This window comes from Equus przewalskii, chromosome 31 (genome assembly GCF_037783145.1).
Source record: "Equus przewalskii isolate Varuska chromosome 31, EquPr2, whole genome shotgun sequence".
NCBI classification, from domain to species: domain Eukaryota; kingdom Metazoa; phylum Chordata; class Mammalia; order Perissodactyla; family Equidae; genus Equus; species Equus przewalskii.
The window spans coordinates 20,623,123-20,767,301 of record NC_091861.1 but is presented as its reverse complement, the minus strand read 5'-3'; positions in this window follow the sequence as shown (position 1 = coordinate 20,767,301).

Genomic DNA, 144,179 nt, shown 5'->3' with positions numbered 1-144,179 from the left:
TTGACTTCACCTTGGTAGCTTAAAATTGGCCAGAGTAGGAGTATTTACACCATGGAAATGGGAAAATTGTACAAATCAGGATGAGTGCTCCACCTCACTGCCAGAGGGCCCAGCACACCACTGAGTAGAAGACTCAGCTCCTGGAAACATTATATAATTAGACAAAGACATTTAACATGAATTTAGTAGTTGTTTCTGGTATTGAATAAGTACTTTACTTTGCAATGGCAATTGTCTCCATTTTATTATAAACAAACCTCTAAAATTTCACCTTTAAAAGCAACATAGTGATTTGTATGTATCAAATATATACCAATGTAAGTAGTGTGGAGGGAGAGAACCTATCTTAATATTACTCAGATGGTTTGGGATTACACTTTTTATGAAATCATCATAAGGAAACATATACATTTTTTAAATGCAGGTGAAAGTAAAGAGAATGTCCTCTGAAACACTATGTTAGATGATGTAATCATTGGCTCTATGATGATTGATGCCAATACTGTAAGCCAAGAGCCTAAATAATACTGCCAGTACAAGGTAAGAAAGGAAAACAATGGCACATTTCTAAATAAAAATATTTTATGTAATGTTATTTTAGAGAGTAATATATAATTATACTAGCACGTTATTATCAGTAGATATTTTGTTATTTCATCTCTGTTCCTAAGTGTTCATATATTCAAACCGACCAGACTACTTTTTTTAATCATTAGATTTGGAAAATAAGTTATCACATTATTTGCAAGTTTCCTTTATAATTAGGAATGCATGCTGCTTCTGCAAACAGGATTGAGAATAAATTGTATTTTCACACCTGATAGTTTTTTTCCAAATGGAAATATAGATCTTTGCCAGTTAAAGCATAAAGTTAGATTCTTGAACTTCTGTAAATATTAACGTGATGGATTGATAGTAAACACAAATGTCATTGCAAAATGATTCATTTTGTTTGTAACAGTTTGGAACCTTGGTCATTTGCTGGAGTATTTGGGAGAAGTAAAATGCGGAAGATCGAGAACTGCTGGTCTAGTTGACATTTCTGTGTGTTCCTTCTAATCCCAGAAGAAGAGAAATAGATAAATGTATTATTTCTACTAAACATATCACTATACACTATATACAGTTGTAGAGATTGTCTGCATGTAGCATTCACTGGATATTAGCTTAACAAGGCACATATTTTCTGCAAATTGTTTCAATCACAAAGTATTTAAAATAAAATTCCATTTTGGGCTACCTTGACTCACTCTGTATTGATAATATTAAATCTATGGGGCAATATAATGAGTTCATCTACCCAGTAGTTATAGTGTTTTCTAAATGAATGCCATCAATTTCTTTTCGTCAATGCAATGACCTGGGTTGAGTTTGACATCATTCTGTACATTTTCTTCCAAATATTATAAATTGCCATTTAAAACAGACTGAGTTGTAATCAATCATCTAAAAGGCTGTTTCTTCAGCCTCCAGCTCTCTTACCCTCCAGGCAATGTGCAACTGTTCAGCTGGCAAAAGGTGGGTGTTTTATCACTAACAATACTTTTTAGTATTTACACCTCTCTAGAGATAATTTAAAAAGCTACAATTCAACTAAAATATATTTTTTCAGCTAAAATTTTAAAAATGGTATGCCACAGGAGGAGCAAATTTATTTTAATGGAAAGTAGAAACAAGAGTAGTTTATTATCAAATTTTCTTATAGTTACCAATTTATATGGATCAATAGACTTCCTCATCTACCTGCAATGAATTTTGTTAGGCTCAGGCTCCCTAGTAGGATGGCTCAAAGGCTGCTATAGCCCAAAAAAATTTTTTTCCGTACCTGTTAATTAACTACCCTAATGAAACCTGCAAAAACTTTTGCTGTCTCTCTTTAAACCTATAAATAAATCCTAAGTATCATTTGTTTTTTTCGCTCTATATGGTATCATTTATCAAACAAAATTTCTTATTTTTAATCTAATCAAGGTTTTAAATCTTCATGTTTAATCCTGGAGTCAACTTTTGTATATGGTGTGATGAATGGGCACAATTTGATTTTCTTTTTCCATAAGAAAAACCATGAAGCTAATTTTTCTGCATCATTTATTGAGTATTCAATTTTTACCCAGTTATCTCTAAGGACACCTAAGATTCCAAATATATTCTGAACACTTTCTTAGCTGTCTATTCTGCTCCATTGATCTCTATGTTTATCTTTGCGCCGGCTTCTTCACTGTCTTAAATAGTCGGGTTTATGTAGCCTTGGTCTCTGGGAGACAAGTGCCCTACTTTCGGAATTATATTGGTTCTTATTTTTGGCCCATTCACCCATAAGTAACATTAAAAATAGATGATCAATTTATATTTACACGTGCACATTCACATACTGGAGTTACAGTGATTATATGCAATATTTTGGGAGATCTGGAAATTTTGACTTTGAGTTCTGCCCACGAGCCTGGCATATCTCTTGATTTTTGTTAACTCTTCTTCAATTAAACAGAAAATTTGTCATGTTATGTTTTTGCCTATGATTAATTTTAGTATGTTATTTATTTTAGCTACAAATGTATCTTTCAAAAAATGTATTTCCTAAATTACTGCCACAGGTGGACAGAAATACAATCGGCTTGTTTATTAATTATATATCTAACAACCTTGATAAGCTTATTACTAATTCTATTAGTTTTCTGCTTATATCCTTTCATCTTTTATTTGTAACACTACATTTAAACTACTTACATGAATACTAACAATTTTGTTTCTACTTTTACATTGGCATATGCTCTACTCCATTTTGGGAGGAGAAGTTCTTATTTCTATGGCAAGTCTTTCCATAATTAATCTCCATAGACATTCTAGGCTTCATCTTGATTGCAAAAGAAATGCTTTCAACATTTCTCCATCTGGAATAATTTTTTTTGAATAAATTTTTGTAGACATACTTTTCCATGTAAACAATCTTCTCACTTCTCCCAGTTGGTACAGTATTTTTTAATACAAAAATGATGAATTTAATCATTTTTTCCTGCAACTGAGATAATCAGTTTTTTCCTTTAAGCTGTTATGTGGTGAATTTAGATTTTCTAAAGTTGAATTGTTCTTCAATTCTTCAAAGAAACTAAATATTTTTAAATATATATAGAAGGACTCAGTTTATTGATATTTTGTCAAGAAATTTTGTATCTACTTTGATATGTGAGATCCACCTCTAAATGTTTTTGTCTTAGATGATTATAATCGGGGTGTAGAGTCAATGATAAATTAGCTTCATAAAATGAGTTGCTATACATATTCCATTTTCCCTCTTTCTCTATAATAATTTTTGATATATTGGAATTACTTATTCATCAAATATGTTAGATGACTAAAATAAGCTAGGTTTTTTATTTTCTTTGTGAAAAATGTTACAATATTGGAACAAATAATGAGTAATCTTTTTAGGGAGTTAGCTATTTTTTAAAAAGTTTTTTAGTGTGCTGAAATATACATTGCATAAAATTTACTATCATAACCATTTTTAAGTGTATAGTTCAGTGGTATTAGCTATATTCATATTGTTGTACAACCATCGCTACCATCCATCAAGGATGTGTAATCTTTAGTTGTAGCATGCAGTGTTCTCTAAATTCATCAGATCAAGTTTATTTTGTTTTATTTTTGGGTTTTGTTTGTGGGGCGGGGTTTGAGGAAGATTAGCCCTGAGCTAACTACGTCAATCCTCCTCTTTTTGCTGGGGAAGACTGGCCTGAGCTAACATCCATGCCCATCCTCTTTTACTTTATACGTGGGACGCCTACCACAGCATGGCTTTTGCCAAGCGGTGCCATGTCTGCACCCGGGATCCGAACCAGCGAACACCAGGCCACCGAGAAGTGGAACGTGTGCACTTAACTGCTGCGCCACCGGGCTGGGCCCTCAAGTTTGTTTTGTTTTAAAGTTCTATTATTTTGGGGCTTTTTTTTGGTTTGTTTTGTGCCGTATTTTTTTTTTTTTTGCATACTGCATTTATTATTTAAAGAAGAATATATCAAATTTTTCTACATGGCATGTTTTCTAATGGTTCTATTTATTATTTACTTCATATAAACACATATATATTTATGAAGTATATTATTAGGTGAATGCACATTTAGAATACTTATATTTTCCTGGAAAATTACTTTTTCAAAGTATATTCTCTTAATTTTTAGGGAAGCTTCTTTTTAATAGCCCTAAAGCTTATTTAGGAGTAAATGTTTGCATTCTTATTTTCATTTTAAATAACAAAAGTCTGAATTCATTTTATCATTCCTTTTTATCCCCTTCCTTCTTCGTTTTTTTCCTTTCTTTTCCTTTCTAGTATTATTTTCTGTCTTTTAAGTGGAGAGTTTTTTCCATTTATATTTATTATGATTGATATTTTAGAAATATTTCTCACAATTTGTGATTTTTATGCATCTTTTTAAAATCCGTTTCATTTATTTCTTCCTTCTGTCTGTCTTTTGTTTTAATAGAATATTTTATTGCTATGTTTCCTTGTGTAAAATTGCACATAGTTTACTTGGGCAAAGGTTTTAACTTTTACGTTTAGGTCTATCTCTACCTTCTTGTTGAACAATGTAAGAAGTTTACAAATCTTTAACACTGATCACCCATCAGAAATTATGTGGCAGTTTTGTCCAGTATTTTAGTCCAAACTTGTTTCTTACTTTGTAAATTATGTTTATTACAATTTACTTTTATAATCAATATTTTAGTCCAACCTACATGTTTAATATTATTTTTTTCTCACCATTCTATCTCCCATTTCAGACATTTCTGTGGACATGTTTTTTTATGAATTTCTTATTTTAGAATTGTCTTTTTTCTCGCAATTTCATTGAGACATAATTGACATATAACATTTTATTAATGTGTACAACACCATTATTTGATATATGTATATATTGCAAAATGATCACCACGATGTTTAGCTAACATCTATCACCTTAGGTAGTTACATTTTTCTCATAATGAGAACATTTAAGATCTATTCTCTTTGCATCTTTCAAATATACAACATAGTGTTATTAACTATAATTATATAATTGTCTTTAATAAGGGTCCATAGCAGTGCTGTCCAATTGCTAACCCCCACGCACATATGATAGTTGGAGCATTAGTAGGCTAATGTGACTGAGGAAATCAATTATTAATTTCATTTAATTTTAAGTAATTTAAATTTCAATAGCTGTATGTTATTAGTGGCTGCCATATTGGACAGCGCCAGTCTATAGATTCTAGTCACTCCCTGTTTAATATTTTAGTCTTTTTATTGCCCTCTTTTTCTTTCCTCAACATTTTAATGAAAATATTGTAATATACAGCAAAATATACAGATCTTTACAGTGAAAAATTATATATCCTCTCCTAGACTCAGTTAACATTTCTCCATACTTGCCTATCCAGCTATCCACGTACTAATCTCCTTAACATTAATGCATTTCAAAAGAAATTGCAGATTTCAGTACATTTAGCCATACTCTATTTAAAATTGGCATTTGCAAGGCTATTCTGTCACATTCTCTAATGCACCAGATATTCTTACATACGACCATTTAGAAATCAATTACACAAAGATTTTCCTGAATCTAATCAAGCATTGATATTATAGGTGTACTTTGCTTGAGTTTGAAGGTTTTCATCATCACTATGTTTATTTCTAAACATTTCCTAACCTGCTTTGAAGAAGCACCATCATCTCAAGAGAGGTGGGATTGTTGTCTCAATAGAGAGGACCTGACGTGCTCCTTGAGGAATGCATAAAAGTCAGATAAATCCCAGCACCACATTTGACTCATTAAATACTTTCGGAAGTCCATACCTTTCAAATGAGGTTGGTTTCTCATATGTCGGAGTTAAGACTCTTAGGTAATAGCTCTTTTGTAAACTCTTGCCATTTTTATTATTTGATTCAGATGATTCTAAATCTTACTCATGTTGGAACTAACTTCCTTCTGTATTCCCTTTACCATCCGAATGAGACATTATTATTTTTTTTTTCTTGCTTGTATTTAAATGAAATCAAATTGTAGGTTGTATTTCTATGAGAGTTTTTGTTCTGTACTTACAACATTAAAGTCATGCCTATCAACTATAATCTAATATTAAATTTTAAATTTTACACATTAACTTTTTCAGATTTTATTTTGGTGTATGGAAGTATTTCTAAGTAATTAACTACTCTAATTCAATCCTTTATGCACTAATAAGAATATTTTTAAATGTTTTAACATAGTATTAACATAGTTTTAAGAATTTTCATCTTTTTTATGTTATTTATGTTTAACAAATTGTTTAAAAATGTCTGTCACAAAAAAGTGCAGTTCTATTTTTATGAAATTCTGTCATTTCATCTCTTTTGCCTATTTCTGTATGTTTCCTGCAGTACTGTAATTATTGTGAGTTTAAAATACGTTTTAAAATTTTTATTTAGTAATAATTATACACCAAAGAGATTTACAAAAATAATACATAAATTCCTGTGCACCTTTCATCCTGCTTGCCCCAGTGGTGGCATTTTACATAACTATAGGAGAATATCAAGCTTTTCAGCCTTTGTTCTTTCAAATATTTTTTTAATTTTAGCATTCTTTCTCCTCTCTTTCTGACACTCTGATAATACATATGTTGGATTTTTTCTTATTGTCCCACCCATCACTGAATTCATGGATTTTGTTACTCAATTTTCTCTTTTGTTCAGATCGGGTAATTTCTATTAATCTGTCTTTGAGTTCACTAATTCCTCTGTCATCTCCAATCTACTTTTGAGCCTATCCACTGAAGGTTCTTTTTTCTTAATTTCAGTTATTTTATTTTTTAATTTTAGAAGTGTCCTTGGATTCTTTTTCATGTATTCGTTTTGTTTTAAAATCCTTATCAGATCATTCCATCTGGGGTATCTCAGTATTACATTAGCATCTTTTGATTGTGTTTTCTCATTCAAGCTTTTGTCCACATAAGTGATTTTTTTTTACTTTATCTTGGACTTTTGGGATATTAAGTTATGAGATTCAGGATACTATTAATTCTTCTTTTTTAGCTGACTGACACTATGTTTAGGTATTACACAAAGATCTGGCATATTCTGTCACCTTCTGGTTGGGGACTGGCATTGAGGTTGCTTCTGGGCCCCACTCACACCCCCCCAATGGCAATGACGCATTGACTGGCACTTCTTTCTCTCTGAGAAGGAGTGGGAGGTTGGTTCTCCAAATATTTTCCTATATGGCCTAAATATACAGCCAATTATTCATCTCAGTTAAAGCTCCAAGACCTTGGTTGTGCTTTATTTCATCAATGACTTCCGTGAATAAATCTGGTCACAATAATATATCTCAGGGAAATTAAAATAACTATCTTTAAATATTTGAAAAGAGAATTAGTTTGTCAATTCGATGGTCATGTAGAAACTTCATACAGTTCCTTTTCTACCTTAACTCACTCTTTTCTGAAACAAAATGATATTCTCACTTATAATTTGGACAACTATAATCTCTCGTTGTAATAAAAACACAGCTAGTTAAGTTTAAAAAATGAATAGAATCACATACACTCTTCTGAACTTCAATTTGCTTGTAAAATTCATGTAATTTTTCATATAGTATATTACACTTAAGACAAAGATGAAAATGATTATGCGTATCTACTATTTCTCGTGCATTTGATGTTCATTATATTTAACCCGATAAAAACAAAGTTAACAAGTAGAATGTACACTATTTTAACAATGAAGACATTGATGCTCAGAAAATTTAAGTGATTTGTCTTAAACTGTACAACCAACAATTGTTGGGCTTTGAGTATGTTTTAACTCAAGATGATACAACAATACTTTTATAATTTTTAAGGAAGTGTTTCATACGTTAAAGGAAGTGTTTCTAATTTTTAAGGAAGTGAATATTCATTGGCAAAACCATTTTTGTAATGGAACAAACTTGAATTTTCAAAGAAAAAGCCCTAGATTAAATGTTCCCAATGATCGTAACACTTTGTATTTTATTTATGTTTAAAAATAACAATGAGCAAAATATAATATCTCTATGGAAAAGATAGATACTTACCTAGAAAAATGAATTTCTATTTTAGTTTCTCTTCATATAAGCACCTCATACAAAATCAGATTTATCTGCCATTCAGCCTTATATGTATTCAGCATTAAAAAATTAGCATCACTCATGTTCTGGAAGTAGCCTTATTATGTTCTATTACTAAATTATTGTAAACAGATTCCCAGTTTATAATTAGTTAATCACCAATGCAGCTGATATTTGAGGAGCTACATTCCTAAATTTACTCTGTAATTTTAATTAACTTTTTTTGCTTTCCTAATTAAATTTGCTCTTGTTATTTTTGATGGTTTAGCACTGGTAGAGAGCTATCTGTGTTGGCAAGACACAGTAATATTTTCCTCGGAAATGGTCAGGTTCAACATGAGAGAGAGGAAGACTGAGAAAACCTAGAATGTTCTAAATATGAACAGACTAACAATATTTCAGACATTTTATAAAGTTATGTTCATGTTATGGTAAATTTTGAAAAGGAGCTATTTGCCACCTAAGAATGTCTTTTGTTTGTGTGTGTGCTTGAGGAAGATTAGCCCTGTGCTAACATCTGTGCCAGTCTTCCTCTACGTTGTATGTGGGCTGCCTCCACAGCATGGCTGATGAGTAGAGCAGGTCTGCACCAGGGATCTGAACCTGCAAACACCGGGCTGCTGAAGAAGAGCATGCAGAACTTTAACCACTCTGCCATGGAGCCGGCCCTGAGAACGTCATTTTTATAGCATCTTTTTTATAAGATTATGTGCCGTGAAATTTAAGGAGTTCAATGTGGTATTGGTATGAAGGGGATTATGTAGATAAAATATACATAGGCACTTGCTCATTGTCAAAAGGTAAATTAATAATAGAGCTCACAGTTTTAAAAAATTAACAGTTTACTTACTAATTACTGAAGACATAAATTTATGTAATTTTCCATTTCCTTTTCCGTAACCTAGTTTTTGTCTTCAGCCATTTCTTTACTTCTCTCCTTTTTCCACGTGAAAATTTTCAATAGTTCTCAGGATTAAGTTCATTATTTACTTACAACATTTCCTACTTTCCAGCCTGATAACCGCTGTTTGATAGGATGTAGGTCTTTTAATATTTGTTTACTAGCTCAATTACTCTACATATCTCCTTGATCCAGGGTTATTTGAATTTTTCTATGTGTATTACTGAAGGCACTTAATCGAGGAATTTTTCTAAAGTCAAATTTACTACCTTTTCAGTCAAGCATGTTTCCATACGCTTCTTAACAATTTGGGCCTTAAACCCAAATTATTTTCTCATCTTGGAGATCATCGTTTATATAAGCCTGGTTTTCATTTAATTCTATTAATGAACCTATAAATCATTTGTTACACCAAATAGTTATGGTGGAAAGATTAGTGTTTGATATAACAAACTGTAAATTACAATCTTTCTCCCTTTGCTTCTGATAGAAATGATGTTTTCCCATGCACCACATATTCCCAGTGATTGAAGTGGTGACTTGAGACCATTTTTCAGTAAAGCCTGAATTTTATCTGTTTTGTGGATATAAACATATCCCAGATATTATAGAATAAGTTTTTAGAAACATTGCCTTCCAGGTGCCATCATGTAACATTATCCACCCATCCTTCCCCATAAGGATGTCATTGTGTCGTTTCTTTCTCTATCCAATTCTAACCTTTTATACTACAGGGAAGATAATTCATTATTTTCAAACCTACGGTACTAGAGGACAGTAATAAAGGCCATACTGTCCAATAACGTCCTGCAGTTATATAAGATTACCATTGTTTTCCTACAAACTCATTTCCTAGTGAACGTCCAATAATCCTTCCTGGGCGAGGCTCCTAGCCTGCTTGCACCATTGCTGGTGGATATGGTTCCCTATTTTGGCGTTATTCAGTGCCTCCATTCATTCAGACTTGCATTGCCTCACCAGGCTGGGTTCCAGTTGCAGCTTGTCTCCTGGAGGACAGCTCCCTCTAGTGTCCCTTTTTGGGTTAATAAGCATTTTGCCTCATAACCACAAGCCTGTAGCACTATTTTATCCAGATACCTCCAGACAAATTCTTACCATACCTGCAACATATTTACCAAAGTGGAGCCGGTGCTTATCACACCACTACATACATTATTGCCATTGCACATTGATAAGATATGTACAATGTTGGAAAATGATTCAGACCCTGAAGTATTGAGTGTTTCATGAGACTGCCAATTGGTGCAATAAACCTCCAAATATAGTTCCATCTGGGAGTACCAGAATACTTCCTATAGACTAAGTTTATGTACCTCTGGAGAGGAACAATCTGTAACAGCAGGAATCAACCATCAACCAGCTGACTGCTTTGCCTCAGCAGGGAAAGAATCATAATTCTTGGAACACACCATGGTCCATGTAGATAGGACACTACCGTTGTCCCCATGGGGAATAGAGCAACCTGCCTCTGTGTATAGTGGACTTCTTGTGGACTTTGCCCCTTAGTGTATTCTTAATATGCTATTTACCCTTTATTAGTAAACTTTGCTGTACCTTCCCCTCTCCAGTTGAATGTGTTTCTGGCATCACTCGAGGGTTAATTGGTAACTTAGGCATCAGATGGATGATTTCTCACGGTTTTGGGGACAGTTCAACCCAAACCCAGGAACATGCCACTGACTGATTTTCAGTTGGGCTGTAATAAGTATAAGACAGTTTCCTGCTTCAGATACAAACTGAAAATAGCAGCGGTTATATTAAAATTAAGATCTGCATAACTGAATAAACCAATATTTTCCAAATGACCAGTGTGTGATATTACAAAATCATTCATGATTAAGGATCCATTAAAAGTGCCAGATAGGCAAAATGAGTTTTAAAGAGAGTAAGTTCATTGATGTGGTTTCAGAGTCTGCATTTCAGCTAATTTTTAAGAAGCTACTACTTGTTTGTGCAGAAAATCAAAGAATATCCACAATTATCTGAAAACACTGTTACAATAGTCTTCTCTCTTTTGATAACATATCTGATTGAAACAATTTTATTCTTATATCTCAACTGAAATAATACACCATAATAGACTGAAGGCATTATCAGATGTGAGTATATAACTTGCTTTCCATTAAGTGTCAAATTAAATATATTTACAAATATGTAAAGTAATGCTACCTTTCTCAACCATTTTATTGTTTTTGAAAATAGTTATTTTTCATTAAATATGTTGTTTGCTTATTTTTTCTGTGTTTAGTCTGTTCCTGTATTTTAACTTCAAGCACACAAATTCAGAGCGTGCCTTCATTGTTCTTGCTGAAGTAAGTTACACGCGATGTCACTAATAACGTCAAGGCTTTCTTGCTAGTTTGGAACTATCCATTCTTTCGTTCCTTATTTTATTGTAGTAAGAACACTTAATATGAGATGTACTCTCTTAACAAATTTTTAGGTGTACAATGTATTATCGTTGACTATATGGAGAGTGTTGTGCAGCTGATCTCTGGAGTTTATTTTTCTTGCTTATCTGAAACTTTATGCCTGTTGCTTAGTAACTCCTATTTTCTCCTTCTCCCTAGGCCCTGGTAAGCACCATTCCACTCTTTGATTCTATGAATTTGATTATTTTAGATACCTCATATAAACGGAATTATGCAATATTCGTCTTTCTGTAATTGGCTATCTCACTTAGCATAAAGTCTTCAAGTTTCATCCATGTTGTCGCATATTGCAGAAATTCCTTTTTTAAGGCTGAATAGTGGGGCCTGCCCGGTGGCGCAGCAGTTCAGTTCACACATTCTACTTCAGTGGCCCAGGGTTTGCCGGTTTGGATCCCGGCTAGGGGCAAGGCACTGCTCAGCAAGCCATGCTGTGGAAGGCATCCCACACATAAAGTAGAAGAAGATGGGCACGGATGTTAGCTCATTGCCAGTCTTCCTCAGCAAAAAGAGGGGGATTGGCAGCAGATGTTAGCTCAGGGCTAATCTTCCTCAAAAAAATAAGATCTTTCTGGGCCAGCCCGGTGGTGCAGTGGTTAAGTTCACATGTTCTGTTTCTCTGTGGCCTGGGGTTCACCGGTTTGGATCCCAGGTGCAGACATGGCACCGCTTGGCAGGCCATGCTGTGGTAGGCATCCCATGTATAGGGTAGAGGAAGAGGGGCACGGATGTTAGCTCAGGGCCAGTCTTCCTCAGCAAAAAGAGGAGTATTGGCAGTAGTTAGCTCAGGGCTAATGTTCCTCAAAAAAAAAAAAAGCTGAATAATATTCCATTGTTTGTATACCACATTTCTTTATTCATTCATCTGTTGATGGTCATTTACGTTATTGCCACATCTTGGCTATTGCCACTAGTGCTGCAATGAACGTGGGAATACTAATAACTTTTTGACATTTTGATTTCATTTCCTTTGGATATACATCCATGAGTAGGATTGCTGGATTAAATGGTAGTTCTACTTTTAATTCTTTGAGTAACCTCTGTCTTGTTTTCCATAGTCGCTATGCCCAGTTACCATTGCCACCAAGAGTGTACAAGGGTTCCTTTTTTCCCCACACTGTCACTGATGCATCTCTTGTTTTTGTTTTTTGTTTTTTGAATATAGCCATCCTGACATACGTGAGCTGTATCTCATTGCAGTTTTGATTGATATTTCCCTAATGATTAGTGGTGATGATCATCTTTTCCTATACCTGTTGGCCATTTGTATGTTGTCTCTGGAGAAATGTCTATTCAAGTCATTAGCCCACTTTTTAATTGGGTTATTAGTATCTTTTACTATTGAGTTGTAGGAGTTCCTTCTAAATTTTGGAGGTTAACCCCTTATTATATATATGGTTTATAAATATTTTCTCCCGTTTCCTAAGGTGTCTTTTTACTCAGTTGATGGTATTCTGTGCAGAAGCTGCTTAGTTTGATGTAGTCCTACATTTTATTTTCGTTGCCTATGCTTTTGGTGTCATATCCATAAAATCATTGCCAAGATCAATGTCAAGAAGTTTTGCCCTACATTTTCTTCTAGGAGTTTTATGGTTTCAGGTCTTACATTTAAGTCTTTAATCCATTTTGAGTTGATTTTTGTGTATGATGTCAGATAAGGATCCAATTTTATTCTTTTGAATGTGGAAATTCAGTTTTTCTAACGTCATTTGTTGAAAAGTATTATTTCCTCGCTGTGTATCTCGGCACCCTTGTTGAAGATCAGTTGAACATATAAGCATGGATTTACTTTTAGACACTCTATCCTGTTCCATGAGTTGCTCTGCCTTTATGCCAGTTCCATGCTGTTTTGATGACTGTGGCTTTGTAATATAGTTTGAAATCAGGAAGTTTAATGAGTCCAGCTTTGTTCTTCTTTATTAAGATTGATTCGGTTATTTGTGGTTCCATATGAATTGTGAAATTTTCCATTTCTGTAAGAAAATATCTTTGGGATTTTGATAGAGATTGCATTGAATCTGTAGATTGCTTTGGGTAATATGCACATTTCTGATGTTGAGTGCATATATATTTATAAACATTTTATTTTCCTAGTAGATTGAGTCTTTTATCATAATATAATGTCCTTATTTATCTCTTTTGACAGTTTTTTACTTAGTCTATTTAGTCTGATATAAGTATAGTCACGCCTGCTCTCTTTTGGTTACCATTTGCATGGAATGTATTTTTCCATCCCTTCACCTTCAGCCTGTGTGTGTCCTTAAATCTAAAGTGAGTTTCTTGTAGACTGCACGTAGTTCAGTCTTGTTTTTAATCCTTTCAGCCACTCTCTCTTTTCATTGGACAGTTTAATCTATTTAAATTTAAATAATTATTCATAGAGAAGCATTTACTATTGCCCTCTTGTTAGTTTCTTTTTGCTTAATCTTAGCCTTCTTTTGTCTTTTTTCTTGTTATCTTCCTTTGTGTTTTGATTTTTTTACTGATATACTTTGATTCCTTTGTCTGTGTAACTTCTCTAGATTTCTTTTTGATATGGTTACCTGGGGGCTTACATAAATTATGTTATAGCTATAATGCTCTAAGCTGATGGCAGCTTAAAGCGTAGAGTTTTTGTATATAATTGAACTTAACTTCTCCTCCCTCCTTATGGTCTTGTTGTTACAATTTACATTGAGTCATATTATATATCTTAACATATTTTTAGTTATTTTTAATACTTTGTCTTATAATGTTTACATTAGAATAAAAAGGAATTTACACCATGATTACAGATTTGTCCATGATCTGTCGCTGAATCAGTGTGTTTGTGAAGGAAACAGAGGTCGAGGGTTTTGTACTCTGCCATCTTGTTGATGCCCCTCCTGAAAAATGCTGTTTATGTAATCACATATTGGAGTAGTTTTATATATTTTTTTAAAGATTTTATTTTTTTTCCTTTTTCTCCCCAAAGCCCCCCTGTACATAGTTGTGTTTTTTTATATGTGAGTCCTTCTAGTTGTGGCATGTGGGATGCCACCTCAGTATGCATGGCTTAATGAAAGGTGCCATGTGCACCCAGGATTCGAACTGGTGAAACCCTGGGCCACAGTAGCGGAGTGTGCGAACCCAACCACTTGGCCATGGAGCTGGCCCCTGAGGTAGTTATATTTTCAAATGAACTAACAAATATTTTTAAATTTATCAGTTTTAATTTCTAATATGGTACTTGTCAATAAATAAGCAAAAGTTCTCTGGGGTCCTCAATAACTTTAAGAGAGCAAAGGAAACTGAAGCCAAAACGTTTGAGAACCTGCCAGCCCCTAGAACATTTTTCTTTATTTAATGAGTATATTAGACTATTGAAAAGGAAGTTAATGGAGATCAAAATTCACACCTCAACCAATTCCTTAATCAGTGTAGTGATCTCTGGTTACCTTCCAGACTTCAGTTTTCTTAATGCTTAATACAAAGGGGGCTGGAACAATTCTAAAAGTTTCCATTTATTATGGCCAATTAAAACAGGATGAACTCAATATGTACTTGAAAAGTGCAAAGGCAACATAGGCTAGTTGCTCATAATATCTGTGATAATATCCATGCCAATTATGAAATCAAGTAAAAGCTGCTTGACCACCAAGTAATATCTCCAGTCACACTTCCAATATTTAATATCACCCCTTCCTGTTTCCCCCTCCACTATAGCATCTCTATATCCCAACAAGTTCATCTTAGAGCATTTTCAAAAACCGATCTTTGTCTTTTCTCATAGAAATTACTATACATTAGGCTTCTTCTTTTTTTTTTTCTTGGCAAGGAAGATTGGCCCTGATCTAACATCTGTTGCTAACCTTCCTCTTTTTGCTTGAGGAAGATTGTCACTGAGTTAACATCTGTGCCAGGCTTCCTTTATTTTGTATGTGGGATGCCACCACAACAGGGTTTGATGAGTGGTGTGTAGGTCCATGCTGGGATCCGAAGCTGCGAACCCCAGGCCACCAAAGTGGAGCACACAAACTTAACCACTATGCTACTGGGCCAGCCCCCAGGTTTCTGTTTTTAATAGCCACTTAACGGAGACACAGATTAGCTATTGTCTCCTGCCTATTTTCTTGGCTTCCTAAGACTAAGGTTAGTCAAGGCGTTCAAGACTTGGGACCACTCCCATCATGGCACGTACTGTTTCTGTGTCAACGAAGTTTCATTCAGCATTTCTTGCTGATATTCATGAAGCCAGATGAAAGTCATCTGTGCTCACACATTCTCACTACAGAATGCACTATTCCATTTGTCAGTGGGGAAGAGATGGAGCAATTACCCTCTCAGTATAAGTCTTATAAACCCTTGACTTTAGCCGCTATGGCAAATTCACTATTGTCCTATCTGAAGCATCTGCTCACAGAAATTTGAAGCCAGATGGGGGAATGGTTGCCCACACAAATAATCCCCACATTTTTTGGTATCTAAAATGCTGTCTTAGCCCCCGATCCTCAATCTAAGAATCCGTCCCAATAATAATTTACCAGGCCTCTGCTGAAATTTCTCTTTAAAATGTCTAAATTCTTTAGCCTCATTTGACTATTGAATATTCAGTAGTCACTTGAGTTGGTCAACAGCTGTCTCTATAGCCTTTCAGTATTCAGGAGCCTTAATTATATTACTTTATGGGTGAATATCATATCTTTTCAGGTAGTATGGATAAGAAAGATTTCAAGCGGCTGGAAAAATGTGTCTTTTCCATTTTCCTCCTGCTGCCATATTCTCCTCTTTTAAGGTGTCTCTTTCAGCAGTACTACTAGCAACAGATAAGGAAGGGATTTTCACCCTCTTCCCCTCTGGCTTTGATGACCTGTTAATACACTAAGCCAATCCTCTCAGATCCTAAATCTCTTTCCTCCATATTCCATTTGTAAGACTCATCCATCATAATTTGCTTTTGTTAGTGCTGTGGGGTTGATTGCGACTCCTAGTGACTCTGTGGACAGCAGAGTGGAACCCTGCCTGGTCTTTCTGAGCCATCCTCTCCCCTTCCGGTGCTGTATCAGGCAGTGCTCTACTGCTGTTCATAGGGTTTTCATGGCCAGTTTTCGGAAGTGGGTGGCCAGGTCCTTCTTCCTAGTCTGTCTTGGTCTGGAAGCTCTGCTGAAACCTGTCCACCAGGGGTGACCCTGCTGGTATTTGAAATCCCAGTGGCACGGCTTTCAGCATCACAACAACATGCACCCACCACCGTATGACAACCACAGACGGGTGGTGTGGTTCCTAACGAGGACATGAGCCTGGGCCGTGGCTGTGAGAGTGCTGAATCTTAACCACTAGCCCACCATCCATCATAATTAGCCTCCAGGTTTTGCCACTTCACAGAGAGTATAAACAGGCAGCCATCCTGGCATCAACTCAGTTTGCTTTTCCCTCTCCTACTTTAACTCGATAAAAAGTGCCTTAGTCATTGACATTGTGCACATGAAAGATAAGCCTTACGGCCACCCCGATCGAAGTTAACGCGAAGCCTGGCTTATTACGCCACACTCAAAGCAATTGGACCTTCCCAACTGCTCTTGCCAGAAACTTTAATTTCATTCTTAAGTTTGCTCTTTTTCTCAAACCCTGCCAGCTGTCTGTTCAAGACACGTCTGAAACAGAATCTGAACAGAGTCTCATACCTCTTACCATGTCTACTATTAACACGCCAGTCAAAGCCACTGTAACTTTAACTGACGTCACAGCCTAGTTTACCTTTCTGCTATTCCTTGCCCACGCCTACTCCACCTATTTTGAGCGCAGCAGCCAAGGCTGTATATTATAAGTCAGCTTATGTTAATTTTCTGCTCAAGCTTTCCAACTCCCTTGGAATAAAAGCCAGAGTTCTTACAATGACCCTCCTTGCCCTCTGTTCTTTGGTCTCCCACTATTTCTTTCCTTCACCCCATCTCCTCTGATAACTTGTTTCCACTCTGCCCCAGCCTCGCTGACCTCCTTGCAATGATTAAGAAGCCCCCATCCAACGTGTGCACACACACGCACACGTGCATGCTGAGCTCAGAGCCTTTGGATTTGTTCTTTCATCTTCTGGAATGATCTTCCCTCAGATACACAAATGGCTCTTTTCCTCTCTGCCTTTGTGTCTCTATTCATTTGTCTCTCTATTAGGAAAATCTTATCTGAAAGAATAGTCCCTTCCTCACCTCCAATCCTTCTGCTTTCTCGTTCTGCATAGCACTCATCACAGTCCGACCATCGTGTAGTTATGGATTCATGTGTTTATTGCCTATTTCACCTCACCAAAATGCAAATTCTCTGAGGCTGGAGATTTCACTTCACCTCTAATATTCTTTTGCAGATATTAGGCACTAGAATAAATATTAACAATCAAAATATTTGTTGAACAAATGAATGAATGCTTGCATGAATGCATGGATGAATGAATGAATAAGTAAATGGTTTTAGAAGTAGATCCAGATAATAATGTTCTCAAACATTTTCCCATGTAATTAACTGAAAGACAAATAACGTAAGCCTGACTATATTGCTTAAGTGTGTTTTCTCAAACACACCGAAAATGAATAATTTCAAACTTCTCTTTATATAGCGTTTAATGCTAATGCTAGTATTTATTTTAGAAATTTGTTGGGCCTGTCAATCTAGATGTGTGTATACACACATACACACGCATGCGCACATACGCGAATCTTTTAGTAAGTTAACTTAGATTCTTCTCTATTTTTAAATATAAGCTTTTCTCAAAAAATCCATTGTACTTTTTTAATTTATAAAAAATATCTATAATGCATGAACATAAAAATAATTTCTTAAAAAAATAGCAGAACAAACCACTAAAAAGCAGGTCTACAGGGGCTGGCCTGGTGGCACAGTGGTTCAGTTCACATGGTCCACTTTGGTGGCCAGGGGTTTGCTGGTTCGGATCCTGGGTGTGGACCTACACACCGCTTGTCAAGCCATTCTGCGGCAGGGGTCCCACGTTAAATAGAGGGAGATGGGCACAGATGTTAGCTCAGGGCTAGTCTTCCTCAGCAAAAAGAGAGGATTGCTGGCAGATGTTAGTGTAGGGATAATCTTCCTCAAAAGATAAAAAGTAGGTCTAGAAATGTGCCAATATTAAAATTGAAGCTTCGTGTATGTCAAACGTCAATTAATAAGGGGAAAAATGCAAGCCACACCCTGGGAAAAGATATTTTTAAACTTTATATAATATTGCAACAATGTTTACAAGAGTGGGAAAAATCAAAGCAACCTGTTTTCTCAGTAGGGGAGCAGATTAACAGGCTTATACAACACTACTGTTAAAGAGGAAATTTAGCAAGATGTAAAAAAGGGTATACATCTCAAAATAACGTCAGCTAAAAAAAAACAAGTTGCAAAATGTATGCATATATGATACCACTTACGTAGTTTAAAATACAGAACAACAGCATATATTATGTAAGCTTGTGTGGGAATGGTACATAAGAGTTCTCTCTAAAGAGTGAAAAACTAAGGAATACAGAATGGAGCTTTAAAAGTATCCAATGTTTTTTTGAAGAAAGAACCAACTAGCAGAAATTTTAACCAGTTTTATCTTTCTTGATGAGTATATGGATGTCTCTTTCTGTATCTCTGTCTCCCCCACCCCCACCAACTTGGAAACAATCTCAAACTTAGACTCAAGTACAGTTCAAATAACTTTTCCTGTCCTAAACTATTTGCATCTACCATAAATATTTTGGCATTTCATCCAAACACACTCTTTACCATAACCATCAGATAAAGAAAATTAACGTCAATACATTGTTAATACTCTCTAATACTTAGACTCCATTGAAGTTTTAAAAATTTCCAATATTTGTCTCCACTGGAAAGAATTCAGTCTAGAATCTCATATTGCACTTATCGGTGTCTTTTTAGTTTTTCTGAATTTAGATAATTTCTTCAGCTTTCCTTTATTTCCATGACCTTGAGGCTTTCAATGATTACAGGACCACTATTTTGCAGAGTGAGTTGGGGAAATATAATTTAAAAAAATCACCTCCCAACTCAGAAAACCTCTCTACCAAACTAGAAGAGAAAGAAAAGAGTTTGCGTTTTATTATTGAAATAGCATTGAACTGGAATGTAGGGGCCGGCCCCGTGGCCGAGTGGTTAAGTTTGCGCACTCTGCTGTGGTGGCCCAGGGTTTCGCTGGTTCGGATCCTGGGCGCGGACATGGCACCGCTCATCAGGCCATGCTGAGGTGGCGTCCTACATGCCACAACTAGAAGAACCTACAGCTAGAATATGCAACTATGTGCCGGGGGGCTTTGGGGAGAAGCAGAAGAAGAAAAAACAAGAAGATTGGAACAGATGTTAGCTCAGGTGCCAATCTTTAAAAAAAAACCCAAAAAAACCCGGAACGTAATGCACATCACAGGCAATGTACTAAGAGAGTGCAAAGACAGAAAGAAATCTTACCCTTTGACATAGTCAGGCAGACAGAACCCATTACACACATGTTCTCAGGATAAACAATAAGTGGTCCTCAAGTAAGAGGACTTGACAGCACCATTTGTCACATAGAGTTCATCTCAAGTTCACTTGGGAGTTGGGATGACCATCTGCGTTTGTTAATAGGTTTTAGTCAAAGGGAAATAGACTTCTCATTTTCAGGACAGGTGATGGTTTTGCAACTTGAAGCAAGGCTGGCCCAGAAGTTAAGCTGCAACCCTCCCATAGAGACTGGGACAAAGGGAGCCATCTTCTCAATGATGACCTTTCAAGGAGATTCTCCCCAGCTTTTTGAGACAGACATTACCGGGTCTGTAAATCTGACATGAGGTTTATTTAGCTTTTTTTAAAGATTTACATCTCAAAAAGACCAAGAAAGAACTTAGAATTACAAGCTTTCCAGTAAATGCTTTAAGAAAAGGGAGGTGGGGGAAATCTCTTCACTTATTTTCAAGGAGGAGAATTTTTTTCCTTTCAGATTTGTATTTACACTGCCCATCTTCTCTTTTTTTCTATAAAATAGTAGCACCACAAATTCCCAATTAACTCCACTGCTGCTGTCGCCTTTCTCCAGGCAAGCTGCCGCCCTCAAACCATCCAGCAAGTCCACAGTAAAATGCAAAGCAAAGCGGTTGTCAGAATTAGGACAAAATAAGAGAATTGCTAAAATTTTTAGAAGACAGTATGTAATTTGCTTGGAGGAATAACCTTTGAATAAGTCATACCAATGGCAAATAGTTAAATCAGATTCTTGATTAGCAATGCACAAAAATTTTGCTCAGTGATCCAATAATTTGACATATCTGTGTGCTGTCCTTATTGCTTGCATTTTTCAAATGATACACTATCTAAGCATTATTGTTAGTTTCTTACAAAGTTTTATCCAATCCAAGCCTAAAGAACAGCTTAACTCTGGAGTCTGGCACTCTAAATTTTTAATTAAGAGCTTTCCTTGCGAGGCCCAATAAATTTCTCCTGAATTTCAGTCAATGACACAAGTACCATCACATTTGTATGACAATTTAGGCTCTTTAGGAATTGTTCTATCTTCGCAAGTTTTTTTTTCCCCAAGTGTGAAATGCAAAGATACCCATGGCCATCATCTAGTGACCTAGATGTCTTGTGAGACACTAGTTTTCTCATCATCTAGAGACGCTCATTGAAATGTACAGATTGAAATTCCAGTGTTTAATGTGCGTGGATCCAATTGTTTCCTGTCTTGAGGACAAACCCATCCAATGGATTTTACATATTTTTTTTGCTTCCGGTCTAAATCAATAATTATATTACTATAATAGTCAGACAAATCTCTGTATGTTTATCTATCTGTATTGGCGTTGGCCAAGAACTTGCATGCCAAACTTAATCGAGTGCCATTAGATCTGTCTTCTGCAGTCTGTGCCTATAAATATTAGATTTCTGTATCTGTTAAATGTTTTTCTTATCTACATCACCCTTCTAATCAAGCTAGTTAATGAAACATTTTGTGTTAAATTTAGGACTTGAGTACCTGAATGCATAGTAGTTACTTTTACTTTGTTATCATAAAAAAGTACTAATGACAATGGTTCTATTTTTACTCTGTTCATAATCAGGTTCTTGGAGTTATAAATCCAGAATTTGTTTATGCTGTGAGTACAGTTTTGAGGTGATTGGAAATCAGATTACGGGAACCATTACTTGGAAGACAGAAAGAGTAATACAACTAGTGACATGTTTGTTTTCTGGTAAAATGTGGTTGTTAAAGTAGTTAAAATAACCCTAATGAGAATAGGACAGCAAGACAGTCTATGAGAATTGTAATAAGCTTTCCAGAATACCTTCTTTTAGTTGACTTTAGCGCTAGTGTCACTAATTCTAGAAAACTTAACGTTTCAACCTTTTGTGGGAACCATGGTCCCGCCCTCCCGAGGAACTGGTTTCCCATGGGAAGGATGAATCCACATGTTTGTTGGGCTATTACTTTGATAGCCATATGGGTCACCAGCAGCTCTTGAAAGGGTCTCTCTCAGCCTAGTGACAGCCCGCCTACCCTGCAGAACATTTTTATGTAGACAAAGTCTCCTGGTCAAGAGGGATGGAAGACTTCTTCCAATGGGCCTTTCCAGGTCTTTATGATTTTATGTCTCTGGGTTTCTAGGGAAGATAGAAACCTTTTAAGTGTTAAGCATGATTATGAGGGGACTCAGCTAAATTAGTCACAGGATGTCCTCTCAGACCCAAATCCATAGGCCTGCCAAACATAAGTTCAAAGTGAGAGGTTCAATGCTTGCTTGTAGGAGTGGTTCTAACTTTTTTTCTAAACAAAACTAGTGGTAAAGCTCTAAGCCATTTTAGCCTGGTAGATTGCTGAATCATAGTCAATGTTTTCTTTCAAGGCATGATTAATTTGCTCTACCTGTCCAGAGGACTGAGGATGAAACAGTATATGGAAGTTTCTAGGAATCTGTGAACAATCGCATACTCCCTGTACAACAGCAGAATTCAAAGGCCTTCCCAAAGTGGGAATTACGTTTATAAGAGAGTTTGTTTATTTGTGTGTGTGTGAAGCATATTTTTGAAACTGAGGAAAACATTTCTTCTTGTATTAAAAGTGGAGCTTCTAACTTTGGAGTCATGTTTTAACAGATTTTGCTACTCTATCAGCAAAATGAATTACTCTTTTTTAAGCAGGCAGTTGTGAAGCCTCTGATAACTCAGCTATTATTTTCCATGAGATATTTTGGTTACTATCGAAATAAAAAAAATCCCCTATTTAAAAAAAAATTGCTCTGTTGCATGATAAATACCAAACATAATATGTATATATCCATTTTAAGGCAATAACCAAGAATTTCTGCTCTGGTAACCGGTAACTTGTCTCCTTGTGCAGACTTAATTCCAGTCAAATCACAAGCTTCCTTGGTTTTTATGATAAACCAGCAAAGCTTAGGAAGCCCTAAGGTGGCTATTTTTATACCAAGTACATCACCCATTAGAAAACGTTATTAAATATGTGATATGAATAGGCATATTAGATAAATCAGTTCAAGCTTTTCAAAATTTAGAACCCCAAAGCTGGGGAAGAGTTTAAAGCCAATTTCAGTTGTTCAGAACCTCTTCACATTCTAGGGACCAAACCAGAGGGTCTGGAGAAGTGGGTGGGGGGGGGGGTAGGGAGAGAAGAGGAGAGGGGCATGGAGGGGAAGGGGGGAGGGGGGAAGAGGGATCAGTTACAGAGAAAAAATTTGGCAGACGAAAGTACTGAAGTCAGGACAGTGGCAGAGTTAGGCTCTACAGGGATTAATGGAATAATAAACACTTATTTCTCTAAGATATTATACAAATCTATATTTTGGCTTACCATCTTTATCAAATACAGTCTCTTTCTTTACTGGAAGGATTGGAGTATTACAGGGTGAGTGTTCTTTTTAAATGGTCTCATTTTTTTGATTCACTTATAACCAGTTTTATTCCTTTTAATTGAGCTCTCCACAAGGGATATTGTTTACATATGGCCATAGCTTGCCGTTGGTAAGCTATTTTTATACGTTCTGCATCTCACGTTAAATCGGTAGCATTATTCCCTAGGGCCCAGGGCAATGCATTATTCTGTTTTAGCTAGGGCTGCTTTTCTAGGGTGGTATGAGAAAGCCACACTCTGCCACACTCCTTTTCTTACAGAAAGCGAATAGTAACCAAAGTAGGTTCCCTTTTTTTCCCAAGAAGCTCCACAGACATTCCTTCTAGAGTGCCAAATATGGTAGCTTTTAAGTGGCTCAGCAGGTCTTTCCCCAATGGGTTTACAAACGAATCAGGAGAAAACCTGGTCCTCAGTCAGAGGACCTGTGTGTACGGGAGCCTGGAGGAAAAGGAAGAACTAGAAAGATGACCCAAAGTATCACCAGTCTGTGTGGATCTGTTACCAAATGGAAAGGGACAACTTCCGGAGAAAATTGCAGCCTAAGCAGCACCAGCATCAGTTCCAACCTCCCAGATTCCCTAAATCTGCCTATTTTGAGCCATTTGGCAATCACTCCTTAGCCTTCCAGGCTTTCCTGACTCCCTCATTCCTGTGATTCTTGCATCCTCTGCAGTCTCTTTCTCCAGTCCCTTCTATAATGTCCTGGCTTCCTACAATAATGACATGCACTTTTTCTTCTTCCTTTCCTCCATTCATAGGTTGTCCAGAGTAGGAGTTAGTCTCTTTAGAAAAGAGTTCTGAGTACTTGACACCAAAGTTTGAAGTTTCCTTTTTGTCTTTCTCTAGATTGTCCCCAAACTGAGTAGCTGTCGCTAAGATTTGAGTAATAGTCTGCCCATGGCCCTTTATTACCCTTTCCTCAACTTGGGTTTGGATAATCGGCAAGAGAGCAGGGGTGAAGTTTGATAAGACTAGAGCGTGATTTTGATCTACATGTGGGTCCACACCAGTGAATTTTGAGAAAGCCTCAAAGATCTGCTGATGGAAATCAGTGGGGGACTCACCCCTTGGTAAATCCATAGCTGAAACTTTTCCAAGATCATCATTATAGGAAAGGCTTCAAGTATGGCTGATGGCAAATCTCTTGATGGGTATCTTTGCTTTTAGATCTTCCAAAGTTGTGGGTAGGGGGTGAGAGGAGGTGGATAGTCGGCTCCCTTGGCCACTATATTCCTTGCTGTGGTGAAGTTTTGGATCTCCTGATGTGCTTGCTCCATCAGAATAACAAAGTCTGCCGGTTGCAGAATTCCATCCAGCAGCCAGTGCCATGCTGGGGCTGCAAACTGAAAACAAGCTGCAGAGCACTTCAGAAAACTTCTGGGGAACAGAGTAAAGAAGCTTTTAAAAGAGTCATCAGCTGGTGAGAAAGGCATGTGAATTACTGGGAGTCTCAAGGGCATCAGCTTTGCTGGTCATCCAAATAGGGGGGCTGGTTTTCTTTGCATTAAACAAGATCCCTGGAGTCAGCCATTTCTTCAAGAAGGACTGGTTCCTTTCAACAGGAAATTGCTCACAGAAGCCAACATGTAGGTACTAAACATGTTCAATGCCATTGGTCTGTCGCTGTTCCCTGGCTATTCAGTAGACACACTTGAAAAGGAGTGTGTGTGTGTGTACAGCCATATTTATTTCCATTTCCGTAATGAATTCACACCACCATCTCCAATTCCAATCCAATAGCAGAGGGTACATTCTGGTTCTCACCCTTTCTGTATGTGTAACTTTCTTTCACACTCCTTCCTTAATTTTTAAGATTGAGATGTAGTAATTGACAAATAATGTTGTATTAGTTTTGGTTGTACAACATAATGATTTGATACATGTATATATTGCAAAATGATTACCTCAATAAATTTAGTTAACACCCATCACCTTTAGTAAATCATAGCCATGAATACCAAAATACGCTGAAGCCTTCTAGTGAATTACCCAGTGTGAGACTGGTTGGAGACTCCTGGCATGGGGATGACAGGAAACAAGCTTTTGTTGTTTTTTAAAAATATAATTCAATTTTAATAGTTCTCTTTCCTTTCCTATTTGAATTTCACTTCCTTTCCCTTGGAAAGTCAGAACCCGAGTGGGTGAGAGGATGCCCCAGAGGGAGGCCATTCCAGGAAGAGATCCGGCAGCCTGAGTGTTTGCTGGGAGCTGGTCACATCAGCAGCCTCTGTCTGGCATGTAATTCCAAACTCCTCGAGGAAAGCAGGTGTTCAGCATAAACCATATTGCTTGCAAAAACAGTTTTAACACAGGAAGCCGCTTATCGGTTCTGGGAATGAGGAGAGGTCTCCCGAAATCCAAGTCCCAAGATGCCAGCCAAGGGCCAACCTGGCACACGGGCCTTTGAAAGATAGCACTTAGGCTTGCCTGCTATGTAAACTCTTTTTATTTTTATTTTTTGAGGAAGGTTAGCCCTGAGCTAACATCCGCCACCAATCCTCCTGTTTTTGCTGAGGAAGACTGGCCCTGAGCTAACATCCGTGCCCATCTTCCTCTACTTTATATGTGGGACGCCTACCACAGCATGGCATGCCAAGCGGTGCCCTGTCCGCACCCAGGATCCCAACCAGCTAACCCCGGGCTGCTGCACTTAACCGCTGAGCCACCGGGCTGCCCCTGTAAACTCTTTTTCGCACAATCATTGACCTTTATTTTTACATTGGCATAATTTACAGTTAAGTGTGTAAACTTAATTGACCTTCATAAATTTTACATCTTTTCACTCATGTCTCACCACTAAAGACATGGGACATTTCCAGAACTCCCAAGTATACCCACTCTTCAGACTTCTATCTGTGTAGAGGAGTTATGGCTGTTTTTTGCCTCCATGCAAATGGAATTGTATAATATGTCCTCTTTTGCGTCTTATCGTTCTCCCTCTACATTGTGTCTGAGATTCCTCCATACTGTCACATACATCAGTAGGTTGTTCTCTCTTGTTGATACGTATTATTCCCATAGATAGATATGCTGCTATTTATGTACACATACTACTGTATTTGAGTTATTTAAAAAAATACTTCAAAATTTTTAAGAAAGCTGGGCATTTTTGTACAAGTCTCTGTTTGGACACAAGATTCTTTTGTTATTTCATTTTTCATTATATACCTAACAGTGAAATTGTAGGGTTATAAGGAATATGCATCTAAACAGCATAGTGTGCCTCTAAACAGCATTCTTTGTTTCTGTTTTTTAAATTTTATTTATTTATTTTTGATGGGGAAGATTGGCCCTGAGCTAACATCTGTTGCCAATCTTCCTCTTTCTGTTTGAGGAAGATTGTCGCTGAGCTACGTCTGTGCCCGTGTTCCTCTATTTCATGTGGGATGTCACCACAGTGTGGCTTGATGAGTGGTGCTAGGTCTGTGCCTGGGATCCGAACCTGCTAACTGTGGGCCCCCAAAGCAGAACGCACCAACTTAACCACTACACCACTGGGCTGGCCCCTCTGATGTTTAATTTTTAAAGTATTCTGACAAACTCCGTCTTTTGCTTGCAGCATTTAATTGATTTACACTTACTGCAATAACTGAAAGAATTGGACTACTATCTTGCTATTTGTTATCTATTTGTCCCTTCTGCTTGTTGTTTCTTTATTGCTCCTTTCTTATTTTCTTTTGGGTTAACTAATTACTTCTATTATTCCATTTTTCACTCCTCCCGTATGAGCTTCCTAGTTGTATCTCCACGTAGCGTTCGTTGAGAGTGTTAAGTTTTGTCCTGCCAGGCAGTTCAGTTGCTGCTCATCACCTTGTTCTGTCGATATTTGCTCCCGGCTTTGTGGAAGGTGATCTATTTCAGGTTTTTCTTTCCTCTTAGAGCATCACTTTCACTCCTATGACAGCGTTTCTGTCCCTAGGACTTAGCCCTTCTGGCATCTTGAACTGTGTTGTCATCATAGTGGCTTCACTCTGGCTGGGCTTGAACTTCAACTTCTCTCCCCACTGGGTGGCCTCTGAAACCTCTGCTCAGATATTTGGGTCTCCATTCTGTGGCTCCGTTTTCTTATAACCTGCTGTCAAGTTCCCATCTCTTTTGCTCGTCCCTGCTTCTTTAACCATGTGAGCCTGATGCTCTCTGTTGTTTGCTAAATCCCTGGGAAGCACTTTGAAAGTTGCCTTCGGGAATAAATCTGAGTGAGATGGGGCTCACCTCTTGCTCTTTCCCACTGCAAGGATCAGAGGCCTGTGTTGGTTTCTTTCCAATGCTGTGAACAGATGTCTCATATGTTTTTGTCTCACCTTTAGAGTTGTTATTGGTGTGGAAGCAGTTCCTAGATGAACTTCGTATCAGAGCCAGGACTGGAAAAATAATTCCTATTATTGTAATAGACTTTTGTAGTTTTTTTGTTGTCATATTCAAGACCTAGACATATGTCAACCAATTTGTCTTGTTGTTGTTTTTACTTTCTACCCCATCTCACCCTACACAATTTCCTAACTGTGACACAGGATGAGAAATTAAATGGCAGAAATAGTGTCCAAGAAATAGTAGATTTGAGTAACTTTTAATAACAGCCAACAGACTAGTGTTCATCAGATATACTCAATTCGGTTATAAAAGTGGCAAAGGGACTAACATTTTTAAGCAAGCTTTACAGACCTTGCATTTCCAACACTTTTTAAATAGAAAAAATTGATGGCCAAAATGTTAAATTAAATTTCTGATATCCAAACGTCTCCCCTAAACCTTAAGTGATCACTGGATTATTTCTCTGAAAAGCATTCACTTAAACTTTGAAAGTATTGACACTGGAGATATACTTACGCTTTTAAAAATTCCATTAGTATTCTCTCGTGTTAGAAAAATGAATATAAAGTCATATAAATATTGTAACTTCTAGTGTCATGTAAAGTGAATATGCCCTTGTTGTAGGTGACAGTTCTTAAGTAATTCAGAAAATATCTTTCATCATCACGAACCTTCCTTCCTGTCTGATAAGCAGGACCTGTGTATTTCAATCAGTCTCCATTTACTGGGTTTATATTTTATTATTGTCCTGGTCCGTCTCCTTTGAACGTGCCCCCAGTTTTTCATATTCTTTTCAAATGTTACACCCAATTATGGTCTGGATGGCACAGAGAACTTCAGGACTTTGATTAGCCATATTTGAAGACACTTCCACTAACGGAATCCATTGCAATGTACTGTAGAGTAGTTATATGGCATCATTTTCTCTTATTGTGCTTTTATTTAACTAGACAATTCAATAATTTTACATTTACCACTGCTACGTTATGAGGACCAAATGCTTTTTGCAAATTTCTGTGTTTCCTCTAGTTATTTTTGGTTCATTATTCCAGCTTCTGACTGCATTTTAAATCCTCATTCTGTTATTAACATATTCGTCATCCCCTCCCAACTTCTACCAACTTCCTGTTAACTACCAAGATGTTGCTAGCAACGTTCTTCTAAAAGTCTTCAGTAAACTGTTGCATAACGTATGTTAAAAAGAAAAATCAGTGCAAACTCACCAGACTTTTATTAATTAATATTATTGTTATTATTGAAAGAATAGCATGATAAGAACTACTATTTATTCAGCCCCACTCTGCATCAAGCAGTGTGTTTGTCCACATTTCATTCACTCATCTGCAACAGAAAGTGTTGTCAAGTGACTTCTATGTGTATTATCATAGCAACTCTACAAAATGTGTTATTATTGAATTTTATACGACTTACATAAAAGGTACAGCTTCTCAGCTAATAAACGCAGAAGCCCAAATTTGAACCCAGTCTGCATTCTCTAAAACTCGTGTATATGGGATTATCTTCGACTGCCTTCCACTAATCAAGACTTTAGATTTTGATTCCTATCACCTATTTTAGTAAGTTTCCACTCTTCTCTTGAGAACCAGAATTCCATGAAAGCTTTTGGAAGCTGCTGATCCACTGATTTCGGCAGTATTCCTCCACAGACCACTAAATCATTCTTTCTTAATGTGCTCTCCATGGAACACTAACCTCCAAGATGGTTCATTAAAAATGAATTCTATGTTTTATAAAAAATGAAATGATAACGAGTGGGCCTTCAGCTGATCATATGCCTTCCCGTATAGGTTCTGAAACAATTGAGAATTAGACACAGATGTGAAGTAGAGACCAAGATATCTGCCTTTTTATTGGTAAAACTGGATTGGAGAACACAGCTTGGACAAAAACCCGGAATTGTGCCTCTTACGCTTTTAACTCTTAGCAGCTGCACATTGCAGGCTGCTTCCCTTACTAGAACAGAATACGGATGAAAAGCTTACTGAGCATATGAGACTGGAGTGGACATAACAATTCATTTGGTCCATCCCTTCAGTGAGAGAGTAAACACAAATAAAGAACTTGGCTATGCTCACTCAGTATGTCTTCTGTCTCACCAATTAAATAAATTACCGTTTTGTCAATGGGCAGGAACAAGGAAGAGAGTAGGAGGGGCCTGCAAGTATCACTCTTCTCTCTTGGAGACTAAGAAGTCTTATTTATCTTCTCTACAAAAAATGTGGGAATTGATGTAAAAACCACACTTTTGGGACCAGCCCATGGCCGAGTGGTTGAGTTCGCAAGCTCTGCTTCTGCAGCCCAGGGTTTTGCTGGTTTGGATCCTGGGCACCGGCATAGCACCACTCGTCAGGTCATGCTGAGGTGGCGTCCCACATAGCAGAACTAGAAGGACCCACAACTAGAATATACAACTATGTACTGGGGGGCTTTGGGGAGGAAAAGAAGGAAAAAAAAAAGATTGGCAACAGATGTTAGCTCAGGGCCAATCTTTAACAAAAAAACAAACCACACTTTCCTAAAAAGTCATCAATGTTTCTTTCCTAAAAGAGTTCGAAAAAGAATTTAGTTTATCTGTCTTTAAATTATAACATATAGCCCCATTTAATGAAAAGATTGAAATAATATGCTGGTAGACTGCTTCTGGAACCCGTAGGTTATTTTATGTAGGCCATCTCCCTATGAAATGTGTAAGAGAAGCTGAAGGATGAAAATTTTTCGCTGTGGGTGTTGCAAGTAGCTGGTGACCACAGCTGTTCCTGCCCACACCTTGCACGTGGCCTAAGTCTGTCTCCCAATTCCTTCTAATAAAATGCTGAACCTGCAGGTGCTGAAACTTGAAGGTAATTTCTCCATTTTCCTAGAACCATTTCTGACCAATTATCCCCAAACCTAATTTAATTTCATCTGAACTCTTTGCTAAACCTCCATGAAACTCTTGCCCCTTTCTTACTCAAGTTAGAATGCCAGTGCCACCAGGGTAATAATATTCCAATATAAACGTATCAAATCATCACACTGTACACCTTAAACTTACACAATGTTATATGTCAATTACATCTCAATTAAAAAATGCAAAATAAATAAATACCAAATGCCATTATAAGCTTTGTTTATTTAAAAAAATCTAAAAATAAAAAAGTCGTTGAGAATGACACTCACCAACCTCAGAGAATGATAGGGCTGAGAAGGGAGAAGGAGAGAAAGAAGAACAGATGAGTTTTTAACTGTATTGGTAATACTTTATTTAAAAAGCAAACAAACTACATAAATCAGTATGGAAACAATATTGCTTCTTGTAAAACCCACAGGGTGAATAGATAAGAAAACGCTGTATCATTCTCCAAATTCTTGAAATATTTCAATAAAAACAATTTAGGTATTAAAAAATCTAAAATAAAATACAATTTTCAAAAAAAATTGTTATTTCAGGGAATGGATGCGATGGCCATTCTGTACTGCATTTTGAGAAGCATTTAAAACGTGTAATCAAATTTGTAAGAGCACTACGTGCTCGATGTGTTGAGAATTGTGCTATTTCAGTACATGCACATAATGGCCACTCTGTAATGCATATAGAGAAGTGTTTGAAAAAACACGTAGAAAGAAGTTTCAAAAGAGGAAACATTCCAAGTGACACCACGGAAAAACATTGGCATAAAAATAGACACATAGACCAATGGAACAGAATGGAGAGCCTGGAAATAAACCCACACATATATGGTCAATTAGTATTTGACAAGGGAGCCAAGAATACTCAATGGGGAAAAGACAATCTCATCAAATGGTGTTGAGAAAACTGGATATTCACGTGTAAAAGAAGGAAGTTGAGCCCCTATCTTACAACACAAAAATTAACTCAAAATGAATTAAAGACTTAAATGTAAGACCTGAAACTGTACAAGTCCTAGAACAAAAGCTCCTTAAATATCTTGGCAACAATTTTTTGGATATGATACCAAAAACACAATCAACAAAAGCAAAAATCAACAAGTGGGACTATATCAAACTAAAAATGTTCTGCAAAGCAAAGGAAATAGTCAGCAAAATGAATAGTCAATCAATGGAATGGGAGAAAATATTTGCAAACCATATATCTGATAATGGGTTAATACTCAAAATATGTAAGGAGCTTATACAACTCAATAGCAAAAAACAAACAATCTGATAAAAAAAAATGGACGGAGGAACTCAAGAGGCATTTTTGCAAAGAAGACATCCAAATGGCCAGTGGGTACATGACAAGATGCTCAACATCATCAATCATCAGGCAAATGCAAATCAAAACCATAATGAGATATCACCTCACATCTGTTAGAATGGCTGTTATCAAAAAGATGAGACATAAAAGTGATAGTAAGATGTAGAGAAAAAGGAACCCTTGTGCACTGTTGGTGGGAATGTAAATTGGTGCAGCCACTATGGAAACATTCATGGAGATTCCTCAAAATATTAAAAAGAGTCCTACTATGTGATCCAGCAACCCCACTTGTGGGTAGATATCTGAAAGAAGTGAAAAAACTGTATCAAAGAGATGTCTGCACTTCCATGTTCATTGCAGCACTATTCACGACAGCCAGGACATGGAAACAATCTCCACGTCCATCAACTAATGGATGGATGAAGAAGATAAAATACAATGGAATATTTTTCAGCAATGAAAATGAAGGAAATTTTTTCATTTGCAACAACATGGGTAGATCTTGAGGACATTATACTAAGTGAAACAAGTCACTTAGAGAAAGAGAAATGCTGGAAGATCTCACTTATATATGGAATCTTAAAAAAGCTGAATTCACAGAAACAGAGAGTAGAATGGTGGTTGCCAGAGACTAGAGGGTGGAGAAATTGGGGACGTGTTGTACAAGGGGTATTAAATTCCACTTATGAGTAATGCAGTAGATGGGCATCTAATGTACAACGTGGTGATGATGGTTAACGATGATGATGGTTATACTGTATTACATACTTGGAAGTTGCTAATAGAGGAGATCTTAAATGTTTTCACTGCACACACAAAAACTCATAATTATGTGAAGTGGTTGAAGTATTAATTAAACTTCTTGTGGTAATCATTTTGGAATAGCACATGTATCAGGTCATCGCGTTGTACCCCTTAAAGTTGCATAATAGCATATGTCAATTATGTCTCAATAAATCTAGAAAAAAAATTGAAAAAATAAAAGGATGCTCCTTCAGTGGCTTTTGATTCTGGTTGACTTTCTTCCACAGATGCAGGAATCCATCCTTCAATAAGGTGGCCGCACCACATTGTGACTGTGACACTCTGTACACATCAATGAAAAGGAACATGCACGTACAGATGCGTGTCAAGTGTTGCCCATGCTCTCCCCTCTGCACCCTATTGCCTGGCTAACTTACTCTTTATGTCTCAGTGTCAATATCACTTCTTTAGGAAAACTTGCCAATATCCACCTCACACCTTTTGTAGAGGAATGGTACCTAATTCCATCAAAATACGAATTGTGTTTTCCCTCATATGAATTAACCAACAATCAAAATGTAACTTTGCCAGGCACAGTATTAGGCTTTGGGGGCACAATGTTGTTTAGTGCAGGTACCTGCAAGTGTTTTTTAGTATATAGCAAATTCCATATTTCTGGAGGCTAATATTTAGATTCATTTAACAAACACTATATAGCAATTGCCACATGCCAGGCACTATTTTTATTTTAAAATACTAGCTCATAATAACCCTGTGAGGTATGTATTATTGGATAAACCTATGGGTAGGTGTGTGCCTATTTCACAGATGAGGAATCTGAAGTAAAGTACATGGAAAGCAAATATCTTCTCTGATGTAGTAAGTGGTGGAGTCAAGATCTGAGGGGCTGACCTGGTAGCTCAGTGGTTAAGTTCACATGCTCCTCTTTGGTGGCCTGGGGTTAGCTGGTTTGGACCCCGGGCACAGACCTACCCACTGCTTACCAAGCCATGCTGTGGCAGGTGCCTCATATATAAAGTAGAGAAGGATGGGCACAGATGTTAGCTCAGGGTCAATCTTCCTGAGCAAAAAGAGGAGGATTAGTGTGAATGTTACCTCAGGGATAATCTTCCTCAAAAAAAAAAAAAAAAAAAAAAATGATCTGAGCAGACAGTAGACAGTATCTGGCTCCAGAGTCTGAGCTTTCTACTGCCATACTTGGCTGCTTGGTACCATCTAGAAACAAAAGGTCCTTTATTTTTATTTATATAGGATCTAGCATTATAAGAAAATTGCAAATAATAGGGCTCCTTCTACAAATATTTTAATGAATTTGGGATCTTAATGATCACTAAAGAGAAGTAACCTTGCAAATAAAACAATCTCGTTGTAGTGTATCTTTATATCTTTTTTTGAGGAGGATTAGCCCTGAGCTAACATCTGCCACCCATCCTCCTTTTTTTGCTGAGGAAGACTGGCCCTGAGCTAACATCCGTGCCCATCTTCCTCTACTTTATATGTGAGATGCCTACCATAGCACGGCTTGACAAGCGGTGCCATGTCCACACCCGGGATCCGAACCAGTGAACCCCAGGCCGCCAAAGCGGACTTAACTGCTCCACCCGTGGGCCAGCCCACTGTAGTATATCTTATGCCTGTTAACACTACGCCTGTGCAACGCTGTTATTGAAACTAGGGGAAGTTTATATTTAAAACATGAAAGTGAAAGGTCGTTCCCATTTGTATTTAGTAGTGAGCATTTAAAAATTCCATTTAAGCAGAAAATATTTATAGGATAATAAGACAGCTTTAAATTCTAAAGGAAAAAATAATATCCAAGGACTTACAATGAGCAAACCAAATTAAAATAATAAAACTATATCTGAAGGAAGGGTAAAAGGCAGTCTGCAAATGAAAATGTTCTAATATGCTAATTATGCCTCAAAGTATGCAGAGTATGCTAACCAGGATTCTTGCAAACCAGAATTCTTAAGATGGGTACCAAACAGAACTGTGATTGAGTTTGAGCATGATAGTCACAACATAGTCTAATTTTCCTCTATAAATGCAACTCAAGGCACACGATGTATGTAACATAAATGAATTTTAATAACACCACTTGACAGTGTACAATGCAGTTTCAGAAAAGTGAAATTTTATCACTTAAAATTGTCAGTTATTATATATTTTTAGACTAAACCTACAGTCTGTATAATATATTCTGCTTTAATGGAAAAAGCTATATTCCTGAACTGCGGAAAAATAATTTTCATAAAATGTTTATTTCTTGTGTTTCACTCTTCTTTCTCTTGGGACATATCTGAATGAGTCTGGTATTCAGTTTTGGCAAAGAGAGATGTTCTAAATTATTTGTTCCTAATTTCTTTGGAGCTTATTTAGGTAAAAATACAAATTAGATAAAGCTTAAGGTCAATAACCTTTTCTCCCCCCTTTTTTTCTCTTTTTTTGAGGAAGATTATCCCTGAGCTAACATCAGCTTTCAATCTTCCTCTGTTTGCTGAGGAAGACTGGCTCTGAGCTAAGACTTGTGCCCTTCTTCCTCTATTTTATATGCAGGATCCCATCACAGCACAGCTTGATGAACAGTACATAGGTCCACGCCTGGGATCCAAACTGCTGAATCCTGGGCCACCGAAGCAGAGCACACAAACCTAACAGTTATGCCACTGGGCCGGCCCCGGTTTTTCTCCCCTTTTGTAACTGTGTTCTCAAATAATTAAGACATTCATATCTTCAGGAGACTAGTGAGAAAATTAGCTAAAGTAATTCATGCAGGTTTGAGGTGAAATTACGGCTTAATGGGTTTTCTCATGGAAGTTGAATACTTTAATGCAAAACAAAAGGTAGGGGTAATCAGACTTGAGCGCTCACAAAAATCATCTGAGAAATGTTTGTAGAGTCTGGAATACCTTCACCAGACAGTTTGACTCAAGAGGTCCAAGATGTGGCTTCTGGAAATCCTTGCCTCCTGGGGATGCTGATAAACATGGGCCAATAGCTAAGCTCTGAGGAAGACTGTAGTAAATAAGGCGGACATTTCTGACGCTATGGGGTGGGGTTACAGATATTTTGGGCAGTTTTGGTTCAAGTATCTTCATTATCAAACTGATATATGAGAACCCCTTTTAATGTTGCCCTGAGAGATGAATGTAACCTTCATATCATATTTTTATATGATACTGGAAGAGCAGCTGCGTACACTGGGTTACATCTCTATATGATACGGCATCAGATTTCAACTGTCGCAAAAAAAAAAAATGGGTGCTAGAAGGAGACACTCTGTTATTTTGCACTTGTTTACTTTAAACTGCAATAATTTATCTCTTCTCTTGCTAAAAGTCAAATTCTATAAATTATTTGTACAATGGAACCATTGGAGTTTATTTTCCTATGCCAATTTTCTGCAACAATTGAACATAAAAGCAAATGTTATCAAATACACACATGCAGCTTTTAGGATGTTTAGTAACAAGATTTGTCCACGTTAGTTCATTTTCTCAGATGATATTTTCTCCACATGAGTTGAGATGCACCTTCTCTGGGTGTTTCCATGATAGGAACACTGCCCTTTCGATCTCCCAATCTTCTGCATGTTGAATCACTTTTAAGGTGAATTTTCCATGCCTCTACTTCCCACATAAAGGAAAATGCAACGTTCAGAGCTCTGCTTGGAGGTAAGTAAAAATAATAGACTTCATCCACCCTACATTTCAAATGGAACATCGTCTTCGACATACTGTGAAAAATTAATGTCTCATATTTTACTTAAAAAATAGACTTTGTGTTTGTATTTTTAGAAAACACACACCAAATATTTTACATATATCATTATAACAAACTATAATACACATACACAAATGAATTTATTTATTCATTCATTTATTTTTTGGTGAAGAAGATTGGCCCTGAGCTAACATCTGTGCCCATCTTCCTCTATTTTGTATGTGAGATGCCGCCACAGCATGGCTTGATGAGCAGTGTATAGTCCGAACCTGGGTACCCTGGGCCACTGGAGTGGAGTGTGCAAACTTAACTATTACACCACTGGGCCAGTCCCACAAATGAATTTTAAAAGTTTTCTACAGAATATAGATTTAGCCTAGCTTTTATCACCCATTTGAGGATTTAGTACTCTTAACTATAAATATCCCAGAAGGTAAGCTATGGCTCTGCCTATTTGGATGCTTTGCACATCACACATTCCCCTTAAATGACATTTGTGAGATGATGCTCAGAGAGTATTCCAAAAGAAGCTTTTGCATACATTAATCTGTTATATAATTGGAGCAAGTTCAGTTTCCTTAAGAGTGACATCTTTGAACACAATATCTGAGGGCAAAGTCTCTATTTCTCTAAAACCCAATACATATTTTAGGTGAAATTAATGCTTTTTGAAAAGTTTGCATTGAATTGCCCTTATGAGATAAGCTTATTAAATCTGTCATAAAGTTGAGATCAGAGCTCTTCTCAGGAAGTACTCTGGTGCCATGTATTTCAATAAGTTCTGATATTGTAGTATCGTTCCATAAAAATATTTAATTTAAATTATGCTTTTTATTATTTTAATGATTTTGAACTTAGGTGGGTTATTAGCATAGTGGATTTTGGGAAATGGAAATTGAAGCATAATTTTCAACAGTTTATATGAGGTCTTATTCCCATTTTGTGTTTAAATTTACCCCCAAATTCAATATTCATATGTTTTTTTTCCTTTTTGTTGTTGTTGTTTCTTCTTCCCAAAGTCCCCCAGTACATAGTTGTATATTCCAGTTGTAGGTCCTTCTGGTCCTGCTATGTGGGACGCCGCTTCAGCATGGCTTGATGAGCAGTGCTAGGTCTGGGCCCAGGATCCAAATCAGCGAAACCCTGGGCCACTGAAGTGGAGCACACAAACTTAACCACTCAGCCACTGGGCCAGCCCCAATATTCATACTCTTAAGATATAGTTTAAATGGAATCTACCAATATTTTAAGACTTCCAAATAAGTATGGACTAAAGAAAACTCTTTTGTAATGCTTATCAATTTAAAATTTTAAAAAATATTTTAATATTTAGGAAATATTTAATATTTAGGAAATAAATGAATATTTACTTTAAATATAAAGTAAAATAATAGTTTACACAATGCAATACAAATACTTTATATTTAAAGTAAAATAATAAATAGATGTGAGTTGAAAATGGCTGTGATACTTGAAATTCAGCTGAACTCCCTGTCAGTCATCGACTTCCACAACATTCCCCGTGACCTTCTCTCCACATTGAGTACAAACAGCAGATTTTCCTGGACAGAGGAGGACAATTCTTTGACAAAGTAAATACGACTTAAAATAATTACTATTAAATATGAAAATGCTGATTTTAATTCTTGAATTTTGAGAGTACTACCTAACATGGACTCTTGATGTGCAGTATGGGACTCACCAAAGAGAAAAGTTTGCATTCGCTGTTTCTTGAAGTAAACTTTCATACAGATGACATAGAATAAAAAATTTCAAGCGCTATTTACAACGTAAGTGACACTACATAGTAAATTTAGGGGCTGAATAAAATAGCCTTATGCCCAGAGCAGATGCAATATCTGCCGTGGAGGGAGGTTGGAAGTACTTATAGAAATGTTAAAAACACATACAAGTAAGTTTACTCGATACATATTCATCCTGCCAGGTTGACCTAGAATATTATGTAAAGTTTCTTGTCAAATTATTCACGAAATATGGATATTCCTGCATTTTGGATGGAAATTCAATCTTAGAAGATGCCAACAAATTGGCTGATTTTATTAAAGAGACAGAAAGACTAGGATGAGGAGAAATAAAACATTACAACTACAACTATTTAATATTTCATAATTATAAAACATCTTAGCAGAGTGCTGTGATTTTGATTGATTTCTTTTAGCTATCCTAGATTTTAATTTGAGAAGGAATTAAAAAGAAAAATTCAAATAGTCACCCTGGACCATGCTGCTAATTTAATCACCTGCTGGCCCCAATTCACGTTGAAGTCAAAGAGATGAAAATTAAACTTTTCCTTCCTCCAGGTTAAAGTTTTCAACATGAAAGGAAATACCAAATTGGAAAATATATCTAAAAACTATCACTATAACTTCAGATCCATTTAATAAGGTATGTAGAAACTGGACGTGTTACTAAGAAACAAATGAAAACAAATGACTCGAACTGAATTTTTAAGACTAATTAGTCATCTTATGAAAAAGAAACATTTAAGAAGTTCAAAGCATCATGATAAAACTACTTTGTAAAGAATTTATAAACAAATTCTGTGATATAGGAAGAAAGCAGACATAATCCAACTGGAGATGGATCATAATAACTCGTTTATGTGTTATTTAGTGTTCTAAGTGTGTTATATTTAAAAGCTGAAACTTAAATATGAGGAGTCATATTTATTGTCATTCTCATTATATACATAATACAATGGAGGCACAGAGAGGCTAGGTTCTTTGACTAGGTCTCACAGCTGCTAAGTGGCGGAGCCATGACATAAACCCAGGGCATCTGGCTCCAGAGTCCACGCTTTTACCACCATGATAGACTGCCTCTCATGACCAGAAAGAAATTGACCAATGTCGTTAGTGGTAGCAACACTTCTAATTGGGAACTGAAGGATAAGTAAACTAAGGTACATTAGTCTAGTTCTATATGACAAGTAGCTCATAGACTGAGCCTCAGACTGCTGTCCATTTCTTCTCTTGAACTAGGTCAAACAAGAGTCGACTTTCTAGCTTAAGATAAAGTTACATCTGTGCATGTTGCATAACTTTTATTTTTAATTATAATTTCGATTCAGTCTGCTTCAGACGCAAGTCAAACAGAAGCAGAAGCTGTGGGAGGGAGAGGAGAAAGAAGAAGAAAAAATGCCATTCCAAATGTACATGATACCCCAGATCAATTTTTGAAGACATGGACTTTTAGTATGTTTGATGTTAAAATTTGACGAGGATTATGGAGCTTCTGCTAAAAAATTAACTAGGAGACCAGTCTTCTCAGGGCTGGCCCCATGACTTAGTGGTTAAGTTCAGCATGCTGTGCTTTGGTAGATTGGGTTCAGTTCCTAGGCGCAGACCTGCATCACTTGTCAGCCATGCTGTGGTGGCGACCCATGTATAAAGTAGAGGAAGACTGGCACAGACATTACCTCAGGACGCATCTTCCTCAGCAAAAGAAAACCACAAAAAACCAACAACCCAGTCTCCTTTATAGATGAAAAGTAAAACAGTCAATAGAAATGGTAGGTGGAGGTGGGGGGGCAAGAAAAAAAGAATTGATGGCCACCATGTTATGAATTCATTCAGTAGACATTTATTGAGGACCCCCACATGCCAGGTATCTGACTTCATGGCACTCATAGTATAATGGTGAAGTTATAAGCAACATTATTGAAAACTTGAATTTAAAAACAGAAAAGACCCATGCAGGGTACAGTTGGTCCTGGTGGTCTAGTGCTTAAGATCCACTGTTCTCACTACCACTGCCCAGGTTCATTTCTAGTTAGGAAGCCACACAACTCATCAGTTGAGTGTCACCCTGTGGCAGCTGCTTGTGGCTGTGATGCTAAAAGCTATGACACTGGTATTTCAAATAACAGCAAAGTCACCCATGGTGGGCAGGTTTCAGCAAAGCTTCCAGACTAAGACAGACTAAAAAGAAGGACCTGTCCACTCACTTGCAAAAGAATTAGCCATGAAAATCCTATGCATAACAGCAGAACACTGTCTGATACAACACTGGAAGAGGAGAGATTGGTGCAAAAAGACCAGACAGAGTTCAGCATTGCTGGACAAAAAGTCTCTAGGAGTCAGAATCCCCTCAAGGGCACTAAGAGTTGAGCAAGTATACAGCGTGTGAAGGAAGTGTGTCCATGGAGAGGTGAGAGTATGCTGAGTGCCCTGGAGTCAGGTGGAAGTGGTGAAGGCTTGAAGATTGTCCCTCTGAGCAGATGACAGAAAACGAGGCACATCATAGATGATGTATAAGATGAGCAAGGTAAGGTCCAGACACTGCAGAGCTTATAGACTTCCTTACAAGTTTTATATGTTTTCTGGAAGCAATAGGAAGACATTGAAATCATTCAAAGAAAGTATGGATGGAGGAGCCTGTTTTGATTTTGGATTTTGAACACACAGCTCTGGCTCTCCTGTGGTAAACAAGGGAATGGATAAAAGAAGGCATGCAGGTAGAAGTTAGAGGGCTAATTCAGCAGTTTATGTGGAGGTAACGTGGGGAGAGGAAGAGGAGCAATTGGTATGACATTGAAATATAAAGTTGGCTATCCCGGAGTCTGGCTTCTGTGACAGGATGGTACTGGGGCCATGCACTGAGATAGGGAACAGTGGAATAAGACAAGATATTTTTTTTTCTTTTTCTAATTAACTTTTTACAGAAGAATGTGGGTTTATTTTGAACATGTTGAATCTTGAGTAAATATGCTGAATCTTTTCTGAGGCTCTAAGTCAGCAGTTGCATATAGAAATCTGAAAATCTAAATGTGCATGTGGCTAAGAAATTGAAGCCACATGCACAGATGGAATTACTGGGAAGTGGTCATGAGGGCAGAGAAGAGCTATCATCTCTCCCTTGAGGAAACCTAATATTTCATATTTGGTTAAAATAAACCAGCAAATAAGACTGAAAAGTTATGAGCAGGGATGTAGGAAGAAAATCACGTGAAAATTGTTTCACAGATGCTAAGAAGAGAGTGTTTGGAACAGGAGGTGAAACTAAACATTTTATCATCCATATAACAGTATACGATCTGGAAGGTTAAGAAACGTGAGGACTGTAGCATGACTATGGAATGCAACATCAAGGAAAATGGAGAAGCATCATCATAATTATTTGGGATGATTGGTGGTGAATGAGATCTAATTTGAGAATCTCAAATGCTTGGCGGTGAAAACATAGAGATTCCTTTTATGAGTTTTCTTACGGTAAAGAGGAAAACAATAGGCAAGGGCTGAAAGGTGATATAAGATTGACAGAGGGTTTCCTTGAAATCTGGGGAAAACTATATCATGCTAAAAATCCATTGGATCTACTTTTGACATTCTGGTGGACCAAATAAACTATAAAACATTCTCACCTAAAAAACAAAAACACCTAAATGCATATTTGCTATATAAAATGCATGATATATACATATAAATGCACTGTTAGCTTGTAAAGAAAGAAACCCTCTTGAGAGGAAAGGACAGAACTTCCCAGACCAGCGCCAGTGGAAACAAAGTTAAGGCATTACAATGAAATACAATGGGAAATATGATACCCTGCTGGAGGCAGTGCAAATTGCTACAATTATTTTGCATAAAAGTTGCTTACTTGGTAAAGTTGATGATGCATAGACCCTACAATCTAGGATTTCCACTCCCAGAATTACACGCTAGGAGACACCTATAAAAATGTTTCTTGCAGCATTGTTTATAACAGCAAACGAAACAAATAGAAAATCCCGAATCAAATTGTTTGGATAAATTATGGTTTATACCTACATATATTTTTATAGATGCATATATAATAACTCATATGCAATGCAATATTAATGGTATACAGCAATAAAGACGGATGCACTACAGCTACTTAAATTAACAGTGTTGAATCTAATAAATGTAAAGTTAAGCAAAAAGAAGCAGATTACAGAGGAATATAGTATAGAATGATAGATTAAGTGATACAAAATGTAAAACAATTTATATTTATATAACATATTTACTAAGATATAAACATTTGTATACACAAATATATATAAAACTACAAAGAAATGCAAATAATTCAGAAATAGAGTAGTTGTTATCTTTGGTGGGGGGAGTCAGAGATTAATTTGATCAAGAAGAGGCCCCCAGGGCTTCAAAGACATTAATAATATTCTATTTCTTACAGTATAGTATTTCATCTATTCTTTTCTGGTGAAAAATGGAGCTTCTCTTTATGAAATTCTTTAAATCATGCCTATTGATTAAATACCACAGAGATTGTATTGGAGAAATTTCTACACTGAAAGAAAAATGTTTTTTATGAACTTAATGTGACTTTGATTTCTATGGGATTAGCTACATGTAGGATTGATAATTGAGTTTTCCCTACTTTGCAACTTCGATGACTTGAAATTTTATTTTGGGGGAAGCCATTCAAACGACTTCACCTTTTTGTTTTGTATATTTCACCTGCCAAAAATGGAAAACGTATATTTTTGACTAGAGATTATACACAAACACATCAGTCATGTACAAATATACAGCCAACTACCAGAAGATGTTAGATTTAAATATGTTTTATTTTGAAGAAGCCATCTTCCATTTCTTTCCTATTTGAAACATGGCGACGTCTTCAGCATCAAAGATCCTTGTACTTTTCCTTCGGATGAAAACCAAGCTTATGGTTTTGTTTATAAGCAGAGAGCAGTAAATAATTTTTAAAATGAAATACTTTAAAAGAAATGAAGTCATTATCAACCTGCTGAATAAGGAAGCAATTCATATTATCCTGGACCACAAAGGTCTTTAGAAACAATGAATAACCAGCCTAATTGCCAGTGAAGTCATTAGAAAACACATTAAAATGTTTACTCAGGCTTACTTAACAACAAAACACAATAACGGGTAGATTTATGTATAACCAGGGATTCCAGTTTGTACACAATATGACTCTCAGTCCAAAATCCTTATGGCCTCTACATCCTTCACAGGTGAGCCTGACAGTTGCTATTTCTAAATTCTACAACTAAGCCAGTTTTTCACCACCATTGTATGTTTGCAAAGGAAATACACAGAGAGGACACTGTAGACAAATGCTTGCTTTCTATTAATGGCTGAGAAAACCCACAAATGTTTTCCTGCCCTGATGAGCTGGGTGAAATAATAGGAATATAATCAACATTATTTTATTATTGACAATATTCATTGAATATTTTTCTGATGATTGAAATTATGCTAAATGATTTACATGGATTAATTTACTTAACCTGTTCTCAATAAATGAGCATTTTTATCATCACCCCTATTTTGCAATTGAGGAAACTGAGGCTAAGAAGGTTGAAATAACTTGGAAAGTCCACATAGTTACCATGTTACAAGGCTAAGACACGAATCCAGGTCTCTAACTTAAGCATCTACATTCTTAATCATCACGTTGTCCCTTCTTATCTTTCAGATCTTTCCTCCAATGCTTCCTTCTCAGAGATTGCTCCCATGACCACTCAATCTGAGGGTAGCTTCTCTGAGTCACTCTCAACAACAAAACCTTGTATATTCTTTACAACACTAACCATTGCCTATAATTACCTTGCTCACTTGTTTGTTCTCCATCTCCACTTTTCTGTGGCAGACAAGACCCTATCTACCAGTTCAGCACTTTCCTAGCACATATCAAGTGCTCTGTAAGCACTTGTTACGTGTTGAACAAACGAATGAACCATTTGGTGCCTATTCACACCAGATAACATTTATTAGCTTCAGATCCCATATGACCAGCTGCCTATATATTTTTACACCTAATTATTTCACAGATATCTTCAATGTAACATGTCTAAGGGTGAACTCGTTTCTATCATCCCAGGAAATAAAATTATTAACCTTTTACTTCTCAAGTTTTAAACCTGAGAATCATTTTTGTCTCTCCCTTTATTTTTCTCTATTGCAACACATTTCCAAAGTAATAATTTGTGTAGATTAGCATTTTAAATATCTCATGGTTCCTCCCATGTCTCTCCATTCATTGTAATATCTATAGCTAAGGCTGCCATTGTCTTTTGCTTAAACTTCATCAATAGCTGTTTATGTCCTTGCCTTCTGGGGTGAACTTCTCGTAATCTCTTCTCCACACTGCAAGTTGAAAGGTATTTATTTAACCTAATAAGCATGGAATTCCTGTGTTTACAACAGTTTTTTGGATCGGCGTTGTTCTCAGAATGAAATCCAAATTATTTAACATAGCTCATGAACTTTTCAATATCTAAATTCTATTTCTTCATTCTCTCTAGCCCTCTCTTAGCATTCCCCATCTTACACTAAATAAGCCATATAGAGTAGGGGCTGAGAGCACAGATTTCTGATTCCACTTTCCTGGGTTCTAAATGAAGACTCAGCCACTTCTTAGTTGTGTGATATGAACACGCTACCCACTCTCTTTGCGTCCCAGATCCTTGAGAGTAAAATGCAGGGAGGTGATTGACGGTGATAATGATTACACCTACCTCGTAGGGAGATGTATTAAATGAGTAAATAATGTAAAGCACAGAAACAAGGTAATTAGTTTGTAAATGTCAGCTCTTTCTATATCATTCTAGAGCCCTATTTTTATTTCTATGAACTATCCTGTTCTTTTATATCCATGTAGTTTTACAATGTTAACTTTGCAGCCCTGGGATTCTGCCTACAAGCTCCTCCTGGTCAGATTATCTCCTATTTACCATTCAAATCTTAGTATAGACATTACCACTTCAGCTGAGCCTTTATCTACCTCTCATTAGAAGATTGGATGTTTCTTCCATGGAGTCTCTTACAACACCCCTGTAAACTACTCTGTCTGTAAGCACCTGTCGCAATGTTTTCTCATTGCTTGTTTTCTTGATTTTATGTTTCCCAGAATGTAGGTTTCTTGAACTTGGAGACTATGCGTTGCCAATGAATACATATAGTTCTAACGTAATTCCTTATACTAAGAAAACACTCAGTCAAATGTCTGTTAAAAACTAGTCCAAAAGAATCCACGTAACAGGCCAATTGCTAGAAGAGACAATTCCATATAGAAGCAAAATCGTTTTATGAATTCAGTGAAATTCATTCTCACTGAATATTACAAGGATTTACTAGGGGTGGGAGCAGGGCGTCACAGATGATATCAATCGTTATTCCCCCCACCTTCACTCCAGAATTCAATTCCAAGAAAATAATGGATATCAGTTCTCTCCAAGCAGATGAAAACACTGGCAATGCATGATTTGGCTTTTTCCCTAGGAGAACACGTGCTGTTCTGACTCTAATTTTGGTTCAAGAACTAAGAGGTCCCAATGATTGTAATATTGACTTAAGTGGAAATATCGTTTGTAAACAGGTATTCCTGAATCTCAATAAGACCAAAGGAAACTGTGATTTGATGTTATGTGCATGTACTTCTGCAACCTATGACCAACTTACTTCTGCTCATTTTTTGTAAAAATGAATTGAGACTTTGATATAATCTTACTCTGTAATATTATGTCTGTTTTTGTGTGAGTGAGAGACAGAAAGAGAATCATCTCTTTGCACAATTTGTAGTGTATCTGGAATAATGCAAGAATTAAATTAACCATCACTGTATGTCATGAAACTCCTCAAAAAGACCATGTGCTGTGCCACGTGAAATGATTTATCAACTAGAATGGCAATTCTTTGCTAAAACAGGTAATATTGTTAGTTTTGTTGAGTTAGTTTGAGTCCAGTGGCCTCACTGCATTATATAATCAATCAATATCTTAGTATTTTCTATGTAAAAACCTTTATTTTTACTTAGTAAGTACTAGACTCATACTGCATTCCTTTATTAATAGTTGAATTTAAACTTCATAAAATTCTGTTGATATAGATGTTATTAAATCTATTTTATAGATTAACAAATGAATGTGATCCTTTTATAAATTCATCCTCCTGTGTCTCCTCCCTCTCTTTTTTTAAGGAGAAATAATACGAGTCATTGATAACCAGCTAAGTCCTCCATTCTAATAAATTTAATATTAATCTTGACCCTTTTTCTTTCTAATTTTTCTTACAATTTTCTATTAATTGAAACATCATATCTACACAGCCAACCAAAAAATTCATTGACTACAGATAAATATAATACTGAAGACAATATTGGAGCTATGGAAAAACATGATGTATTTTAGAGCCTCATGTAGTATATAGCCTGGATAGGAAGATGAACATTCGATACTTTTTTAAACACAAGAACACACAACGGCAAACTGAATATAACATATAAGGAGAATGAAGCTAGTTACTAGAGATAATGGGGATGGGATTAACATTAATTAAGTTCACAAAGAGCTATTCTAGGTTGCATTTGCAGTAACGACTCCCGCTTGAATCTTCTCCATCTCATACCCCTTAGATTTCAATGTCACGGTATATTCTTATTTTTTCAAGCCCCTTCTAATTATTAAAGATTAAGATGGACAATTTTTGCACTGTTTATATCCAAAGTCGCTTCATTTAACAGCTTTTGTTTTCAACCTCCTTCGATGATTTTGTCTTTCACAGATAAAATACACCATTCATTGCATTATTTTTAAATTCTTCTCTCTAGCCAAAGCGTAAGTGTTATTTATTGCAATTAGGGAACCCTAAGGCAAACTTGGGGACAAGAACAATAAAAGGAACACTCTTGCTGGGTTTTTTTCATTTTATTTCTCCTTTAATTTTTGTGATAATATGACTGCTCATATCAGTTGTAAGAAAATAACACCAATGATGTTTGGATAGAATGACATTAAAAGGCAGAAGCAAATATAAACTATGACTTTGTCAGCTACCTTCTTCATTCAATGCCTCTGTTAATTCAATAGTTTACTTCCCAGAGTGTTGTGAATATTTTGCAAATCTAGTCTAGCTTTTAGCAAGAGAATTAATTTAAATATAGAATGCCTCTTGAACCCGTAAACCATTTTCATTAATGACTTCTAAATAACAGTTAGATTAACAAGCAAACACTTAATTACTGTCTCCTTTTTTAATCAGGCAGGCAATTCTAATACAAACTGACAAGGCATTTATTTAGGAAGCTACTTACTTTAAATAGTCACTGACAATTTCAAGGATTTTCTTTTAAGCCTATGAAACTTACAGTAGAGATGAAAAGCAAACAATAAATTTAAATGATAATGGAGGGAAAAAAAACCTGGTTTCTTTACTCTCCATTTTCAAATTTTAAAAGTTCTACTGTAGATTGTAGAAGTCTGAGGAAATGAGATGCCATGAGTTAATGAAAAATGCCATGAGTTATGGCAGAAAGATCTGCCTAAGGAAAACCAACTTCCCAATAGGTCTCAAAAAGTGAGTTCTTTTAGCAATTGACCACAAACTTGAGATCAAACTGTCACCCCTTTCTTCTATGAAAGCTGGACTGTCGGTATGTCGATTGCGGGCTCAATCTCTAAAGGCAGGATTCACAATATCCATTCCCACAAGATTGTTGCAAAATCTTATGATGCCAATAATGGATTTTAATGTTATTAAGCTTCATTTGAACATGATAGTAGTCTCCTTCGGCCAGTGATTTTTATCCTTATTAGTAAGCCTCATGGGGTGCACAATTATAATTGGAATAAGATACACAGTTGTACAATTTGAATTTTTATTAGCATCAGGCTAAGTATCTGCCTACAATCATTTGATCGACAGAGGTAGCAGGACTTGACTGACTATACATAATAAATGTTCAAAGCCTCTATGGATGTTAAAGTGTTTCAGAGCAATGGTAATGCCCACGTTTTGGACATTGTGGATAATGTCCACATTTCTAGATGTTATCATATTTTATATGATATTTTATAAATCAGCATTACTAATGAAACCAATGTACATAAAAGGAGGTAACTAAACAAACGTAGTAGACATTGGCCATATTTATGGTTCCTATCATCTCTTGAACGTTCTTCCAGGTTTTGAATAAATCCTCATTTTATGAGATTTGCCTCCCAAGGTAGAAGTCAGAATTCATTAGTCCATCCTTTCTGTCACCAAGGATGGACTATGCCCTATGCTTCTCTAAGCAGATACATCATCATGAGACTCCATTTAGAGGGGCCTACGTGGGGAAGATGATGAAAATGAAATTTATCTTTGGGAACACGTGTGCTGGAGATTCCCAAAGAGGAGTGGTAGCAGAGCTCCTGGAGGCTGGTCTCATGCCACATTAATGCCGGTCATGTTTTCCGTTGGGGACACAGATCTCAGAGTGTTGTTGCATATTGTTCCTAGGTAAATAGCTTCCAGCTATTCTCATTTCCCTGAAGACTTTGTAAGTTGCCTAATATTCTTTAATAAATTATTTTCTGCTTATACTGCTCAGAGTGGATTCTTTTGTTTGCAACTAAGAATCCTGACTGTCACATCAAAGTTGCACCAATTTTGCAGCTATTATTCATTTTTTCTTCAAAATTTCGATGTAGGATTGCTTGACTGTAAAATCAGCATGTGTCTGTGTGTGTATTGCCTTAACAATTATTCCATAGAAATAAACCAGGTTCGGATCCCAGGCATGGACATACACCACCCATCAAGCCATGCTGTGGTGGCATCCTACCTACAAAATAGGGGAAGTTTGGCATGGATGTTAGCTCAGGGACAATCTTTCTCAAGTAAAAAGAGGGAGTTTAGCTACAGATGTTAGCCCAGGGACAACCCTTCTCACCAAAAAAGAAAAAAATATTCATTTCTTTTACCCTGTTTTCATTCTAGCATTTCCTTTTAATTCCTTCCATCTCTCTGCTTACATTACCCTTCTGTTCTTGCCTATTCTCAACTATTATTAGAGCCTTTAAAAATAATCATAGTTATTTAAAATTTCATATCTGAAAATTCGAAAATCTATATCATTTGCGAGTCTGCTTCTGATGCTTGCTTTGTTTATTTAGAACACATTTTTTCTTGCCTTGCAATTTTTTGATGAAAGTCAAGCATGTTGTATTGCATAATAGGGGCTGAGGTAAATATGCTTTTAGTGTGAGGTTTTATGTTAATTTAACTAGGAATTGGGCTGTGGTGAATGTTTGCTATAACTGGGTTTTAGAGGCTTTAAATTCCTCTAGTTTCCTCGTTTTTCTCTCCTCTCTGGCCTTTATACTTTACTTTTATCTAAGTTCTTATCCACATAGACAGTCTGAATATTGCAACTGTTTCTGCTGTAAACTACTGTCACTATTTTGCAGTCCTGTTCCTATGATGCTAAGGTGTGGGGGGTGGAGGGAAAGCATTCAGCAATCACAGGATTAGATCTCAGCCTTTCAGTGGACCTGTGACTCTGGAAATTCACCTTCACAAGAGTTTCTCCAGTAATGGAGTTTTTCCATCTTAGATGAGACAGGAATGCTAGAGGGGCCTGGAGCAGGAAAAATGCCCTCTTGCTCATTGGGATAATACACTAGTAAAGGCTTTTTCCCAAGAGAGTAAGTCTTTATCATGGAGAATGCTGGATGCATTTCACAATGATTGCGCTTCCCCTTCACCTGCCAGAAACATGCGGGGATCTGTCTCTGATCTGCATGATGAAAAATTTGTGGGGTTCCTGCAAGTAAAACTCATGAGAGAGTGGCGATCTTTCTCTGACTGTGGCCCCAGGGCTCTTGTACCCTCATGTTAGTCACACTCAGCCTTCAGCAATGTGTCAAAACTATCATTTAAGTGTTCCTGCTAGTTTACTATTTTACAGTTGCTATGCCCCAGGTAAGCTTATCTCAGCGGAGACGGTCTGGATTCACCTGTCTGCACATCTCAGGGCGGCAGTTGGTCCTGGACCTCGGTTCTCTGATGGGTCCAAGAGAAGCCATTAATTTTCAGTTTGTTCAGCACTTTCTTATCGTGTGGATGGGAATGATGATATCCAAGCTTGTTGCTTGTTAAAGCTAAACAAGGAAGTCTGCACATACTAAATTTTAAAATACTAAAATGGTAAAAGATGCCATTTCTTTGGCCATCCTGCTTCCGTATAACTGATAGCAGATTAAAAAAAATTACCATGAATTTTTACTATTTATACATTTTGTCGGTCAGAATAAATATTGTTACTAGTTTAAATTTTAAAAGAAACTTTCCCCAGGATGAACAACTAAGGCACTACTCTAATATCTACCTAATACAGAAAGTTTTATAATTGCTAATAGAGCCTTATAGCTATTCTTATGATATTCACAGCCTATTTTTTTTTTTAAACAAAACTTTGTTCACTCATTCACTCACTGAGTTATTCACTCAAACTTCCCATGTCTCTTTATTGTATCCATGTGACAAGATGGGTATTAGCTGACCCTATTGAGGTAATCAATTCACAATCTATGTAAATCAAACTATCATGCTGTATGCCTTAAACTTATACAGTGATGTATGTCAATTACTTGTCAATAAAACTGGTAACAAAATTTATCATGCCCCTCTCTTGCCTGAAACTCTTGTAGGCAATTGTAATACAGAAGTGAACAAACATCTCTATGGCAGAGGATCTGTAGCTTTCTCTATGTATACACAGAGATAAAGACACGTCTTTCAATTCTTGCTTCTCATCTCACACAGACCTTTCTACAACATTTGACGTAGTTTTAGGGCTGGCTACATGGTTTGTAGATGCCTGTGAAAAGCGTGGGGCTCCTTGTTCAAAAAGCAGGAATAAAATGCCTTTAAGAGTACTAAAACAGAAAGTTTTATCCTTCCTTCTATAGTCTCTTGGCTTGCCATAGTGTTTGTTTTCTATTTAATGCCTTTTCCAATAAATGAAAATTAAAAATTTAAATTACTTGGATGGATTTTACCACTTGTCTTCATATTGTTCAATGACAGTTTTAAATGCAAATGTAAGAGGTTTTAATTCGTATGTAGAATCATCAAATTTATACAATTTATATTTTGTTGCTTATACATGTGTATGTATTTTGTTATTATTAGAACAGTGGAAACATTACAAAATTGAACAAAACTGTTTTTATTTCAATTCTTGTTCCACATTCTACCAAAGCTCCCTACCTTTGATTCAATAAGGAAGGACCGAAAGCAAAAAGAATTATGGGTTGTCCTACCTTTCCATTTCCTCATATGTCATCATTTTCTTTTTTTCAACTTTATTGAAATATTATTGACAAGTAAAAATTTTGCATATTTAGGTTGTACAACATGACTTTTTAAAAGTGTACAATGTGGTGATTTACTATACATATACATCGTGAAATGATCACCACAATCAAGTTAATTAACACATCCATTACCTCACATAGTTAATTAACACATCCATTACCTCACATAGTTAATTAACACATCCATTACCTCACATAGTTAATTAACACATCCATTACCTCACATAGTTACTTTTTTATGTGTGTGATGAGAAAAGTTAAGACCTGCTCTCTTAGAAGATTTCAAGTATACAATATGGTATTATTAACTAATAATAGTTACTATAATGCACATTTGATCTCCAGAACTTAATCACCTAGTAAATGAAATTTTTTACCATTTACCCAAGACCTATGTCATCATTTTCAGCATTAGTAGTTGAGTAATGCAGGGAAATAACACAAACAAGAAAGGATATTATAGGTTTCCTTGATCTTTCATGCTTTTTCTAAGAATGCTATCCCCTTCACTCTGTTTTGAATCAAGTTCTCATTTGAACAGAAAGCGTGGCCTTCTGGGCTGTCAGCACCTCTGTTTATTCAATCATATGTGTGTCGATGAAAATAATCCATAACCAATCTATAAATGAAAATTTGGGTGAGTTTATTCTGAGCTAAAATGTGAGGACCATGGCCCAGGGCCTTTCTTCCCGAAGGAAGAAAGGGCACCAAAGAAGTGGGGTGCACAGAGTGGTTATATACCCCCAAAGAGGATGTTTCACATATGATTGAAATGTCCCTTTTACAACAGTTGCGAGACTGTTCTGTCAGCACAGCGATTGATGGACACAGCAGGTAGGTCTGCTGTCTCTGTGGACACAGCAAGGTGGCAGTTCTGTTGTCTGGAGCTGGGTGGTCACAGGTGAGCTGGGTGGTCAAAGGTGAGCACAGCAATCTGTTCCTAGCCTAAGGAAAGATGCTTATCCTTAAGGAAATGCCAATGTGGGGGGAAACTGTGCCTTTATCTTAAGGGCATTTGTTCTTGCCATAGTAAATGTTTAAAGCAGATATACAACGCATGCCCAAAGGCCATGTCAGGCCCTTTTGGAAACACAAAGTCAGCCAAATTAGGTTTACACCAAATGGCTTCCTCATATACTCCAATATATCCTATTGCTTGCCATTTGTTTATCAGTCTCCATGTCTCCACTCTGCCCCAATTTCACTGGCCTCTAGTGTTGGATTCACTGCACAGGTAATGAAATTTAAGTTTGAGAGCCTCTCGTTTACACAAACCGTTTCTAAGGGCTTAGGCAGGGCCCTGATACTGTACCCACATGATTAAAAGATACTTTAACCAGAGTTGGTTAGGGCTATTGCTTTTTTCCATACAAACTTACCATTCTACATATCTTCTCCTGGCAGGTGACAATGGTGAGGCCCCAGGGACTATTCATACAAAACTCTTTTTCTTCACCACCGCTAAAGATGCCAGCTACATGAATGCAATCTCCAATAGGAAGGTTCCTGGAGACCAATTCCTGCACCAGAACAGCAAACGGTAACTTGACTATACATGGAAGCAACTGGGAAAAAAATGTATGTACCACTAAACACCTGCTCAGTCTCTCCATAGCCAAAATGTGACAATCATGCCAATAAAGCTTTGCAACATGGGAACAATAATATTTTACAAACTCAAATGCAAATAAAATGAAAAAAGAATTTTAAAGTTTATAATGCTTTAATTTAAACGAAAGATGTTTTAGAACATTTCACCAAAACAAGTGAGAAATTGTAGGTTCTCAACTTGACTCGATGTATATATACAGTGCTCTTTTGTATTTTAAAAAAACTGAGAGAAAAGTTAAAATAAAAATGTTAAGTCTCTGAAAGGAACGTAATAGGAATGAGTAATGAAATCAATTGAAATTATTTTGATATCAAGAAGCAAAATGAAAAAAAATCATATCCCACCAAAGCAGTAATTCATTGCAAGAGATACATTTTGATAAGAAGCAACGAATTGAATCTTAAAAAAATGTTTGATAATCCAATTAACGAAGAGGAGAGAATAGTTTGAATGGAATGTGGAAAAAATTTAATTTCCTACTGATTTAACATGAAATATTTATATAAACCTGATAATGTGGCATGATAGTGAGTGCACATCTGTGACAAACTAATTATCAGTTCAAAGAGTTTTTGCAATTATTCTAGAAAAAAAATAAGATGCCATGAGATTTTATAGCTTATAGATAAAAAGAACTTTTTAGAAGTTCCCAAAAGTTTGATAGTAATCCTAAAAATTCACATGGTATTTACAATACCTGTTTTAAAAGTGAAAGATACTTTTCTAATCCTCCAATAGAAGAAAAACAAATTTTGATCAATTATGTTAGAGAAAAGAAGGAATTATCCTTCTATTCTCTCTTTAGAAAATTATTGCCATGTGGGAGATGTTCAAGAGTATGCAACCAAAAAATTGTAGAAAAATAATACAAAAGGGTGTCAGATAGTTAACTAAGAGAAGCTATTATGATTTTCTTGGATTTTGTAGTGTTTGTGCTATTTACCAGAAATTTTAAAATTTCTGATTTATAGTGATTTATTTTCTCATTTCAAAGAAATTCTCATTTTTGTAAGCTAATTTTATTTTGACATCCTTCACTTTCTTAGAAAAAAATGGGTCAAAATTTCAGGTCTTAGCAAACCTCAATTCATCGCAGGTGGCTCTCTACTTTGCTCTATAAACTGCATTGCGGGTCCCTCAGATGGAGGCCTCTGTCTTTCGTCAAAGAAGTCCTCCATGATGACAAGTCAAAATGGCAGCTCTTACTCTTCCCACCTTCCAGCCACCTCCCATCTTTCTTTTTTTCTGTTTGGTGAAGAAGATTTGCTCTGAGCTAACATCTTTTGCCAATCATCCTCTATTTTGTATGTGGGACGCTGCCACAGCATGGCTTGAAGAGTGACATAGGTCAGCACCTCAGAACCAAACCCACGAGCCCAGGTCCCTGAAGCAGAGCACACTGGACTTAATCACTATGCCCCGGGGCTGGCCCCCTACCTTCTATCTTTTTGCCTTATTTATGCTTTATCATTCTCCACAGATGATGGAGATCTCTGGCACTTATCATTCTCCATACAATGTAAGGTCAAGGAGGAAGGCCCATTGTCTTATTTAATACGGCTGTAACTCTTCATGGTTATGAAGCCATTAGAAATAGTGAATCTGGAACATTATATATTATACCCTTTTAAATACATTCTATATGTATGTGTGCAAACATTAATATATATCCTTTTTTATTCATACTACCACATGTAAAATGGAGTTTGCAGTAGAATTATAGCAAATTAGTGTTTGGCAAAAGGTTTAGAATATCATTAAGCAACTGTAGATTAAATATCTATTATTCAGGAAGCAGTGTACTAGGTCTTTATTTAAAAAATGAATAAAATGTAGGATATTAAATCGTCTGTACTCTAAACGTTTATAGTACGTTATGGAAGACAAAGGCTTACACACCCACCATACACACAAATTTATTAACTGTGTCTTGAAGTATAATTAATAAAGTGCAATCAATTCTTTTAATAAACTTTGGGAAAGAAAAGAAGAACTGAGTTTCAGCCTCTGAATCACTTTATTGCACTGATGTGATTTGGAACATGTTTTATTCCACACGGATTTTATTTTTTTAATAAAATTAAATTGTATCGAAATATAGCTCATTTGTCATTGTCCATTCCTGGCTGAAAAAGAGTAGGGAGGAGGGGCGGTTTCATCAAGGCCAGTACTTCCGAAGTCCCAAGTGTTCTGGGAGAACACTATAAGAGGGCCACAATGTTTCAAATATGGAATGGGTAAATGGGTATTTTTTCTCTTGAATATGTTAAGTGATATATCTTGGAGTTATACAGTGTTTATCAAGAAAAAGATTTCTTTAATATTTTGATAATATGTGAGTTCCAAATAAGAACCTTGTTTAGGTCTTTATTGATCTTTCATTACTGTTTGTGTTGGCATATTAAAGTAGTGTTTTGGAGTAACTGCTCTCCACACACTTTCTCCAAGGGCTTTCTTTTGTGGAATGAAGCAATTTGCAGATACTCAAAATGTTGCTGTTGAAGAATTCCATATCTAATGTTGAGTAGCAATGAAAGCTAGAGTGTAACTTTATTTTTATTTTGCTTATGAAGGAAAAGTAACACAAGTTTGAACACTCGCTCTGTCAGTCAGCCCTATGAACTTGGGCAGTTTACTTGACACGTGCAAGGTTTATTTTCCTTGTCTGCAAATTGAGCTTCATAATTATACTTTCCTCAAAGGATTGTTGCAAGGAAGAAAGCAGATCACCACTTTGAAGCACTGAGCATAGGATCTGGAATATGGTAAACTGTCAAAATATGGAGACATCATATTGCTATTGCAAGGGGAGGGTCTTATTTGTCAGCCGTCCTTGTATATCTATACGTTTATATGACAATAAGGAAGTATAAAGCTGTGTCTGCCTGAGGAAGTGATCAAAGTGAGAACGCCAGCAATGCTTTCTCTGGATTTTGGATGTTATATTTTGCATACAAGAGAGGCACTGGTGCAGTGTGATTCTTGAGAAAAAAACCCCAAGATTTGAGCTGTATTTTGTTTCTTGAATAAAATGGGGATAGGTAGATATCACTTGATGGAGAATAGAAAGTACCAGTACATTATGGATCCAATATAAATCACTTACGTACACACAAACATAAACACTCACATCTTATTTGGGGTGGGGATGTTTAAAAATTGCATGTGGGGTAAGATAAAGGTGACAATGTTAAGTCAGAGACTCACCTTCTATTTTATGCTATCCTATGCCTTTTCTGTAAAACCTAGATAAATCGACACAGGTGAGCACCATCCTTCACATCCTCAAGGCCAGATGCTGGCTCTGTTGCGATGCTGCTGCTTTTTCTGCAACCCTCTTCAGGGCAATGACTTTCTCTCCTATATCACTCGCTAGTCCACAATCCACTGGCCTTGGAGTGGAACAGGAGTCTATCTTGCTTTTCATGGCCATCCTCAGACATGGCAACTCTTTCTCCTTCAAAGCACACAGCATAGAAGCTCATGCCATGGCATTGTACCACTCACTTATTCTTGTCGGAGTATCCCTGTGGACACTTGAGTAACTCCTCTTCTATCCTGGATTTTAAACTCTTGTTTCACTGTTATTTCTTCCAACAGTAGTCCTCTTTCTGAATGACTTCAATATTCAGGATAATACTTCTAAATTCCTGGTCAGATTGAATAGAGTATTCTACCTTAGGCACAGGTAATAGATGTGAATTGTCTGTGGAGGAATTTAAAATGACAATAAAACTGATAAATTTGGTCTGCTTGTTATCTTTTCCATGTGGCAGCATTTTTAAACAGGAGCATTTCTGCAAAATGTCAGTGGTAATACACGACTCTCTCAAAAAATCTTTTAATCGGCTACACGCTAATCAATTGTAGTTACTATTAGTTTTAAAATATAATCTATATTTGGCTTCAAATTAGCATAGCTTTATTAATTTCCTTTAATAAACATTTTAATCCATATGAGAGTTAATTAAGAGAACTTCTAGTTCTATATAGTTGACCTCACACATTTAAATTTGGCTATGTGTGCTCATTGTAAGAATAAGCTCATAATGGTTAGTAATTGTCGGGAATTGTTTGTGCTCTCCGTGCTATTGCATATACCATGTTAAAACAGTGATCATTAAGCGAAAATTCAATGAAAGAAAATTTAAGCGACTGTGTGGTTTTTGGGTTTCTTTTTGCCTGTTCGTTATTTTTATGGTTTTCATGGTTATTACTTAAAATAATTTTGTTAGGTAGAGAAAGAGGTGTTAGAAATCCTGACTGGGTCTTAAATACACTAGATGAACCACCATTTGACCCTTTCTTTTCAACTTCCTCCTCTCAAAATATTTTTTCGTCCTTTCTAACACAACAGTCCATGCAAGCCATAGCCAGGACACTTTTATTTCCGGTAGTAACTGTTCTTCATAAGTGCACTTTCAAGTATACTTCCTAACAACACCTTGTATCTTTCAGGATCGTTCCTGCTGGTACAAGGACTCCACAGTTTTCTATCCACTTCAACGTATACAATCCATTAAACACATCACTTTTAAGTGGCTCTTTCTCTGTCTTTTAAAATGTCCTTCTTTATCTATGTTTGACTCAAAGGTTCATCATAGAGTCACTCCCTTTTATACACATTCAACTCTTTGTCTCTCTCTTTCTCTTTTTTATTTCATAGTTAAAATTAAATGCTGGCTAAATTCAACTATTCACCTACTCTATGCGTTGCCTTGGGCACCCAAACTTGCTAGAGAAATACGTTAAGATGCCCACAATTCTTACTTTAATTAATGACTACTAGTCTCAGCTTTACTACACATCCCTAGGTCATTCAACTTCTCCTCTCCTAGGTGACTCCTACCTGCTCCTCTCTCCATCAATCTTCAAAATCCCCTCTCCAATCCTCTGAGCTAACCACTTTCTTCCTTAATTCACTGAGAAAATTGTTGCAATCATATTCCATAAATTGTCACCTTAGCATCTCTCTCCCTACCTTCATCTGCCATCACACACCTTGCATCCCCTTCTTTTACCATAGATGAGCTGTCTACGTTCCTAGCGAGGCCAGTTCCTCTAGGTGTGCACTAGATCCTATACCCTCCCACCTATCTTAGGAAGTTGATCCAACAATTCTCCCTTCTCTCTCCTACGTCATAAGTTGCCCTCTCTGCTGATTCATGCCTTCACCCTTGTTAATATACTGTTTTAGCTTCTATATGGAAAGAACAATTCTGCCTTGAACCTATGTTTTCCTCCAACTAGCATCCCATTTACTCTGTCCATGTAACAACAAATCACCTTAAATTTTTGTCTATATTTGTATTCTCAAATTTACATATTCTCATATTTTCTTGAACTCATTTAATTAGGCTTTACATTTACCACTTACCAATGAAATAACTTCTGTGATGGTCACTAGTGACTTCCATGTTGCTTTATCCAATGGTCACTTCTCAGTCATCACCTTCCTTTATTTCTCACACAGTTATATTCATTTTCTCCTCTTTGAAGTACTTTCTTCACTTGCTCCTGAAACACTCTTCTATCTTGTTTTCTACCTTGCTTCTTCTCAATTCTCTTTGCTGAATCCTGGTATTCTCACAGATAAGTAAAAGTTAGACCTGGACCAAGTGTTCAGATCTAGAAATCTTCTCTAGCTCATCTTTAATATCATCAGCCATTCTCTCTATAACATCATTCAGTCTTGTGATTTTATTTGTATTTATCTCGCTGAAGACTCTCAAATGTATATCCCTAGTCTGGAACTCTGTCTTGACTCTACACACAGCAGCCTATTTGATATTTTCATTTCTATATCTAGTAGACATAGAACTAAACATAGCCCAAAACAAAATCCTGACACTTTTTATATTAAAATCAACTGCTCTGGCAGTATTCCCCATCTCAGTAAATGGCAGTCTTATCTTTTGAGTTGTTAAAGCTAAAACTCCTTAATGAAACTCTTATCTTTTTTCTTCACAGTCCATTCAATCTATTAGCAAATCCTATCAATTGTACCTTACATGTTTTCCCAAAAACTCCATGGCCACTAACCTCTTAAGTGCTTACACTGCTCTCATGCTTATTACCATCCCCATGACAGTCTATTCTCAGTATGGAAGCCAAAGTTATTTTTTAAGATGTAAATCAAAGCATATCACTTCCACGCTCAAAGCTCTGGATGATTCTCCGTCACACTCTGAGTCACAGCTGCAGCTCACTCTGAGACCAACATGGCAGTACAGTTTCAGCCCACTGCCACCTCCTGATGACCTCTCCTTCATTTCCTACCTGATTATACTGACAAAGGCACACCTTGCCTTTATGTTTTTTCCTTGAACACCAAAATGTACCCAACACAGTGTCTTTGCGGACACTGAATTTGCTGTTCCCTCTACCCTGATAGCTCTTCCCGCAGATATCTATGTGGCTCCTGCACACAGTTTCATTGCAGAAATAACATGCCTGATCGGAAGGTTCTGGGAGAGACTCACTTAAAGTATTCCTTCAAAATGTATATGCACTTATTAGCTTTCCAAAATACTATCCTGAATTCTGAAACAGAGTTTGCTCTAAAAGGGTATAGATGAGTAATGTATTCCCATATAAGGATTGTATACTCAACACCATATATATTCTCCTTTATGGGAAATTTAAAAGTTTTTATCCCCCAAAAGTGGGTTTTATTAAAGATAAAGATTAAAGATATTTACCTAGATCCTTATCACAACTCTTCAGATAGTTATCATTGCCTTCACTTTTACAAGACAAAATTGAGACCCAAAATTGTATGACTAATTCAATATGACAGAGCTTAAGAAAAAAAGCTAGAATTAAAAACAGGGTAAAACTTGCTTGAAAGCTGGCGATCTTTTCATTGCTCAAAACTATTTTTGAAGCAATTATGGAAGATCTGTAGTATGGATAAATTTCCTCCCTCTCAGTGGGTAGAATTTAGTCTAAAATCTGTTAATAAAGCATTTTCAATGACATTACGGCCATCATCATTAACACTAAACATTTAAAAAAACTATTGTGGGGCTGGCCCCGTGGCCGAGGGGTTGAGTTCGCGCGCTCCGCTGCAGGCGGCCCAGTGTTTCGTTGGTTCGAATCCTGGGCGCGGACATGGCACTGCTCATCAGACCACGCTGAGGCGGCGTCCCACATGCCACAACTAGAAGGACCCACAACAAACCACAACTAGAAGGACCCACAACAAACCACAACTAGAAGGACCCACAACAAACCACAACTAGAAGGACCCACATACAAACCACAACTAGAAGGACCCACAACAAACCACAACTAGAAGGACCCACAACAAACCACAACTAGAAGGACCCACAACAAACCACAACTAGAAGGACCCACAACAAACCACAACTAGAAGGACCCACAACAAACCACAACTAGAAGGACCCACAACAAACCACAACTAGAAGGACCCACAACAAACCACAACTAGAAGGACCCACAACAAACCACAACTAGAAGGACCCACAACAAACCACAACTAGAAGGACCCACATACAAACCACAACTAGAAGGACCCACAACAAACCACAACTAGAAGGACCCACATACAAACCACAACTAGAAGGACCCACAACGAAGAATATACAACTATGTACCGGCGGGGCTTTGGGGAGAAAAAAGAAAAATAAAAAAATAAAAAAATAAAAATCTTAAAAAACAAAAACAAAACTATTGTGAATGTGAGGACTTTTTTGGGAGGTATTGGTTCCATTTTTGTCTATACACCCAGCACTGAGGAATTCAGTAAAATGTTTGCCAGGATGAATGAAGGGCATTTGCAATGCAGAAATATATAAGATATTGGCTTTATTCTCAAGGAACATAAAAGTTTATTGTTAAAGATAGAAAAATCAATCTTTTGTCTCAGTTTAAGCAATGAGTTTGCCTACCATGTCATTTCTGGCCTTGTCTTAATTTGCATGACCCATTATTATGATCAGCCAAACAACTGACACTAGTAATGTGTTTCATTTTGCTATTTTCTTGAATAAGTTTCATGATGATTGATTTATGGGCATGTTCCATTTATTAAAGTAAATTCTATTCTGAAAGTGCTAGTGATTAATTAGTCATTTAAAGCAGATATTTTAAAATTTTAGTTTATCTTTATATGGGCATCGTATGTTACTTTAATTTCCTAGATGTGCTTATGAAAGATATTTAGCATAATACTATTCATATCAATTTGATGGTGATAAATTGAGCCAAGATTAAGTTCTGAATTATATTCTTTTCCTGCTTTTCAGATGAAAATAAATATGTGAAATTAGTTTCCTCTGCTGGAGTTTTACCTTCGTATCTATCTTATAAATTCATTTTCCCACTTTACCTCACTGTTTCCGTTTCTCCTTATGAAACTCTCCATGGCATTGAGAACACTTTATTATAGATGTATAATGAGGCAATGTACACCAACCACTCTTGAAATTTCTAGTTTTACCTTCAGAGAGTGTAATATTCTAACAAGCAAATTAAAAACCATGAAAAAGTACGGAAAACAAGTTTATGTCAAAGGAATAAATGGTAGCAATTGAAAATGAGCCACCTGTTTCTCATTAAGCAAACAAGTGGTGTGGCATATAATTCAGTGGCTGAAAAATGTATTTTGCATCTCAGGATCTCTTTGAATCCTAGAATTTTAGGCTGTTGAAAATGACAGCAAGGGAACGATGTACCATAACAGGCTCTTACAGGATCCTCAGTGTAGTGCAGAGGGATCCTCGAAACTGGGAGTCGTTTATCAGCTGAATGTAGACAATGCTGCTTCTATTTGAGTCCTAGAGTTATCAGAAAAGTAAATCACTAGGAGGTGCAATTAACAGAGGTCATGACTTTTAGACGCCTGCTCAAACAGTGGTTCTCAAACTTTACCCTGTGTCAGAATCACAAGAAAGCCTAGCTGCTGCAAAGATTATTGGCCCCATCCCCAGATTTCTGGCTCAATAGATTTGGGGTAGGGCCCTGGAATTTGCACTTGTCGCAAATGCAATGTCCTCCGTGGATACTGATGCTGTTGGTCCAGGGATCACAGTCTGGGTACCACTATGCCAGGGAATCATTAAGGAATAGGGAACACACAAAAGCAGTTAAAGAGTTTTTTAAAACTATTATTAAAAAATAGTTGCATGAGGGGCTGGCCCGGTGGAGTAGTGGTTAAGTTCGTGCACTCCACTTTGGTGGTCTGGGGTTCACAGTTTCAGTTCCCGGGCCCAGATGTAGCAGCACTTGTCAAGCTGCACTGTGGCAGCATCCTACATAAAATAGAGGAAGATGGGCACAGATGTTAGTTCAGCAATAATCTTCCACAAGCAAAAAGAGGAAGATTGGCAACAAATGTTAGCTCAGGCCAATCTTCCTCACACACACACACAAAATGCATGAACACATATAACCATGCACCTTAAATAATTTCACGTCATTGGAAAACTTGATTTGCATCAAATTTTAAGTGGGAGGTATAGCACCTATGTAAATGGATACCCAACCTGAACATCAGTTTAATTCATAGCTCCAGTTTATAGTGATTTTCACTGTAAGTACACACACACACACGTGCACACACACACACAGAGCTGTTTCTGGTGCTTGTTTAAAACAATGCTTTGCCAACAATTACTCTCCTTTCTGATAAAGTCTATCTGAAATCATAAGGATGTTGTGACAGCAAATAAGATAAAATAAAGCACATGGATATAGAACAGACAGGCCCATGTAAGTCACACAGAAATTGATGACAACAACAACAACAAAAGTCTCTAGTGGGAACCAGAGAGAGCAGGAGGAAAAAGCAGGTGGGTCTCCCTCATTAGACTTTGATCTCCTCAAAATCAAAAGCAGTGCTTGCTTATTCATGTAGCACAATGTTTTCTATTCACTATGTAATGAAGGAATAATATTCAGTTTCTTCACAAGAAAAAAGTGCCATGGTATCCATATTTCTGTGCCATAGTGAAATTTTATATAATATACCCAGTCTAGAATCTACTCTTCAAAAAATCACTAATCCTAGGCTGGCTCAGTGGCGTAGTGGTTATGTTCCCATGCTCTGCTTCTGTAGCCTGGGGTTTGTCAGCTCAGATCCTGGGCTAGGACCTACACTCCTTCTATCAAATCATGTTGTGGTGGCATCCCACATAGAAAGCAGAGGAAGATGGGCACAGCTGTTAGCTCAGGGCCAATCTTCCTAAGCAAAAAGAGGAGGATTGGTGGCAGATGTTAGCTCATGGCTAACCTTGCTCAAAATAAATTGAATAAATAAATAAAATAACTAATTGTAAAATGGTCATCCAGTTGCTGGTGGATTGACAGGAGATAGTGTCAGGACATGCACGTCCAGTACGGATGAGTTGGCACAGCAGTGCCTTGAACAGCAAAGCTACTCTTGTTTCAAAAATTAATTCAAATAAAAAATGATTCTACTGGCAACACACTATTTTATGGATATTAGTGTAAATAGTTATTAAAAGTAGCAAACTGCGGCTGGCCCATTGGCGCAGCTGTTAAGTTCACCTGTTCTGCTTCTTGGCGGCCTGGGGTTCGCTAGTCTGGATCCCAGGTGCGGACATGGCACCTCTTGGCAAAAACCATGCTGTGGCAGGCATCCCCCACGTAAAGTGGAGGAAGATGGGCATGGATGTTAGCTCAGGGCCAGTCTTCCTCAGCAAGGAGAGGAGGATTGGCAGTAGTTAGCTCAGGGCTAATCTTCCTCAAAAAAAAAAAAAGTAGCAAACTGATAAAACGATCTGTGGAGAGATTCTTAAACAAAAAAGAATTATTTTCTGAAATAATAATGCTCTCATTTCAAAGACATGGCCAGATGTCCACACATAGTTTTAGAACAATGACAGTAATGCATTGTCCAGTAAGATGAACAGAACTGAAGAAATAAAACCCAAAACCGATGAGACAATTTTGCCACATTAGACAATCTTTCTCTACATATTCATACGATAATTGGATGTCTGGAATAAGTATTATGTATAAATCTCTATTCCTTAATGCCAGCAAGCTCCGTTTTCAATAATTGCTATTTCCAAAAACCTTAAAATTTAGCATTTTTGGCCATTCCATTTGTTAATAGCTTGGTTGAATATCGCCAGTTTAGTTTGAACAAAATACAATCAAAATTTAAAGGTCTTTCAAACAGCATAAAACTAAATTGATGAGAGAAACAAAGAAAGATATAGCTCCACTGAATTCTTTTTCTTTCTATTCATTACTAGTTCACGACAAAAAAATTGTATTTTGATCACTCTCTCTATGTGTATATGAATGTTTTTAATTAAGAATAATATAGCCTTGAAAAAAATTGCTGTTTTTTAGTTGTTGAAATGTTTAAAAAGTCAACACTGAATTGAAAAATAATGCATTCTTTGGAAAAACTGGTTAAATTACACAACTATATATGAAAATATTTATTCCATTTGCATAAGTTTTCAGTATTTAGATAATAGAGACATTACTGTTTTAATGGACAAGGGCGTACATTATTTTACATTTTTATAAAAATTATTTTTTGAAAATATTTTCAAATAGAAATATTTTATGTCTAAAATTTGTTTAGCAAATAAATATTTCAAAGCATTTAAAGATCAAATTGCATAGTTGTTTGTGGGAGAGGAAAATTAAGGAAAAATTGCTTCACTAACAAATGTGCATCAAACACGTGACAGAGACAAACACTCAGAAGTTACAATTTGACTCTAATTTTGTTAAATGAGTTATCAAGAGAGACATCCATACATGGACATGCACAAACCTAAACCCACACATAAGATTGGTGGGATATTAAAATGAAAATAGAGTTTATGCACGAGTGCTAGAAGTACATTTGCTTTTATTTTCTCCTTCAAACTTTCATATATTTGCAATCATTTTATAGTCAACATCTCTTAGTTTGCCAATCTGACCAAAAAAATTAATAAATAAATGTGTGTTTCTTGATAAGTTGAGTGGCATTGTATCGGTTTGAAGATTCCACTTGTTTCTCTTACCACCTGAGTGACCTAGGCTAGTTACCTCAACCTCTCTAGATCCCAGTATTCTGATCAGTAAAATGGAGATAATAGTAGTAGTTACTTCAAAGGGTTGTTTTATAAGAATAAAAGTTGGTGTTTATTGTATGTTTAGAATTGTGTCTCACAGAGATTGGGTTGGTGGTTACCAGAGGGGAAGGGGGGAGGGAGGAGGGCGAAAGGGGTGATTAGACACATGTGTGTGGGGTGATGGATTGTAATTAGTCTTTGGGTGGAACATGATGTAATCTACACAGGAATCGAAATATAATGATGCATACGTGAAATTTATATAATGTTATGAACCAATGTTACTGCAATAAAAATATTTTTTTAAATAAAAAAATTTAAAAATTGAGTCACACAAAAAAAGAATTATGTCTCATATAAAGGAAGGAAAATGTATTAGGTATATTGTTATTACTATTATCGTCAGCTAGAAATGAATTCATTGTTTCACATCTTTTAATCTTATTAAAATTTAAATTTTTCATCAAAGTTTTTATTTTATTGTCATTTATAAACTTTATACCAGTGAATGCTATGTTTATATTATATCAAGCTCATTTTAAAAATAATTCATATTTTCTAACAGAATTTGGGGGATTGTGTGCAGCTTCGATTTGTCCTAAACTTGCATTAATTCCAGTATTTTCTTTTCATCCACTTCTTTCTGTATTTAAGATTTAGTGCTTAAATTACAGATCTGTAACCATATTTCTTCCCAGAATTCTTGGCTAACCCATTGTCTTAGACTTTCCTTATGTGTGTTTCATGGTCCCACTATATTTTTTGTGGGAGTAGCAATTAAGATTAAACTAAGTATTTAGATCTGGATGAATGTTTCTCTTCTTTGCTCATTAATAAAAATATTATTAAAATCAGTCTCCATAAATCAACCTCAATATCATCTTGATTGTTCTGTCACTGTATCATAATAAGCCTAAATTCAGATAGCAATTTATCTTGATATCTACACCTATGTTTAGATATTGGTGCTTTAGATAGCATAGCGCATATATGTTATTTACAATTAACTGATATCTTTTGAATGATCCTGTAACATTTTGATAATTTCTCAAGTTATGTCTCTTGCCTTCCCAAGATAGAATTGAATTAAAATAGCATTAAGTCAAACCAACCAACAAACAAAATGAATTCTAATTTCTTGGAACCCTTGCTGCCATATGCAAGGACATGGGTTGTCAAACTATGGTCTTCAGTCTGCTTTTGTATGGCCAGTTCGGGTTACTGTAACATGTCACAAACTGAGTGGCTCAAAGTAACAGAAGTCTTTTGTTTCTGGAGGCTAGAAGCCTGAGATCAGCTGTTGGCAACGCCATGCTCCCCTAAAACTCGTGGGGAAACTATTCCTTGCCTCTTCCTAGCTTCTAGTGGTTGGGCAGCCAGCTTTGGCTTTTCTTGGCTTGCACCTGCGTAACTTCAATTTCTTTGTCTTCACATGGCCTTCTTTCCAGGCGTCTCTGTCTTTACATGGCTGTCTTATCAGGACATCAGTCATACTGGATTAGGTCAACACTACTCCAGGATGTCCTCATTTTAACTTAACTGATTACATCTACAATGACCCCATTTCCAAATAATGTCACAGTCTGAGGTACTCAGGGTTAGGACTTCAACATAATTTTATTTTTTAGTGGGGAGGGAGTGACATAACTCCAGCCATAACAGCCAGCAAAGTAAGCATAGGTTTTACCTTGTTAAGAGTTGTGCAACATTATTTTCTCTGTTTCATAGCAAATACACTTTGCACTGAGTTCCATTTGCTTACCAAATGTCCTCTATATACAAGAATTAATCATCAATAGTTTGCGTTCTTATTTCTAACGATGTTATTGGTGCTGCTGGCACTGTATACAAACAGATCTAGCAATCCCTTCTGATCACTCTCTCTCTAGTGTGCCTTCATTCCTACTGTTCAATTTACCTGGAATGTCATCTCCCGATGACCACTTTTCAGAATTATACTCACTGTTAATACCTAGCTTATTCAGTATGCACTTTCCTAGTTGCCTCTAGCATGAGATAATCATCCCTTAAAAATGACTAGCATGTGTTATATGCATTGCTAATTTTATGTATTTAATATCTTATACTATTGCCACTTAAAAGGTGTTATTATACGTACCCTTTCGAATTCTAAGAGTGACCGGCTCAATACCTTTTGTATAACAATTGTTCGCTACAAGTTCTATTGATGAATCATTGAATGAAGGAGGCAAAATACTGCACTGGAATATCCAGGTAATTGTTTCATTTCACTGTATCACTTGCACAGGTCCATACTAGCTGCGTAAATATAAAACTAATAATTAGAGCAAAGACTCAGAAATTAGGATGCACTGGGGCCTGCCGGGTGGCATACTGGTTAAGTTCACACACACCACTTCAGTGGCCTGGGCTTCACTGGTTTGAATCCCAGGTGTGGACCTAGCATCGCTTATCAAGCCATGCTGGGGCAGGCGTCCCATATATACAATAGAGGAAGATGGGCACAGATGTTGGCTCAGGGCGAATCTTCCTAAAAAGCAAAAAAGAAAAAGAAATTAGGATGCATTGTGTATTTATAGACCAACAAAATCTGTTAGAAAAACATGATATTCTTTTTAATCTTATTGTGTCTTTGTCATGCATATATTTATTTATGCATATTTATATATTTATTTATTTATAGTATTGTGATTTGCCAATGTTAGGACCTCCTCTGTGATGCTGGAATTTTTTTTATTTAAGGGGCTAAATGCACAATGCTTTGAAAAAAATCATTGTACTTGAGAATTATAAAATTCTATGTAAATACAAAACTGTGATGGTAAAAGAGATAGCTGTTTACAAAATTATACCCAAATTCTAATACGTCAAAATCGCAGATTCAAATAATGATTAATTTCACAACTGGAAAGATTTTTGATAATCTCCCTTTGAAAATAAAAACAATTAGTAGCTGATTCTTTATCTATTGCAGTTATGACACTGTGCAGCTAAAGAGAATTTAAAATAAAATTTATTATACTGCTATTGAAAACTACCAATTTTCCTTGAGCACTGTTTGTGTTCTCTTCCTCACTATCTATGCTTGCAACTTTACCCAATCTCCACCATTTCCTATTAATTCTAAAGTAGCTAACTCCTTAGCATGCCACCAAAGGAAGCCATTTACATTTCATAAGCAAAGAAATCAGTTTTTAGGATGTTTCTATATCATGACAGCAAGATTAGTTCGAAAATGAAAAATTCAGACAATCAACCAGCTGTTTCATATGCAAAATGCCAAACATCTGGTTCTCTCCACTTCTTTTTCTCACTGACTTGATTGAAACAGCAGGGTTGATTGTGTTGTGCAAATATATCCTCAGAGTAGGAAAATTAGGGAGTGAAAAATCTTGACTTTATTGTAGGCTTTTTAAAAACCCCAGATTCAGAGATTCTGAGGCTATAGTGTCAGCTATTTGAACAGACTGCCTTCTATTGTTTTCATGGTTGACTCAGTAAGATGTTTATGGAAGAATTTTGGAAAGTGTAAGATAATTTCAGTTACCCCAATTATTAGCATTTCTGTTCCCCGGTTACCTTCAAAACAGGCTTTTCTGTAGTCTAGACAAATGAACTAAAAGCTGCTTGGATCTTTATTACAATCCCAGTCTTATATATAAGCCAGTATTATGCCTCAAGAGATGGCCATTTACTAGATAAATATTTGCACGGTAGAGTGGACGGTATAAGACCCTATCTCATTTCCCCATGTGAATGTGAAATTTAATCTGAGGCCATCAAGTCAACTGAGTTGTGGTTATTCACATTGCGATAATACGCTGTTGCCACCACCTGCTATGCGTTGCTTACACAGCTTACCATACCACTGGAGAGAAGTCGGAAACCATTAAAACGGTAATTGGTATATTCATAACAAAAGTCAACAGACTGTCAGCTATCAACAGGAAGGCTGTAGTGGGATGATAAAGCGAAAAAACAGCAGACAGAAAGGAGAATAGGAAAACATCAGAGAGAAATGAGAAGTAATAGAATGATCTCATACCAAAATCAAAACCGTGCTTCAGTGGAAATTACAGAAACATGTCCTATGTAAAAATCAGAGTCCATTCAAGTGTTTTGTCTAAATAGCGAAGATTCTAAACAATGTTGCTTTCTTCACAAGTCTTTTATGTGTGTGTGTTTGTGTATGTATAATATTTATCCACTGAACTTGCATTAAAAGAGAAAAGCAAGATTACAGTCATAGCACTTAAAAACATGACTTCAGCAAGGTAGTATTTGCAATTACCAAATTATAGGTAAACTTTGCTAATCAGGATGGAGAGGAAAAGCAAAAAAAAAAAAAAAAAGAAATTAAACTAAAAATACAAATGAAAGAAAGAAAGAGAGAGAAAAAAGAAAGAAAAGAAAAGAAAGAAATTTAATTACAGGTGCCTTTTCAATGCTTCCCATACTTTAGAATAAATTTCTTCTAGCTTTCCAGCTGTGAAGGCAGCCATTGTTCTCAGGGGAGCTAATTATACTAAGAAGTTCGCCTTCCTGGTGGGCTCTAATAAGCACAGTTCATTGCAGAACTTTGCCAGTGTGTTTCAAAGACCCACAACTGTGTGGGGCTGATGCTAGGGGCACGCAATACCAGGCTCTGCAATGGAGCCGCGGTAAACAAGCACACCATTACTAGGGAACTGTTGCAATAGCACAGAGGCCTCAGGAACGGGAAGTTACGGTTTCATTAATGCTGAACTGTAGGGGTCAAAGAGCTAATGAAGGGGCTAAAGGGCTAATGATCCCACCTATGACAAACTCCATTTACCATGTAGTCTTGAGCAGACTTCTATGTTAGCAGGAGCACATGGAGGGGACTGTGTTAGCCATCTGCTCACTGAGCTAGCTGCCATTTTTTTCTGCTTGCTTAGTTACTATAAACAGTGACCTAAAAGACAATGGGAAGGCAAACAGTGATGTGCTGGGAGGGATTTACAAAAAAAAGCATCTACTTTATAGGAGATGCAACATATAAACAACTTTGCCTGTAATTTTGCAGTTAGAGCTTTAGAAAAAGAGTGCACATTTAATTATAGCCATTAATTTCTTCAATGTTCACCTGTTGAGTTTTCTCAAAAATATGACCCTTGGACCATGGATTAGGTCTTCACGGTGTCTAACTTTGAATATAGCTGAAACAATTACTAATAAAAGGCATTTAAATGAATGTTATGCTTAGAGACTTGCAAGTGTCGCCAAGTAAGCACAATAGATATGAGTTGACACTCCCACGTTAGCAGCCTATGATTTTACTGTAATCCCTAAACTCTTTCTTTATATTGTGAGCTTACATTTTGATTAGTCTTTGAGACAAAATAAATATCAGTGAGTATGGAGAAAATATTTATTTTTCTCGCACCACAATAATGAAAGCTTTCCAAGAAGAATTTCTGAATACCCAATTCTTTTTTTGTAGTGACTTATAGTCCCTTCTTTCTTTCCTTACAACCTCCCAATGGTTGTCAAAAAAAAAAAAAAAACAACACACAAACACTTGCAGACACATTTGTCTCTTTGTAATGTAATGTTTTTAAAAATAAAGTTCTTTCTAGATTACTCTGACAATAAGCAATAGAATTAGAAGAAAACTATCTAGAATTTATACCCAACATAAATTATGTTGAAGTCCTGAAAATTCCTTTTAGATAACAAATTTTGCTGTGCCTGGCTGTGGATGCGCAGAAGATGGCTTCCTTAGTTGCACTGAAACCTCCATGCTCCATGGGAAGAGTCTTTGAAATTTTCCACTGGCAATTCCACGGGCGAGCTTCATAACGACCTTATGGAAACAGCCTGATTTTCAACACATCCCTGTTGCTTCAATTGAACAAAGTTGGCCATCTGTAACAAATAGCACAGCAGTTTTCTTTTCCGGTGTCCAATTCAAATCCATTTCATCTTGCTTGGGAAGAAAGTGCGATTTAGTCTTAGGATTTATGGCACGAAAGCAGATGCGCTACTCAAAGTCCATGGAATTGACAACAACAAAAACATCCCCACTATGTTTACAGAATAAAACTGACTCTTTATAAAATGAAAGTAATTCTTTTATGGAATCTGGTAGAAAGAGACAGCCTGGCATAAAGGCAATAACAAAAAGAACAAGAACAAACAAACACATAAAAGTTACTCTTTTAGGGAAATAAAAACAAATCCTTAATGGAATAAGAACAAAAAAGAAACCGATTTATGTAAAACCAACCAACCAGTACACAAATTCTGGTCCCCTGATATTGAAATTCTATCAAAATCATGATTCTTTATGCCCACTTACACTGTAGAGAGCAAAATATATAAATATCATGAAGAATTATACTACGACACTTCATGAGTATTTTTAGAAATGTCCAAGTACATATATAGCCTTGAAATTAATTGACATCTGTTAGAAAAGTAATTATAGTCACATAGTTTTGCCAGAATTGACATTCATCTTTTAGAAGTTTTGTAAAACGTACAAGCAAACATCTAACTTTAGATGATAAATAGCTATATAGATTGTCTTACTTTTTAACCAACTCGAAAGATTTAATGACCATATTGGAAAGTGAACTGAACTGGGCATCAGATAAACTTAAGTTCTAAATAGTGACCTCCATTTTCCAACACTATTACTGTGACTTTGATGGTTTCTTTATTTACACAAATTGGATTAACAATCTTTGGTAACATACACAGAATGTGTAAAAATCTAACAAGACAAATTAATATTTTGGTTGATATATATATATCTCCTAAATATATATATATATATATATATATAATTAGAATTATTTTAAAAACAAAAGTAAACAACATATTTGAAGACCAGAAAGTCAGATGTAAGAGAATGAAGGACACAAGCTCCCTGTTCTTATAACGTTTTTCAGATCTCATTTACCTTTGCTGGAAAATCCCACCTAATCCCAAATTCAAAGCTACTTTACAGAGAAATAACTACTCAAATCTTTTCCTAAGGGATTGCTAAGGGCATTTCTGTTATGGCTGATGCTGATGAGTATTCTGTTTTCCTAAAATCTGTGTGCCAGAATGGCTGAAATTTTGTGGTTTCCATTCCTGGATTCTTTGCCGCCTCTCCTCAGAATAGCTCTGTGCCCTAAAACCCTAGAAAGCCATCTCCCTGGTTAATGGTTACTCAGGCTGTCTTCTCTGCTGTGCATCAACTAATAATGAGAAATTCTTTGTTTCCGCCAAAATTCTGATGTAGTTCAACAGAGGAGAATAGGAGGAGGCAGTGGGGCAGGAGAGAAAGAGAAAGAAGTGGTATACAAATAGACTTCTTAAAAATGTAAAATGTCTCACTGAAATTCTTAAATATTGTGTTTTTTGAAGCTTAGGATACTGGTAGATCTAAATACAAATTGGTATATATTTATCACTTTGTGTGTGTGTGTGTGTGTGTGTGTGTGTGTGTATGAGGAAGATTGTCCCTGAGCTAATGTCTGTGCCAGTCTTCCTCTATTTTATATGTGGGATGCTGCTGCAGCAGGACTAGATGAGTGGTGTGTAGGTCTGCTCCCGGGATCCAAACCTGTGAACCCTGGGCCACCAACGCAGAGCATACAAATTTAACCACTACACTATCGGGCCAGCCCCTGTTTATCACTTTTATAGGCAGATTTGGAATGACACCAACCTTCAGTTAGTTAATTGGTATCATTTTGCCACCTAAGATACAGTTTAAGTATCTTATACTATGTAAGGTTAAAAATACTGTTTGTAATACATTATTTGACTTTGATTTTCTAATCTGTAAAATGGAGGCAAAAATGAGCTACTCCACAGCATGAGAATTAGAGATGAAAATATAACGTACCTAGCAGTGAGACTGGTCCATGACAAGATATGTTCCTTTCCCCCATTTTTGTCTTATTTTAAGAAATATGTGAATTTTTGAATTTTCTAATTTTCATGGTCAGAGCTGTGAGAGATTATATTATTGTTTACAAAAATGCACTCCTTCTGTGCAAGAGATATGAAGACACCATGGAGCAGAGCTGTACGGGTTGACATGTAATATGAGTAGGACATCACACTTTGTGATGGTTAGCCACTGAGATTCCAGGCTTATTTGTTACGCAGTTTAATCTCATGCATGCTGACTGATACAATAACTGCCCTATGCTTGGTTTACCAGGGACTTTTAGATCTTTGAAAAATAAAATTTTCACTCTTAATATGAGACTTAATCTGATCTAATAATGATTGAATATCTATCATATGCCAGACACTGTTCTAACCCTTTCACATATAATCTATTATTTACATCTGCTGAGTAAAGCTGCCACTTTTGCCTGGCATCTAATTGGGAACAATTTTGCTATGAGAGAATTGAATAAGAACTTGCAGGAGCAATAATTTCTTCAGATTTTTAAACATTAATTCCTTTAGGGGATATAACAATGAGAATGGGCTTGTGTTTAAATTTGGTTCATTCTTTCTGTTTTAGTTTGAAATCATTATACATGTTTTGGTGAGCATTATTAGATAATCTAGCAGAGGATAGAAGATATTTTCTTTTTTGGTTTAGGTTGCAGAATGGCCTTAAGGTTTATTAATATCCTGTTCTATTTCAGAGACTTGTGAAAACTAAAGCAGAATAGCGCTTTTCTTCTGTTCCCAGAAGAAAAAATGAAGGAACAATGGCAGTTATTATAAAGTTTGTCTTATGAGTGGGCAGACCATGAGTACTTGGATAACCTGCCAGCCTCTTCCTCAGACGGGGATCTATGTACTGGTTGACATTAGGTTTGACTATTAAGACCAATGGTTGGAAGATAATTAAAACCTAGGGAATACTGTATTTATTTGTGTGTGGGTAGTCACTTTCTCTCCTCACACTTCTATCTTGACCTATTTAGTAAAGGGATCATGAAGAGCATCTTTCAGCCACATGTCACCAGAGGATGGTGTTGCTTCATTGAGCGACAAAGCCTATCCGTGATATACTTCCTGTTTCGCCTGCAGCTGACAGAAAGATAGACTGGCCATCTGCGATGGCCATGCTCAGAAAAATGGACACAAATTTAAAGAGAAAAAGAAAAAGTCAAGAGGCTCATCTTACTTTCCTTCTCTATGCCACACTCCATCTCATTTTCTATCAGGATTTTTAATGGCAGGGTAGCAAACTTGCCCAGTACCTTCTATCAAATATTTATCTATACTTTGTTTTACACTTGACTAGAGATATTTAAGTGTATATTTCACCAGGAAGTAATTCTAGATGGGATGTGGGCTGATCAGAAACAGCTAATGTGGGCATTCTCCATGGTTGCCATCTGGGTGCTTTGGAGAATAATGTTGCCATTTAAGAGAAGTAGGGATGGCAAGAGGAGAGGTTCACTTGGCAATGAGGAGAAAAGTGAATGTAGGTAAGTTTTGAACCTGCATACATTTGAGATCCTCTTGGCACACTGATGGATGCATTCTACAAGTATTGGGTGTTAGATACTGGACAAGCATGCAACATCACGTTTCAAAATTCTGAGGGAAAGTGAAATAGAGAGTCTGGTATAAAAGAAAATTAAGGGGGTCCAGCCCTATGGCCTAGTGGTTAAGTTTGGCATGCTCCACTTCTGCAACCTGGGTTCAGTTCCCTGGCATGGACCTACACCACTCGTTCATGGCCATGCTCTGGCAGTGACCCACATGCAAAATAGAGGAACATTGGCACAGAGGTTAGTTCAAGGCAAATCTTGCTCACCAAAAAAAAAAAGGAGAGAGAATTAAGCAAGGGCTTTCATTTTACATTCCTTTTCTTTAATATTTAAGAATATGCTTTCACAAATATGGTTAGCAAAGCTCAGAATATAAGATCTCCCCCAAAATGAATTATTATTTACATGTAACTTGTACTCTAGTGAGGAGAGAGAGACAGTAAGCAAATAAAAAATACTTAATGATGGTGATTATTATGAGGAAAATACAGTCAGTTAAGAAGGATAGAGAGAGGTGATGGATGGTATTTTATGTAGAGATCCAAAGAAGGCCTCTGTGATAATGAGAATTTTGAGCAGAGTTTGGAAGGAAGTGAGGGAGTTTTGTGGGTATCTTGGGAAAAAAAACCTTCTGTACAGTAAGTGATGGTAAGAACGCAGGACTTGAGGGGAAAATTACAGATAAATTATTCCTTTAAGGGAATTGAAAATATGAATTTGGAACTTGAAAGGGTAAACAAAGAGAAGCATGTAATTTAGCATCAGGACACCCCAAAAAAGGATGTTGTTAATTCACATTAATTCTTTATTCAACAAAAACTGTTCACCGGCTCTATAAGAGTCATCAATTTGTATATGAGAGTACAAAATAAATAAGACTCATTCCATAGTCTGATAATGGAAGAGACACTCCCAAATGGGTAAAGGTTATTATCTATAATGCAGAGTATGAATCACAGTGATAGGTATGTACAGAGAAGTTTTCAGCCAATTGAGAGACAATTGACTGGGACAGGTCATGGTCAGGGCAGGCTTCCTAGTCAAGGTCTTAAATGGATGTGTAGGGATGGAGTTGGTGGAATCTAGGACATAAGAGGGGAATGGCAGGGTATTTCCACAAGCCTAATACCAATTTAGTGTTTCCAGAGGGTTAACTCTAAAACAAACAGTGGCATCAAGTGAAGCTTCATGGAATAGGTACTATCCAGATGATGGGCATCCTTGTAGCATGAGAACATCTATTTCACCCAGCAGCTAGATAGAGAGCCTCTAAGAAGTTTTAAACAAGTTTAACGTCATCGGATCTGCAGTTTTAAAAGAACACTGGCAGCTAAATGGGACATGGTTCTCAAAAAACTAGACTGGAATCAAAGGGATTGCTGACAAAGTTGTTGTGGGAGTGTGGGCTAGAAATTATGAGGAGGTTCATTTGTGCAAAGTAGAACCAGAAAGAGGGAACCCATTTCTGAAATAGAGAATATCAGATTTATTTATTCATTGAAATCATGGAGTATTAATTCCAGTGACTCACTCACAGTGGTCCAGGCAATGTATAAGCTTCTGAGCAAATATTGGGAAATAAAAGACGAGGTTCCTGCTTGTACAGAGATTATAAACAAATGGGAGAGATAAGAACATATGCTGTTCTGTGGGAAATGTATTCCTTTAATGCTTTTAGATCATGTGTGATTGTTATACAGTTGAATGATATCAAAAAATGTAAAGTTTTGTTGGTTTATACATGTTTTCCCACACACAATGTGTTGATGTTTGAAGAGATCAAAGGCAAGCTTTCTCACAATTTCAGGAGAGACCTGAAGAAAACAGCATAAAATCCTATAGAAATTCCTTACCTTAATGCAAAGAGTGGCTTGTATAGTTATTGAGTTAAGAGTCCTGATGAAGAAGCTATAAGACTATTTTCCTCTGTACGAAAAAAAAAAGTGACAGTGATTTCTGCATCCTGGATTGGACTTTTGATATTGATAAAAGTGATGTGCACTGAAAACAAAAGCCATCAAGTACCTATTTCAAAGGAGAAAAATTCAAGCCACAAAGGTCAAGGCTGCAAAGAATCAATTACGATGCTGGTTCCACATGCCAGTAGAAACTTCAATGTGCTATGACTTATATTATTTTTGTTTGCTTATTTGTTCTGTTTTTAGTACTTGGTTACAAATTTGCACATTTTCCTCATAAGATGATTTGCCATGTTTGGTTTTGTTTCAAAGAAAAGGTTTTTCACCCACACAGATATGGTGTTGGCACAGAACTGTATCACAAGAAATTGTGATAAAGGTTTTGAAGTAAGTGTGGAATTCAGTAGCAGAAGGTAAGATGGGGACATAAGGAAAAGTTTCTTTCAGGAGATAAAATTTAAACTGAGGACTGAAATAGGAGAAAGATTTGAGATTATGCAATTGAATAAAAAATACATAGATGAGAAGAGAGCTTTGTATTATGTATTAATATGGGAATCGTTTCAATAAATGATTCAACATTAGTGAAATTGTGGGAATGAACAAAGCCATCCAAGAATACAAGTATATAATAAGCAAAGTAAGAAGGGCGGAGGGGAAAGGAGCATTATAGAGGAAGAGCAACGCTGAAGAAGGACGTGGAGAAAAAGGGAATTTCGAAGAAATATTCATAGAGTGGGAAAAGAAAAAAAGGAACCAGTGAAAAGACTCAAGTCAGAGGAAACATTCTCAAACAGATGATTTTCAGTCAATTCTAACAAATACTGCTGAGACGTTAAGTGTTTTGAAGACTGAGAAGTGTTCATTATATTTATAAATTCTATGATCACTGGCGATACTAACAGAAACAACTAGCAGGTTAGTAGGGTAGAACCACATGGTACTACATTGAGGAATGAGGAATATGTGAAATTTGGAAGTAGATTCAGTGATAACAGGCTATTTAGCTTATCATAATAGCTTCAAGGTCCATGCATGCTGTCACAAATGGTAAGATTTCGTCTTTTTATGGCTAAGTAGTGTTCCATCGTGTATACATATCACATTTTCTTTATCCATTCATCCACTGATGGACACTTAGGTTGTTTCCAAGCCTTGGCTATTGTGAATAATGCTGCAAATGAACATAATGTTATAAACCAATGTTACCTCAATTAAAAAAGTAAAACAAATTTCAAAATAAATGTTTAAGGTAAGAAAAAGGCTAGGTAGAAAGCTTTGGTCCACCCCTTCCTATTTTGAAGGAAGTCCTCCATTACTTGCTACATTAGGAGACTCAGTTTGGTGGGCCCGCTCTAACTCCAGTAGCCTAACGGGAGAGAATGTTTTGCTCAGTGCCTCAGGGCAGCCAAGGCACAGGCACACAGTCCAGGTTCAGGTAACAGATGCAAATGACACGAAAGAAAAGCATGTTTAAAAATGCATTTCACCAAGAAGAATAAAGCATCAACCATGACCAAGAGAGGAGTCTAGTCAGGGAATTCACAAGGAGCAGAGCTGATGTCCAGAACAAATTATTCCTGTTACTTATTTTACAGGATGTCTGCCTTTTTTCAATTCTGAAAGCTCCCTCCTTCTTTCTAGGAGTTTTCAATGTTGCATAAAATAGCCGGAATTTATCTCTGTTGCTTGCAATCAAGAATTCCAACATTTAGAAGGGAATCTTACAGGGAATTTAAGGGAAGGAAAGAGGAATGATGATAATATACTGAGAAAGTAGAGTGGTGGGACATCTTACTGTTGCTGTCTTTAATTATGAAAGGAAATTTTGTTTGTATGGAGCAGAGGATACTGAAGAATTATCTTCCCTATGGCAATACAGCAGAGTTGTGGAAAGCACGGGTAGAAGATTTGAGCCTTAAGTGGAGAAGGGTTTGTAGCATTGACATATTAGACTAGAGAACAAAAGACAACTATAGGCTATGATGGCTAATACTTAGGTTTTTTGGGTTGGGAAGCCTCAGTACATGTTCTCATTTTCTGTGTGATGATGTGGCTTGAGGAATGGTGGAAAGTTTTGAAGAGACTATGTGGAGAATCAACAAGGAAGATACTAAAGACAAGTACCCAGATTGCCAAAGAACTATGAGATCCTGCAAAAGTTACACAAAAAGACTTGGTTTTGGCCCTGGTGCACAAAATTATGTGTCTTTAACTTTATAGGCATTTATCAGCACATGGGAAATAATAAGTTGTAAGTACTGGCATCTGATTTTCTTTTATGTAATGTTACTGATTTTCAATTCACTTTAAGATATTATTTGCTTAAATAAAAAGTAGATTAAATTTTTTTCACAATGTTTATGATCAAGTTATAGGCATGTTAATTACATCTTTACCTCCAATTCTAAATATTGAATCAATTTTATCTACCACAAAATTCAAATAGTAATTCTTAAAGTAGGTTATATTAACTGCCTATCAAAGATTCTCTTGGGATTTCTCTCTGGACATTGTTGTTTTCTAGTGCTTTCTGTCTTTTAATTTGGAGTAGCCCAGTTTCCTTTCCTTTTCAAACAATAAGGGAGAAACTCTAAAGTTTCTCAAACTCTGTAACAATCTATCTCTTGATAAACTTTTTCAATACAGTGATTTATTCCTTCATTTTTAAAATAGAAATTAGTGTTTACTCTGAAAAATGAATATTTCCTTAAACTAATATATACCTAGCAGGACACATTATCGAAATTTATTCCATGCAAAATGTAAGCAAATAGAGGTTTTGTTGCATAATGCAATAAGCAATGCCTGAAGGGTTGAGTTTAGCAACTTATTCTACTACTGAATCAATATCCAACTTAGAGCAAGGCATTTCCTGCTTTGGGTAAATTTCCTAATCCATAAAATGGAGTAATAAGTCTGACTTGCCTCGCGGTTTTTCTGAATAACTGCTAACAGAACTGTTTATACAACAATTTTAAATTATAATGTAGACTATCAAGTGGAAGGTGTTTTGAAGCTAAATTAACTAAAACATCCCATAATGCATAGCATAAACACTTTGATATTTAGGAGAAAAATATAACTGATACTTTTTTCTTTTTAGTGTTTTTATAATGTCACCAATTTATTGAGCTGTTCGGAATTAATCACTTAAGAGACCAAATATTTAATATTTTGAAGTGAGAAATAATAGATTCTCCCTATTCCCATTGCAAGAACCATTTCAGTTTTATGAATATGCTTAAAAATAAGAATATTGGTCTTTTAAGGCTTGACTCAAGCTAAAACCAAAGAATCAGAAAAAAAATCAAACCTTGTGAAGCATTAAGACATACAGCATTCTAATTTAATGATTTTAAGGAGAAAAACATGGTATGACATATTACTATTTGATTGTAAATATTTCTAAACACGCTTACAATGGGTTTAAAAACCAATTTTACAAATAAGTTTAAAACATATTTAAGATCTATCTGGTTTTTAAGGGTTAAAATATCTAGGTTTCTGAAAAAAAATTTAACTCCCTAAGGATTGATTTTGGGGTAGTACAAGCCTTAGCCACGAATAAGTTTTAACCAGAAATATGGGTACATTTGGACACCAGTTAAGATCTCCTTATTTTTATCTTGAAATTACTTGTTCTGCTACCTAATATTTAGATATTAGTTATTTCAAAATATTAGGAAACTCACAAGTTTAGTATGAGAGTCAAAAAATCATGTTAAAATTAACTGGGATAATATTTACAGAGATGAAATATTCAACCTTTTTTACTACACATTACACACATTCTGATAAACGCATGCAGTCGTGTAACCACCACAGCAATCAACCCATAGAAATTTCCTTCTCCCCTAAAAGTTCCCTGGGCACCTTTATAGACAATCCTCTTCTTACCTCCTTGACACTCAGCTACATGAAACACTGATTTCTTCCCCGTGCCTAAAATTTTCTCCTTTCCCAGAATTTCCTACAAATGATCTGTCTGAGTTTCTGAACTGTATCATTTTCCTACTCTTTGTAGAACTTCTGTTAACATTTCTTACAAGGTAAGGCCACTGGTGACAAATTTCCAGAGTTTTTGTTTGTCTGGGAAATTCTTTATTTCTCTTTCATTTTTGAAGATTAAGTTTTCTGGATACAGAATTCCATATGGGTGAGATTTTTTTCATTCAATACATTAAATATTTCTCTCCAATCTAGTCCTGCAGGCATGGTTTCTGATGAGAAGTTCAATGTAATTCTTATCTTATAATCAAGGTGTTTTCCTCCTGACACACTCCCATCCCCCTGGCTTCCTTTAAGATTTTCTCTTCGTCTTCAGTTTTCTGCAGTTTAAATATAATACGCCTACATGTAGTACTTTGGGCATTTATCCTACTAGGTGTTCCCTGAGCTTTCTAGCTCTGTGCTTTGTTGTCATTATTATTATTTATAATTCTTATCCATTATTACTTCAAATATTTCTTCTGCTCCTTTCTCTCTTTCTTCTCCTTCTGACATTTGCACTGTGCATATGTTACACCTTTTGTAGTTGTCTCACAGTTCTAGATATTGTTCCATTTTTTTCATTCCTTTTTCCTAAGCATTTCAATTTTGGAAGTTTCTATTGACCTATCTCCAAGCTCTGATTCTTTTCTTGGCCATGTCCAGTCTACTGATGAGTTCAAGTCAGTAACAAGCCTTCTCAGAAAAGATCCATCACTACTTTCATCCTGGCAGAATGAGAGAATAGGAGTGAACACTCTAGATGGAGTTAAGGAGAGAGTAATAATAATTTTAAGAAGTTTTTTATGCATGCATGTGGCATTATATGATTCACTAGAATGCCAAAGACCTCCAACCTCAGAGTCAGGCTGTAGTGCTCATCAACTCTTCCCATAAGCTTTCACTGGGGGAGAAGTAGAGTGAACCCAAAGCTGGAGTTGTTGGATCAGGAGAGATGAAAGAACTCCCTTCATGGTACTCTGGGCCTTCAGCAAGTATACTGCAATGTCCCTCTATAACCTGGGAGTAAGATTGTCATATAGGGAGATAGAGAGAACAAGGAGAACACCCCAACAACCAAAAAAATGAAAACTGCAGGCAAGCTATGATGAAGAGAAAATACAGGGGCCAGCTAATGGCCCAGCAGTTCAGTGTGCATGCTCCGCATCAGCAGCCCAGGGATTCACCTGTTCGGATCCTGGGCACGGACCTAGCACCACACATCAAGCCATGCTGAGGCAGTGTCCCACATAGCAGAACTAGAAAGAGCTATGACTAGAATATACGTCTATGTACTGGGGGACTTTGGGGAGGAGAAGAAGAAGAAAAGAAGAAGGAGAAGGGGAGGTGGAAGGGGTAGAGAAAGAAGAACAAGGAAAAGAAGATTGGTAGCAGATGTTAGCTTGGGTGCCAATCTTTAAAAAGAAAAAATGAGAAAATATCACATAGATTGGAAAGCTACAGTTAGGTTGAAAAACAAGACATTTCTGACATCTTCCTGATAGTAAAATTCCAGATTCCTTAAGGAAAAATCCTGATCCCATCTTCAAAATATTCGAAACCTTTAGGATAATTATAAACTTACAAAATTTGCAGCAAAGCCACGATCCAGTTCAAATATGTATTGATTTGATTCAGCTCCCACATGAGCAGCCTGAGAGAAGAAAGAGAGTGCCTTCTTGTATGGGGAAATATTAATTCACTAATCTATACCAGGGATCATCAAATTATGGCTTGTGGGCAAAGTTTTGGTATTACATATTGGCTAAGAATTGTATTTACAAAATTACATACTTAAAAATGAAAAGAAGGTTTTGTGAGACAGAAAGTTATGTTAAATTCAAATTTCTGTGTCTATAAATAAAGTTTTATTGGAATGCAGCCTCTCATATTCATTTGCATGTTATCTGTGGCTGCTTTCATGCTAAAATAGCAGAGATGAGTAGTATTGATGGAGACTACAGGGCCTGTAAAACCTAAAATATTTGCTATTTGGTCCTTTACAGAAAAAGTTTCCCCACCGCTGGTCTACAATGTTTTTTAATATATTATGGCTGGTATAAATTTTTTATAAATTACAATATATGCTAAGAAGCAAGGAAATGTGATTCTTGGTAAAGGTGGAAAAAGATAAATAAAAGTATATAAAGAGGTCAAGGAAATGTCCAGAAAGTCCAGATGCTGTTTCTTTCCTCATCCCCACCAGAGAGGGACCTGAAAATAACTCTGATCTAGTTAAAAAGCTAGAAAGCTATTAGTACATAGGAAGTTTCATTAGAGAGAGATGGAAATTATAAAAAAAGAAACAAAGGAACTACTGAAAATGAAAAGCACAAATCAGAAATGAGGAATTTATTAGATACACTCAAAGGAGGCTGAAAAGAACTAATGAATTTGATAAAAGATGAACAGACATGATCCAAACTGAATCACAAATAGGAAAAAACAAAGAAATGAAAGAACATTTGGCATCTGTAGGAAAATATCAACTAGTCTAATAGGCATGTAATTAGTGTCCCAGAAGGAGAGGAGACAGGGAGTGGGGCAGAAATAAATATCTGAAGTGATACTGGCTAAGAATTTTTGAAAATTGATGAAAACTTTAACTGACTTATCCAAGAAACTCAGTGAACCTGAAGCAAGATAAATACAAAGAAAACTACAGCTGGACAGGTCATGTTTAAACTGCTGAGAACAAAGATAAAGAGAAGTATTAACACTAGCCAAGAAAGTAGGCATATTGCATATGGTAGAACAGTGATAAGAACAATGAATGGTTTCTCAGCAGAAATGAAGAGGCCAGAAGACAAGGGAAAATAACTTTAATATGTTAAATGGGGAGAAAAAAACACTGCCAGTCTTAAAGTCGACATTCAGTTAGATGAGCAGCCAACAGGAACAGCAAGAGCCGGCTCCCTCTGCTCTCACTTCCCACCCCTGCCTCCCATTCGCAAACAATCAGAAGGCAGCTGGTAAGAGAGCTTTGGAAATATAGTTTTGGGCTACCAGCCTCCCTAAAACAAAACAGATCACAGAGGAGGAGAAATGAATCCTGAGAGAACTTAGGCAAATAGCTGGAGTTGCTAACAGTCTGGGCCAGCTGAATGAGGACTGCTCCATTTACTTGCTCCCTTAATGGGTTTTGCTCAATGGCTAGTGGATGGCAGCCAAATGACACAGTTTTATTGTTCTGTTGCCCTAGCTGTTTCTGTTTAAAATTTTCCATTTTTGGAGGAGGCGCCTTGCTCCAGTTTCTAACAGTTATATGGATATCTGTCTAGTGTGTCTTACCTCGCCTCCAGACTGGGATAGCCAGCTTTGCAGGCAGTAGTAGAGGTCACAGACATCAAACTCCACTTAATTCCAAGTTAGCTGTTTGCCAGCTGAGTGAGATCCTCAAGAAATATGTCATGAATGCAGGAAAAGTTATTCTGTTTTAGCTAATACTGTGCTAAATACAAATTTATAAACATTGTAGGTAATTATCAGATTTTAACCATAGATAGGACACTAGGACATCAATTTTGTTCAAGGCAAATGAAATAAATTGCTCTATTTTTTTAAAAAAGGAGCAGACCAAAAGCTTTTGATATTAACCCTATTTATCAGAGGCTCTAAATCTATTCATTTCTTTCATTTTCCTAATTAAATAAACTATCTCCTATTGCAAAAGTTGACATCGAAGGTCTGAAAGTGGAAATCACTAGCCTGTGCTAGTAATAGGAATGGCAGAAGGCTAAGAGTGAAAAAGTTGACAAGTGAAATCAAATCAAAGAAAGTTGGATGAAATAGCCCTCGCTTATTTACAGGCTGCCTCACACTGAATGAACCTATGTAATTTTTTTCCTGAAGTAAAGTGGCCATCAAAGTTAGGGATTTAGAGGGTGAAGATTTGACCTGGCAATTTCAAATCCTGAATCTGAAGTGGTATCTATGTAACAGCAATTTGAGCAGGTGTTACATCTGACAAATGTGACAGGAACACGCCAGATGTAAGAATTTTTTAAGCCTGTAATTGACAGATCCTTGGAGTTACATAATTATTGTTTTAAAAGCCATTCTTACTGAGCCCATCGTTTTTCAGCTATAGATTAATTTATATTAGGTCCTATTCAAAAAAACCGTGGTAGGTTTAATAATGTAAACCTAAACAATTTGGTAACTATTTAGAGACATTTCAGATAATAATAATAATCTCTATTTTATAAATCAATAAAGTGAGACTTACAAAAATTATTTAGCTTTACTTGAACCCATGATCTATATGTAGCTGATTTAGATTCAATTATACATTATGTAAAATACCAGGAAAAATGTCATTATTAAATATTAAGAATTGAACTTCATTGAAAAATCAAGCTGATTTTAGTTTTACCATTTAGATAAGGCATTTGAAAATATTTTATTTTAAAATCAAAGGAAAATTTCACAGAACACAGGGAGAGAAGACAGAATACATTGATTCAGTTCTTTAACTGTCATTTTGCAAGTTTGACCTTAGGAAATGCTTTTGATTTGAAAATTTGTAATAATAAAATTGCCCTACTTGCCTCTGAAGGTTGTTTTGAAGATCAAACTTTACATTAGATGGGAAAGTACAAACAGAACTGTAACCTATTTTAAAGAGAATTTATTGCTTTTTTTGTTATTATTTAAGTGTTAGCACAGATGTCATTTTTTAATTTCTCTAAGTAACCTAGACAAATTCCGACTTTAAGAAATGTGAATCTTTTTGTTTCCCCTCCCAATAATTAGGAATAATCTGATTGAAAGGAAACATTTCTCTATCTTAGGTCTTTTGTCAAGGCAAAGACTACGTGTTCCTGGTTACAAAATTGACACTTATTAGATACATTTTATGATCATTAATTTAATGAAGTTATACTTTTCATGATTTAAACATATCACACAAAACAGTAAGTCGAAGTTGTATATTTATTATTGGTTGACTCCCATAATCTTTGAAATAAACTAGATTATTGTGCTTTATATATCTGAATTTATTTTTCTGCTGAGAATTTTTTTTTAAATTAAATCATTTGTTCTCTTATCTACCCAAGTTCACTGGTTTGCTCACTAGGGATTATAGTCCATTTTTTTTTTATAAAAGAAGTTATTAACGTTTAGATGTGGAAAAAATAAAAGAATTTTAGTAGCTCCTTTCACTTTCATAACTGGTAGGTTAACACTTTCAATGGGTTACTTAAGGAACATTATCCATAGTCCTCCCATTTCTGGGTTTACTGTGCTTCTCTACTTTTTTTATGTCAAAATAAGTCTTAGTTCACTTTAATATGGAATGCAAAAAATAAAAACTTTATCAGACAAAATGTTGAAAAATCTTTTTGACTATACGTAAAATTCAAAATTATGCAACAGTATGTGATAAAAAGTTTTGATTAAATACAAATATTAAAATTGTAGGAGCTGGCCCTGTGGCGTAGTGGTTGAGTTCAGTGTGCTCTGCTTTGATGGTCTGGGTTCGGCGGTTGAGATCCCAGGTGCAGACCTATGCCACTCGTCAGCCTTGCTGTGGCTGCAACCCACACACAAAATAGAGGACGACTGGCACAGAGGTTAGCTAGGGTTAATCTTCCTCAAGCAAAAAAAAAAAGAGGAAGATTGGCAATGGATGTTATCTCCAAGCGAATCTTTCTAATCTTCCTCAGCAAAAAACAAAAAAGAAACGGTAAACATCAAAAAAGTGATAGGGGCTGGCCCTGTGGATGAGTGGTTAAAGGACCATGCACTCTGCTTCAATGGCCTGGGTTCACAAGTTCAGATCCCAGGTGCAGACCTACATGACTTATCAAGCCATGATGTGGTGGCAGCCGACATACAAAATAGAGGAAAATTGGCACACATGTTGGCTTAGGGCTAATCTTCCTCAAAATAAAAAAAAAAAAAAAGATAAAAAATTTACAACACACTAAAGACTAGCAAAATATTTGCATCATATATGACTAAAAGAGTATGTTTCCAACATAAAAGAATGCATAAAAGTAAAGAATATTAAAAATGAAAAATTGCATAAAGATTTTAAGCATTTATATTAAAAAATAAGTATATATATGATAAATTCATGGAAAATTATTCAACTTCACTGGTAATCAAAAGCATGCCCAACAAAATTAATATACAGTTTGTATATTTTAGAACGGTAAGTAATACAAGTAGTTAAGAGATTAAAAAAGCAAACTTTTGAAATGAGAGTGCAGAAATATTCTACTCACTGTTACTGGGAGTGAAAGTTAGTTCAAGTTTTGTAGCGGTCATTGTAAGTGAATGTGGGCCATAACAACGAGTAGTTATTTTTTACAAAGTCAAACAATTGGTAGGGACTTATCATAATGATATATGCAATATACTATATACATGGAGTTCAATCATCACCATTATAGTTTGTTCACATTATAGAAATTTTCGAGAAAATCTAAATATTCATACGTAAAGGGCTGGCTAAATTAATCATAAATATTAATAGGGAATTATTAAGCAGCTGTTAAAATGATTATGGCACTTTACGCTGAGTGATTTGGAAAGACGCCCATAAAAATGTTGAATAGAAATATTTTATGCATAGGATGTTCTCATTTTGTAAATACGTACACACACCCAGTGGGAATCATGTTACTGTATTGTAATGTGATTTGGGGTGATGTTGACTTTCTTTGTTACTTTTCTCTGTGTTCCCTGAATTTCTTTTTATATTATGATAGCTTACTTGTACAATCAAGAAAAAAGATTACTTTCAATAACAAAAAAATATTGAGGAAATAAATTCCTGGATTTACAAGACAGATGATATGATAGTTTCTATCATATTTCAGCAAGTATTTCCAAATAAAGTGTCATGAAAGATTATGAATTATACGGTACTTCCTAGGAGAAAGTAATAAAAATAGAGCTTGTTAGAAAGATTCAATATTTGAAGTGGTAGAACTCAATTAGAAGTGTAAAGAGAAACTATAATCAAAAGAAAATAAGTTGAAAGAATATTGTCACTATCTTGGAATAAGCTGTATATAATCTCAGGAGAGTAATAGAAGTTCATACAGGGATTTGAAAAGCAGGCAAAGAGCTTGGTAAATTGCATAAAGTGAAGGGAATCAGATACTTTATTAGTTTTCTCAACGGAAACAATTATAGGATGGATGTGAATAGAAAGACAAGTCTCATTTGGATAGGAAATTATCTATATGTATGCATATATGCATAAGTATATCTTGATAAATATCTTCCCCTTTGACTTTGTCTCACTCATATAGTAACAATGGCAACTCATGGGCTCATGACCATTGTCATTCTTCTCTGGTTTCATCTTCTGTGGTCAGGCTAGCCTTCTTTCTGGTACTTGAGCATGTAGATTATTCTCCAATCCCAATACTTCAGCTGTGGCTGCCCCCTCCCTACAAGCACTACTGATAAAACCCTGTGTCTAGAAACTTCTCATCTTTTGGGTATCAACTAAAATCTAATCTGCTCAGAAAAGTTTTCCCTGCCCCATCTATCTGTTACAATTCCCAACCACTTCTGTCATTCACCTCACCTTGATTTTTTTCTTCATAGTATTTATCACCCTCTTAAAATATCTTACTATTTCATTTATTTAATTTTTATTTTCTGCTGGAAGCAGGATTTAAACTTCAAAAAACATTGAAATGTATTGGTTTTGTTTATTGTTGTATTTCCAGCACCTAAAAGAGGTCCTGGTTACATGAAAGGTGTCAATATATATTATTTTAATGAATGGAAATCTAGACACTTGTGAGATTCAGTTGAAATTTGATAGACCCAGACTGAGCTATTTAGACAAAGGTCACGGTCTGGGTAAGTAAGTGACCTTACATCTCCCCTTATCTTTGGAGAGTTTTGTGGTTGGATGAGGGAGACATTAAATAAATCTGTATAGTTGCTCTGGAGTTATTTGATACCTGGACATCTGAGATAGACTTAAGAAATTATGTCTTTATAAAGAAAATATTGTATCTGTTAGGTGTGTTGTATGTAAGTTCAAGAAACTTAGTTAAGGAAGTAAAATGAAGAAAGAGAGAGGCAGGGAGTTAGGATATGCAGAAGAGAGCAATTGATCACAGAGAATTAAAAACAAGAGGAAGGGGGCCAGCCCGGTGGCACAGCAGTTAATTTCACACGTTCCACTTCGGGGGCTGGTGCTTGCCGGTTCATATCCTGGGTGCGGACATGGCACCGTTTGGCGCGCCATGCTGTGGTAGGCGTCCCACATATAAAGTAGAGGAAGATGAGCACGGATGTTAGCTCAGGGCAGTCTTCCTCAGCAAAAAGAGGAGGATTGGCGGCAGATGTTAGCTCAGGGCTAATCTTCCTCAAAAAAAAAAAAAAAAAAGGAAGATGGGGCATAGTTAAGTTAAATTAGTTGGAGCTTATGTCAAGGTGGAAGGGCTGATGGAGATGGAGCACTAAAGTGAGGGAGCATGAAGGATGGGAGACGGGACTCAGCATGAGATGCTCACTGTTGGGTTAAAGGACGGTTCCCATTTAAGATACTGATGACTTAAGGATGGAGGCAAAGAGAAAAACAAGTTTAATGGAGGAATGGATTTCAAAAGCTTGAGTGTCTAGAGTATTAGAAAGATCATATACAGAATCCTTCAATGACCAAAATTAAGGTATGAGTGATCTTAGAGAGAGTGCCAATGACCCAGGAGACTAAACTTTCAAGCTATAGGACGGGGATGATCCGTGGATCTGTAAGTGACTAACGTAGTGGGACAATAGCTCCTCATCTAATACACTACTGAGATAGGTGGACAAAACAGACAGAAAAGATTCAAGGGAGATCCTTCAGAGCAAGACCACGCCAGTAAGGGAAAGTTTAGAGTAGAGTGGAGATTATAAGGACATGTTGCTTATAGATAACCATGAGTCATTTTTCTGAACTTGGAAACTAATGAGATAAAGAGACACAGTTAGGGACATGCAGAACTCCCTGGGCATGAATTGCTGGAGATGAAGGATGGTCATAGAGTTGGCAGCCTTTTGCAGTGATCACCATGAACACAGTTACAGGCAACTCTCAGATTTCTTCTGGGAATCTTGAAGCACATAATGGCAAGGTGGTAAGTTTTTAGGGGACAGGAAGCGGGTAGATATCAAGGGCCTCCTTTTCACAATAATCTATAGAGAAGTGGAAACTTTGCTCTGAGCAAAATTGTGATAGTTCTATATATATCCTAGATAGAAATCCCATAGCAAATATGATTTTCAGAAATTTTCTCCCATTCTATGAATTTTTTCACTATCTTCATGGTGTCTTTTGACACACAATAGTTTTAATTTTGATGATGTCCTGTTTATCTATTTTTTTTTCTTTTGTTGCTTATGCTTTTGGTATAAGGTCTAAGGAACTCTTGTCTAATCCAAGGACACGATGATTTACACCTTTGTTTTCTTCTTCGCGTTTTCTACTTGTAGCACTTAGCATTAGATGGTTGATCTATTTGGAGTTAATTTTCATATATGGTGTGAAGTAGAAGTTCACCTTTATTCTTTTGCATGTGGATGTTCTATCTTCCCAGCCCCATTTACTGAAAAGACTATTCTTCCCACATTTAATTGTTTTGGCATAAAAAAACAGCCAGAAAAATGTTTTAAAATATTTATAACTTAAAACATGTTTAAGATCTTTGTAGACATATTATTAAACTTTACTTAAAACATTACAGACTTCATTATATGGCAATATACCGTATAAAAGGAGAAGTCAATGTCATGAAGATATCACCTCTACCTAAATTATTATATACGTTCAATACTATTCTGATCAAAATGTAAAGAAACATTTTTTCAATAAAATTGTCCAGCTGTCTTGAAAATCTTTTAAAATAAATTTGTCTAACTTTAACGTGGAAGAGCAAGGAACAAGAAGACACAAGTCACTTGTAAGAAACTAGAAGTTATACTACCAGATATTAACTTTTATTATAAAATATAGAAATTGGTGATATTGGTATATGACTAGATAGATTGGTAAATGGAACAGAGTAGAAATCCTATATGCAGAACTGCATCTCCAAAGACTCTAAAAATATCAACATAGTGACACTGAAGATCATGGGAGAACGAAATAACTACTTTTTAAAAAGTCTATGTAAATAGATATTCAAAAAGTGACATGTTATACATATAAAAATACAGTAAGGTAACATTCTCATACTGTATACAAAAATCAATTCTCTATTAAATATTCAAATGGAAAAGACAATTATTTAAAATTATTAGGAGAATATCTAAATGAATTAGAGTTGCGTTGGATTTACTAAATAAGACGGAAAAAAGTACCAATCATAAAAGAAGAGAAAGTTAAATTCAACAATATTAAAATTTTGAACATCTTTTCATCAAAAGACCCTGAAATAAAAGAAAAATAGGAACCAAACTTTCAGGGAATATTTTTGTCATCTACATAGCTAATAAATGACTAGTACTGAAACTATAAAAAAGATATTATGCATCAATAAGGAAAAGAGAATCAAACATCAAATGGGAGAGGTGACAAAATTTCTAACAATCACAAATACATTAAGTAAGATACATGTGAAAATAAGACCCAAACAAAACACAATGTGAAAACATTTTTGCAATCACAATTCACAAACATTAAGAATTTTTATATTACCAGTGGTTGGAAGGATATAGATCGAGGAAACTCTTATTGATTGCCTGTTGGAGTGTACGTTTGTGTAACCAATGACGAAAATAATTTGGGTTAATCTTAGAGAACTATTGCTATTTCCTATGACCAAGCAATGTAAGCTCATTACAGTAGAGAAAGCTTTGACTACTGTAAATGTCCCAATCATATTACCAACAGCATTTCTTTGAAATAGTGCATAAACTGGAAACAAATAGATATTCATCAACAGGAGACTATGTTTTTGTAGATTCACAGAGGGAATATCATATAGCAGCAAAAATGGATTAATTAAAGTTGCATGTTGCATGAACGAACTCAGATGCAGAACATTGAATGTAAAAGGCAATTTTCTCAAAATTACATACATTATGAAACAATTTTAATAATATGCCATTTCAAACAAAACAAAAGATACAAATAATAAATTTTCCAAAGGTGAGAGAATGATAATCAAGAAAGTCAGGATAGTGGCAACCTCAGAGGAAGGAAATTAGAAGTACATAGATTGCATGTTGGCAGTTGTAAACATATTATGAGTGTTCTGCTTGTTAAATTATGTGTTGGATGAATGCATGTTCGTGATACGATTGTAAGATATTATTTGAAATGTATATATATATTATTTATCAAAATATAATTAGTATTCCCTTTCTTTATCCTTTGAATGAGTGACTTAATAATTAATAGCCCATGTCCCCCGCATGAGTCATATCTGAGAAACCTATGTGGCTAATGAAAACTGAACAGCACAATACGCTTGGTGTTGAAAATTATCTATATTGTCCTGTGTACTGTCCTTATGGTCTCGTATAAAACAATGACAAGGAAAATCACACAGGGCACACATTAAAATCTGATAACCAAATTTAAGATACATACATTTCTAAAATTATTATTTATTTTGTGATAACATTTAATTTACACTAAATAATATTTTAAAAGGTATAAAGTTTTATTTTAACCAAAGCTGGCATAAACATTTAAAACAATTTTCAGATCTCTTAAATTTATTGACACAATCACAAAGTTAGCAAATCTGAATCAACGTGACTAAACGAACTAATTACTTGTTTTATGAATCACGCTACAAGTGACTATTTTACTCTTAAAATGCCAATGAGAAAGGTGATTGGGAAATACAGAAACCCTGATAAGACAGCTATTCAGAGGTTGTTCATCACCAATTTGGGGAACAATTAAGCAACACTCCAGGCTAGTCACTCGGCACTCTCCCAAATGCCCATGGGGCACATTCTACTTCTGGTATTATGGGAATAGCCTTGCAATTGCTCGGCGAAAGTAATTACAGAGGTATGAATTGTACATATTGAATATCAGAAAATAGGAGAAATGTTTTGGGTATAATATTAGAGGATTCACAAACGAATTTTCCTTTATGACATAAGATTTAAGCCATCCTTTTCCTCAAAGTTTGGGTGTTGAACTGAAATTGAACTCAATTGTAATTCAGTTTCAAATAAATGTATTTGATTATAAAGTTATTTTTCTGTCAATTTGTAAATATAGGAATTTATTTTTCCCTAGTGATATTTCTATTTCGGAACTGAATCAGGAAGTAGATTTAATCTAAAATCACATTATAGGAAGAAAGAAAGAAAATTACTGACTCCCCCATTTCAGTTCTGATCCCTGATAACTAAACTATATTTTACATTTACAAAATATTTTAAATTTAGTAACACATTTTTAAAAATGATCAGTATTGATCTGTTTAGTTATGGCAAGTGTGGAACACAGCATAATAAATTTTCATGCTATTTTTTCTTCTCTAAATTAGAAAGATGAAAATAATATTTTATAAATCTATAAGGATAAACATATTTATTAGGATTAGTCATAACATACATTGAAACCGTTTTGAATGGCATGGGCAAAATTATTTGTTCTCACTCCCTTTTAGCTTATTGAATGAACATAAAATACTTTAATTCATCCAACTCTTTCCAACATTTACTTTCTGATGTATTTGGTTCAGTAAAGGTGTTATGCAAACAGTAATTAGTGTGTATTTTCTGAGTGGGTTTTTTTTTTTTTTTGGTGAGGAAGATTGGCCCTGAGCTAACATCTGTTGCCAATCTTCTGCTTTTTGCTTGAGAAAGATTGTTGCTGAGCTAACATCTGTGCCAGTCTTCCTCTAGTTTGTATGTGGCACGCCCCACGGCATGGCTTGATGAGCAGTGTGTAGGGCAAAGTCTGAGATCTAAACCCGCAAACCCCAGGCTGCTAGAGAGGAATGTGAGAACCTAACCATTATGCCACTGTGCTGGCCCCTTGAGATTTTTTTTATCATATGAAAATACAAGATGTTAGGATGATAGCTATTTTTACTTATAAGCTTTTGTAAACTTTAATGCACATTTCATTATTATATTTATACATTTATTAACTCTAAACTCAAAGATTCTAAGTGTCAGAAGATTACTTGTAATTATATTACAGGGTTATCAATAAACTTAAAAAATAATCTTACACTTTTGAATAAATATATTTCTTTTATTATATAAGGGTTTTTTTAACCCAAATTATTTGCATATAATAACACGAGGGGAAATGTCAATAAAATTAAATATTGTGTGTATATATGTATATACACAAATATATAGTTATTTTCATAACGAAAAATCTAAATTCTTAAGGAACAAAAAGAAAAATAAGTGAATTAAGTTTTAATGAGTAAGCAAGTTTGTAGAAATTGCTCTTGAAAACATAGTGATGTGCATAGCTAGGTAAGAAAAACATGTTATCCGTTTTGATAGGTGGTGGTTGGTTTTGAACTCACTGACTAGTCTTTAACCTTTCTCATAAATCAAGTAATTAAACACACCCAAGTTATATGGCAGTAAGGCAAGGGGGTAAGCAATTATAAGGTGATAAATAATTTCCTTATTGTGGAGTTAAGTACTTCCATACAAAAGCACAGATGTTTTCAAAGAACATCTTTCTCAATTTACGTATGTCTCATGTTTGAAATGGCAGTATCATGTAGCCCGAAAGTTGTCATAGAAGGTCATCTGCACATTTGTTTTATATGTAAACGGTATTGGGCTATGGCTTATTGTGTGTGTGTGTGTGTGTGTGTGTGTGTAGGGGGGTTGTTTGTTTGCTTTTGTTCTTATTCAGAGCCAAAAGTCAAGGACGCTTAGCAACATGTTAGCCTGGAAATAAAAGTGAAATTAAATATTTATTAACTAATAGAAGTGAAATAAGTGAGGCATAAATCAAGCTCACATACAGGAAAGATGAGTGGTAAAGAAGTCAGTAAAATATGAAAGAAGATTTCATATCTAATCCCAGGTTTTCAAAAGTCATTTTTATAAGAAGTTACTAATGTAAATTGAAGATACTATCCACAGCATTTCGCTATCTTCTCCCTATCTATTGTCATATATTAATGCAATTTTAATTTTGGAAACCAGAAAGACTTCCAGGGGTCTTAGAGCCAAATAAATTGAGCATTGTTTTTGTTAATATTTAAATTTGGAAACCATGAAAAATGCAATAACTGTATAAATCATCTTGTTGATATTAAGAATATGCCATCAATTTTTAATATCACCAGAAATACATGATCAAATAAATTCTTAGTCTAAGGCTCACTACTTGTGATAACAGATTGAAGGTCATTACAACTTTCTTTGTATAGATGTTTTCAAACATTAATAATATACTGATTATAATAGCAAAGAATACTAGGAAGAGAAAACATATGCTAATTTTAATATGCTCTTTTTTAAAATTCTATCAAAGCATTATTTTTGATATTTTGGTTTCTGATTGATGTCCAACATCTCATTGATTAACCAGTTGAAACAGTAGACAATTATTAATATTATTATTTCTTTCTTTTTGAGGAAGATTAGCCCTGAGCTAACATCCACTGCCAATCCTCCTCATTTTGCTGAGGAAGCCTGGCCCTGCACCACCGGGCCAGCCCTGACAATTATTTAATAGAAATAATAGAAAGTAGAAAATTGTAATAGAAAACAGGTAAAACAGGGGCTGGCCCAGTGGCGCAGCAGTTAAGTGTGCACGTTCTGCTTTGGCTGCCCGGGGTTCTCGGTTCGGATCCCGGGTGTGGAAATGGCACCGCTTGGCATGCACGCCATGCTGTGGCAGGCATCCCACATATAAAGTAGAGGAAGATGGGCATGGATGTTAGCTCAGGGCCAGCCTTCCTCAGCAAAAAGAGGAGGATTGGCAGTAGTTAGCTCAGGGCTAATCTTCCTAAAAAAAACAACAACATAAAAACAGGTAAAACAGTTAAAATGTACAATTGTTTAAAATATTAGCTTGATAGAGCTTTTATGACGATAAAGATGAGGATGACATATTTATAAAAAATTTAACTATCCACTTAAGGCGAGATAATACTAGGAAGTGGAGCTAGAATGCCATTATTTAGCGCTTGAGGTGACATAAGCTAAATCATGAAAAATCACTAGCTATCAGGACTGTCAAGTGTTTCACACATTTTCTTTGTCAAAGTTCTTTACGTGACAGGTACATAATTTCATGAATAAGTGCTATAAACATTTGTATTTGGCATGTTATGAAAACAAGCATAAATTTACCTCTCACTATTTTTAGTATACGACATCACAAGTAACAGGGACTTAAATATAAGTATTAATTCTACACGTCACTAAAGCAGTGAAGTTTTCAATAAATTTAAGATGCAAAATATAAGCTGAAACCCATTCTCTCTGTTATTGGCATTCTTTCCTTTTCTAGAGCACTTTCAGGTATCATAATAATAAATCTAGAATCGCAGAGTACTGTTAGGCAGAGCAGAGTTTATTTACCAAAGTAATTCGGAGGGAGCATTCTGTTATGAAACTTTATTCAGAAAATCGGTGTTCTTGTAAATTGCTTTGCTGGTAGTCTTTAAGTTCATTTGTCAATTTCCAAAAGATATGTCTATCTGGGAAAGTCATTTATTTCTTTATAATTAACCTATTATAGTTACTTAGGATTAATTGGATTTCCTCTATAAATCACCATTCGTTATTCACCATATACTTACTGAGAACAGGGCACTATGTTTGACTCGTGGAAAAATGGTGACAGACTTCGAGTGGCATGTGTTTCCATATAGAAACGAAACACGAAATTCACAGGCATGCACACTAAAAGGAATTGTGTAACTGTCATAAGTAAATGGAATGTGTAATAGTATTTAAGAGGGAAAGGAGGAAGTGAATGCACTCATGATATGATCAAACCAACAGGGAGGCAACAGCCTTGCCTCTCTAGGAATTCTCTATAAATGAGCATGTAACTAACTGTGATTAGATTCTTAAAGCAGATCAGCATTTTTCAATCTTTTGATGGGAGTGGGCAGAAGGCAAAAGGGAAAGGGGGAATCTACAGAGAAGCTACATTTATTACACATTGTGAAAAGTATTTTTCCTGCCAATGAAGACATGTCATTGTCACATAATACATGTAGACGATATATAGTATTTTAAAAGCTGTTAGAACAATTTTGTGACGTTAACTTTAAAGGGCACAATTTGAAAAGGGCATGGAATTAAATGATGAGTTAATGCAGTTTCATGATGACAGATGGCACGTGCCATTGGGACAGGCTTTAATGGCATCTGCTAGCAGACCACCAGGACTGGAGTTTAAGTGGTCAGAACCCCGCAGGAAAACCAGATTCTTTGTTGGTTTCATAATCCCAACCTATTATACACTTGGAACAGTGATAGCTAATGGCTTTTTATTCACGCTCTTTGACACCCAAATAGGGCCTTTTTTGCTGATACAGCAAAGCACACAGATGGAATGAAGCGAAACCGCATGAGTTGATCAGCTTGATCTTGTAACCGAAAAATATTTTGCTCTTAGATTCATTACAACTGCAAATTCTAAAGTAGTAAATATTGGCAATATGCCCAATTAAGTACAGGTTGTTTACGTAAAGGTGGAAAAAATTTTACATCTTTTATACCATATATAATTTGCTCACATAAATCACTCTTTGAAGGAATTTTTGACAGTTTTTCACATTTTACTATAGAAAAATTTAGTAATTTCTATGTATCTCAACCATACTACATGCTATAGGATATATAAAACTATATATGTATTTTTAATATTATAATTTAGGTTGGAGTATCAATGTAATAATGTGAATAGATATTAGAAAATTTCCTAAGTACTGTAAGTCTTGACAGTATCTATATGAATCAATAGAGACCAAAGATAATATAGGGGGCATTAAAATGCCACAATTGTGTGTACAGGCAGTAAGTGTGGAAATCAGAACGGGAGGAAGTCAAAATGAGAGGGAAGAGTACATTTCAGAATGAAGATTTCAAGAAAGAGGGAAGATTTAGACAGGTTGAGAGCAAAGGGAAAGGTATTTAACAGAACGGAGAATGTTTTTCATTCAACAGCTATCATTAATTGGAAGCAACATGCATGAAGAATACAAGAACAAGCTCTGGAACCACATGGCCTTAGTTCAAGTACCTGCTCAACGACGTATCTGCAGTATAATATTGAGAAAAATACTTGGTCCCTCTAAGTCACCAAATATTCATGTGAAAAATAATTATTGATGTTATTAAGCCACTACGCGAACTAGCTCACAACGTATAAATATTGAGATAAATCAAACGTTGTTCTTGCCTGCAGGGGTCTTATAATCAGAACAGAAGTTGAGTGTGGGGAGGGTGTTGTTGGAGGGCAGAGACAACTTGTAAATGAATGTAACTGGAAATTCAAAACCACTTTCCCTCTTCCCTCCAGGGAGGCGAGGTAATCTTCTAAAAGGACTGCAACACACACAAAACTATTTTAAAGTTTCCTCGGAATCCTATCGTTTAGTCTAAGAATGACGGGCTGAGTAGTTCAGTTCACTATTGAGAGGGGGTTGGGGAGACGGAAGAGAGGGCGAGAGCTGTGTGTGCGCGCACACATCCACACACATGTTCTATCTTCTGCTTCTCTGAACCCACATTCTTGAGTATAACTGGCAGTTGCATTTTTGTCTGTGTGAATTTGAACTCTCTCTACAGCCCTTTTACCAGCTTCCTCCTGATTCCAATGGCTTCAGGCAATAATGGGTTTAACCTTATGAACTTTGAGAGTCATGAGGAGAAACCGCATTGCCAGGTGAATCATCATCTGCTATTTCTAGGCTTCCACGTTCACCTCCCCTATGTCTGGGTTAGACACATTAATTAATTTAATAAAATTATATTGATACTTTAAAATATTCTTGGATTGCTGCAGTGCCACAAAGGAGGAAGTCGTATATTCTAATTGGTTTTTGGAGACCTTAAAGAAAGGCTTCATAATAAAAGCTGAGGGGGAAAACGAGCATCTTCTAGAAAATTTACAAAGACGTGGACACTGTTTTACTCCTTAGGTGGAAAGTAGACATTGCCGTGTAAATGTTTACAGAAAGCACAGTAAAATAAATTCCTCAAATTTAGAATAAAAAAGTAAGGCATGAAAAGGTGCATTTTCTATATCTGTGAGTGTTATCAAAGCATAATTTTCAAAAAGCTAAAAACACGACTTTCATCTGAATATAGAATTAGCAAAAGTCAGTTTAGTCAATTTATTAAGGAGAGTAAAGCTTATTCAAAGATTTATTGGTTTGTTTAACGCTCTTTAAAGATGTTTTTGTGTAACAGGATATTTATGGTTCGCTAAGAAAGAAATTTTAAATAAATTTGCTGAATGAGAGACAAAAACTGATTAGTATCCAAAGGGACCTTAAATCATAACCTGGGAGATAGATATGATAATGTAACTTTATAGATTCCAGACTCTTGATTAACAATAAATAGCACAAGCACAGGTATATTCTGCTATGCAATTTAATAATCCTCGTGTGAGCTTGCTAACCAACGACTCGGTGCGACAAGGAGAGAACATACTACCAAACTTTGCCTTATTTCTAATTAAGCAATTTTTTTTTTTCTGCTTTATTTCCCAACACCCGGTACATAGTTGTATATCTTAGTTGCAGGTCCTTCTAGTTGTGGGACGTGGGACGCCGCTTCAACGCGGCCTGACAAGCGGTGCCATGTCCGCGCCCAGGATCCGAACCCCTGGCTGCCACAGCAGAGTGCGTGAACTTAACGACTCGGCCACGGAGCTGGCCCCCTAATTAAGCAATTTTTAACAGTGTCAATGGCAAATGCGAGACAAGAACCTAACTTACAACTCTTGTATATTATGTTAATTACTCATGGAGTTCTTATTTGCATTTACCAATATTACTCTTTTTTTGGCCCACTTCTATAATCTCTTAAATACAAAAATATAATTTCAGCATAAAAGAAAAATTAGTAATAAAATTGAAGTCATAACTACTTGGGCCCAAGGCACAGGACTTAATTCAAACTAAAAATTCCCGTGAGTCAAATTTTAAAATTTTGCATGCTCAGTTATTTAGGAATACATAGGAGAAAATATGTTCAGATTTGGGTTTTCAAATAATTCTAATTATATAAAATAGACAGTATCAGAGTTCTGGCCATAGCAATCATCTAATTATTATTTTCATTTATTATTGAGTGCTTAAATATTTCCAAAAACTATGATGGATACCAAGATGTAACTCTCAAGATGTCAAGGCAGTTGGACAGCTGTCTAAATCCAAGCCAGAACAGAGTATGTGTGTGTGTGTGCACCATGTGTATATATAATATATATACGTATACACTTATTTAGCAACACTTTTTCAGAGAAGATACTTTTTTACATTTTCTTAAGAGCTGTGAAATAACTGGAGTAAAATTACATCATTGTGGATGTGGAAAAACATATTCTCTATTCAAGATTGCTGTTACTCACAGGTAACATGGCCGAATCAAACGTAATCAATCTAGACAGAAATTACTTTTTAACCTGAGGTAAAATTTCATTCAGTGAAATATTCAGATCTCGAGGCACAATTCAGAGTATTGACAACTGCAAACGTCCATGTAATCAACACCCCAAGCAAGATATAGCATTTTTTTGCCTCAAATACTGTCCAAAACCACCTTCCAGATTTATCTATCATAGGCAGCCACTTTCTGATTTCTATACTGTAGATTAGTTTTTCCTATTCTTGAACTTCATCAAATGGAATCCTACAGTATGTACTTTTTACATCTGGCTTCTTTCATTCAAAATAGTGTTTTTGAGATTCATTCGTATTGTTGCATATACTGTAGTTCATTATTTGGTTTTGTTGGCTGAGCTGTATTCCAGTGTATGGATATACCATGGTTTGGTTATGCATTCTCCTTTCACAGATATTTGAGTTGTTTCTGACTTGGTACTATTAGGAATAATGTTGCTACAAATATTCTTGTACAGTTACTTTTGTGAATAAATGTTTCATTTTTCTTGAGTAAATCCCTAGGAGTGGAATTGATGGGTCCTAGGTATTTTGCATATTTACTAGATAAGAAACTACTAAAAGTCTCTAAATAGTTATACTGTTTTACATTCCTAAATGCTTGCCAGTATTTCATGTTGACAGTCGTTTGGTCTTTAACTATGATGGCAGTGTGAATTGTGACATGGCATTGATTTTGATTTGCATTTCCCTGATTCCTAATGATGTCAACACCTTTTTGTGAGCTTACTGGAAATTTGTATATCTTTATTGTTGATGTTAAGAATATTTCAATTGTTTGTTAACTTATTGATATGTAGGAATTACTTATGTACAGATAGTATATAAAAGATGATAGAAAAAATGTTTTCTCCAATTCTCTGATTTTTTTTCATTTTCTTTATGCTGTTTTGACATGCTCTGCTTCAGCGGCCCAGCGTTTTGCTAGTTCGGATCCTGGGTGTGGACATGGCACGGCTCATCAGGCCATGTTGAAGTGGCATCCCACATGCCACAACTAGAAGGATCCACAACTAAAATATACAACTATGTACTGGGGGGATTTGGGGAGAAAAAGCAGAAAAAAAAGAAGGTTGGCAACAGTTGTTAGCTCAGGTGCCAGTCTTTAAAAAAAAAAGCAAGAAAACTGGTTTATTTATTGATTATTCCATTTGTCATTGATGAGTGAGCAGGATTCCTTTTTTTTTTTTCTGAAGAAGATTTGCCTGAGCTAACATCTGTTGTCAATCTTCCTCTTTTTCTATGTGAGCCACCACCACAATACAGCCACTGACAGATGAGTGGTATAGGTTCACAGCCAGGAATCGAACCTGGGCTGCCAAAGCAGAACATGCCGAACTTAACCCCTAGGTCATCGGGGCTGGCCCTCAGAAGGATTCTTTAGCTAGAGAAAGTCTTACGTGGAGATTTGAAGCAAGAAACTACTAGTGTGGATAGAAATGTTGATTTCTGGTTGGATATGACACCAGCTGATAAGTTACACGTTCTGTTTCACTTCCTTTTGAAGTTACTGGAAAACTTACTGGTAGCTAATTAATTTATGGGAGTCCAAAGTTAATTAATGCTTACACCCTCTCAAGATTATGCAGTAACCTTTGAAAACTTTAGCTCCACATACTGTGTTCCAAATTATATTATTGTTGTCATGTATTTTAATAATATCTCATTTTAACACCAATAGACATTATTGCTTTTTATAGTCAACATTAATGTATGTTTGTCTTATATTTACCACCTTATAAATTCTTTCAAATTTCTTTTATCTTAGTTTACCATACAAGATCAATTTCTTCCAACTTAAAGTACACTCTTTAAAATTTTCTTTTAGTATAATCTACTGGTGATGAAATTGTTCACTTTGGGTTTTTTCTTTTGTATAGGGGTCTTAAAAGATATTTTCATTAGTAACAAAATTCTAGGTTCACAGTTGTTTTCTTTTAGCATATGGAAGGTATTCTTCTACCTTCTTCTGGTTTCAATTGTTGAAATAGAGAATCCATTGTTGGACCATTGACCCTCCTTTGAAAATAATCTATGTTTTTACTCAAGTTGATTTTAAGAATTTCTGTTTTCTTTTGGTGTAGGTCAGTTTCACCATGATTTATCTAGAAATTTTTATCATACTTTTTGTTGTTGTTGTCGTTTTTCTGCCCTGCTAGGGATCATTTGAGCATCATGGGTCCATGAATTGTATTTCAGCAGTTCTCAAAACATTTTTCAGCTGTTGTCTTTTCAAATATCGCCTCTGTCCAATTCCCTTACTCTAACAGGGCATTCAAGCCAGAAGGGCTCTAAATACTTGCAAAGTTATACGTCCTGTTATGTATTGATCTCTGTAGCACGGATAACAGGAGTAATCGTGGTTCGTTTAACCTGCGTTCTTGGGACCTCGCATTATTGACAGTGCTAGCTGTTTTCTTTATGTAGTTTGTTCTCTCTACTTGCAATAACTGAATTATTATCTTTTCTTTATGATAAATAAAAGACCAACATGGGTATAAAGTTTGCTCATTCCTCCCCTCTGTGCACCTATTTCATCCTGTCTTTATGCCTATTATAGCATTTATAATTTCTGTTCTTATGATAAAGAGGATACCTCTGTCAAAATCCTCCTCTAGATGTATGCAAAATGATATTTGAGGAAATGTCTGTTTTTGCTTTTTCCTCAGTTACTTCAAAATACCCTTCTAATAGGAGACACACAGTCAATAACTATTGTGCTAAACTTAATTGATATACTTTTGCAGCAAAAAAGCAGTGAAAGTAAATATTCTCAGCTCCAACTTAAATTTGTACAGAGGGGCTGGCCCCGTTGCCCAGTGGTTAAGTTCACAAGCTCCACTTCAGTGGCCCAGGGTTTTACCTGTTTGGATCCTGGGCACGGACCTAGCGCTGCCCATCAAGCCATGTTGAGGTGACATCCAACATAGCAGAGCCAGAAGGACCTACGACTAGAATATACAACTATGTACTGGGGGGCTTTGGGGAGAAGAAGAAGGCAAAAAAAGAAGACTGGCAACAGATGTTAGCTCAGGGCTAATCTTTGAAAAAAAATTGACAGAAAATGGGCATTTTTGATGCCTTTTTATCTCTCTGTTTTCCTTTAGTCCTCCATGTTCAATCCAATTTTCACATTCAAGTACAAAAATGCCAAAATAAGGGATAGGTGGAGTCACATCCTGTGTGAATTTCTCAGCCACCATTTGAGTGGATACTACTGTCCCTTTAAGGGCAGCCTCCCTTTGTTTGCAGCTTCACGTCAAAAACCTGAAGGTATAGACGGACGTTGGCTTTGTATATAGTTATAATCTATGGAGAATGTCAGTTCATCATGGGCCAAAAATGTGTGCTAGGAAAATATATGGTAATATCCACTTTAAATGTAATAATCCATCTGGTTTCCTGCCTTCCTAGACCTCTTCTTCTGAAAGCCGAGGTCACGTGATTCATCTACACATTCTGACCAAGCTCAGTCTGATTACTGGATTTGAGAACAGTCTTGCCTTTATTAGGAATGATTTTTTAAGGGAGTTTTCCTAGTCTGCCACCCATGATTGTTCTGCTGTTAATTTGTTCTGCCCTTCAGTCTTACTTCTAGATATAGGCTTTTGCTTTATTCCAAGGACCGTATTTTCCTTCCAGTCTTATTCCCTGGTGCCTGAGTGCCCTTTTTGATTTTCATCTTAGTTCTTGTAGGTCTGAAGCCTTGTTGCTTTTGCTACTCCCAATGATCCAATGCTTCCTTGAGTACAACTGACTAGTATGAAACAGTCACTTAAGCAGCGTGCATTTAATTTTTGAGGACTGATACGTGTATTGCTTACCTCTTTGTAAATCACCTGAGAGAGTAAATTGCATTTTTCAAATTTTCCTGTGCTCAGTCCTTGACTTTTCAGGATATACATTTCTGATGCCTAGTGTGGGTCTGTTTCCCTATATTTCCTATACCTGGGTTTCTTATTTCTTGGCTCTGATATTTTGCCTACTGTGAATCCTGGTTGATTACTCCTAGACCTTCCTGACAGCAACTCCTTACTATCACTACTCACTGTAACCTCCAGGTTCAGAACCCGGGAGCGGTTCCCCCATCTGTTGGACTCCCACTTGCTGTTGGACTTGCTTGCCCCCCTTGAAAACCCTGCCACACAGTGCTCACAACACGAAATAGGCTTGTACGGTCAACTTCTAGCATTTCCTGGTCAGCCTCATCATTTTGCAGGTTATTCTTTAACGAATGTCTGTGTCCCGAGATAGCATATAAGTTTGATAGGAAATATTATTCCAATAAAGAATCCTGCTTTCCTATTTTGTGCCTGAGAATATCTCCCTTTTTTCACCTAATGACAGGTATGAGACTTCCGTAAAATCTAGTCCTAGCTTTAATTAATTATAGGTGAAACACTCAAACTGGGGCACTATTTTAAAGCACAGGTTTAATTCCTTTTATCCCACTGGCCCAGCCCAAAAGGTAAACACTCGCCAGTTCTGGAAACTTATATAGACCTTTCAATCCAGAAAAACTGGGCTGGGCAGTTATTCATGTGAAATGTTTATAATTCTTAAAACTATTTCAGTATTATTTTGTAGAACATTATTTTAACATTTTGTTAATCCAAATATAACTTTTTTGTTTTGTGATAAAAGATACATTTTACACCTAATTCTGAATATGTAATTGAATCTGTAATAGCCTATATCTAGGTTTGAAAAATATTTTATGTGTTTATACACAGACACACAATTTAAATTGCTACCAATGACTTACTGACTTCACCAAAAAAAAAAAAAAAGAAGGAAGAAAAGTTTAACACAAACTGTAAGATCTTTAAAACTGATATTTGGAATTCCTCTTAACTGAGTTATTCCTAACCGTTTACTCCATTCCTCCTCTAAAATTTGCCGGTTGCATTCCGACTCAACATCCATTATATAACCCCACAAGTTCAGACTGGTGAATTGGAAGCAGAGATTTCAAAAACTTTTAATTTGTTGATTGATGGTACCTTTGTATCTTCTTAAACTTTGTAGGATTGGGAATCAGATTTCAATGATCTATTTAGAATATGTCACTAACCCTTTAATAAATTATTCTTAATAGCCAATATTTTGGGTAATAAATCTTTTCAAAGGAAAGTTTCATATTGAAGACAATGAGTCACATTTTCTTAGTCCACAGGTCACTCCCAAGGACAAATACGCTGGAAACCGAAATTTACTTCCTCTCCTGTTCCTAAATTCAGATTTATGAGCAAAAGCTTCACAAACTAGCATTGATTTGAAGAGGTTAATTTTTCCCCAAAGCTGCTTATTTATTGCCAAGCATCTCTTATTCCTGGAAAAGAAAAATTGTCTTGCACTTCATAGTTTTCTAAGATGGAAAAACATTCTAAGAAAATTATATTTAGTAACTAATTGTCTTAATAAAATAACTGCAAAGAACCTGTTCTAGTGTGATAAATTACATGCGTAAGTTTAATATTTTTTCAGAAACAGAGGACATCATTTGTCTTGTAAGGTCATAAAGAGTGAACAATGATTAAGATGCTCAGATCAAGTCCTATAAATGGACTTAATTTAGTAGGGAACCAGATCTTTAATATTAATGCATCCTAACTCAAGCATCATGGAGAAATAAGGATATTATAACCCTCAAACCCTCACCATAAATCTTTTTCATCTTATCAACAATATCCAGAAAAAAATCCCTGGTTTATAAGTGTATAATTAAATGCGTTTGAATAAAATGAATGGGGAAAAAAACGTGTAGGAATGATTTAGCTTCCAGGGCTCCTGGGTTTCTTCTTGCATCTCCCCAGGAGTCTCTCTTAAATTTTACTTTCTTGATAAGTTTCAGGAGTGCAGTCCTAAAAAGACTATTGGCTCTAATGTAAATCTAGGAGATTTTCCCCACCCACAGATCCTTGGGCATTCCAGGTGGGTTTGGAGACCTAAGATGCATTGGCATCTTATATAGGGAATACCCCTGGCAATATTTTCCATCAAGCTAGCTTAGAATAATCCCCACATGATCTCAGTCCCTGATCTGGATTATTCAGTGATGAGCTCTTAAGGTCAAGGTGCCTGTTCCTCAGGGACCAGAGAGCCAGGCACGTGTAAGTTTATTTTCTTCTTGCTGCATTTCGTCCTATTATGCTGTCAATAGCTCACTCCCAAAAGAAATGTAGGGATTGGCTCCAGTTCCCCAAAGAGGAGGAAGCTTATCCATTCATTCACTGAACGTTTCTTTTGATACTGTAGAACTTTCTGAATAAATTTATTATACTAGTAAGTCAGGGCGTTATGTAGAGACAAGTGATCTGCATTTTGGGCAGGTATTTGACAGTCTCTCCTGATCTCTTTGGGATAAAGACAGGATGATAGTGGAGTTAGGTGCTTGTGTAACTGAATTGCTATTCCCAAGGTGTGTGATTTAGTATATGTGTATCATTCTGGTAAGAGATCGCTACCATTTAGTTGCCAACTTGCTTAGTAATTAACTATTCATTTCTTAAAGCAATGGCTTAAGAAATAAAAGAAAAAGATTGAAATGCTGGTCAAATTATTTGGAGGGGTGACAAACACTTCAGAGGACCAAGCTAAGATCTGAGATGACCTCAGTGGCTGGAAAATACAGTACTGCTCGATCTGTGTCAAAATGCAAATTGATAAATGAAATCACAGCACCTGGGCTTTAGAAAAGGATAAAGATAAAAATCATCAACTGGGAAAAAACGAGTTAGGGAATTAAAACTTTCAGGATTATGTGCAGTGTTTTAAATAGAGCACGAGAAAGAAGTTTTGAAGTTGAAGAATCTGATGTTGATGATGACCCGATTGGTTTGTGTGACCCCCAATTTGGAGAAATTTTCTGTTCCTCGGCTTTCTCTGAGATCTCGCTTCAAGGGTTACTAACCCAGGCCTTCACCCAAGGCCCACTTTGATAAGTTCCTCTTGAATGAGACCCGAGTTTCTAAAAGTTTAATTTTCCATATTTTTAAGCCCTTAAGGCTCCGATGATATTTCTCTGTGGCTGAGACTTTCTGTTTTTATTGAAGATTTTTATTTATTTTGGTGTTTTTATTGAAGATTTTTATTTTATTTGTGTGTTTTTATTGAAGATTTTTATTTTATTTTATTTATATTTTTGTGAGGAAGATTGTCACTGAGCTAGCATCTGTGCCCATCTTCCTCTGTTTTATGTGGGATGCCACTACAGTGTGGCTTGACAAGCAGTGCTGTGTCCCACCTGGGCTCTGAACTAGTGAACCCCAGGCAGCTGAAGCGCAGCATGCTAACTTAACCACTACACGACCAGGCCAGCGCCTGAAGATTTTTCTTTTGAGAAAGAGAAGCCCTGAGCTACCTGCCACCAATTCTCCTCTTTTTGCTGAGAAGACTGGCCCTGAGCTAACATCCATGTCCATCTTCCTCTACTTTATATGTGGGATGACTACCACAGCATGGCGTGCCAAGTGGTGCCAGGTGCCATGTCCACACCTGGGATCCGAACCTGCGAACCCCTGGCCACCAAAGCGGAACATGTGCACTTAACCACTGCGCCACCAGGCTGGCCCCTGAAGACTTTTATTGGAAATATTTTATGTATTCCTTTTATCGAGTACACAGAAGATTACTTTTGTTTTATTTATTTCTCTACATTTTAGCTTTCATTTTTTTTTGAGGATGATTCCGCTTTGCTGAGGAAGATTGGCCCTGAGCTAACATCTGTGCCCATCTTCCTCTATTTTACATGCGGAATGCTTGCCACAGCACGACTTGATAAGAGGTGTGTGGGTCTGCACACGGGATGGGAACCCGAGAACTGTGGGCTGCTGCAGTGGAGCACACGGACGTAACAGCTATACCACCGCGCTGGCTCCTTAACTTTCATTTTTAAATGAAGTTTTAGGGTATAGTAGATGAAAAAGAGAGGTTATGAGAAAGTTCAAAGTCAAAACAGGCTAGATACCTTCTTTTCATGGGTTACATCTCTAAATATTCATTTAGTCCTAAGATTTTTTTAAAAAAATCACTCTTTGATAAATTTCTTCACTCTAAGCTCATTCATTCCATAAAAGTATGGAGTTTCTGCTATATATGAGGCAGTATGTAAAGGGAAATATTCACTCTACGTTAAGTGAAGTCAAATGGAGACATGCAGGGCGAAGCATTACAAGACATCAGGAAGGTTTTGAGATTTTAGCTGACTAAATGTTCAATGCAATTTAATGGCGGTGTGATGAGTCTATCAAAATGTCTAGTACGATCGTTTTCTGCATAAGTGTATAGAGTTCATCAACAAGCAAGTGATATAGCTATGTTTCCATATGTGCTACTCACACATCACCTGGAGCATTGGGTAGAGAACTGGAACCTGTACTTGGCAACACAGGTCAACATATAGCTATTTGTCTCATTGTGCACAGGCACTATTCAAGTTAAATATACAGTGTTCTCCTCTTCTAGGAATTTATAGACTAGAGTCATACACTGAAGAGCGAATTTAGCATTCAGCATCTAGGAAGTAGAGTTTGACCCAATATAAGGAAAACAGAAAACCTTTAAATTGTGTTCAATGAATGAGATGGCTCATGAATCACGTGAGTCATAGCTCCCATCATGGTTATCCGTGCTGAATGTTTCGTATTGATGTTATAGAGGACAACGAGTATATATATATCCTTAACTCTCTTCTTATTCCAGGATACTTTTTTGGAAAAATATCTGAAGAAAATAACGTGCTGTAGGATTGAGGATGGGAAAGTCAATAAGAAATAGAAAAGCATTAGAGAGACAAGTGAACTCCTGCCCGCCCTAAGGATGGAAAGGATTGAAATAGGAAGGGAAGAGAAGAAGGCAATCTTTGAGGGCAAGGGCCCTGTGCATCAGGGGGTAGGGGTGGAGGGGTTAGAGGAGGAGGTTAGAGAGAGAAGCAATAAACACTAAACGTGATTCTGAAACTCATTCAATGTTTACTGGAAGCACAAACTGATACTTGCATTTGGATATAACAAAACAAAAATGCAATGATGAAATAATTTCTTGTGCAATCTGATATGTTTTTCGTTTGATTTAGCTTTCTAATATATCCAGCCACGTGATTTTTTGCCCTAATTATATAGTTTTCCTTTTTTTTTTAACATTCCAGGAACATATTATCTTTCTTGTTTCTCATTGTAAGTTAGAATGTGAGTTTGTACAACATAATAAGCAATATCGGATCTGCCTATTTGGTCAAAATCAGGTAAAAGTGGGTAATTTAATACAATGAGGCTGTCTCTGCCACTTAACTAGCCTATTAAAATTTCTTAAAAAGTCAATGTCTAGAGTAATTTTTAAATATTCCAATGCAACAGTATATTTTAAACAACACTATAGCAAAGAAAACACACTCATAACAGTTGTGTGCATATATTCATAACATCAGCCTTATTTCTTCAACTTCCTTTGATTTTCGTCCCACCTCTTTGACATTCTAATCATGGGACGATATGATAATGCTTGTGGCAGTTAGAGGAGCCCTTCTCAAACACATGTGCGCCTCTAAAAGTAGACGGTCCGCTGCAGCAAAAGCTATGACAGAGTAGCTTTATGGGGAAGTTATTTGTTTATTCGACAATTTTGAGTAAGTGCCTCATCTGAAGAGGGGGCAGGAAGTCATTTTATACATTTAGGAATATTTAATGAAGTCCATTAAGATTTAATAATATGTGAAGAAGAAGAAAGATGTGCATATTGGCTTTATTTGAAATCTCTCTAGTGCTCTGAATACTAAGATAGATGAGGTTGGAAGATGTGTGTTATTCTTGTCTCCAGGGAAACTGCTTCACTTTACTTATAAGATGTATTGGTGTTTCCCACTTTTTTTCTTTTACTTTATTCCAACTCTCACAATAAAATATAATTGGATTTTAGACCCTACAGCAGAATAGAAGTTTTCTGTTGTGTGGTTGTCATTTATACTAAGCTTTTATCATATTTAAAAGAGTCAAACCTCTAGCAAAAACACCAAGAAAACCTCTAAGAGAAAAATATAAATATTTGTCCCAAAAGAAAAATCTCAAAAGTATTTGATTTTTAAAGATTTAGAATATGCATTAATTAACGTAGTTTTAGAGCTTGCAAATAGTCTGCTTTCAAAAAAGTGTAGTTTGGGCGTGCATTAGCATAATTTTGCGGTGTGTTTAGAAAAGTACAGTTTGCAGGTATTTCAGAAAAAAATTTGATGAGAACTAATCATTTAATTTTAGTCACTTTATTATCAACAATAAAGAAAAAAATTAGAAACATGAGAAATCTATAAATATATTGTGTCAGGAATTATAAACAAAGATAAGATTTTCCACACACAAGTTTGGAGGATTGAGGAGCAGTCTTTGATTCCACACATGTTTATTGATCTTCAGCTGTGTGCAAGGTACTGATCTGGTGAGTGGGGATAAGTAACAATAAGATTGCCAGCGGGTACAGTTCTGCATTCATCTTAGTTCCAGATGCCTATAATTACCCACTTACATTTCTACTAGGATTTTTAATAGAAATTTCAAACATAACATATGCTAAACATAATTCTTGATTTTCCCCAAAGAGGATACTAAAAGTCAGAGTTGCTCCAGCCTAAACATTGAACATTTACTATTTATTTGCCTCCTTTCTTTATTCCCATACAATCCATCAACAAGTACTGTGGACTCTGCTATCAAACTGTATCTCAAATTTATACATTTTTCTTAGTTTCTACTACCACCACCTTAATCCTCAAAACTGGTATCTATAGTCTTGAAGAAGAAGGTTGCCTCTTAGTCACCTTCCCTTCTTCCATTTTTGTTCCCCTGTAATTCATTCTCCATGGAACACACCAAATGAATTTTTAAAAAATATTAATCCAATTTTGTCCCTTTCCTGCCTAAACACATTTATTGCTTTCCTTTGCTCCTTGCGGTCCTTCCACATTGAACTGCTCTGGTTTCTAGACATACTTTGCTACCTTGTCCTGCCCTGTTCTTGCTCTATCCTCTGTACAAAACGACATTCTCACATATCTTTACTTGGTTGTTCTATTTACATCCTTAAAGTCCCAGTTTAAATATCATTTCTTCAAATACCAACTAGGCTGTCCCTTACCTTGCTGTCTAACACAGCCTCCTGCAGCCCAGTCACACTCTGACACAGAATTCTGTTTAATGGCCACCCCCCATCCCAGCAATTACTACCATTTGTATACATTTGAAAAATTATTTGCTCGTTAATTTTTTGGTCCTTTTGCCTGACTGAATTGTAAGCCCATGGAGAGCATGGACTTTGTCAGCTCCTACAGTCTTTCATCTTCTGCCCGACAAACTATATTTAATCACAGTGTAGGTGTTCAATAAATACCTGTTGAATGAATAAATATACAAGAATATCCTAAAGGCTAGGAAAGAGATTTTTTTACTTCTTTGTTTCTGTTGTTATCTTTTGGTTTCTTTCAACAAATACACGTTGATTAAGTATTAGACTCTAATTAATATTTGAGTTGCTGCGATTGAACAATAAAAAAGGAGACGAGCATGCTTGTGCCAATGGAGAAAACTTTCTGGTAGGTAGAGACAGAATAAACAAGATAAATAAACAAAACGTAGACTACATTAGATATTGATATGTGTGATGGAGAAACATCAAAGGGAGATAAAAGAGAGTATTAATGTGGATAGAAATTTGTAAAAAGTGGCCTAGGGAGGCTTTATAAGGAAGGGATATTTGAGCACGGACTTGAAAAAAAAGTGGGAGCAAGATGAGAGAAGAGAATTTCGGGCAAAGGGAAAAACAGGTGACAAAGTCCTGAGACAGAAGTGTGCCTGGCATGTTGGAGGAAGAGCAAGGGGGCCAGTGTGGCTCCAACCTAGAGAGAACGGGCTTCAGTCAAAGGAGATGAGGCCAGAGCTGCTACGTCGGGAAAAAGGACATAAAGTACAGGATTGTTAAGATAATAGGACTATTTTTTAGAATTTTTCTTTTACTTATTCATGAAATGAGAAGCCAGTGAAAAGTTTGGAATGCCCCAATCTGCCTTGTGTCATAACAACTCTAGCAACTGAGTAGAAAAGAATAAAGGGTTTTAAGAGCAAATGCAGGAAGACCACAAGGTGGCTCTTGTAATAACCCACGTGACATATGATGGCGACTAGGAGCACATTGGTAGAATGGAGAAATGAGGACTGTTCTGATTTTGGATGTATTTTGAAGATGCAGCCAACAGGATTGCCTGACAGATAGGATGTGAGATATGAGAGAAAGATGGAAGGGAAAAATGACCCCAAGTTTCTTCCCCTGAGCAACTGGTAAAATTTCCACTAATGGAGGTAGGGATCATTGTGAGAGAAGCAGGCTTTTTTTCTTTTTTTCTATTTTTGTCTACCCCCTGCTGTTCCCTGGTGACAGTCTTATATTTGAGATGCCAACTATACATCGGAGTGGTAATATAGGCATTGGAATCTAAGAGTCTGGGTTTCAGAGGAGTCCAGATTAGATATACGAATTTGATTCATCAGCATATTTGTGGCATTTAATGTAATGAGACAATGAATTGATTTCGAAAGTGAGTATAAATAGAACAGAGAAGAGGCACAAGGGCTGAGCCTTGCAGCAGTCAACATTTTATGAAGGGGAACTAGCAAATGAGATGATAAAGGAGCGGCCAAAGAGGTAGGGGGTACCCAATGAAGTCCTAAATCCAGACAGAATGAAGCATCCTCAAAGACAAGGGGGGAAAATAATCCCAAGGGAAGAAAGTGATCAACTATGTTAAGGCAGCTCATAAATCAGGTTTAGTGAACACTGATGATTGAGCATTATGTTCAGGAGAAGCTAGCCCACTTGTCCTTTAAAGATCTGCCTATTGACTGCTTCAAAGACCTGCCCGTTTACTTCTTTGTGACTGAGGAGAATGCAAATAGAAACAGGCGGGGATAATGCAGTCCAGTATCCTTGACTGAAGGATATTCCGTTCCTAACTGGAAGGTAGTACTTCTCAAAAAAGCACATTAGTTGGGTGGTTCCTCTGTGGAGTATAGAAGAAAGGAAAACTTGCACAGCTAGTCAAATCAGGCGAATCAGCCTTAGCGATCAATGTGCAGAAATATCCCCAGCCAGCCCTTTCAAGTCATGTCTTGCAGTCTAGAAGTCTAGTCACAGCCATGGTATATGCTAGACGATAAGTGGAAAGAACTTTCTAAGATTTAAAGAAAATTTGTGATTAAAACAATATAAAGCATTTAAAAACTTCCCGAAATGTGATTAAATTAGACATAAAAATAAGTTTTGAATGATTAAATTCTCATAGAAACTGCCTCTACAACAGGTTAATTTGGGATTTTAGATTTTTTTCGCATTCCAACATTATACAATACCAAAAACACAAAAAATTTGGTAGAAGTATCACATGGTGGTTTATAGTTCAGGCTTTAGAATGGAAGAGAAATAGATTGAAATCTCACAATTATCACTTATCACCTCTAGGATGGAAGTACTTGGCCTCCTATAGTTATTTCTAAATCTAAAGAATACTGACCTCCTAGGATAGATTTGAGGTAGAAATGAAATATCATATGTAATTCACCACGGTGCCAGTTACTCTTGAAGTGCTATACAAATATTAGCTGAACTATTTTACAAGGAATCCATATCCTCTTTCAATATATTTCTTTTTCTTTTTCTTTTTTTTAAAGATTGGCACCTAGGCTAACAACTGTTGCCAATCTTCCTTTTTTATTTTTTGATTGGCACCTGAGCTAACAACTGTTGCCAATCTCTTTTTTTTTTTTCCTGCTTTCTAACCCCCGCCCCCCCAAGTAGATAGTTGTATATCTTAGTTGCAGGACCTTCTAGGTGTGGGATGTGGGACGCCGCCTCAACATGGTCTCACGAGCGGTGCCATGTCCACGCCCAGGATCCGAACCATGGGCCGCTGCAGCGGAGCCCACGAATTTAACCACTCGGCCACGGAGCCGGCCCCTCAATTTATTTCTTGTTGCTCTTAGAAACAGGATTCTAGTCTGGATGTCTTGAAGTGTTAGTATTTTCTTATGTTGAAATTTCATGTATCTTATCTTTCATAGCAGGAACTGTCAAATTATTTATGTGGTGGCTAAAATCTAGATACAAAACACCTTTAAAATCAGTTACTCCTCATAACAGAAACAAAGTTAATATAAACTATTTTGCTATTTTTCATACTTTGATGATTATATATTTTGTCTTTAAAAATGCACATTTGGTGAAATCTATTTAGATTTACAAATAGTAAAAGAATATTTAGTTGATATACAAACTCAAGGACTGCCAAACAACAACAAATTATGTGAGATTTTCACCATGCTATGGTTTTAGCTGGGTCAAAAATACAATCGTATGAATTCTGCAGGGCCTTATGACGTTATGTTTTGTCTGTTTATGCTATTAAAATCGTCTTAGACTGCAATTCTTAAGGGCAGTATTAAACTCGATTGTAAATTAATGCTAAGCCTGTGCAAGCCAGTTACCTACTTTAATTTCCATCAATGAAGCGTGTTTCCTCTGCTTATAAAACTACGCATACTTGCTACGCTAACGAAATAGGGAGTGTATATAGGCCTTCATGCCTGGATGTAAAAGCCATACAGCCTTGAAAATCTTCTGAAATGGTTCGAAGAATTTGTTTTTCTGCAGGTCAATATATGAACCGATATTTCAATACAAACATCTAGCAGAATACCAATACCGAAAAAAGAATAATAATTTGTTATATAAACCTTATAAATAAGAGTATGCATTTACAGTGTAATTTATTTTTATAATGGTATATTTATATATAGACATCTATTAAAAGTCAAGAATTTATAATGAATCAATAACTTTTCTGTTGAAATTTATCATATATATTATATATTATATGCTATAACTGATTATATAATGTTATTTTATATTAATATATTTATTATTTACTTTTTATTCTTAAATAGTCTAAATTTATACTGATAATGAGCTAAATTAACTTAGAAGTTTTCCTTACATCCCTCTTCAATAGTCTTCATAGTTTGGGAGCCCATCCTGGGTTTACTTTGAAAACCTATCTGTGTGTCTGTGTGTGTATGTGAGAGAGAGAGAAAAGAGAGCAGGCAGCACTTTTTTTGCATACTCATAGTAGTAGTAGAGGTTGATGCAAGAGTTCATACCGATTCTCTTACCCATATATTCTTGGTTAAATTAAGAACACTGTCTTCTGGCTCATTTTGGATTTTTTCTCAGAATTGAAGTCACATGACAGCACAAAAGGACATTCTCAATAGCCACTAAAGTTTTTGTGAAGGGAAAGATTTAGTGTGGTACACAAAATTTTAAAAGGCCCCTGGGATTTCTGCTCCATAGCATACAGGCCCAGTATAATCCCTTTTCCTTTAGTGTAGGTGGGACTTATATGAATATGATGGGCTTCACTCCCATGGGTGGGTCATGCTAGATGTCAAAGGGCAAGGAATTTTCTAGATGTAATTAAGGTCACTAATCCATTGACTTGGAGTTAATCAAAAGAGAGATCACCCTGGGTGTCCCCCAGCTCATCAGGTAGGCTCTTTAAAAGGGATCCTGGAGGTAAGAGGCAATAGGCAGAAGATGATATTCTGCAGATTTTAAAGCCACAAAATGCCATGTTCTGGAGAGGCCCATGTAGAAGGGAAGAGAGGGCAGCAACTAGGAGCTGAGGTCCTCAGACCTACAACTGCAAGAAACTCAGTTCTGCCAGTGACTACTTGGTTTGGAACAGCACCTCAAGCTCCAGGAAGGGATGCAGCATGGCCAACACGTTGATTTTCACCCTTGTGAGATTCTGAGCAGAAGTACCAGTTACTACTGCTGGACTCCTGACCTATGGAAACTAGGAGGATATATGTGCGGTGCTTTAAGCAGCCAAGTTTTTGATGATTTGTTATTGGGTGGTAGACCAATAAGTTCAGTACTGCAACATTTTAGTCAATTGACAAACCAAGCTAATTTTACCCGCTAAAAATTCCTTCAGATTCATTAAAAGAGGAAAATAAAGATCAAGCTCATGGACTGGAAGCCATTTTAAGAACCCATGGTTCTTGTATGTGTGAGTCTTATAGTTTCTCTATGGGTTGGTGACAAACAATTACGTATTCTTACAATATTTAATCTAAAGGTTTTATATATTTTATGATTTTATTATATTTTTTACATAAAATTATTAATGTAAAATAAATTATGACAAGCATAATCCCATGAAATATTTGCCAGCTATGACATTGTTTTGATGTTTCATATTTTAGAAAATTGGAGAGAATAATCTTTTTGAAAATATGATCATATCTTTTTTCCTTCTTGGGAACAAATAGCACATGCATTAGCTTAGAGGTCTAAGATTTTTTTGACCACTCAATAAATGTTAACTTCTTTGCTTCATCAGGTGAAAAAAGGTATTTTTTCCAGACTGACTTAATAAAAAGTAGAAAGTTTCTTAAGGAAAGAGTTTAGTTCCCACTATGATAATTTTGGGTCCTACAGTGTTCAGCATACCAAGTATTGCATTTATCTGCGGTACTGCAAAAATAAAGATCATGTGCCAAGTCACATGCCAAGCAGGATAAATTAGAAATTTCTTTCCAAAGAGCTGTGATAAGAAGGATTCTGAGGCTTTGTGTAAGCCTAGACAGATGAAGGGATGTGATGCTTTAGAGCATCTGCCTGGATATATGAGTAAAATATTTGCCATCAATAACCTAATTATTCTTCCCATCTATACTCTGCGTCATAGTTTTCTATTGCTGCATAAAAAATAACCACACATTATCACACTTAATGACTAAAAAGGAGAGATTATTGCAATAAGAATCTACATGCCCCAGGAATTCCGAGCTACCTAAGCATTATAAAAGATAAAAGGAAGTTTGTTTGCTTCTGCTTCTGATTTGTCTCTGTTTTAGTTTTCCTTAGGTTTGCATATCTGTTTAAAGTCATGGTTCTTACGTATTAATGTATACTTATAATGTGTAATAATAATGTATATACATAAATGTATGTTTAAGTATATATAACTTCATGTGTACGCTAAAATGCAGCTGCTGGAGCAACAACTCTAGAGGTCATGAGTTCAGAAGTCGTGTAGTGGAGCCCAGGAAAGTTCAAGTTTAGTGTAATCCAGGAGATTGTGATTCATAACAGACTACCTGTTAACAAGCCAAGGAAAATTTTGGAATACATTTACAGAGTTTACATATTTTTACTTTGGTAATTATTTTTTTGCATTTTATTGCCTTGTTAGTTTATTAGTATATTTATTTGTTACACATCTCTTCCTCTAATCTCCTTGATTTGTGCTTTTAGTCATCTTTAATCTACTTTACTTGGTGTTTACACAATTTTCAGTCATTAATTCTTATTCTCAATCTACAATTCCATTTATTTTTACAGCGGAAATGTTCATGAATTTTAGGACTATTTCCATATATTTAGTTCCATCCAATCCTTTTGTTTTCTTATTTTAACATCTTTTCTCATTGGCTTATACTATTTTATCATCTTATTTTTCAATATAATTTCCCTTATGTCTTTAATAAATTGTTTTTAAATATTAAGCTATATATATATATTTGATCTTTTTTATTTTTTATTTTAATTTTAAAATTGTAATTTATTCCATATCATTATTTTTTTGTTTTTAATATCTAAGTTTCCATTTCTTTCTTATTTTATATCTTCTCTGTATTCCTTTTTTTTCTTTTGTGTCTTTCAATTTTTCCCCCCTTTCACAGTAGCTATCAGTAAGTTTAGCTGTAAAGCTACAGTACATGTGGGAGAAATTTGGAGTCTTGCTACTGCAAATGTTCCTGTAGCTGCTACTCCCTTTTACCCCAATGGATTAATCATATAGATACTAGATACTAGTTTTATTCTCTTGAAGAGTCCAGGTGACTCAGGGGATCGGATCACCAAGTTAACTTATACTCAGCTAGCTACAACATATACTTCCCCGGTTGATTGCTGGAATGGGGTTGCTCCCTGACATTCTACACCATTATTACTTAGACAAGGACCTTCCTTTCTTGGAATATGGGATTTATCACATGAGCTTTGAAGTTTCAGAAAATCATGCCTAAAGGTCAAGAAAAGTGTTGGTAGACACCTGAAGGGAGGGGCCTATCAGGCCACACCCCTGGGAGGATCTTTGAGAAGCCAAATGGTGTGAAATCCAATAGCCATTTATGGAAGGAGGTACGATAGAATCTACGGTCAGGTTCTTGAACTGCTTGCAAAGCAACCTGCTTCTCCTGTAATGCGGTTATTTCTGATTTACCTTGTTTCCTTTCTTTGCAGAGTCACGGGAGAATCTTGCCATCATATTTCTCATGATGGTAGTGACATAGTGTATTTCTCCACACATTTGGATAGTTCCTCTAGGTAGACAAACTTTTTTTTTTTTTTTTAAAGATTGGCACCTGGGCTAACAACTGTTGCCAATCTTTTTTTTTTTTTTTCTGCTTTATCTCCCCAACCCCCCCCTGTACACAGTTGTATATCTTAGTTGCAGGTCCTTCTAGTTGTGGGATGTGGGACGCCACCTCAACGTGGCCTGACGAGCAGTGCCATGTCCGCGCCCAGGATCCGAACCCTGGGCCGCTGCAGCGGAGCCCGCGAACTTAACCACTAGGCCACGGAGCCGGCCCTGACAAACATATTTTATTTCTCCTGTTGTAAAAGGAAAAAAGTGTCCCCATGTAACCTCACTTATCCCTGGAGCTACTGCTCTGGCTTTCCTCCCTCCCTTTATAACAAAATCCCTTGAAATTTTGTGTAATCTTACTAGCTGCTATATTTCTAATTTCCTCCAGCTCTTGTGTATTGAACCAACTCAAATCAAGTGTTTGATCCCACCGCTCTGCAGGCACTATTTTGTCAATGTCAACAATGACCTCTAGGTTGCAAAACCCAATGGGCATTTCTCAATTTTCTTACTCGATCTCTCAACAGTATTTGATGCAAGTGATTACCTGTTCCTTTTGGAAACCCCTCCCCTTCCTTTTTAAATTGACTTCCTGGACACTGCAGTCTCTTAGATTTCTTCCCGTCTCTCTTCTTCAGTCTTGTTGGCTGGCACTTCCTCATCTCGCTGACTTGCTAGCTTAGGGTAGGATAACATCAGTCTTTGGATCAAGGCTTTTTTTTCTGTCCAAATTTTCCTCTTTGCTGAATTCATTAAGTGGCATGCTGATGATGAGTCTATATGCTGAGAATAGCCAGGCTTCTCCCTTGAAATCTATTTGTGTATATACACTGCTCATTCAACATCACCTTTTGGATGTCAGATGGGCATCTGAAACTTAACATATCCAAAGGTGATAGTCTGATTTTTATTTCAGTCTTGTTCCTTTACAATATTTCCCTGAGTGTTAAATGACTACTCCTTTTCCCGTTGCTTAGTCCAAAATTTGGGGGGCCATTCTTGATTTCTCTTGTTTTCTCACAGCCTACATATCATCCACCAAAAGATGTTTACATTTTTACCTTAAAAATCTGTCGATTTTGATAGTTACTCACTTTCTCCACTGCTTCCACTTTGGTCCAAACCAGTGTAATCCTGAATGATTGCAACAGCTTTTATCTACTCTTCCTTCTTCCCTACTTTCCCCATTCAGTATATTTTCAATATAGTCATCAACGTGGTCTTATTAAAATTAGTCACATCTTCTTACTTATTTGCTACATGGCTTCCCATCTCACTCATAATAAAAACGAACGTCTTTACAATGGTCTAACAGCTAAATATATTCCGACCTTCTTGTTACTTCTCCTCTCATTTTCTGCTACTCTTCCCTCATCCTTTACAGCTGCCCAGCATGCTCCTGCCTCAGGATCTTTGCTCTTACACTTCTTTCCTCTTTGACTTATTCTTTCCCACATAATCCCCTGGATCATTCTGCTGCACAATTCAGATATTCCCTTAAATGCTATCTTTTCAGTGAAGATTCCCCAACTCCCTCTATGGACAGATTGTGTCCCCTCAAAGTTCATTTGTTGAAGCCCCGACACCTCAGGAGGTGATATAGTTAAATGAGATCATAAGGGTAGAGCCTCAATCTGATAGAACTGATGCCCTTGTAAGAAGAGGTAGAGACACCAGAGGTCTCTCTCTCTCTACCACGTGAGGAACAGCATGAAGGCAGCCGTCTGCAAGCCAGGAAGAGAGGCCTCCCCAAATGTGACTATGCTGGTACCCTGATCTCAGACTTCCAGCTCCAAAGCTGTGAGAAAATGAACTTCTGTTGTTTAAGCTGCTCAATCTATGGTACTTTGTTATGGTAGCCTGAGCTAACTAATATACTCTACTACTCTACTTAAAAAGAGAATTTCTTCCATTACCTCCTAACTTCTCTCCTTTATTTTATACTGTAGCATTCTCATAGTCTAATGTACTACATATTTTACTTATTTATTTTATTGTTTGTCTCTAAGTACAATATAATGTAAATGAGAACATAATTTGTTGTGTGTGGGGTTCTATTCTATCTCCAACATATAGATCCGTACCAGAAAAAGTAGGTACTCAGTAAATACTTGTCAAATAATGAAAGAATAAATGAAAGTAAAAAGTTAATTTTGTTGGGCAAATGATCCAATAGAATTAATTTCATTAAACACTTTGCATGTATTAACTCATTTAATTTCCCAATACTCCTCTGAGATGAGTACTACTATTATTCATTACTTTAAGATAGAACATTGTGCAAAGAGATGTTGAATAACTTGGTCAAAATTACTCACTTGGAGGTACCAGGGCTTATAAAGCCAGCTGCCTTATAAAAATAGTTGTTTACAAGGGTCCATGCTCATACTCACTGTGGGACTAATTCAATTCTCATAAGAATTTTCTCCCAATTTAAAGTATTTCTTGGCTGTTATATTTCTGCTTTTCTGGGCTCCACCAAATGGGCGAGGGCTACCTCTAATTAGACCCATGTAAGATGAACTATATGCCTGAACTCCTGTATTCGCTCCCAACCAGGCTCACTAGTAATTTATATTCTTGCTTCGCTTGACTGAGTTCTTGGATCCTCAGATGCTGTTCATCGCTTGACTGAATCTATTTCCCGGTTATTTTCCATAAGACTATTTATTTAATGAATGATTCACTTGGAAATGACACTTCACTGCTGGTGTCCTGACTCATATAGCAGAGACTGGCCTATTTTAAGGAAGCGAGCAGAACTCTTCTAGTGTTAGTCGACCTTGTCCCTGTTTTCCCAAGACCGAGAATGAAACTCTCCATCAGGGCTGGATCCTCTGATAGACGACCCTATTATGTATTAATTCTTTTATTATTTGATTCTGTCTGTTCATTATCATTCTTATGATGAATATTCTTGTTATAAGTTAATAATGATGCTCTATTTTAACTCAGAGTATAGTTGAGATACTCTCTCTTCATGATTGGACTGGCAAACTATGTTTAGTGAAGAGTAAGGCATTTTAAGACAAATTTTCTTTGGAAGATTCTTTCTTTTTAAATCTATCTTAAGTGTGTCAGGGGAGAGTTTCTCCTCTCTTGGACTGTTTGTGCTTGAAAAGCCTCTTTTATTCATGTTCTGCCTCTGAAAATGTGATGGACGGAAAGGTCTTGTCAGAAAAACAAACAAGCACTGAAAATGTTAATTTAGAAACACGAGACAAAAATCAGAAGAGGCAATTAGTATGCTATTCTTTAATCTTACCCTAAAATGTTTTGTTGTTTCAAATCTTGAATAAAATAAAATGAAACCTCTTTTTTTTTGTGAGGACCTGTGTTTGCCTCATAAAGCCATAATAAAGAAAGATTCTGGGACCAACATTCTAGAGCATGAATTTAGTGGATGCCATCGCAGAAATTCAGATTTTCAATGATGCTTATCTTTCTCAGCTTTACAAGCCAAGGTTAACGGTACTTCAAATGTTTTTAGCAGTTCCAGGAAATTCGCTCTCATGTAATGCAATTGACTTGAAAGATAAAAAATTAAATATTTTTTTGGCCTGCACAGCATCTCAAGGACTTTGAATGGTAGGTTTCAAATATCACAATAGTTTATAAATTTTATAAACTTTCCTGGTATAATTCTGCCTGATTTAACACTAAAATTGTCAGGATGAATAATGTTAAGTGCTATACCAAAGAAAAATTTCCATGGCCTAACAAAATAAAAGTTTATTTCTCACCCATATCATGGTCCTGTGAAGATTGCTGGAGAACTCCGCTGCATGAAATCAATCAGGGACATTTACTCTTCAACTTTGTGGCTCTTTCTTCTTCAATAAGTGACTCCCAAGGCCATCTTGGGGATGACATTAAGTTAACAGATAGAGGTCAAGAGAATTCATAGAAGATCGCATTAGTCGTTTTTGAAGTTAGGCCTGGAATTTGCAAATATCACTTCTGCCAACATTCCATTGGCCAGAACCCAGTATTATGGCCCCATTTAATAAAAGTAGAGACTGAGAAATATATTTTAGCTCTGTGTCAATGAAAGAAAAGGGAGATAAGCAGAGGGTGGTGAGCACTATTCTTTGCCATAGATAACCCTTCTTTCACCAATTCTTCATTTGTTTTCTTCTCCTCAAATAGAGTATGTTCTCTCCTTCTTCAAAGGAGGCAAACTGTAGACCCATCCAGCTCTTGCATTCCACTCAAACACCAAAAACTCCAGCTGCTGCATTATCATCTACATTAGGGAAAAATCTAGCATTTGTGAACTAATAACAAGTTACCTCTACTGGACCCCAAACCTTTACACACATACACACACATACACACTGTAGACAAGAGTGTGACATTCCAAAACTGGAAGAATGGAAGACAGAGAAGAGTTATTTATCCAAAACTATTGTGAAATCTCACTGGGCAGACAGTGTGAAGGCTCCTATGGAGGTAGAGCCAAAATTCCTTGATTAGTCCCTGATTCTGGTGTCTAGAATTACTTTGTTTTCTTCTAGGTCTCTGATTCTGTTCTCTGGGAGGTTCTCTTGTTCCACCATGACCCTTGGACTCATTTGAAGAGGTTTGGAAGCTTTCCTTGCTTCCAGGACACTAAATTTCAGCATGCTTCCAGTTTGAGTAAATTTGAGGGCCTGAAGATAGTTTAATATCCAGAATAAGCAAATGCTTTCCTAAAAATGTAAAGAATAAATATTAAAAGATGCAATAAAATGTACCTATTTTATGGCCGCACCATACTCAAAATATAGAATAGTCTCTTTACTCCCCCAAACTTGCTTGTAATTATTTTACAGCCAAAATGCCCCACTACATTCTTAGTTAATCCCCGACAGACTTTTGTTACTATATATTCATATTACTTCCTCTAGAATTTACTATAAATTGAATGATGCATCATGTACTCTTTTATGTCTGGCATCGTTCTGACAGAATAGTATTTTTCACATTCATCCATGCAGTTGCTGGTATCTGTTAGTTTGTTTCTTTTTATTGCTGGGTAATATGGATGTACCAAAATTGGTTTATGGAGAAATAGATTCTTTCCAATTTTGACTATGGTGAATAAAACTCCTATGAATATTTGTGTACAAACCTTTGTATGAATACACATTTTCATTCTTAATTTTTAATGAATTTTAATAATGAATTTTAATAATTAGTAATGAATACAATTTTTCATACTTAAGGGAGGGATACTTAAGAATTGAAGTAGTTGGTCATATAAGTACACATTCCACTGTATTAAAAAAAACTATCAAATTGTTTTCTAAAATGGTTATACCAGTCTACACTCCCACCAGCACTGTATGATAAGCTCCAAGTCACTCCTCATCTTCAGCAATAATTGATTTTGTCAGTCTTTTTAGTTTGAGACAGTCTAATAAAGTGACAGCTATTGTGGTTTAACCTTGCATTGGCAACTAATTACATCAAGCATCTCTACTATATTTGTTATCTATTTGACTATCATTTTTTGTGAAGTCTTTGTCTTATGCCCATTAGGGTGCAAAATTGTCTTTTATGAATTGTGAGAGATCTTTTTGTAATCTGGCTACCATTCCTTCATCAAATATATGAATCATAAATATTTTCTTCCAGTTGTAGCTTGTCTTTTCATTTCTTAACAGTATTTTGAAATTTTTAATTTTGATGAAGTCCAAATTACCAGGACGTTGTTTTATTTATTGATTTCTTTGGAAATGTAGTTCTCTTGAAATATTAGTAGGCTTCTTCTCTATTAGATTTTGGTCAGTTGCATGTGCTGTGTTAACAAACAAAGTTTTTTCCTACAAATTTGTTTTATTTATTTACTTTTATATACCATGCCTCTTTCTCTTTCTGTTTCTTTTTTTCTTTCTCTTCCCTTCCCTTCCCTCCATCCCCTTTCTTCCTCTCTTTCATTGATATTTATCTTAAGACATTTAAAAGTGTGAGCTGAAAATAAAACATAATTTACACTTTGCCAGAAATTTTTGTTCAGTTAAAACTCTTGCTGGATTTTTGTCACTCGATATCTCTTTCAGGACGCTCAGTTGCTCTTTGGAATCTAAAAGCAGCTGATTTTTCTAACTGCCAGACTCCCAGATTTCTAGAAGCTTTCCATTCTCTTCCATTTCTGCTTGCTAATGGTGCTTTTGTTTTTATAAGCGTCTTGTCAACACAGGCAGTAACAAGGAACATATACCAGTAATGTTCGCTTCTCGCCTCTTCACTGGGATCTAAATTCCCAGGGGGGATTTGGTTTGCCCTCCAAGTTATCTCAGGCAGCACTTTTAACAAACAACGTGCCTCTTCAGCCATGTCACCTGTCACGTCTCTTTCTTGCTTCCTTCCTGGCAAAATTATAGAACAACTATCTTAGGTGTTAGGTTTAGTCAAAACCCAAATCCAAATGTGAATTTCCCTGATTCCTAGCGTTCTTTTCCACAAACCAAAAGTACTTTTGGCCTTGTTTTTAAAAGCGAGTAACCTTTTTCTCCAATCTTAAACATATTTACACACTAGCTTTTATGTAAAATACTTTATACCTTTAATCACTTGATAGATTACAGATGTTATCAAGCAAAATTCTAAAAGCTGTAAGGCTTAGAAGCAGCAATTCTGTAGAGAACTCTATTATGAGAAACTTCATTGTTTTCAGCTTTCATTAAACTTTGACTTCTTGTCGGAAATCGGTTGTGAACTGAATTGTGTGAGCTCATTATAGATTGTGCTTCTCCATTAAGATGGTATTTCATTCAGAGTTGGTATCATTAGGATGAATCTCTTAATATATGATACAGCAGCTAATGGCATGAAATAGGAACGGATTCTTGTCCTATTCTGTTGAATTTATTCCTTAATAATCTGATATCATCTGGGTTAGCTGAAACATACAAATAACATGGTTTAGCTGTCTTCAAGTATGAGTTGCCAATATTCAGGTAAACAATTGCAAACAAATATCCATTTTTGCCTGAGATGCACTAATGAGCATGTACATTTTTTGTTATTGTTGTTCCGCAGACTTCCTTTACACACAGCTATTTAGTTTGAGGAATTTTTCGTCGTGTGAATATCCATGTATCCCTGAAGTAGAAGCCAGACACTCTCCCGGCCTCAGTGCATCTAAGCCCAGGCAGGTAACCTAGGTTCCACCAACCAGGTAAACTCATCTAAAGCTACAGTGTAGAAGCTGCAGATAAAGGAGAAAGAAGGCACTGCACAGGGGCAGGCCTGGTGGCATAGCGGTTAAGGTCACAGGTTCCGCTTCAGTGCCTGGGTTTCGCCAGTTTGGGTCCCAGGTGCGAACCTACACACGCTCATCACGTCATGCTGTGGCAGGTGTCCCACATATAAACTAGAGGAAGATGGGTACGGATGTTAGCTCAGGGCCAATCTTCCTCAGCAATAAAGGAGGATTGGTGGCAGATGTTAGCTCAGGGCTAATCTTCTTCTTGAAAAAAGACACTACACAGAATCCCTCCTTGAAGGATCCAGCTTTCAGGGGCATAGGGTTTTCAGGACTGAAGTGTCACAGTGAGAGACTGCCTTGTGGAGGTGTAAGAACCATTCCCGAAATATACTTGATTCTGATGGAGTTCCCGGGACCTCCATGCCACTAGTACTTCTGGATGCCTCCTAACAACATGGAATGCATTTTGTCCATTAAAAGAGAGGGTTTATGTTGTTTGCAATTAAATCCTGGTTCATTGATAACCCTAAGCATTGTCTGCATTTTTGGTGCATACCATTAACATTTTCCAACAATTCAATTCATTCAGTTATATAAAAATGAATTTGGGAAGCAATTTTCCTTTCATGTTATTCTTTGCCTGTTTGGTCTGGCATGATGCATGCAACTTATAAAAATAGACATAAGTGTAATACTAGAAATGTACTGGAACCAGTGTGGCTGTAACCATTTAAAGGTAAAGAAAAGCATGCCTATGAGATAAATATATTAAATACTCATTTAAATATGAATATTTGCTGTTTTCGTTAACCCTCAGGTGCTCAGAATTGTTAATAATTGTTCATGGTTTGCTATGGTTATTGATCATGTTTAACACCTTTTATTGATTAAATATGAATAATATATGTGTATTTATTAAATGATATATACCCACAAACCTACAGCACAATTCAAGTACCAGAAAACTGAAAATCGCTTACATTCAAGTATTTCCCTTCCTCTTACACTGTCAGCTAACATGATTCCATCTGAGACACGTGCTATGCAAAATTTTGGGAATATCATTCTCCTAATACAACTCCTCTACCATAGGCACAGTTTCCCTTATTGTTAATGTCTTACATTAGTAGAGTATATTGGTTATTAATGTGACCAATATTGATACATTATTATTAACTAAAGCCCATACTTTATTCAGAATCCCTTGGTTTTACCTGTTGTCCTCTTTCTGTTCCAAGATCCCTCTGAGATGCCAGGTAACATTTAGTTGCCATGTCTTGGGCTCCTCTTTGCTGTCACAGTTCTCAGACTTTCCTCTTGTGTTTGATGACCTTGACAGTTTCGAGCAGTACTCATCAGATATTTTGTAGAATGTCTCTCAATCGGGATTTGTCTGATTTTTTTTTTCTTAGTTATACAGGGTTTATGAGTTTTGGGGACGAAGCCCACAGAGATAAAGTGCCATTTTCATCATCTCACATCAAGGGTACATAGTATCAACAGGACTTACCACCATTGATGTTAACCTGGATAAACTGAATGAGATTTCTCAGGTTTGTCCGCTGTTTAAAACTCTTTACCTCCTCTTTCCATACTGTCCTTTTTGGAAGGAAGTAACCATGTGCTGCCCACTCTTAAAGAGTGAGAATTTACCCTCTACCTCCTTGAAGAGTTCTACACATATTATTTGGAAATCTTTGCCCAGGATTTTTGTCTCTTCTCCTACCTTATTTATTTATTCAATCATTTATTTACAACTATTTGGACTTATGAATATTTATCTTATACTCTAGTTTTTAATCCAATACTACTTGATTTATTTGTTCCTTCAATTGTTTCATCTTTGGCCATTCCGAGTACTGTCAGTTGGTTTCTGTGTCCCTTTGAGGTACTCCCATCATCGTGCATGCGTGTGTGTTTTTTCCTTTAACTTCTTTTTTTTTTTCGAGTACTTCCATACTTCCTGATACTACTATAATGACCCAGTTTAGTTTACTGCTATTACTTTAAACAATCAATTATATTAGATCAATTAAGAAAAACATAAAGAAAATATTTTATTTTACTTCCATTTATTTCTTCTCCAATGCTTTTAGTTTCTTTATGTAGATCTGAATTCTTGATCTATATAATTTTCCTTCTTCCTGAAGAACTTCTTTTAACCTTTCTTTTAGGGAAAATCAGTTGGTGATGAATTTACTCAGTATTTTTGTCCAAGAAAGTTTTGTTTTTCTTTAACTTTTTAATTTTTTTGCTGAGGAAGATTGACCCTGAGCTAAAATCTGTGCCCATCTTTGTCTATTTAATATGTGGGACACTGCCACAGCATGGCTTGATAAGCAGTGTGTAGGTCTGTGCCCAAGATCTGAACCCACAAACCCCAGGTTGCCAAAGCAGAGCACAGGAACTTAACCACTGTGCCACTGGGCTGGGAAATTTTTCTTTAACTTTTAAAGATAATTTCACTAGCTGTAGAATTCTGGGTTGGTGTTTATTTTTTCTTTTAACATTTTAATATGAAACTACTGCTTCTTTACATGGTTTCTGACAAGAAGGTCACCATAACTCTAATCCAATGTCCACTGCAATTATTTTCTCCCTATTCTGTCCAAGTTTCTTTCAAGATTTTCTCCGTCTTTGCTTTTCTGTAGTTTTTTGGGGCCATCTTATAACGAGGGGTTGGATTTGCACCTAAAATTTGGTCCAGCTATCTAGACTGGTAATGCCAGACACAGACCAAGAAAGTATGAAAAGAGGTGTTATTAACATGATGAGGCTTCTAAGGAAAACAGAATGGGTTTCCCAGCTAGTCCAGCAATGACTGGAGATATCCTAGAAAGGAGATTACCTCGGAGTTTTTATAGGAATTTCGGAGTGGGGCTGGGTTGAGCGCTCTGACTCATGGGAAGGGGCTTGCATGGCTCAAATCCCCCCTGGCACCAAAGGAGGGAGAACCCAGACTTTCTCAACTTGCCCAGACATGGGGCAAAAGGTAAAGAGGGAGGGCAAAGCTTAAAAATTGTCAGTAGTCAAATGTCAGAAAAACATGGAATCAGAAACTTTGTGACGTTTGAATATGCTTACATGATGTTTACCACCCAAAAACTAATTATAGTCTATCTCCTCACATGTGAGCATAATCACCCCTTTTGCCCTGCCCCTACCCTTATGGTAACCACCAATCCACTCTCCAATGCTATGTGATTGTCGTTGCTTTTATCTCCTACTTACGAGTGAGATCATACGGTATTTGACTTTCTCCCTCTGACTTATTTCACTCATCATAATACCCTCAGGGTCCATCCACGTTGTCACAAATGGCCGGATTTCATCATTATATTTATCATACTTAGTGTTCTCTGAGCTTCATGGAGCCGTGGTTTGGCCTCTGTCATTAATTTGGAAAGTTCTCAGCCATTATTATTTTCAGTATTCCTTCTCTCAATTTCTTCTCCTTCTGGAATTCCAGTTGTGTGTATGTTACAGCTTCTGAAATTGCACACAGTTCTTACATGCTTTTTTCTGTTAATTGTTTTGTTCTTTTCTCTCTTTGCATTTCAGTTTGGGATTTTTCTATTGAGGTGTCTTCAAAAACTGTAAGTTTAGATTTTTTCTATAAAGATAATTTTTTTCTAATTTCATGTTCTGACTAGTCTGACCTGTCTTCACTGATCTTCCAAGACTCGTCTGTCATAAGTCAAATGTAGATATTACTCTGTTTCTGGGCCCCCTATTCTGTACAACTGGCCACGTTGTCTCTATCTGTACCAGTGCTATAACTTCAGAAGTCCCCATAGTTGGTATGGAATTCCCTCCCTATTATTCCACTTCTTCAGAAATCTCTTGTGTGGTCTTGGCTCTTTACTCTTCTAAAAATATCTTAGAATCTGTTGGGCATTAAATGTTGAGATGCCTTTTAGACAATGAAGTGGAGATATTTAGTAGGCAGTGGCTATGTGAATTTTAATTTGGAGGGAGGTTCCAGAGGGATCCAAGAATTGTTAGAGAAAGGACACTATAATTTAGTGGACCACTGAGAACTCACAGCCAGAAAATGAGATTCTAGAACTCAGTGTTTTGCAAAACATTCAGCTAATTAAAATATAAATGAAGCATTATCATGGGAGAAAGTGACGGAGGCTGGGGGAGACATCATCATCAGTGTGAGATAGTCAAGAACACAGAGGTCAGAACTTTTATTTCAGAAAACGTCATTTAGGTCTCATCTCAAATATCACATCTTCGAGGAATCTTTCCTTGCCACCTGCCACCATGTCCACTCCTCCACATTTTCCATCAGAGGTTAAGTCTGCCTATTATGATTTTTCGCTGCACTTTTTAAAGTGCTTATCAAATTTTTTTTGCAATAATTTAACATCTGTATCACTCACTACACTAAAAATCCCAATAAGGCATGAATATATTTCCCTTCTCCATATATATCTTTATCGCCTGACTTGGGTCTGGTACCAAGTAGAGTTTCAACAAGTATCTTTTAATGAAGTAACTATCATAGCATATAATCTGTTCATGTGAGATGATAGAAAGTGACTTTCCTGGGTTCATTTCATACCTCTGCCATAAACTGCTTCCATGATCTTACATGAGTTATTTGACCACTCAAGGACTCAGTCACGTTATTTATATATAAAAGATTGGACTGAATGATTCTTAAGCTCATGTATCTTTAAAACATTTTATGATGCTTACAGTTTGCCTTTCTCGTACCCTCTCTGGTAGAAGACTTTATAAATGCACATGTGCATTATTAAGCACATTCATCAGGGGAGAGGGGCATGAGGCACTTAAAGTTTACCTGTCATACAAGTGTATCCAGCAAGTGCAAGGGGAAGTTCAAATAAACTGGTGATAAACTACAGCCATGTATGGAAAATTTATCATTTTCTAACAGTCTCCTTGCCTAAGCTGATAAATTGCATTGTTTTTGCATTGCAGGCCCTTTTCAACATGATAAACTTTTTGAAAGGAACCCAATTCCATGATAAAGAGATTTGGGCAGAAATGAGGAACAGTTGCCTGGTTAGAGTGCCGTGCTGCCCTGTTTGATGAATGAAAGGCAACTCTGTTGTGGCAGGGTGCCAGAAAGTGGAGGCATAAATGCACTTAGCTGAAGGAAAGTGTGGCTGATCTGACATCCTGAGAACACTGGCTGTTCTAATGTGGCAAGCAGACCTTAGGAAACCTTAACAAAGCCATAGATTTGTTTGCTTTGTACTTGTAAGGTCCTTTACGGTAAGGTCATTATACCGATGTCATTCAGAAAAGCTTCCTTAGAAAAGCAATCAGCAGATGCTGAGTAAATAGGAAGAGAGTAAGATTAAGATTAACACCTTCCCTTCTTTCCTTCCTCAAAGCTGCAGGTTTTCCTAAAGATCTCGGAATTAAGCTGATAAATTGGAAAGTGATCTGGAGGGGATTGCACTGCTGAAGCAAATAATGGTGCCTAGGAAGAGAGTCACAAGAGAGAGGCAAGCAGTCAGAGAAAGAGTCCCGGTTACTTTTACACATGCACACACACTCACACATGCACATGCACACCTCCAGAAAATGTTCAAACTATCTTAGATTTAACTACCAGCATACAAACCTATAATCAACGCCCTGATCTCCATTCCCCATTTCTTGGCACCCGAGCTAACATCCCTTGCCAATCTTCTTTTTTCTTTTTTCCTTCTCCCTGAAGTCCTCCAGTGCATAGCTGTATACTTTAGTTGTAGGTCCTTCTGGTCGTCCACCATGCCCCATTTTTTTAGTGCTTTATCTGTAGTCTCATAATCATGAGTTACTTTTCTCTGCTAAGACAGCTCTGGGAATTTATCTTTATTTGTTTGGGGATGTGAGTAGTGCGCCACTCCAGTCGTCCCTAAGGACGACCATGAGTCCCATAACTCACTGGGCATGACCTTGCTTGAAGTTAGATGTAAAAAGAAAGTGCTGTTTCTGAAGTTGTTGTAGTTTTTTTCTTTCTATTTATTTGCTATCATTTTATTTCTGTCTGGTGGTTCCGCCTAAGCTTACAAGGCATAGATCTGGGAAATGTAGGGTTTTTGCTTTTTTATTTTTTCTGAACAGAAAGCTAATGCTCAACTCTGTGCTTTGCCACACATTGTACCCTGAGATTATTGTCACTGCCTTTCAGGCAGGAGCCCATCTAAAAGGTAACGACTTTTGAAAGCAACATATTATGGCTCATTTTTTCAAATAGGAAACTCAGCCAATTTTGTTAACATATAATTTGCCTGGGATATTGAAATTGTGTGCTGTAGAATAAAGTATATGCTAATGAAAGCTATTACTTCTAGGGAAGAAATGATATTTTCAAAATAAACAATTTAGCAACAAAGCAATATTTTACACATAACTACGGTTTTCCCAAATTGAATGAATAGAAATATGTTTCTTATTAAAAAAAGAAAAACAAAAATACTTTCCTATTTCATTTAACAATAAGAGTTAGTAATGACCTGGAATAAATGAGATGATAAATCACTACTGGTAATAGAAAGTAAAAGAAAAATAACAGTAGTAAACAAGTACATGAGGAACAGGTGTGGCATAGAAAGAAAGTAGGTCTCTAATAATTATTTGTGTAACGAATGTTCAAAACTCCTGTGCCTTCGGTAATATTGACATCCACACCAAAAGCTTCATTTCTCAAAATCATCTTTTAAACCACATATGTTCTCTAAAGCTACATTTCATGGCTATCAAAACAAATGCAAATTATAGCAACAGTTTGAATGTATCTTCTACATTACTGCTTTATCTAATTTATTGAAGAGACGAGTCAGATCATATGTGGATTATTCTCCCACTTTATATTTATTTACTTATTTATGTGAATTTAATTATGTGGCAGTTTTCATAGTGCCATTAAATTGCCTAAAAACAAGAAAGCCAAGTAATACTCTAGCATTCCTATGGTTTCACCGTACATAAAAGTATTTCTGCCTTTGCCCATGCTGTGTCCCTATCAGGGTCCTTCCTAGTATTTTGAAGGGTAAATGCCTATCAAATTTTGTTCAAAGGTTATCTTAAAATACCCTTCTTTATGAAACTATTTTAAATCCGTTAACTAAATATGATCTCTGACTTTCTCTTAATATACAACCATTTAGTTTTGTGTGTCACTTGTCTATTGCATTCTTCAACCATCCAGAAAATAGCATATATTATAGATACATAAGTTGATACACATATATATGTATCTATCATATCTATTCATCTGTCATATCTATATTTTTTTAATTTTCTTTTTCTTTCTTTTTTTGAGGAAGATTAGCCCTGAGCTAACATCTGCTGCCAATCCCTTTCTTTTTACTGAGGAAGATTAGCCCTGAGCTAACATCCATGCCCAGCTGCCTCTATTTTATATGTGGGATGCCTGCCACAGCATGGCTTGACAAGTGGTGTGTAGGTCTGCACCCAGGATCCGAACCAGAGAACCCCAGGCCACCAAAGTGGAACGTGTGAACTTAAGCACTGTGCCACCTGGTCGGCCCCTGTTATATCTATCTTTTGATTGATCATGTATGCTTGGCCCTGTTTTAAGTACTTTACATTACTCATTCATCTTTACACAGTCCTATTAATTAGCTATTATTACTCTCATTTTACAGATGAATATAAAAAGATGGAGAAAACATAATTAACTTCTTCCCCCCAAAACATATAATACACATATATGTATATATATGATGCATATATAGCTTTAGAAGATATAGCATTTAATCCATACAACTGCCTTTAAAAATCAGTTAAGTTTCTTTGCCTCTTGGATGGAAAACTACTACATTTGTAATTACAATGGAGTAGCCTATGTCCATTTATGGTTTTCATCCTTGCTTAAATAATCCATTTCATTGTTCTGGACCACTCACACATACCCATGTACCTTAGGTGTTTGAATTAATGAAACTCTAGCTTATGATCATCATTTATAGTACCTGATAAGAGCTTATAATATTTTTGTAATTAAATTGTTACTATTGAGGACCACTACTTGGAGCTGGCCTGAATAGTTAAAATATTCAGCAGGTGCAGATTACTGCAGAATGGCCTACACGATGCTACTGTGTCCACTCAACTCAAACGGGCCATTCACTTGATGACCTCCAGCTCTCCCTTGGAATTACATTCACTTAGTCTTTTGTGTCTGGGAGGATGTTGTAGGAAATAAGCCCCTACACATATTTAAAGTCATTAGCATTGACATTAACTAATCAGGATTTTCTAATGACCATGGAATTACTTTGCCAGCAATTTCATAGTCATGAAACGAGATGGCACTTCCCACTCCTCATTCTTCTGTTCCAAAGTATTGGAATACTAATGTACTCTTGAACTCTGTTCTTATCCTCATTTTTACCATATGTATGCGGAATGAATAGATTTTAAATTGCAAGCCCCCCTGAAACAAGTGTATTGACAGGCTAAGGAACTGTTGGGAAGGGATTTGAGACCTTAGCTAAAACCCACTTGGAGGAGTATAGTGATTAATTATAAATATATGCTATGTATCAGGAACTGAGCTGACCTGGAGAGAGCAGAGCTGCTAAGTGTCGGAGTCGTCAATTAAGACAAGAACCCAAAATAAAAGTGACACGAAACCCTTTGACCATATGAGCAAAAGGAAAAAAGCACCAGCTCCCTCAGTGATCCATTTTTTCCCCCATGGAATGCACCTAGTGAGGTCCAGATGCATCAGTACAAACGGGGAGATTGTCTTACTGCTGAGGGAGCACCAGACCAAAGGCTCCTGTTATTTTGTAGACCTGGGGCCCTGGAGGAGGAAAAAGGGGTAAGGCTAGGAGAGGGAAAGGAATGAGCAGTGTGTCAGAATGGGGAAGAGCATCCCTGAGGTCCCTCCCTCCTATCTCTGATACAGGGGTCTTAGCAGAGGTATTTAGGGAAGGCCCAAGCCAAGGCCCCTTGATGAGGAGGCTTCAGAATGGAGGTGTGTGGACTTGAATGCAGATATGCATCGGAGCATGACTGGCCCCAGCGAGGCCTGAGTCCTTGACTGCAACCTCCTTCTGAGTTTAGTTGCACCAAGTCTAGCATGGGGAGGGTAGCTTTCTGCCATAAAGCTTGCTAGATAAAGCCTTTGTAATCATCTATAGTTGAGTCTAAAAGATTATGTATGGGTGTTTCACCAAGAGTTGGATTCCCCATTATGGACAGATAGATTTGGGCAATGGCTGCATATTTCACCTCCACCTAACACAATTTGCCATTCATTTCCATATCTTCAACTGTGGGGTCCATTCTGAACTGTAACTTCAGCTCTAAATTTTCTTGCCAACCCAAGAACTTCATTTGCAACTACTTACTTTACTGACCATATATAATTGGCCCTTCAGAGTTAACAGCCTTGTATTTTTCCGTTTGTCTCCCATGCTAAAATGTGAAGTCTATAAATTCAGGGATCATTTCCTCCACATTTAGCAATAGTCTTGGCCATTCAGGAATTTAATAGATCTTTAATGAAAGAAAACAGAAGGGGAACCATCAGATTATCGAGGGGAGAATGTCTCAAGTTCAGTTGTGTAACATAGTGCTGAACTTAGCAAATTCAGTTTCACATTAAATTCACCTAAAATGTGTGGTCTTTGCAAAAGTTACAAAATGTTATTTTATTAATCTCCACTTAAATAATTTTTTGTTTGTTTGGCTTTTTTGAGGAAGATTAGCCATGAGCTAACATCTGCCACCCATCCTCCTCTTTTTGCTGAGGAAGACTGGCCCTGAGCTAACATCCATGCCCATCTTCCTCTAATTTGTATGTGGAATACCTACCACAGCATGGCTTGACAAGTAGTGCCATGTCCACCTGGGATCCGAACTGGCAAACCCTGGGCCACCGAAGCGGAACACACAAACTTAACCGCTGTGCCACCGGGCCAGCATCCACTTAAAGAATTTTTTAAAGTAGTAAAGTTTGAATAATATCATCAGTGATGACTATTTAATAATTCTTTTTGCCAGATTGAGACACAATTTGCTTTACCGCTTTCTTTCTCAAGCTACTGCTCGTCTATCCTTTAGATTTTGATTTATGCGCCACTCCCTCAAAGAGATCTTTCCTTTTCCCCAATGTAAATCAGAAATTATTATTATATTTTATCATAGCAGCCTGTATTTCTTGTACATAACACTTTTCCACTTACACAAATATAAGTGTATTTGTGTGTGCAATACATTCTTGCCTTGCCAAGTAGATTTCAAAAATCATAGACGGGGCCATTTTGCTCACACCCTACACTGTGTGCATAGAAAGAAATACTTGTTGAAGGCGTGAGAAAATTTGTGTTTATTTTAAAATTATCATAGTCATTGATATTCCTTGATTTTCCCTGGCATGAATGCATTCTCTTCAATGGCCTCCTCTGTATTTGTATTTACACGTGAATTTGAGTATTTCAAGTTATCTTGTCTCTTTCTCTAACATCTTTTGAAAGTCTCCAGTCCAAGACAAAATTGAGATGAGGAATACTTGACCCTTAATCTGTTATGCAGAAAAAGCAGTCATAAATACTGAATTCTGCCTACAGTACACAGAACTCCCTATGATTGGGCTCCTGGCCACAAGTGAATTCTCAGCTCTCCCTTCTGTTTCCGGTAGTTACGCTGTAGTACTGCTGAGGTAGTGAAGGAGCCATGCTTTGAGGACTCCTCTTTACCTTGTACTCTCATCCAAGCTGTTAAGACATTAGGTGGTTATACAAGCAATGAAGCTGTCTGTACTCTCCTCTTCCAGTTAATCAGTTAGTGACAACTGTCTTCATAATACCCTACTATATGTAATATATATATATATAAAATATATACACACATTATAATATTCATTACATGTTTTTGCACTTATTTATGTTTATATTGGTCATCATGACTAGAGAGCAAAGGATAGGACATCTTATCAACAATGCCTGATGCAATCCTGGGTATATATGATAGGCTCCCGATAAATGTTTTGTTGAATGAATGAATGCATGAATAGAACATTGCTAAATTTAAATACTACGTCTGATTTTTTGCCCAAACTTTAGTACATATGTGAGTAACTGTGAGCCCAATTCGAGAAATTATAAAACTATTTCCAGTCTAATATTTTTAAAGGACAATATAAACTTTATACGGAAATATATTGTCTGCAGTTCACTTGATTTTGTTTTATTTTGAAAAATAATTTATGAACTGAAGATATTCTATACTAATATTATCAGAAGGTAATAAAAACCATGCCCTGAAAAAGTTTAACGTATTTAAATTTGGCATCTTTACTGTATGTTGTTGCTGGAGCTGCAGATCCCTAGAAGGATGCTATTAAAAGCACAGGCATCTGATTTCACGACATCCAAGCTGTTAAGACATTAGGTGGTTATACAAGCAATGAATCACTTCAGACTCACTTGGAGTGGCTAGGAGCAGAGGGACGCACAAGTCAAATAATAATCAGAATAGTTTTAGCTTGATCTTGATAATGATTTTATTCCATAACCAAGATTACAGTCAGCTGTTTCAGAGTTTCATGCTGATGCACATACCACGTTTGGAATTTTAATGGACTTTTCATTCATCTTCCTGGCATACATATAGCTATATGCCTTCAGCAGGAACCAACATGAGTGAGACATCTCCCTTGATTTAACATCCATGAAGACTACTAGGACCAGTTTGGTGTCCTTTCTTTCAAAGGCTGACCACTGGTCTGGGATACAGATTAATCAAGAGTTGCACCCTGCCACCAATCGATTATACACCCGGCCCCATACGACTGGCAAAGAGAAAATGCTCTAGACAGATAATTAAAATGCTTTGATATGTTTTTTCAAAGGACATATGAAAGTGGAAGGTAAATTCTTGTTCTTGAAGACAACATACATCATTCTTTTTCTTAAAGTTATCATGTGGTTTTACATTATCTACTCCAGAAAGTTGCTTAGCAAGCCTTGTCAGTTAACGGTACTTCTGTTTTGTGTCCTTGCTCTTTACAGCAGTCCTTGGGGAGAAGCACAGCTCTGTATTGACACAGGGCTCTCGGGTGGAAATTGGCAACTCATTGGCAGGGATAGTTTGCTACCCAGTTTGTCAAGAAAGAGCAGTGAAAGTAAAATTACACCAATCACTTCTATTCTTTGGATTGTATTTACCTGATTTACTTTCAAGGAATCCTTTTGAAGAAGCAGTTGATTTCCAAACAAATGTATACTTTTTAATTTTATTAAAATTTAATTGGCTTAAATATTACACATCATAATTACATAACTGATAAAACTACCAAGGTAACATACATACTTTGCTTTTAAAAATTCTCACTCTGTGTATAATTTGTGATCACTTTCAAGCATCATTTTATAGTCTACTAATATTGTTTATGTTTGAAATGTCTTATCATAGTGAGAGACATCACACACATTCATACTCAATTTAAGATAAGAGCAAGTCACTGATATTTCGGCAAAGAAATTAGAAACTTAGTGGAATCAAGGTGGCTACACTTAGCAAGAAGACATGACATGTCATGGGTTCCCCACATTCCCAGAGCGACAAATGGGGCCACTCTGCTGCTGTGACACTGACTGAGGAAGTGCTGGATGTGAGAGGCTCTCTTTTCACTGTGCTGTCATCGTCATTCAGGAATTTACTCAAAATCTACATGCTTCCATTAAAGAAATGCTTATGGTCACCTGGCTCTCCTGTTTCCTGAAACAACCTCAACATTAGCAAAGACATCTTCACTTTAAATTAGAAACTCAAGTCAAATCAGTGGCCAAGAATCCTTCAGAAATATCTTTGACCCTCAGCTTTCTAGGGTTCCAAAAAGCCCATTTTCTTACAAAATTTTTTCATTAACATGTTTTCAAGTTATTTCCTAAACTTCAGAATTTGTCTTTTTTTTTTTTTTTTTTTGTGAGGAAGATTAGCCCTGAGCTAACATCTGCTGCCAATCCTCCTCTTTTTGCTGAGGAAGACAGGCCCTGAGCTCACATCCATGCCCATCATCCTCTACTTTACATGTGGGACGCCTACCACAGCATGGCTTGTCAAGAGGAGCCATGTCCGCACATGGGATCCGAACCGGCAAACCCCAGGCCGCTGAAGCAGAACATGCGAACTTAACCACTGTGCCACCAGGCCAACCCCCAGAATGTGTTTTTTAAATATTAGTAATGAAGTGAGAGTTGGACTCAATAATTAAGAACTTATTATGTTTTAAGAAAACTGTGAGCTTTATTTCAGCACCATTTTGTCATCTCAACTATCCAAAAGGCAGATTTTAGTCATGCCAAACAAAAAAAGATATGAAAACTTAGAAAAATTAAGAAAGTTTCTGGTTTTAGGCCTCCAAAATTTACTTTCTATCCTTGCAACGTGGCCTCAAAGTGAATTCCATCATCTCTGTAACACTGGACATTCATATTTGGTCTTTTTTTAATATCTCACAATCAAGCTTTAAAATTTTCCAAATACAAGAATTGCATATGTTTTGTAAGATTTATTCCTAGGTATTTGCCTTTTTATGCTATTGCCAATTGTATTTTCTTCTTAATTACGTTTTCTAATGCTTTGTTGTTTTATTAAAACGTAATTGATGTTTGTAGATTAATATTGCAGGTTTTCATTTTCTGCATTCCAACTAGAAATCCTTTAATTCCTTATTCTTGTCTTATTAGGCTGTCTCCAACAGTTGTAAATGCTTACAGAAGTATCCCTGCCTTGTTTCCAATTTTAAGAAGTGCTTTTTTCACAGCTAGGATGGTGTGGACAGTGTTTTTTAATAGGTATAATTTGCCAAGATAAAATAGCGATCTTTTATTCCAAATTTACTTAATTTTCATCATAAATTCATGAGTTCTATAAATTTTCTCTGCATCTATTGAAAGTCTCAAATTAATTTTGCATTGTAACATTTTCTTGTCATAAATAGGCATTAGGTGTTTTCTTCTATTGTATTCTAAGTAGATAGTCTAATTTATCTTATCTTTCCTTAAGTTGCATTGTAGTTGCCAATATTTTGTTTAGGATTTTTAAATGTTTGCTAGTAAATGAAGTGGACTTATAAAGCTTTTCCATTGTATTGCCCTTATCAAACCTATGCTGACGTGATAGAATGTACTAGAAAGTAGACTATTTTTTCTATTGTCTAGAACAGTTTAATAAGATCGAGATAATTTGTTGTTTGAAGTTAGTAGTACTTTCTTTCTGGAAATATTTTTAGTTCTTTGTATGCATTTTTCTGTTTCTTTTTTAGTAAATTATAGGAATATTTAGGCATTTCTAGTTTCCCCAAGCCAGAAAGGCTGTGGTTTTTCCACTGTTGCCGCTGCCGCCATCTTGCATGTGCCCGCCAACTGCATGTGGCCCTAGGCTGAAAGTTGCAAAGAAAATAAAAACAAAAATACAAAAGGAGAACTAGTTATTTTCTCCTCTGGGCACACATTCTCCATGAGTCTCCCTGCTTCTGCTGGCCCTCCAGTGCATTCATCTGCTTCCTTTTTTGGTATTATGTCTAGATTTTATACCTGTTTTCCAAAGAGGATTAATCCAGAAGGGCCTTTATTGTTAGACTCTATCGTTGCTTGAAACGCTAGCTCCTAACGCTGTTTTCTGTTTCATTGATTTGAACCTTAGGTTTATTGTAGCCTTGTTTCTCCCTTCGTTTGCTGTTCCTCTTTCTCTAACGCTCAATAATTCATTTTTAACCTTTCATATTTTCCGGTGTGAGTATGTTGGTGTAAAGCTTTATGGGCAGCATCGAAGTACCTTTACTGTATCAGGCTGCCTACATCGTTTCCATTGGTCTTTTTAGAATGTCATTCCACACTAAGTATTTAAAAACCCCCTCTGTAATTTTTCTTTGGCCAATATATTATTTAGAAATGTATTTTTAAATTTATAATATGAATATGTTTTATATTTATAATTTTATTAACTTCTATCTCAGTATGCTCTTACGGTATTTAATCTTTAAAATTCTCTTCTTTAAATTTAAATGTTTCATTTCTTCATAACTTCTAACTCTGTATCCTCTTTATGAGATCTGTTCCATAAAATTTGGACTGATCTGCTTTATAGCCATGATGGGACAGTTTTTGTAAATCTTCCATTTTTAAGCTCATTTTTAAAGGTTGAGCTATACAACGTGTTGTACACATATATATAGCAAAATGGTTACCACTGTAATATTTCATTTTTGATTGAAAAGAATTGATATTCTCCAAGTGTTAGATACACACAGAATGTTTTATATGTCCATTCATTAGGTTAAACTTTTTAATCATTTTTGGTATTCAAATCTTGTGTACTTTTGTTGCATTTTTGTCTGATAATGTTCTTGATGTTTGAAAGATCTGTGTTTAAATATCAAACTGCTAGTGATTTGCCATTTTTCTCACAGTAGGCCACTCAATTTTTCTCCACATACTCTTGATGCAACATGTTCACAATTACTAATTCTTTTTGGTAAAATAAATCTATCACTTTTTCATGATTCTGTTTATTCATAAAGATATTTACTGTAATAAAATCCATTTATCTGCTATTAATTTAGCCATACGAGCTTTCTTTTGCTAAGCATTGGTAAGATACAGATTTTTTTCTATTCTTTTACTTTTTAGACTTCTTAGTTTTGTTTTATGTGTACATCTTAAAACAGAATATTACTGGATTATTTTAAGCAAATTTGACAATATTTGTCTTTTAATTGGAATATGCAATTTTTTCATGTCTGTTAGATTATTAAAATTTTTAGAACAAAATACTTTGTATTTTAATCTCAACTACTTTTTTTAATATTTCCTTTTCTTTTTTACTTTTTTTTTTTGAGGAAGATTAGCCCTTAGCTAATATCTGCCACCAATCCTCCTTTTTTTTGCTGAGGAAGATTGGCCCTCAGCTAACATCTGTGCCCATCTTCCTCTATTTTATATGTGGGACGCCTGCCACAGCATGGCTTGATAAGTGGTGCATAGATCTGCACCTGGGATCCAAACTGGCGAACCCCAGGCCACCAAAGTGGAGCGTGCAAACTTAGCCGCTACACCACCAGGTCAGCCTGTCTTTTTTGCTTTTAATAAGCTTATGCTTTTAGAATAGTTTTCTATTACAGAAAATTTACAAAAACAGTACAGTTCTTCCAAAAATCCCACATGCAGTTTCCCCTGATATTGCTATCTTACATGAGCGTAGTACATTCATGAACTAATATTAATACATTATTATTGTGTAACATTTGCATATTATTCAGCTCTCTTAATTTTTACCTAATTTACTTTTTTCTGTCCCAGAATTCCACCCAGGGTAGCACATTACATTTAGTCCCCTTAGGCTCCTCTTCACTGTGACAGTGTCTCAGACTTTCTCTGTATCTGGTGAAGTTGACGGTCTTGAGGAATGCTTGTCAGACGTTTTCGAGAAGGTCCTTCCGCTGAGATTTGTCTGATGATTTTTTTGTTATTAGCATAGGGTTATGAGTTTTGGGGAGGAAGATGCAGAGGTAAAGTGCCATTTCCTCATCAGTTAGTATACAGGGTGGATGCCATCAATCTGACTTATCGCTGTTGATATTGACCGTGATCTCCTGTCAGATTTGTCCACTGCAAAGTCACACTTTTCTACCTCTTTCCACACAGTACTCTTCGAAGGAAGTCCCCTTGTGTAGCCCACTCTGAAGGAGTAGGGAGTTATATTCCATCTATTTTTCTTTTTAATATGATTTTACCTTAACAACAACAGCAACGAAATAGGATGTCAGTATTTTCCTCCTATTAGGATAAGAAATTTAGGATATTCTGATGTCCCCTGGTCTCACTCTTGTTACTACACATAATGTATATATTTTCTGGGATTTCCTTTGGTCCCAGCTGTTTGTTTGGTTTTCTGTTTAAATATATTCAATACTTTTCCAAGAGAAAATAGTAGGTGGAATATTTATTTAAAATTTTTAAAGTAAATGACATTATCTAACCTTGAAGTACTAGTTAGCATATTATCCTTTTTCATGATAAATTAAACAGGTGAAAACATTGGCCTTGTAGGATGGCCAGAACTAAGAGTTGGTATCTGCCACTTCTAAGCTATATTTTAGAGCCAAGAGGTCGACAATCTCAATAATTATGCTGTCATAGCCTGTTGGGTTATTTTATGTTTTCTCATTCTGAAGATATAACTGTAGTCTGCTTCCAGAAATAATGGACGTATTATTACTCTTTTAGCACATGTGGGATGCATACTTTATACAGATAAATATATCTAGTTTTTACTTGTTATCATTTGTTTTCTTTTGCTTTTATTGTTGTTAAAATGCAAGCAATGGCTGGAATGGTTTTTGTTTTCTTTGCTTTCTTGTTATAGTTTTTTGTTTGTGTTTCAAATTTAGTATTTCAAACATTAATTGCCGTTGGATAGCTTATCAATTTGCTTAGTTGTCTAAAATATAAATGTCTTAGAAATTAAGATTTATGAAAAAGTATAGATTATCTATATTTGAGGAATATAGATTTTTCTGTTCTATTCTAAATCTACACTTCAGCTTGATTTAAATAGTTTCTCTAAGGCCTTGTTTTTAAACAGAAAAAACTGTCACATTTCCACATTAGGACAACGCTGTAGGTATTCAACTGCCAGTTCAACATGTCTATAGACCTGTGACCTTTCTGCCCTAAAGATATATTATTTTAAAATACATTAAACATAGAAATCTATAGTGAAATACTTTAAAATAATTAGTGTTTTTGCCATGGGGGAACCCACCATAGAAAATACATAATACACAGGTTTGGATACTACAGTGAGAATAAAACATTTTCAATAATTATATAAAATCAGATCCTCTTTTACTTTCCATACTGAATACTGGGGCCTAGAATTATCACTTAGTTTAAGACAGTTTTCTAGAGAGTTGGTAAACAGGATTATCTGACCGCTTAAAACGTTTATTTTTGGGACCAGCCCGGTGGTGTAGCAGTTTAGTTGTTGTTGTAGTTGTTTAGTCTAGTTGTTGGCTGTGAGTTCACCAGTTTGGATCACCAGCGTGTATCTACACACTGCTTGTCAAGCCATGCTGTGGCAGGCATGCCACATATAAAATAGTGGAAGATGGGCATAGATGTTAGCTCATGGCCAGTCTTCCTCAGCATAAAGAGGAGGGCTGATGGTGGATGTTAGCTCAGGGCTAATCTTCTTCTTCTTCAACAAAGTTTATTCATAATTTCTAGGAAATGATCTTACAAACTAGCATCATTTCCTTCCCCTTTTTTTCTGTCTGTAGCTCACAAGCTGTTTGCCAGTTTGAAGAAGAGCAGCATTAGTAGATACAGGTAAAGAACGAAAACAAGTGCACAAGAGAACTCGAGACCCAGGGGGACAATGCCAACGCCGTGTTAAGATGAACTGAACATCTCTGAGAAACTCTCTAGCAGAAACT